Source organism: Capricornis sumatraensis, chromosome 11 (genome assembly GCF_032405125.1).
Source record: "Capricornis sumatraensis isolate serow.1 chromosome 11, serow.2, whole genome shotgun sequence".
NCBI lineage: Eukaryota > Metazoa > Chordata > Mammalia > Artiodactyla > Bovidae > Capricornis > Capricornis sumatraensis.
Window position 1 is genome coordinate 41,064,812 of NC_091079.1, and position 112,283 is coordinate 41,177,094.

The 112,283-nt window shown below is 44.5% G+C and overlaps 2 protein-coding genes across 7 annotated transcripts; one reads left to right on the plus strand and one right to left on the minus strand.

Moving 5' to 3' along the window:
• Window positions 1-12,321: 12,321 nt before the first annotated feature.
• Window positions 12,322-58,839, minus strand: ATP6V1H (ATPase H+ transporting V1 subunit H). Of its 4 annotated transcripts, none has more exons than XM_068983373.1 (14): window positions 58,709-58,839; window positions 56,913-57,056; window positions 55,545-55,647; window positions 54,492-54,581; window positions 52,578-52,691; window positions 51,491-51,595; window positions 47,514-47,567; window positions 39,072-39,169; window positions 35,253-35,445; window positions 31,636-31,814; window positions 29,251-29,376; window positions 28,544-28,645; window positions 26,824-26,937; window positions 12,322-12,738 (listed from the first exon to the last, which is right to left on the minus strand). In XM_068983373.1, exons 2-14 carry the CDS (start codon window positions 57,023-57,025, stop codon window positions 12,678-12,680), a joined length of 1,452 nt encoding a protein of 483 aa, XP_068839474.1. In that variant the 5' UTR covers window positions 57,026-57,056; window positions 58,709-58,839; the 3' UTR covers window positions 12,322-12,677. The 4 variants fall into 4 exon arrangements, with proteins under 4 accessions (XP_068839474.1, XP_068839475.1, XP_068839476.1 ...); XM_068983374.1 differs by lacking the exon at window positions 58,709-58,839 and adding an exon at window positions 57,562-57,689; XM_068983375.1 differs by lacking the exon at window positions 47,514-47,567.
• Window positions 58,840-61,439: 2,600 nt separating this feature from the next.
• Window positions 61,440-109,107, plus strand: RGS20 (regulator of G protein signaling 20). 3 transcript variants are annotated; one of them, XM_068983989.1, is made up of 6 exons: window positions 61,440-61,612; window positions 81,069-81,378; window positions 103,517-103,665; window positions 106,320-106,406; window positions 107,643-107,877; window positions 108,919-109,107. In XM_068983989.1, exons 1-6 carry the CDS (start codon window positions 61,440-61,442, stop codon window positions 109,105-109,107), a joined length of 1,143 nt encoding a protein of 380 aa, XP_068840090.1. The 3 variants fall into 3 exon arrangements, with proteins under 3 accessions (XP_068840090.1, XP_068840091.1, XP_068840092.1); XM_068983990.1 differs by having other exon boundaries at window positions 61,440-61,604; window positions 81,079-81,378; XM_068983991.1 differs by lacking the exon at window positions 81,069-81,378 and having other exon boundaries at window positions 61,440-61,604.
• The last annotated feature ends 3,176 nt before the right edge of the window (window positions 109,108-112,283 follow it).

The following is a 112,283-nucleotide window of genomic DNA, read 5'->3' on the forward strand; positions in this document are numbered from 1 at the left end:
AATCTTTCCCAGCATCAGGGTCTTTTCCAGTGAGTCAGTTCTTCGCATCAAGTGGCCAAAGTATTGGAGTTTCAGCTTCAGTATCGGTCTTTCCAATGTATATTCAGGGTTGATTTCCTTTAGGATTGACTGGTTTGATCTCCTTGCAGTCCAAGGGACTCTCAAGAGTCTTCTCCATGTGGTGACCCAAGGAAGATGAAAGAGAAGATGAAACCAAGGAGGGTCTTGTAATACAGGAACGGAAAAACCAGACCCTTATCGACCTTCCCTCCCATCCCCAATTCTATAACTATTGATGAATTTCGGGTCCTCCTGACCAGTATAACCTGTCTCCCCTCCTACCCCACAGGGAGAAGGTATTTGCCTTACTCTTCCCCCAACCCAGTATACATGCCTCATCCAAATAGCAAATGACCTGCAAGACCCCTATCCCTCTGCTTGTACCCTGGCTATAACAGGGGACTAAGGACCCCGTTCAACGTCAGTTCTCCCCTGAGCTGGCCCACTGTTCTAACAGCATCTCCTGTTCTAATGAACTTTATTTCCCTCTCATTCTGTCTCATGTCTGGAAATTCTTTTCCAACCCGCGCCCAGACCACAACATCCAACACCACAGTTCAAAAGCATCAGTTCTCCGGCACTCAGCCTTCTTTACGTACAGCTCATCTGAAAACTGGCAGGGTCATCAGGCACTAATGGGTGGGATTTATTTAACACAAGCGCTACCTAAGGTCACATGAATGTTATTACATGTGTTGCTAATCATAGTCCTATGAGTCGAGTAACCTTCCTATCACCATTTTACAGAAGGAGTGACACAGAGATGTTGTCACTTGCTCAAGGTCACAGAGCTACTGAGGAGGAGAGTGGGAAAACTGTTCTCTGGGCAACATCAGAGACTCTCGAGCCGGAACCCGAGGCCCTTCCCTCCAGCGCTGTCTGTCCTCCTGTGTCTCAGGTGAGGACCACCCTTCCCTCCAGTGCTGCGACCCTCATCCTGTGTGTCTCACGTAAAGACCTGAAGGGCAGGGCCGTGGCTCAGCCCCAGCACATACGTGTTTTTGTCTGTTCGCCCCATTTTCCCTCTGCACCGCTCACAATGTCTCTTCCTCTGTTGTGAGGACTGACTTGACGGTTCTGGTGATCTTGATCCTCCCTGCATCTTTGAGAAGTATAAGAAAGTGCTGCTCTCCACTCGGCTTGCCGTGTGCCCAGATGAGCACGTAAAAGCCAGCAAGCTACGGTACAGGGCATCACTGCCATTGTCTGCCTCCCTGAAAGGAGGATCAGAAACTTCATTTGGAGGTCTAGGTTCTCGCAAAAACAAACCCTCTATTGAAATGATATCTCATGACACCCACCGTGAATCAGTGACCAAAACAAGGTCATGATATTCAAGTCCAGAAACCCATTTGCATTCATGGAAATTTTAAAAAGAATCTATCTGTGTTTTATTCACCAAAATTAGCATCACCAAGGTAATGGCTGAGTGGTATTGAAAAAGCGGATGTTGGCAGGTAGCTAGGAAAACAATCAGGCGGCTTGGGAATTCAGGTCGCGAGCAAGTACAGAGAACAGTTACAGACCCACGAGTACTCTGGACAATGGATCCCAAATTTGATTCTAAATTGAATGTGCACGAGTGTTCCAGAGGGCTCTCCAACCTGGTGAGCCTCTCTCTGATAAGCAGTCCATCCCACAGACTTCCTCCTGGTTACTGGGGGAAGTCACTGAGTACTGACTCTGTGTCAGGACCTTAAAGAAGCCATTCTTGCAAATTCCTGACCTCATTTCATCTTCATAACAATGCCATCAAATAGCACAATTGACACCATTCTATGGATAGAAAGCTGCACATCCAGTTGTTTAGCCCCAGGAAATGCAATGCTAACTCAGTTTAGTTCAATTGCTCAGTCTTTTTCGACTCTTTGCGACCCTGTGGACTGCAGCACGCCAGGCTTCCCTGTCTATCACTAACTCTCAGAGCTTGGTCAAACTCATGTCCATCAAGTCGGTGATGCCATCCAACCATCTCATTCTCTGTCATCTCCTTCTCCTGCCTTCAATCTTTCCCACCATCAGGGTCTTTTCCAGTGAGTCAGTTATTTGCATCAGGTGGCCAAAGTATTGGAGCTTCACCTTCAGCATCAGTCCTTCCAATGAATATTCAGGACTGATTTCCTTTAGGATGGACTGGTTGGATCTCCTTGCAGTCCAAGGGACTCTCAAGAGTCTTCTCCAACACCACAGTTCAAAAGCATCAATTCTTCGGCGCTTTGTAGTCAACTGTCTTTTTAGACCAACTATAGTCCAACTCTAGTCCAACTCTCTCTTTATAGTCCAACTCTCACATCCATATGTGACCACTGGAAAAACCATAGTCTTGACTAGATGGACCTTTGTTGGCAAAGTAATGTCTCTGCCTTTTAATATGCTGTCTAGGTTGGTCATAACTTTTCTTCCAAGGAGTAAACGTCTTTTAATTTCATGGCTGCAGTCACCATCTGCAGTGATTTTGGAACCCAGAAAAATAAAGTCTGTCACTGTTTCCACTATTTCTCCATCTATTTCCCATGAAGTGATGGGACCAGATGCCATGATCTTAGTTTTCTGAATGCTGAGTTTTAAGCCAACTTTTTCACTCTCCTCTTTCACTTTCATCAAGAGACTCTTTAGTTCTTCTTCGCTTTTTGCCATAAGGGTGGTATCATCTGCATATCTGAGGTTATTGATATTTCTCCCTGCAGTCTTCATTCCAGCTTGTGCTTCATCCAGTCTGGCATTTTGCATGATGTAGTCTGCATATAAGTAAATAAGCAGGGTAACAATATGCAGTATACTCCTTTCCCAATTTGGAACCAGTCTGTTGTTCCATGTACAGTTCTAACTGTTGCTTCTTGACCTGCATACAAATTTCTCAGGAGGTAGGTCAGGAGATCTGGTATTCTCATTTCTTGAAGAATTTTCCAGTTTGTTGTGATTCACACAGTCAAAGGCTTTGGCACAGTCAATGAAGACAAAGTAGAGGTTTTTCTGAAATTATCTTGCTTTTTCTATGATCCAACGGATATTGGCAATTTGATCTCTGGTTCCTCTGCCTTTTCTAAATCCAGCTTGAACATCTGGAAGTTCTGGGTTCACATACTGTTGAAGCCTAGCTTGGAGAATTTGGAGCATTTATTTGCTAGTATGTGAGATGAGTGCAATTGTGTGGTAGTTTGAACATTCTTTGGCATTGCCTTTCTTTGGAATTGGAATTTAAGATTTGAAATAGCTTAGCTGGAATTCCATCACCTCCACTGCCTTGTTTATAGTGATGCTTCCTAAGGCCCACTTCACTTTGCACTCCCGGATATCTGGATGCTAATTACCATCTTTCATAGGAGACATCCCACCAGCCAAACACTGGTCCCCACAGCCCTCCTGCCTGAGAAAGGAAGAGAGCAAAACAGAGTAAGGGCCCTTGAACTGTAACCACCTACTCTTCCATAGGCTTTTAGTGAGCATCCCTCACCTCTTCCCTTGTGGCTCAGCTGGTAAAGAATCTGCCTGCAATGCGGGAGACCTGGGTTCAATCCCTGGATTGGGAAGATCCCACGGAGAAGGGAAAGGCTACCCACTCCAGCATTCTGGCCTGGAAAATTCCATGGACTGTATAGTCCATGGAGTTACAAAGAGTTGGACATGACTGAGCAACATTCACTTTCACTTTCACTCACTTCTTCTGTGAATAGTTCACATCCAAATTGAGCACCTACTGTTTACCGCCCTGAGTGAGGGGCTGGGTGCAGGGCAGGGATACCAACACGCTGTGCTTTCAGGGTGCTTGCAACCTTGGGGATCGGCGGGGGAGACTGGGCTCAGGAAGCTTCTTGAGGAAGGCCCCAGGCTCTGAGGAGCCTATGAGGAGAGCGGGAGGAACCAGGGGTGTCACCAGAGACAAACCAGAGGCACCTGGAGGAAGCTCTGGGGGGCAGGTGGGACTGATCCCCAAGGAGTGGGGTGGGGAGAACCCTCTCCCAGCATCGGGCCCCACTGTGACAGGGATGGCAGGGATGGGAGTCTAGAGAAGCCTGGGATGTAGGCTGTGCTGCGTAGGTCAACTGAGAGGGATGCAGACATGTATACAGAGGAAAATATGTGCTCTAATACTCTTATTCAGACTTAGTTATCATCATTAAATCATCGTTATCATTATTAACCATCATTAAAACCTGTAAGTTAACTCAGTAAGGAGGCCATCAAACTGACAAGGCTCTGATGGCTTCATAGCACAGGAAAACAAACCAAAACAAAACCTCAAACTGTGACTGCCTCCCACTAGGAAATTGCACCTAAGTACCATCACAACTGGCCAGCCATGCTGAGCTCCACCAATGAATAGCCTCCTTTCTCCCTCCGTCTCCTCCTCCCCCAGGAGCATCTCTCCAGGCCCCAGCCTCCCTTGACCTCCAGCACCTCCTCCTTCACTGTGCTGCCTGGTTCCCATCAACTGTTGCTCAAATAAACTCTTAAACTCTTCTCTGCGCCTCAGCTGGCTTTTAACAAACCAAAGGCCACAAGTTCCAGAAACAATTAAATGGATGCTTTATAATCTTGGGGATTCTCTGGCGGAGCTGAGAGAACCCAGGGAACAGAGCAGCAGATCAGCTGGTGATGCCCCAAGACAGGTGAAGATTCTCTGCAGTCAGGTTTACTTTGTATTTTTCACCAAGAAATGGAGTAATACACAATAGACACTCCTGTGAGCTTATAGTCTAATCAAAATGGTTAACTGTTGTAAAACTTTTGATCTTGAGACTCTACTACTGTTCTACTTGTGAGGAATTTTATTTATGGTATGGATGTTATCAAGGCTTATGTTACTTACCAAACGTGGTAGTTAATTCAACTTTGACAAAACTGGCTTTGTTTTAATTGACCCAGATAACAGAAAAAGGTGTATAAATTTTCTTAGAGTTATGAAAAATCATTCTTAAGGTTTCTTTCTTCATCACATAAATTGTACATACAAAAATAAACTGTGATCACAGCAGATCCAAATTATAAATACAACACAAAATCTGGGCTTTTTAAAAAATAAATCTATATATATAGGCATATATCAACTCACATAATTGAAATTATCTGTATATTTTTGTTCTTTTTTTTTTTTTTTTTACTTGAAATACAAAAGGTTGCCTTGTATCACTGAGAATTCTTCAACAAATTACCAGTGGCTGTGTAATGTCCTCTGGAGAAGGCAATGGCACCCCATTCCAGTACTCTTGCCTGGAAAAGCCCATGGACGGAGGAGCCTGGTGGGCTGCAGTCCATGGGGTCGCTAAGAGTCGGGCACGACTGAGTGACTTCACTTTCGCTTTTCACTTTCATGCATTGGAGAAGGAAATGGCAACCCACTCCAGTGTTCTTGCCTGGAGAATCCCAGGGACGGGGGAGCCTGGTGGGCTGCTGTCTATGGGGTCGCACAGAGTCAGACACGACTGAAGAGACTTAGCAGCAGCAGCAGCAGCCATGTAATGTCCTCACATACAGATGTTTCTTGATGATGCATTAACATTAACTTCCCTGTTAATGGTTTGGATTTTTTAAACCATTAGAATAGCTATTCCATGAATAGCTGTGATAAATTTCAGGGAGCGTCAGTTATGATTTCCTTAGAGTCCTATAACCGCAGTGACAGAATCCAACGGTGCTAGCATTTTCAAAGATCTTGAAACCTGTTGCTGTGTTGCCTTCTAAGAAGGGTCACTGAGGGAATTCCCCGGTAGTCCAGTGGTTAGAGCTTGGAGCTGCTGGGGCCAGGACTCTGTCCCAGGTCAGGGAGCTAAGACCCTGTAAGCTTTGTGACACACCCAAAAAATAATTAATGAATGAATTTAAAAGATCACTAACTACCCCTCCATCCCCTTAGTGAACATCCAATCACTCTTCTCCTGCCTTCTCTTCCTTCCTCAGCCTTCCATTCCTGAGACGCCTAGGGCGTGACCTTCAGCCTGCGCTCAGGATGTTTTCTAGCCCAGCTGGACCTTAGTGGCACCGTCTCTCCCTGGTACTGCTGGTCACTCTGTGCCGACAGTACCCTGAGCGGGCGGTCCACCCTGACCGCCCCTTCCAGGTCCCTGCTGATACTGTGCTCAAATGTTGTAAAATCTATTTAGCTACTTTTCCATACCTGCTCCAGCTTCTTTCCTGACGCACCATCAATTCTCTGTCTTTTCCTGGAATAAAGGATGACATGTCCTGAGGCAAGGATAAGGGTGGTTCTGGGGGGCTGAAAGCGCTCACCATGCAGCCTGAACCTCCCTCCCCCACTTCCAGCACCACAGACCCTCGGAGAGCTGGCATAACTCAGCTGAGACTAGGCTGCCTGTTGAGGGGAGTCTACCAGGGGCGTGATGTCATCAGACCCCAGGAATCAGCCAGGTCTCGGCCCTGACTGCGGGATGGCCCGGCCTGCCCAGGGGCCACCCCAGTCCCAGCTCATCATCTGTCTCCATCCAGACAGCCTCCCCTTGCAGCCCTCAGAGCTGGTGACGTATAGCAAAGGCCCTTAACCCCCACCCTGTCTCAGCAACACTGCCTTCTCCCAGACATCCTGACCCCAACACTGGGAAAACTCTGGGCCAGAGCCACACTCAGCTTGTGGAGGAACAAAAGCAGGAACAAAAAAAGAGGGAAAGAAAACATGAAAACCAGGAGAGAGAGCAAGAGAAGAACAGAGGGAAAGAAAAACTTAAGAGGAAGGAGGGAGGCAAGAGAGGATGGAGTTAATTGGCTCATTATCTAGTTAATTAGTTGGCTAGTTAGTTGGTTGCTTGGTTAGCTAGTTATCTAATTAGTCGGCTAGCTAATTAGTTGTTGGTTGATTGGCTAGTTATCTAGTTAATTAGTTGGTTCACTGGCTAGTTAATTAGTTGATTGGTTGGTTGGTTGGCTAGTTGGTTAGTTGGCTACTCAGATATTTGGTTGGCTAGTTAGTTTCTAGTTGTGTTTCTCTCATAAGAGAAAGCCTATGGGCTGGCTTTGGGCTCATACCCAGTCCAGGCGACCTAGCTGGTGACAATGCACCCTGCTGCCTGATGGGAGACCAGGTTGCTCCCTTTGGGAGGCTCACGTGACAGAGGAAGGAGCTCATACACCTGGGTCCTCACCTGCAGTGGCCGAGTGACCCGGACCCCAACTGCCCACTGTCTGGGGGATTCTTCAAGGTTGTAGTGAAGGCAGCTGGAAGGCTTTCTTAACACCCTCTGTTCTTGGCTCTCGGATTCTCAAGTACTGTTTTTAGTACATTTGACTTGAGAGTCTTTTGTGTGCTGGAAATTCGGGGAACGGAATTTCTGCTTTTGCAAGGCCAGAAGTTAGCATTAAGGACATGAAAACCTCAGCTTCAAAAAGTTCACGAAACACCCCATTGTTGATGTTTTGCAGAAACCAACAAAATCCTGTAAAGCAATTGTCCTTCAAATAAAAAATTTTTTTTAAAAATTTAAATACATCCTATCATGAGTGTGTGCATTTTCATAAAATTCATGATTTCTTACAGGGTCTCTGAAACCACAGAACAGTGAGAAGCTTTGATTTAGAGCCACAAATTCTTTGTCTTTACCAAATGGGGTGATTTGCCTTAAATAGATGTGGCAGGTAAACAACAGATTTATGCGTGACATGAAGAGAAAAGACTTAATAAAGACTCTCTACATGTTGGGGAAGAAGAATGCAGGAGGGAATGAAGATTCTGCTGAGTCCAGAAAGGGTCCCTGTTCCCAAATCCACAGTCCTGAGCAGTGGGAAAGACAACCAAGTTTCTCACAGTCCCTTTTTGCCCCAAGATGGGAAGTGTGAGCTTGTATCTGGATAAAATGCCATGACCTCAGGCCTTCATGAGACTCCATGTTCAGAGGGTTTGCCCTGAAGGTGGATGCATTGCTCCCAGGGATCAGGGCATGGAAATGAAGGCACCAAATAGAAAGTGGCATTCTCACCCAGCCCCACTCTGCATTTGTAACATCGCAGGATTGACCAAAATACGATTTCTAAGGTTATCTTCACTCAACAGCAATCTACCATATTTAAGGTGGAGAAAACCCCACATGGGTTTATGGAACTTGGATAAAAAGGTTCACCAAGACCAATACTTCAGCTTGTTCTTGTTTTGTGAAGTGGAAAAAAGAGCCAGCGAGGAGCAGTCATGACCTCAAGGAACAGCCCGCGGGGAGGATGCTGTCAAAAGAGATGCCGATGGATGATGAAACCGTCGTCTGTTTCCTTCCCCACGGACAGGTGATGACCTCTCACTGGCTGTCAGTTCAGCGTGGTCCTCTCTGTGGGCTCCCGTGGTGTCCACACCCAGACAGTTTGGTCTCTTCTCTGGAATGCTCAAGCTTTCCAGGTGCCAATTTTAGTAAGTGCATCTTTGCAAGATGGTCCCAAGAGTGGCTGTGCCTGGTGATGACCTGAGCTCCCTCTCTGCTGAGTAGATGGGTCATGTCTCATCCCACCAGGATCAGTCAAAGCTGCAAACAGATCACCCTCAGAGACAGCAGGGCTGCTGAAGAACAGCCAGCGCTGTGAAGTCTGTCAGGTGGGGACTGACTCGGACCTACCCCATCTGGCCACAGGATGTCAGCGGTCAGGTGAGGAGGGCAGTCCTGCTGGCGGAGCTCAGAGGAAGCCAAGTGACTGAGGCCTTAGGAAACACCCCTGGGAAAAGCGACACAGACCTCAAGTCTCATCTCCTCATCTGTAATTTTTTCCCGTTTCTCTAAACCAAAGCAGTACGTCATTCCTGGCAACCACATGAGACATTTTTAATTTTTCTTTTAGAATTAAGCATATTTGCCCTATATTAAAACTATGATTCCTCTCTCTTCCTATATTATAAATTCTTCAAAGACAGAAGTAGCATCTCTTACACACTTTTATATACACATATACACCTGAACACACACACGTGGAAACAAACACACATGGACACACACAAACCTAAAACGACACAACTCCTGGGCACAATAACTACTTGGGTCAGGTCACAGTAGTTTTTAACAACTTGGTTGATTTGAATTGAATTAATGTACCATACATCAAAAAATTTGCTAAGATTTTTTCAAATAAATACTGATGGATGGTCTGATTATACGGTGGTGATACAGAAACTCTGTGGCTAATCATTTATTTCCATCTCAGTGTCATGTTTTCACCTCAAAATAAAACATAATTTGAGTAAATCTGCACCAGACATTAATCATATGCTTATTAAGCATCACTTTGAAGCTTGGTTACGCACAACATGTCTTTTATAGTTCAGTGCCTGGGTTAGTTTTCACTCGGGATGCCACCTGAATTTTAACATGCTTGGAATGTTACAGATACGATAGGAGGGTTTACCTCACATGGCTTAGCCTGAAGCTGGGCCTGTCCAGGCAGATGGGCCTGTGGGAGCCCCTCTCAGGTACCACATCCAAGATCCAGGGAAGTCCCTCCACTCATTTTCAATAGAGTTCTACTGCTTGGTCATCTAGTTGCTTAGGTAGTAAATTGGGTGCTTGTTTTGACTTTAGACTATCTCTGATAGGCAGCTACCCCTGATTTTCCTTGTGTCAACCGGGTGTTAAAGCTGAGGGCAAACCCCATTAAGTTGGCTAAGTCACTTGACCTCAACTCGGGCCCTCCACCTTTTTAAAACAGGGGTAATAGCCGTAGCCTCACAAGAGGGCTGTTGCAAGATTCAGACGAGAAAAAGCATTCACAGGACTTGGGGCAGGCCCTCCACACAAAGTCTGATCATGGTCTTCACAGCTCACATTCTATCACGTGCAGTATTTTCATCCTATCTTGTTTTTAATCTCCCAAATTAGTCCTCGCTTATTTACATTGATTCCATCAAGCTCTGTTCCTGGACTCTATCCTGTCCCTGGTTTATAAACTGATGTTTATGCCAGTTCCACCCTGGCTCTATTTAAAGCCAAGTACTGTTAATGCCTCCAACTTTAAATCTTTCAAAACTGTTTCAGCTCTTCCAGGTCGTTTGCATCTCCATGCAAACTTTCAAATCAGCTTGTTTATTTCTACATCGAAGCCAGATGGTACTGCTGTTGGGACTACATGGAACCTATGGACCAACCCAGAACTGACACCCTAACCATGTGCATCTCCCAATCCATGGTCAGAACATATCTCCTCCCGTGTGTCATCTTTTCTCACTTGCCTCAGGAACCTTAGTTTTCAGTGCACAGATCTTATACTCTTGTTAAATTTTTAAAGTGTTTTTACACTATTTTAAATTTTCAGTTGTTGGTTGCTAGCCCACAGAAGTGTTTTTCACATGTGGACCTTGTATTCAGTGATGGCCCACCCACTGGTCTTGGGCAGCGGCTCTTGTCCTCTGCCACCCACAAGGGATGCTGATCTCCCAAAAGTCTGGTGACTGGGCACCAATGACCCTGTCCTTCTCACCCGGCTGTCACGCAGCTCACCTGCCACTCTCCTCTCTGCCTCAGGGATTTTTACTCAGGGTTTTTACAGCCTTTTCATCTCTAGGTATCTCTTCCACGTAGTGTCATCTCACTGCCAGTTACTTTCATCCATGCCTCATGTCAACATCCCAAACAAGACATCCTGGTGAGCGTGTCTCCTCCTGGGCCCACCCCTCTGGGGCTGTCATCTCCAGACTTGCTGCCTGTGGGTCAGGCTCCCATGCTGAGCCGTCAGCTGTGTGGGAGCAATAGGAGGCAGGGCGCGAGCAAGGCAGTGTGTCTGCAAGCCCCACTCAGGACCCCTGCCCTGGGGGGATTACAGGCATTGCTGCTCTCTTCAGAGCAAAAACTCTCACTTTTTCAAGTTTCTCCTGATGTCAGGCTACCCAGGAAGGAAGGTCTTCATCTCACCATTGACACATCACATGACGCACGTCTGTTTCACCTTGCTCTGTCAAAACGTGGTCTGAGGCGTCCAGCGTTCAAGTAGAAACACGATGAAGATAAAGCAGCACTATTCTAGAATGAATGTGCTTCTAAAAAGTAGAATCTTAAGGATAAGACTTGTTCTGTGTTATTCCAAACGTAGACCTTGGCCCAAATGTTGAAAATCACTAGAAACTGGTACTGTCTCAAAGCCAGAAACATTCTAACCAGGTCTTTTATAATAAAACAGGTACTTGTGACTGTCCAGGTACAATGTGTGGGAATAAGCTTCACCTGCCAATGGGAAGGCCCTTTTCACATATCTTCTAAAATATGAAGGTCGACAAGACACAAAAAAGAAGTTTCCCACCACAAAAAAGAATTTTAAAACAATAAAAGTAGTTAAAAATAATTTTTAAATGGGCAGAGGACTTGAAGAGGTATTTTTCCAAAGACATACAGATGGCAAACAGGCACATGGAGAGATGCTGAACAATAATCACCGGATAACTGCAACTCAAAGCCACAATGAGACGTCACCTCACAGCTGTGAGAGCAAGAGGAGGTAACAAGTGTTGGCAAGGATGTGGCAAAAAGGGATCCCTTGTGCACTGTTGGTGGGAATGTGAATTGGCACAACTACTGGGGAAAAACAGTATGGAGGTTCCTCAAAAAGTTAAAAATAGAGCTACCATATAATCCAGCAATTTCACTTCCGGGTATTTATCCAAAGGAAATGAAAACATTAATTCAAAAAGCGATCAGATTTGTGGTTGCCAGAGGCATGGGGTGGGAGAACTGGGAATTGGATGAAGGTGGTCAGGTCAACCTTTTCAATCTTTTATCCTTAAACAGGAGATGGTGCTAGGAGTGTCTTTCTATAGAAGAAAACTTACCATATAAACTATTAGCCTTACCATCTTTACAATCAGAGAACTGCTCAGAATGAAAAGTGAAAATGAAACAAAAATGAAACTCAGACCAGGCAATGAGGTTAAAAACAAAAGGCTCAGATCTGGGGGAGGTAAACCTCCAGGCCATGGATGCCCCTGTGAAGGCTGGGAGTTCCAGAACAAAAGGTGGGAGGTAGAAATAAAATACCTATTGGCAATATTTAAACCAGAAAGTATTCAAAGAAAATAGACTTGAAGTACTAAAATCCAAGAGTAAATAAGAAATCAGTGAAAATAACCTATAGCTAAAATTCCTCACTGTGCTTCATAAACAAGTCTTTTAGATGACAGCGTCATGGTAAGAGTTCGTTTAACATTTTAAGGTTTTCTCAACATTAGCAGAAGATTGCTGCAATGTGCATGTGTGGATGTGCATGTGTGGATGGGCGGGCGGATGGATGGAAGACAAAACTCCGTATGAATTCAAAACATTTATTCACCATTCACTACTCTGCAAACACAATTCTCCCAATTCGGTTGGGACGAAAGGTACTTTTGTTATAATAGTTCAAGTTAGGAACAAGGAAAGAGAAAAAATGTATTTGGAGTGAGAATGTTTTAATAACCCTATATTCATTCCAGAGAACAATAAATACAGAAATTACGAGCAGTATATGTAACAGTAATATTTTCCTCAGATACAGAAAGCACCTACTTTAAGACAAATTAACGGGAAATCAGCATTGGGAAAAGCTACACAAAGAAGAAATGACACATAAAATGAGGAATGGTTTGAGCTTGACCGCAGTTACTGAGACCCACTCCAGGTCTTCTACCCCAGGTGAGAGGGCGGCTGGAGATCCAAGAGAAGCCCTGAGCCCATTCAGCTCCGGGCAGCTGCAGTCTGCGGCTGTTCAGACTGGAGTTGTTTACCAAGATATTCCCTGAAACACAGGAAGGAAACAGCAAGGGAGGTTAGAACTGAATCAGTAAAGAGTCCTTTTCAAAACTGAAGCACAATATACACTGTCGTCTCTACTCACTTTAACATCTAAAAACTAGCCCCGGAAAACTGATCTTGCCTAAATTCAAAAGTACCAGTACTGCATGAATTTTAAACACTCCATCTACCATGTATAGACAAGGTGTGACCCACGTAAACGAGTAATTCTGCAACCGACCACAAGCAACGTTTGCCTTCCTGTCAAGTCTTGTCTGCTGTGCTCTTTTGCAACCTAACAAGTTCAAAATCAACCTACGTACAAATCCAAGTAGGACCGACACATGAGAAGCCTCCTGACATTAGAAAATACAAGCTGTCTATCCCTAGAGACTGACACAGGCACATGTGAAAACAGCCACTGGAAGTAACTTCCAGGATCCGACAGTTAATCGGAGCCGCTTATTACTTAGCGCTCACTCCGTCTACACTGGTGGAGTCTGAAACCTTCGCCAAGATGGTACTGCTGAACCCACAGGACAATCACAAGAGCCGAAAAGTGATCTCGTTTTATAGAGGAAGCAAACTGTGGCTTAGAGAGGCGGTCTCCAAATGTTTCAGGTGACGTTCTCTCCTTCAGAAAATCAACTGGACAAGCACCCAGTCAGCGTACGTGCTGTGCGAAGTTGCTCCGTTGTATCTGACTCTGCAACCCCATGGACTGTAGCCCACCAGGCTCCTCTGTCCACGGGATTCTCCAGGCAAGAACACTGGAGTGGGCTGCCATGCCCTCCACCAGGGGATCTTCCCAACCCCTGCAGGGATTGAACCCGCATCTCTTACGTCTCCTGCACTAGCAGGCAAGTTCTTTACCACTAGCACCACCTCGGAAGCTCACAGTCTGTGTATACTCAGCTCTGAACTGCAGATGGGTACCACTGTGATTCCAGGACAGAAAACCTTTCCCTATCTTCTGACAAAGGACTTGCCTGTTGTTTCTGAAGTAACTAATAAGGACAAGAAAAAGGTTTTTTAAGAACATTTACAAGATTCCTCCTGTAACGAGGGAAAAATCTTGAGTTTTGGACTAGAGATCAGATTCACACTCCAGCTGATCACTTGGTGGAGAGCAGGTTCTTGGTGTTCACTGGGGGGCTGGCTGAGGGATGAGTGTGAAGGTGGCTCAGTGGGTGCAGGGGTCAGCGTTTCCAGCCCTCAGCCACCGCTCCACCTCCCCTGGTCTTAGCACCTCCATTAAGCAGCCTTTGGGGGCCCCAAAGGATCCACAGGCCAAGGTGACCTGCCATCCTGCACAGGCACAGAACCCAGGGATGGGGTGAGTCTCGGCCCCTGCACTGTCCACCCTCTCCCATCACAGCCTCAGCCCAAAGCCATCCCTGCATGAAGACGCCTGTGAAACAACACAGAACCCAGACAGGGAGAGCATGAGCTCCGGGAACTAGCACAAGTGAGGGGAGAGAACTCCACAGGGCTCGGAGGAGGCTGTGGTTTAAACACGCGAGCCTGACTGAACTTCCTGAAGTGTGACAATGGCTTATGGGTTTATCTTTTTATCCCAGTAGGAAAGATCTTACCACTGACTCGTTCTAGGTTTCATCCAAAGCACATAATCTATTACTGTATTAATGAAAATAACCACCCTAACACAGACAATAGGGATCTTTTCTTCAACCAACAGCTAAGTTTTAATTTATGCAAAGGTCAAAAGAGAAGCCTACAAATTTTATTAGAAAATAAAAGAGTTTATGGTCACAGTCAATGCCAGCGCCCTGAGGAAGATTCCAACCAGGGAGCACTTGTGGCTGCATAGGTCTGTGAGGTTTAGGTAGAAGGGGGCTGGGGAGTACGATGCTTACTGCAGAATCCCCAGACCTCAGGTACACAGTCTGCCCTCCACACCCGCAGCATCCTTGTCTGCAGATTCAACCAGCAACAGCAGGAGAACACTCCTCCCAGATGACCCATGGACACAGAGGATCATCTGTGCAGGGCTCGAGTGGCCAGGGATTTGAAGCCACACTAGGTCCTCGAACAAACACCGTCCAGGACTGAATGGAGTAACAAGAGACTACCCTACACATCGGGGACCCAGTCAACACAGTTCTGGAGAAAAATCGATTCCCTGGGCTAGGCCTGGAAAGCATGGTGATCTGCTATCCTGACACCCAGTGTGGTCAATTCTAACACTCCTGAGCATCACCCAAGCTACCTGCAAGTCCTGTGTGCCACCGGGCACACGGCAGTCCTGACACCAGGGACCTGCACCTGGGAACACACAGAGGTTGCCCCACCCACAGTCAGTTAGAGGCCACCGTGGAGACCTGAGCACGAGTGTGCCCGCATGTCTCCTCTCTGTAGCACCTGGGAGCGGGTGTCTCATCTCCACCTATGGGGGTGCAGGGAAGCTGTGACTACCTGCTCAGGGCAGAGCGGGCAGGTGAACTGCCAGGGCACAGGCCCGTTCCTCTCTCTACTGAGAGGCTGCCTGGTCTCCAATAAAAGAGGGTGCAGAGAGCAGACACTGTTCCATCTTTATAGTAGATGATGATAATAATAACAACAACAATAATAGTGAGCAAGTAAAAGTCGCTCAGTCATGTCCAACTCTTTGCAACCCCACAGACTAGACAGTCCCTGGAATTCTCCCAGCCAGAATACAGGAGTGAGTGGTGGTGGTGGTTTAGTTGCTAAGTTGTGTCTGACTCTTGGACTCTTGCAAACCCCACTGCCTGCCAGGCTCCTCTGTCCATGGGACTCGCTAGGAAAGAATACTGGAGTGGTTTGCCATCTCCTTCTCCAGGGGATCTTCCTGACCCAAGATCGAACCCAGGTCTCCTGCACTGCAGGCAGATTCTGTACCAACTGAGCTACGAGGGAGAGGATCTTCCCAAACCAGGGATTGAACCCAGGTCTCCCACATCATAGGCAGATTCTTTACCAGCTGAGCCACAAGGGAAGCCGAAGAATACTGGAGTGGGTAGTCTATACCTTCTCCAGTAGATCTTCCTGACCCAGGAATCAAACCTGGGTCTCCTGCATTGCCGGTGGATTCTTTACCAGCTGAGCTACCATGCCTTTGGGTTAAGGCTACATTACTGTCAGGCAAGAGGAAAAGTGACTACAGACTTCACTTCAAGGGATGAAAACACATCTCTAACAGGACTTCAGAGCTATCTAAATGAGTTATCTGAGTACCGAGTCAGTCTCTCTACACATGAAGATTAATACACCATTTCAACTCACAGTTCACTCAAAGGGCATCTGATTTGTACCAGCAATCCACGGGAGTGGACATTAAACCATTAACTTCTACAGCCCAAAAAGCAAAATTTGAGATGTGTAATACTTCCTTCTTTAACGTCATCCATAAGTTTGTAGGGAAACAAAATCTGCCACCCCACAGAATATCTCTTCAACATGAGGATTATTTTATGACAATTATTTTTAAGAAACACACAGTTCGTGAAGTCTTTCCTTTCACCTGCCCCTTACCTGTCTACAGACCTCAGATGAAGTGCCTGGCCCAGAAGAGCACTATCCTGGGAGATCTACAAAGAGCACAGGCCGGGTGTGGGGAGCTGGATGGGGCCTGAAGAAGAGTCCTCTCTGTCCCACAGTCAGGACATCCATCCCACCAAGTCAGAGTCCTCTCTGTCCCACCATCCCAGCAAGTCCCCACAACCATCTGTTCTCCAAACACCTGCTTGTCTGTCTCCGTGTGAACTGCCTCCTGCCTGCTGAAGTCCCCATGTCCACCCCCTTCTCTTCCTCCTCTCAGATGCCATGGAAGCCTCCTAGGACAGGCCCCTGTGTATATGTGATTAAATCTGAGTTTCTCCTGTTAATCTGTCTCATGTCAAATTCTTAGACCAGCTAGAAGAACCTAGAAAGGCAGAGGGCAATTTTTGTCTTTTTCCAAAATCTTAACATCTCTTCAGATGTCAGCACTTCTGAAAACTGAAAAAATGGGGAGTGTGAAGACATATTTCCCTTTAAAAAAAATCCAGGTAAGAAACAGCCCACATAAGACATCATGTTGAATGCTGAGAGAGAGCTCATATGTGGTTCAGAAACACAGATATCATTCTCTTGTCAGGGGTATAAAAGATCTACATCTCAGCATCCACGATCCTAACAAACGGCCTCCCAGTTGCTGTGAGCACCCCTCGAGACAGCTGAAATCTGAAAGAGAGTCTGAGGGTGATGCCAGCCCCAGGGCACTGAGAAGTACTGACCTGGCCTGACTTAACACTAACTCCAAGAACAACACGAGGCCTGCACTGTATTACAATTAAGGGCCAAACCCTCACTGTACTTAGGGTTGTTTAAATATTCAAACACTTTTATTCATTCTTTAAAACTGTAGTTGAAGACACTGACTATATAATTTTTATTTATTTACTTTTAATTGAAGGGTAACTGCTTTACAGTATTGTATTGGTTTCTGCCAAACATCAGCATGAATCAGCCATAGGTATACCTATGACTATATGATTTAAAAGCATGGTAACTTCAGCTATGTAATTTAGTGCCAGGGAAAAGAGTGAACTATCTCCTGACAAACATATTAATCTGAGAAAACTATGGTCTCATTTATTTTCCTTTTTGCCTTGGCTTCCAAGAAGGTCAGTAGAAAATGTACTTTTACTATCATTTTTGAACTATTTTCTCTAGTCTTCATTTTGGTATGTACATTTTCATAACTAAAATGATAATGAACCTAGAATTCTCCATCCCACATCTTTATCATAATAATGATTTAAACTACAACTGAGTCATAATTACACTTCTCTTAATCTTTACCAACTCTGTTTTGGAAAACAATCAGGTATAAATCATATAGGAAATATTCTTTTCTGAATGTATAAAAACAATTCATTTTTGAATATATAGACTTTATACCTGTTTCCAGTACAGACTTCTACTTAGTAAAGACAAAAACTAAATTTCAAATATGTTATATATAGTTCTGTCTTTCCTTTCATGCAAATTCACTACAGTTTACTCAGCTGGAGTTATTCATCCAGCTTTTATGACGATTTTGAGTATTATACAGAAAGCAAATTATGTTTTATGCACCATGTAAAAACGCATAGTGCTCACCCTCATCTGTATCTAACTGACAGGAACACATTCAAACTGCAAACTTAAGTGTGTGTGTGTGTCAGTCGCTCAGTCGTGTCCAGCTCTTTGTGATTCCATGGACTGTAGCCCGCCAGGCTGCTCTGTCCATGGAACTTCCCAGGCAAGAATACTAGAGTGGGTTACCATTTCCTTCCCCAGAGGATCTTCCCAATCCAGGGATCAAACCTGGGTCTCCTGCACTGCAGGCAGATTCTCTACCATCTGAGCCACCAGGGAAGCCCAGGGAAACTGTTTTCACAACACTTTAAAGTCCCAGCCTGGGAAAAGCCGCGACCAAGGTCACCTGTGCCATCTCCAACATATGCCTCTTCCAGAGCCCAGCGCTGCCTGCTGGACATGCATCGTCATTTCTACTCTTCTAGTAACATCCACAGAAGCTACAGCGGAGCCCGTTTTTCAGATAAGGAGCTGGAGTTTAGCACATTAAATGACATGTTGTAATGTGAGGCTGCTTAGCAGCATGTAGGGTATGTAAACCCAAGTCTGTCTGATTTAAACCTCAGAGTCTTCATCCCTAAATAGCACTGCTTCATGGAACATTATTTCAGCTCCTGGTGGCTGAAGACATGTTATTGTGTAGATGTGAGAATAAACAGTTTAAGAACATCACAGCGTGAGTCCTCAACCTATTTTCTCAAATATATTTTCATCACCATTAGCTATTTCATTTTCTAATAGCACTTAAATTCAAAGACTAAACAACTTAGCAGTATCCCTAAAGAGGTGATCCACAGAATTAAAAAAAAAAAAATCAGTGATTCTAAAAGTAGACTCTCTATTTACATGAATTCTGGTCCTAAGAAACAAAAACATAAGTTTTAATAGCAGTTGTATTATAGTCTATTATGAAAGCAACTTGGGCAAAATTCACAATAACAAAGATATCTTTCCCATAGGAATTCAAGCAATCAAACCTTCACAAACTAGCTATAAAATCTAAATATCATTAGCCAAATCCAGAGTTTCTTCAATTCCAGCTTATGTTCAGAACAGTCCAGTCCCTCCTTACCCATCACCTCTACCTTCTGTTATCCACAGAGCAGCAGTCTTAGGCACTTCATCGTTTTTCTCACACACAGTATGATGTGCCATGCACTGGGCCACTCAAAGCATTAGGATTGGCAGCAAATGCCCCTTTTCCTTTTTTTAGAGGAGTTTTAGGTTCACAAAACAATCGAGAGAAAGACACAGAGATTTCCCAGATATACCTAGTCCCCACAAACATGGAGCCTCCCGCACCATGAACGCCCCACATCAGAGGGTATATTTGTTACCAAGCATGAACTGACACTGCAACATCTTAATCACCCAGAGTCTTAGCTTGCCTAGCTTACATTTGTACACCATCCAGAGTGAGCCCCCAGGTGTGCTAGGACTCTGAGTGGTTAAGATGTGTTAGCCTCGGCTCACACTTGGTAACAAATGCTTGGACAAATGTATAATGACGCATGTCCATCATGATAATTTCACACAGTATTTTCAATGTCCTAATATTCCCCTGTGCTCTGCCTGTTCATCCTTTCCCTGAGTCTCCCAATTGATCTTTTCACTGTCTCCACAGTTCTGCTTTTTCTAGATGCCGTATATTGGAATCATACAGTATGTAGCCTTTTCAGATTGGCTTTTTTCAGTTGTTTAGTTGCTAAGTCATGTCCGACTCTTACAACCCCAGGAACTGTAGCCTGCCAGGCTCCTCTGTCCATGGGATTCTCCCACTCCAAGAATACTGGAGTGGGTTGCCATTTCTTTCTCCAGGGGATCTTCCCAACACAGGGATTGAATCTGGGTCTCCTGCATTGCAGGCGGACTCTTTACCACTGAGCCGCCTGGGAAGCCCTCTTTCACTTAAATCACATGCCTTTAGAGTTTCTCAATGCCTTTCCATGACTTGATAGCTCATTCGTTTTTAACACTCAATAACGGTCCACTGTCTGGACATATCACAGTCTGCTTATCCATTCACTCAAGGAAAGACATCTTGGTAGCTTCCAAAATGTCTGCTACAGATATCCATGTGCTGGGTTTTTGTGAGGATGTGAGTTTTCAAACCCTGTGGGTTAATACCAAGGCATACAACTGCTGGATCACAGAATATATAAGAATATGTTCAGTTTTGTAAGAAAATACCAACTGTCTTGCAAAGCAGCTGCACCATGTAGCATCCCCACCAGCAACACATGAGGATTCCTGCTGCTCCACACCCTCACCAGCACTTGGTGCTGCCATTGTTCCAGATTTCAGCCAATCTAATAGATGTGTGGTGTTATTTAGCTTTTGTTTTAATCGGCATTCCCCTGATGACATTAGATGTGGAGCATCTTTTCTTAATCTTACCATCAGTATATCTTCTTTGGTGAAAGAAAGAAAGTGAAAGTGAAGTTGCTCAGTCGTGCCCGACTCTTTGCAACCCCATGGACAGTAGCCTGCACCAAGCTCCTCTGTCCACCGGATTCTCAAGGCAAGAGTACTGGAGTGGGTTGCCATTTCTTCTCCAGGGAATCTTCCCAACCCAGGGATCACACCCAGGTCTCTCACATTGTAGACAGACGCTTTACCTTCTGAGCCACCAGTCTTTGGCTCATTTTGTACTCAAGTTGTTTTCTTATTGTTGAGTTTCTGGAGTTCTTTGCAGGGAATTCCCAGTGGTTCAGTGTTTAGCACTTTGCACTTTCACTGTTAGGGGCCCAAATTCAATCCCTGGTTGAGGAACTAAGATCCCGCAAGCTGCATGGCGTGGACCAACAAATAAAAAATAAAAGTTCTTTGTGTATTTCCGATAACAGTCCTTTATCAAATACACCTTTTGCAAACATTTTGTCCCAGTCTGTGGTTTATTCTCTTGACACTGTCATTCACAGAGCAGAACTTTTTAATTTTAATGAAGTCCAACTTCTCAATTATTTCTTTCATGAATCAGGCCTTTGGTGGTGTATCTAAAAAGACATCACCATGTCCAAGGTCACCTGGATTGTCTACATTATCTTCTAGGAGTTTTTGTGTTCGGTCCACGATCCATTTTGAGTTAGCTTTCGTAAAGGTTGTAAGGTCTGTGTCCAGGTCCCCCCCCCCTTTTTTTTTTTTTTTGTCATGTGGATGTGCAGTTGTTCCAGCGCGATCTGTTGAAAAGACTACTTTTATTTCACTGCATTATCTTCACTCCTCTGGCAGAGATCAGCTGATTATATTTAAGGGGCCCTATTTCTGGGCTTTCTATTCTGTTCCATTGATCTGTTTGTCTACTCTTTCACCGATACCATACTATCTTTATTACTGCAGTCTTATACTAGGTCTTCAAGTCCTATGTCCCTTGCTGGTACATAGGAAAGTGATTGACTTTTGTGTATTAACCTTATTTCCTGCAGCTTTGCTATAATTGCTTATTAGTACCAGGAAGACTCTTTTTTTGTCAAGCCTCTAGGATTTTCTACATGGATGATCATATCATCTAGGAGCAAAGACTGTTTCATGTCTTCCTTTTCAATCTGGATACCATTTATTTTTTCTTGTCTTAATGCTTTGGCTAAAACTTCCAGTACAAAGAAGTTGTGAGAGGAGACCTCTATGTTTTGTACCAGATCTTTGTGGGAAAGATTCCAGTTTTTCAGCAATAAGTATGATGTTAGCTGAAGGGTTTTTTAAAAATAGATATTATTTATCATATTGAGAAAGAACTCTATTCTTACTTTGCTGAAAGTTTTTATCATGAACAGGTGTTTTATTTTGTCAGATGCTTTTTCTGCATCTATAGTTATAATTCAAGAGTTGGTGCAAACTCCAGGAGTTGGTGATGGACAGGGAAGCCTGGCACGCTGCAGTCCATGGGATTGCAAAGAGTCGGACACAACTGAGCGACTGAACTGAACTGATGGGTTAAAATCATGTGATTTTTCTTCTTCTTTTTGTTGATGTGATGGATTATATTAACTGATTCTCAAATGCCTAACCAGCCTTGCATATCTGGAATAAATTTCACTTGGTTTTGGTGTATGATTCTTTTTATATGTTGTTGGATTCAGTGTGTTAATATTTCGTTGAGGATTTTTGTATCTATGTTCATAAAAGATTCTGGTCTATGGTTTTCTCATAATGTCTTTGTCTGGTTTTGGTATTAGGCAATGCTGGCCTCACAAAATGAGTTAGGAAGTATTCCCTCTGCTTCTAACCTCTTAAAAAGATTGCAAAGAATTGATCTAACATTTCTTCCTTAAATGTTTGGTAGAATTCAACGGTGAACCCAAGTAGGCCTGGTGTTTTCTGTAGACAGCTGTGTCCAGTCTACTAATAAGTCTATCAAAGGCATTCTTCACTTCTGCTACAGGATTTTTGACCTCTAATATTTCTTTTTGGTCCTTTCTTAGGATTTCTCTCTGTTTAACTTGTTCATCTGTTCTTGCATGCTGTCAACTTCATCCATTAAGGTCCTAAGTATGTTAATCATGGTTGTTTAAAGTTTACAGCCTGATCTCCCAAAGTTCTTGCCATGGCTTGTTCTGATGCTTCAGTTCAGTTCAGTTCAGTCGCTCAGTCGTGTCTCTTTGCAACCCCATGAATCGCAGCACGCCAGGCCTCCCTGTCCATCACCAACTCCCGGAGTTCACTCAGACTCATGTCCATCGAGTCCGTGATGCCATCCAGCCATCTCATCCTCTGTCGTCCTCTTTTCCTCCTGCCCCCAATCCCTCCCAGCATCAGAGTCTTTTCCAATGAGTCAACTCTTTGCATGAGGTGGCCAAAGTACTGGAGTTTCAGCTTCAGCATCATTCCCTCCAAAGAAATCCCAGGGCTGATCTCCTTCAGAATGGACTGGTTGGATCTCCCTGCAGTCCAAGGGACTCTCAAGAGTCTTCTCCAACACCACAGTTCAAAAGCATCAATTCTTCGGCGCTCAGCTTTCTTCACAGTCCAACTCTCACATCCATACATGATCACTGGAAAAACCATAGCCTTGACTAGACGGATCTTTGTTGGCAAAGTAATGTCTCTGCTTTTCAATATGCTATCTAGGTTTGTCATAACTTTCCTTCCTCCCCCAACATTCTCGCCATGGCTTGTTCTGATGCTTACTTTTTTTTTTTTCTTTTTGGTATGCTTTGCAGTATTTTCTTAATAGTTGGATTTGGTGTGCTGGGTAAAAGAAACTGTTATAAATAAATCTTAAGTAACATGGTGGTGAGGCAGGGTGAAAGGAAACTTTCTGGAGTCCTATGATCTGGTCTCAGTCTTCACTGAACCTGGACCCTGAGACTGTGACCTTCACAAGTGTCCCTTGGGGTTTTTCTACCCTTCTGGGTAGGAAAGGATGGTCAGAGTCTGCTGGAACTGGTCATTTCTCTTCCCCAGGTCAGTCAGACTCTGATGACACCCTGGCAGGCTGGGTTAATGAATCCCCACTGAGTACAGGCCTGGTTAAGAACAAGAGCTCTGGGCTGTTTCAGAATGGTTCCTTTCCCCTTTCTGACAAAAGGCTGTGGGAGTTCTTCTTAACTATTTACTGTGAGACACTGGTCTGGCTTCTGGAGAGAATTCTCACTGTATTGGCCCACTCCCCAACACCCTGTCTAGATCCCCTAGCCTTGTGCATACTGCACCTCCTGTGATTCACCAGCCATAGTCCAGCCTCCTCCAGGTGCTGGTCCCTCACTGTCCCCTGGTCTGAGTCCTGCTCCCCTGAGCAGCAACTCTGCATTCACGTGCCTCTTCAGTCTCGGCTGCAAAGTGTATACTGTTCTCTCCTGTGGGTTCAACAAAGGTTGCTTGATTTTTCAGTTTGTTCAGCTGTTTACTTGTTCAGATGGAGTGGAGACTTCAAGCTCCATACCTGTAGAACCAGAACCAGAATTCTCTCCTTTTCACTTTAAATGCTGGTTTCGGATCAAGTAGTTATAACCAAAAGCAATTAGTACAATGCAAACACACCTGAAATGACCACAGCACATACACATCTAGTTATGCAACATGTCATATGCCGCTACAAGCACTCTTATTAAGGGGACAGAATGGGAGCAAAGTCCATATTCAGGGCTTATTGTAGACTCCTTTTACTTGAATTATATTTAGAATGTAATAAATAGTCTTACCTGAGAATTCCTCCACTAAAAATGTCATAAGAATAATGTGGAAAATTCCAGGCAGCCCAAGGCAGACCACAATTTTCTAAATTAATTTTGGAACATGTTAAATTCGGAAATGTCATATGTTATGGGGAACACATGTACACCAATGGTTGATTCATGTCAATGTATGGTGAAACCACTACAATATTATAAAGTAATTAGCCTCTAATTAAAATGAATAAATTTATTTTTTAAAAATAAAATAAAATCACATGGACTGTTATAGTAACATGATTGTTAAGGCTAAAAAATTAAAACTTACTAAGGGGTTTTTCCCTTCAATTCTGTTCATAAGTAACTCTTTTAATCACTTCATTTATGGCTATGTACTTACAGAATAACTAAAATACCCCAGTCAGATGTAAAGATTGAAGAATAAAAGCAGCATCACCCACACCCTTGGCTTTGTGAGGTCTCTCTGTTATATTATTTACCTACACATAAAAGAATCAGAGAGTCTAACACTCTTAACTTATTATTCTGCTTGAAAATAGGTTGAAAAAGAGTCTAGAAACAAAGAGAAAGTTCTACACAAGATCCTCTACCTACAAAATTCAGTGTTTCTTTCCTGAAGTCCTGAGCTGTCCATATGCACATATGGCTGCTTCTGAATTAGAGGCTGATTACATTTAAAATCATTCTATAGGAGAGAAACGATGACATTGTATGATGTTAGATTATTAACGCAGAAGCTGAGGGTCTATACAAAAGTTCTCTAGACCAAGTTGTCATTGTTTATATCTATTTTGCCAAATTCATGAATATAAAAATCCAGTCTTGTTCAAAAGAACGAGGGATATACCAGGAAATGCATGTGGGGACGGGAAGGCCAGAGCCTGCACATCCACTCAGCAGGGCCATGGCTGGGACTGGACCATTCAAGGCTCCCTGAACTACAGGGACCACGGTGTGTGCCTACTGCCCCCTCCCGCCATTCTGCCCCTGACACCCCACCCACATCAGTTGGGGCTACATGTAACCCATTATTCCATACACACAGGTGTGCAGTGGAGGGGGAAATGCTGGCTACTCTATGTCCTGTAAGTCACAGAAATAATCCAGAAATCAGTCATAAACTCCTGACAAAGAAGTGAGCAATATGTTCACATGATACTGTAAAACTCCACACTCCATTTTCCATAAACCAGGGGTAAATCCATCTCTGCATCAACAAGAAAAGTGAACTGGATGCCTCAGAGCAGAATCTGAATTGAGAACCAGAGATAATCCAGGTCCATGATTTCCTAAGTTTCTAGTTTATACTCAAAATGTAATTTTAGACTAAAAACCAAAAAACCATTCTCCGCAGTAAAAACGAAATTCTAACTTTACTAAATCCACAATTATGATTTAGTCTAATCAACAGAAATCTTGGGAATAATGAAACACCAAAAACCTAAAAGTGATTTATGGTAGAAAAGTCAAACAGTAAACCTGGAGAGTGCTGGAAATCTGGAAACCAGGCCTCAGAGCAAAGCAGTAACAGAGAAAACATGCTCGATCCTGTCAGGAAACGCTGCTGCTGCCGCCATTCAGACAGACTCGTATTTTACCCATAGCTGTATTTTAATTATTTTCAATATTTCTGTTACTGTGTTATACTAAAATACACCACTTCTAAAATTTTGTTTTCATTAAACCAAGACAAACTAAATGCTCAGAGGAAACCAAATCAATTATGTTTTCAGGTTTTATTTGGTGTGAAACATCTTCTAAACACCAGTACCATGGTTTAGTTAAAAAGCCTCTATTTTAGGAAAGTAGAGCAGTAGGCTTTACCAGCTTGGTTACCTGCATAAAAATACTGATTCAAAATCCTTTTACATTTGGAAATAATGCTGCCAAAGGTTTTCCTTCCAAATGACATTCTATTTGGTCTCACACCAATTTGATGTTGAATAACTTGCTATTACTGGAGCAGTTTACATCCTCTGGCACAAAGTGCCATAGAAATTTGTCTGTCACAACAAACGTTACAGTCTAATCAACTGTGTAATCCACAGTTAGAATTCTTTCTAACTGGATTCTAATCTTCATATGAAAACTCTTTTAATAAAGAAAGTACAGGAAATGCTGAGGCTAAGCTTCTCCACTAAAGAGGATCTATCATAATTAAAACACTAAAGCTAAAATATTTTAGCACGTAACTAGAGAAAAGGGAGAGAAAGGATGGATATTCTCTAATTGGCTAGTCAATAATAAAGCGCAAATACACCAGTCACTGGCCCTAAAAAAATTTACTTTTCCTTTTGTAATCCTACATCAAAAAATTTACTGTGAAACTAAATCAAATTCCTAAATTCAAGGCAAAGTTTTCAAATTTTAAATGTTTCATCTTTAATGCATGATCATTTGAACAATAAAATTCTCGACCAAAAAGTTTTCTCCACTGCCAAAGGGAACATTCTAGTTATCCTATGCCATACTCAGATTTTTTTCACATCATAAACGCACATTTAAAAAATGAAAATGCTGAACAATAAACTTTTCAAGAGAAATAACTATTCAAATGAAATTTTTATTAACAAGACAGGAATTATACTTCAGCAACCCTACTGAACCTGACAGAGGATGGGACGGTTGGATGGCATCACCAACTCAACAGACATCGACTGAACAACAAAGTACTTTGCAAATGCATTTTTTGAGAACATTAATGCAGCTGTTTCCTAAACTATCACATCACTGCTCTGAATGGCTAAAATCTACTTCTAGGTATTAATCTAAATCACTGCTTCTAAAAACCAGCACTCGTGAAAGCGTTTCCATAAGAACATGTGGATGGGGACGAGGGGCCAGGGGACACCTACCAGTTGTGCACCATGAGCTTCTGTACAGCCAGGAGGGCGTTGTAGCGTACCTGCTGGTCCTCGTGGTGCATGTGGTTCATCACCAGCTGCTTCCCACCCAGCTGTTCGATGACCCTGCAGGACAGAAGCCGCACAGTGAACAGGCGGCAGTTGACTTTCCAATGCCTGCTGTTAGTCACAGAGAGCCCCAGCCCCCAGCCACCCAGGAGTTTCACAAAGAGAAGTTACCATACTGGTAAGTTAACAACACACATCTTTTTTAAATATCATATCTCCCAAATCACAGATTTGAAGCATTCCTACATTTTCTCTTGAACTCCTAATGATAAATCCAATTGTTATCCTCATTTCCTCATCTGGGCAAGTATGATCAATCTGGACTGCTAGGGTAATCTAGATTATAGTGTTCCAGGCAGTTGAATATTAAGTTCTTTATTACCAGCATTTGTGGCTTGCTTAAAAATTAGTATACTGCATACCGCCTAACAGCTGAAGTAATATCAGATCAATAATAAGCCCAGTGGCTGCCATTCTGGGAGCCAGATACAGGCTCAGAAGCAGGCAGCAGTGAACACGAGGTTAAAAAACACCTCATAGGAACCATGTTAATTTCCTGAGAAAGACTCGATTTATTAAGATATCTGCCCTTTTCTGCTATGATGGAGTATGCCATTATGACCTGCTGGGCAGTAAAAGAGATGAGAGATTCCTCTTGACAAAAGCACCAAGAGGACTGACAATCACACCGCTGTTGCTGCCCCCCTGCAACACCCTGAAAAATCCAGTTACTACAGACACAAAAGCAAAGTGTAAATAGTTATTGCATCACAAATGGAAGAAAGGTCCCTGTTTGTCTGCCAGGGCAGGGCCCTGCAAAGAGCCAGTGGGTGTCTAAAGTCCAGGCAAGCAGTGTGGGTGCCTGGTGGCCAACACCACCACACAGTCAGTGGCTGGGATGCCTTAGTGCAGCGAGGCTGCTGGTGGTGCAAGACAACCTAGAGAGGAGCACACAGGTTGGGATGACAGAGAGACTTCACCTGGAGACCTTCTTGTATGTTACTTTTAGAACATTTTTTTTTTTAATGTACTGTATTGAGAAAAAAGAAACGTGTAGTATAATTATATCCAGTTTTTATGAGTGCTTGTCCCATGCCAGGTACTATGGATTAGAACACCACCTTACCTAACACATCAGCTCAGTCCTCTATCAACTACATTATAGTAGCTCAGTAGTTGAATCTAGCAAATTCTTTCCTGCCAGAGGACAAGGAATCCCCATTTGTGGTGCTGATGTGGGGACTGAAGGATAGGAAGCTGATGTGATTATTTTCCCCAAAAAAGAACTTCTTCCATCACATTCATTCATCCTACTCAGTTCAATAACAATTCAATATTATAACAAATAACAGTAATAATCAAAAAACCACCAGTACTCATGAAATGGGTTTTAAATTACATCATACAAACCAAAGAAAATCCTGAACGTGAATTTTCTAGAGAGCTCTCTACTGGCTAAGGCACAGTTGTGTTCCACACATGTGCTTCTATTCTTATACCACCCATTTTTAATTAGGCTTATCATTTACCATGATTCCCAGCATTATGGTCACCTTGATTCCACTTACTCCATCAGCTCCCAGCTGAATGACTCTACTTTATAGAAGTGTGTGAGTTAGGACCCTTGCTGACCATCCCTGAGGTAACCAGGTTCCTCCCTTACCGTTTGCCTCGTGGGTAATGGCGCACATACTCCCCAACGTCATGGGCCGCAACAGCTAAGACTTGGGGATCATCGGACACCTCCAGAAGTTTGGTCAAAATTCTGAAATAAATTTAATTCAAAGAGAGACTGATTTCTGATTCTTTTCTAGAGCACAAGAGAACACAGGTATAATGCTGATACTTTCTCAAAAATGTACATTTACAAATATAACCGTATTTTCTACAAGTTCACTACTATACACAGTACACTGCACATCATTTATTGTACATAAGTTAGCAGCCTTCAGACCTTTTAAACACACACAACAGGTCACTTTCAGATTCATAATGTCCACTGCCCGCGAGTCCCACAGTATCAGGGGGAGAGTGGGAGGGAAAGCTGCAGGGGGCACACGGGGAGATTTCAGGGCAGTGAAACACTTCCACGTGACACAGAACATGTTTAGAATACTTACAGAATTCCTACAAAATGGGGAAACAAACGAACAACAACAAAACCTGAACGGGCATTTCTCCCGGGAAAAAAGATAACCCAAATGGCCAATAAGCATATGAAAAGGTATTCAACCACATTACTAAGCAAGAAAATGTATGTTAAAACCATGGACTGTCTAAAAACTTAAAGACAAAAATATGTCCATGAGTATGTGGAATGACGGAGTTTATTTAGCATGTAAACTGGAATTAACTGAATGTGAAACTTACTTCAAGAGCTCATAATTCTTTTCATTTAACCTTGCAGCATTCTCTCTCCAAAATTTCTCAGATTTGTGCACAGGACTCCACTCCAACCTTCCAGACTTAAGTTCTGAACTGTATTCATCAAATGAGCTATAAAAATTTTGAAAAAATTCAGTTTATAAGAATCTCTGAGAGATACTCCAAAATGTAAAAAACGTAGCACATATTCACTAATGATTTAACAATAGAGACTGAGCATCCTCTATATATTATCCCTAAACAAAGTTTAAACAGCTTAAATCATCTTCAGTAAGCCAAAGGAAACTGATTCAGAGCACTGAGGTCCAACGTTTCTGTCAAATTTGAATGCTCGTCATGAGATGTTAAAAGGAGCACTTGTTTCCAAAATCCTTACTCTAATATACACATGAATATATGTCACTGAAATATCTGATAATTTAGCATTGTTTCTACCACGCCACTTAAAATACTGTATTTAACAGACCACTCAATATGGTAGGATACATTTATGTAAACAGTGTATTACTTTAACATAAAATAAAGTAGTATATTCTATTATACTTTTAATGTCAAACTATGAAATGGCACTACAAAAATAAGAACACATACCTCAGGACAATATTTTTAACCGTGATTACCAACAATGTAGAGATAATCCACGAATTGAATTAGCCGACTATAGATTAATAATAGAAACAAAACCTCTGTACATGGAACAAATTGAAATGCATTTTAATTCAAAAATTATTCACTATGCCTATGTGCTAAGTTGCTTCAGTTGTGCCTGACTCTTTGAGACCCTATGGACTATAGCCCACCAGGCTCCTGCCCATGGGATTGTTGTTTTCGCTTTGGCTCCATCTCTTCATTCTTTCTGGAGTTATTTCTCCACTGATCTCCAGTAACATACTGGGCACCTATCGACCTGGGGAGTTCATCTTTCAGTGTCCTATCTTTTTGCCTTTTCATACTGTTCATAGGGTTCTCAAGACAAGAATACTGAAGTGGTGTGCCATTCCCTTCTCCAGTGGACCACATTTTGTCAGAACTCTTCACCATGACCCACCCGTCTTGGGTGGCCCTACACGGCATGGCTCATAGTTTCACTGAGTTAGACAAGGCTGTGTGGTCCATGTGATTAGACGGGTTAGTTTTCTGTGACTGTGGCTTTCAGTCAGAAGAATCAGTAAGTAGTAAAAATTGGCTAGCATGGATTAAATAATTTAGAAAGCTATTATTAATCTTATTTATTTTTTAAAAGGATCTCAAATCATTATTATAGAAGAACTAATGATAATTTTTAAAAATAAACATAATAAAATGGAATTTATATAAACTGCAAGCCCATGGCTGGCCTATTATACTACAAAGAGAAAACTCATTTGGCTTTCTTTTATAAAACTCTGTATAAACCACTGATGCAGGTGACAGCTCCCACCTCAACATAGGCATTTGGGCCTTCAGACTATGGACTGCGCTGAGTTATTTGGTAAATACATTCCCAGAGCACACATTATACTGAAGGCATGTGCTGGACACCTCACGTTAAATCCTACAAGATTAGAACGTTTATCACTATTTTATCAAAAGGAAAACTGAGACTTCAAAATGTCAAGAAACTTGTTCAAGGCCACACGTGGACAAAGTAGCCTAATAATTCAAACCCCAAACCCCAACTCTTCTTAGTATATAACTCTCTTTCCAGAATGTGTCAGTACTTGAAAAACAAAGAATGCATGGGTTAATGGGGAAAACTGTCAAACTATTATTACACAAAAAAGGACGAAGACCAGAAGAATATGTGGAACCCATCTGCATTTGTGTGTTGGGGGTGGGGGCTAGAAGGTGTTTAGAAATCAGAGTGTGGGTGGACGAGGTGGGGAAGATGGGGAAGTGACCTGGAGTCCCTTCTGGACTGTAATAAGGGAGGGATTTTTCTTTCTACTGCATGTACATCACTTGCATAATTTTTTAATATAAACAATAAAGCAACAGAAACTTCAAAAAAAGCACGAAAAAAATATTCTTTCCCTATATGAGCAAATCTCCTCCATAAATGAAATGACTGCTGCTTAAAAAAGGATTCTAAACTGGCAGATTCTCCGAGGGTGGCATCCACAACCTGAGGGAGAACAGTGGCTGGGATTTCAGACAACAGAGATTGGTGGGTTCTCCCCCAGAAGAGGAGAGAGCACACACAGCTCTGATCAATAGTCCCCACGGTGATAAGCCAGTGTTTCCACGTCCCTCAGTTTTCAACAAAATACACCATGTTTTAGCATGATCTTCTGAGTTCGCAGTTAGTAACAAATTGAGACTTCCTTAAAATACGAGGCCAGGCAACGGCCCAGGATACCCAGCCCGTGAGAATCAAAGAGGACAGCACACCTGAGATCCTGGACACTCTCACCGAGTTTCTCCAAGAGGAACTTTATATCCTCACTGATGTCTTCATCGTCGTACTTCTGCTGCTCCAAGTTCTCCAGCTGTTTCAGGACTTTGCACTGAATCATCGCCAGGGCATACTCTTGGCGAGTTTCTCGTTCAGTTGACTTCTCTAAGAAGTTCTGGGTTAGACGGAGACACGATGAGAAATGATGTAACCTGTTATGTGATGTTGTCTGCACCTGTCTTCCCACCCTCTCTCCTCCACCTGTTCTGAGGGTACCCATCACCTTAAGTGGATGCCTGCGTCACAAACTCTGACTTCTTGCCTGAGCACCTGTCCCACCTCAGGAGCATTCTTCTGATTCCTTCTTTCTCTACTGGCTCACTAAACATTTTAAATTATTCCCCCAGACAAGCCTCAAAACCCTGCACACATTAACAACAGAGCCATCCCCATCTTTGGTCACAGCCCTGCTCCTGGGGGCACCACTATGAACGCTCTGTTCATCAGCCACACAAAGCCCGTAGGATGCTAAGAAAGACTGCTTTCTCAGTATCCCCTAGTTCTTAATTGGTGACCTTTCTCTCCCACACATCAACCTATCAGTGCACACAGGACAGCAATATTGCTTTAACAATTATCAGAAGCAATTTTCTGTTTTTAGGAGTACTTACGAAAGCAGCAAAAGAATCTAAGTATTTCTAAAGATAAACTGTTCACTGAATTAACCAATGTTTCTAAGCAAGGATCATGCCCATGCTCAGGTCTGGAATAAGGACAAACAAGCTCTCAAGAAAGCCACTTCAACAAAGTTGGCAAGGAAGGGCTGTCTAATCCCCTCCCCCATGCTCCCACACAAATCCTGCAACAACAATTCTAAATCAACTGTACCAAAATTTTAATCTTTATTTCTGCAAGGATGTTACATTTCTAACAATTATGCTAAATAAATGCAGAGAGGCTTTGGCTTAGCCTATGAAAATCAGTAAGATTCATCCCTACCAGAACTCTAATGATGTTTTTCACAGAAACAGAAAAACAATCCTGAAATCTGGTTGGAAACACAAAAGCCTCCAAATGTCCACAGCAATCTTGATAAAGAAGAACAAAGCTGGAAAGGTCACACTTCCTGATTTCAAACTAAATTACAAGGCTATAGTGATCAAAACAGGATGGCACTAGCATAAAACAGATACACAGACCAATGAAACAGAACAGAGGGCCTCTCTGAAGGGGTTATGACTGTGAACTATCTGTAGAGAACATGCAAGGCTGTGCCTGTCTGTGTCTGTGTGTGTGCATACGTATGTGGGTGTGAATTAAACATCATAGTTAACACAGCTAATATAAATCCAAATTCAACTGGGTGGTATTTCTTCCCAAGCTTTCATGCAGTCATAAAATATAGTTTATCTTACTATCTGACATATTAGGTAGGGTCTGGACTAAGCAGAGCCAAAAAAGAGAAAGAAATTCACAACAGATGAAGAACTCTAGACAACAAATACAGCCCCGAGTGTCTTTCTCAGTCACAAGCCTCAGAACATTCTAATTTATTTTAGGAACAAAAGACTGACATATCAAGTTATCCGATGGAATAACATTTATGGAGACCTGGAGTTCAGCACCTGCTATGAATAAGTGAGACTGACATTTTCAAAAATAAAATTTCACCCAGCCAAATGAAGGAAAAAAAAAAAAAAACAGCTGCTATATTTCTTCAGCTTACAGCAGCTCAGCAAGCTTCCTAAAGTCTTTAGCATAAAAATTTTCTTCCTCAGGATGTGTGGAGAAATGTATAATTAGATGATCCTCAAACAACCTCATCAGTGAAATCTTTATTAAAGGTTATAGGAATTTGAGAATGATAAAAAAAAAAAAGAACATGTCATTGTCATTTTTTTCACCTATTTGATGGTCTAAAACAAATGGCTTTACTATGTCCTTATTAATGGCTCAATTTTAACTCAGTTACGTACATCAAAGTTTTGGATGTCTAAGGATGTTTTTCTGATATTCAGTCTTTAGTCTAACCATACAATGACTATATTGTTCCACTTTAGTAAGGGGAGTCTAAAAAACTAATATACTTGTCAATAGATTGGGTCTATTTTAAATACTCTGAAATTCAAATTGGACAACAGAAGCCCAAAAATTAACATAAAGTTCCATGCATTGTGTGTGGGTAAAAAAAAATGAATCTGCAAATAAAATTTAAATAAGACTGTTAAATCTTGCTAAATATTAGTAAAACATTTGTGCTGCCTCTTCTAAATCTAACAGAATAGCTCCTGACCTCTGCCTAGGTGCCACATTAACCTAGAATACAATTCATAGAGGTGGGGGTTAAAGAGGCAGATGGCTATTATTTTGTGCTTTTATGGACAGAAAGGGAGGAAGAGAATTATTTCCTGTATATTTACTATTGCCAGGCCCTTTGTCTGTTACTTCATTGAATCCTTACCCAATGCTGAAATGAGTTAAGTTTCACTCAACACTTTCTATAGATGGAGGAAATCAGCTCTGAGAGCTCATACCACCGTCCCATCCAGCCATGCCGGGACTCACTCCAGGTCTGTCCACTCCAGAGCCAACACTCTTGCTAACACACCACGTCGAAAGGAAAACTAGAAAAAGAGCTACATTAGCCTACTTCTAAGACGTCCATAAAAAGCTGATCAACAATCTGGAGTGCTCCCAAATCAGGGCCAAAGAAAACAAAGAATCTCAGTCTGGCTGTACACTTCCTGTGACTTTTTGAACGTTGTGACTTCTACAGAGTCCAGCATTGCCCCCCGCACCCTCAACTTCCTGGTCTGTTTAAGGGAAGATGCTGACTGAGGTCATGGCCAAAATCCTAACATCCTAAGAGGACAACTTCACTGCTCAAAGTAACTATTGATCTCTAAAGCTGTCTTAGAAATGACTGCTGGTCAGCAGACCCAGGATCAGAAATACAACTCCATTCTAAAAGAAGGGCCCAGGACAGAAAAAAGAACCTCAAATAGCCTCCTGGAAAACAAGGCCACCTGAATATAGCACTGTCACACTCCCAACAAGCATCTGCAATCCTCACATATCATCCATATAGACAGCTTCCTCCCTGGTCCCCTCTCCTGCCATAAATACAATCTGTGATATTTCAGTCTAAGCTCACCAAGAATCCATAGCTCCATGACCACTGGGAGAACAAGCAACATTTGCACCTGCTGAAAGGCCTCAGGCTGCACAAAAAATGCCTCTCACACACACACATCACACACCCCCCCAACAGAACACACCACACGCACACACAATTACACAGAACACACCATACACACACACCACAGAACACCACTGAATATACCACACGCACACCACACACACATCACACTCTACAGAACACCATACACATCCCACACACACACACCCCATAGAAAATACACACACCCCACTGAACACACCCCACGCACACCACACACACATCATACGCTACAGAACACCACACACACCCCCCACAGAACACACCCCACATACACACACCTCACAGAACACACACACACCAGAACACCACATATACACAACCCCACAGAACACACACACCCCCCAAAGGACACATTCCCCACAAAATGCTTACACGGAACGCTGCGAGGATGATCCTTGTCACCTTCTCTTTGACCGACTCCTGCAGGATGTCGGACAGGACAGGGATGATGTTGTAGCGCCTCAGGTGTTCACACATCTGCGGGCTGAAAGCCAGGAGCCACACGGAAAAGATCATCTGATACTGGAGCTGAAAGCCACACTTGTTACTCAGAACGCCCATGATGCTGAAAGGAACACAGGTGGAGACGACTTTTAGTAACAGGACAGTGCAACCGGAAGTAGAAATAACTGACTGCTCTTTCTGCCCCAGTGCGCCAGTCTCTCAGAATCATGTCCTCTCCTTTCTGCCTGCAGGAGGAAGCGAGCCAGACCCCTGCTCTCAAAGGGCCAGTCCACACTGCCGGAGTCTCAGGAAGCTGCCCCCTTGCTCCAGGGCGCACGTTCACACAGTGAACAGCAGGAGGGCCTGACCAGCATTCAGAACGTGACCCTTGCACCTCAGCACACAATTTCCTTCTTAATCTTACCTTTCACTTATATGCTACTTTATATTACTATATACTTTAAAAATACCTCAAATGTCATAGTGCAAATGTTCACAAACGGCAGTTTAATGGGCCATGGGGGGTGAGGGGAAGCAATTACTTCAGCGGAAGCCCGCCCACTTTAGCTCCAGTAGTTAAAAAGTCAGCGCTGACCTCCAGACTTTCCAGTAATATAAGAGTGTATTCTTGGTCTTATACAGGCACATAAACTTTCAAAAATAGTGTGTGCCATTCATGTAACTGAAAAGGAAACTACACAGAGAAAACAGGTCCTGGGCTCTTAAACCACAGTCCCCTTCCACTCTCCTCAAGCAGGCTATGCTCACAATTTTTTCTCTTCCCAGGTTCCCTGCTTGTGATTTGAGGAGCACCAAAAAGGAAAAAAAGAAAACCTTCAATCCTAAACAAAAGAAATGGCAGAGTAAAAGTACATGTTTTCTTTCTTTAAAAAATGAAAAAATTTAATGACTTTTCTAAACTGTCCCACTCTCGGCAAGTTAACATATTCTACCTTTATTAATGCCTGTTCTCAACTTAAAAGTCTCTGTACTAATTTGATTACAACTAACCTTGTTGGTGGGCATTACCATATCAAAGAGTGTAGGTTGGACATGACATATTCTAGATTCTATTTATGCCCTTTCTTGTTGCTAAACTGAATAGTTAACACTGGTTCAGTTCATTTCAGTCGCAGTCATGTCTGACTCTGAGACCCCAAGGACTGCAACATGCCAGGCTTCCCTGTCCATCACCAACTCCCGGAGTTTACTCAAATTCATGTCCATCAAGTTGGTGATGCCATCCAACCATCTCATCTTCTGTTGTCCCCTTCTTCTCCCACCATCAATCCTTCCCAGCATCAGGGTCTTTTCAAATCAGTCAGTTCTTCACATCAGGTGGCCAAAGTATTGGAGTTTTGAGCTTCAACATCAGTCCTTCGAATGAATATTCAGGACTGATCTCCTTTAGGATGGACTGGTTGGATCTCCTTGCAGTCCAAGGGACTCTCAAGAGTCTTCTCCAACACCACAGCTCAAAAGCATCAATTCTTCGGCACTCAGCTTTCTGTAGATTCCAACTCTCATAGCCATATATGACTACTGGAAAAACCATAGCCTTGACTAGATGGACCTTTGTTGGCAAAATAATGTCTCTGCTTTTTAATATACTGTCTAGATTGGTCATAGTTTTTCTTCCAAGGAGCAAGCATCTTTTAATTTAATCACTGCAGTCACCATCTGCAGTGATTTTGGACCCCAAGAAAATTAAGTCTGTCACTGTTTCCACTATTTCCCCATATATCTGCCATGAAGGGATGGGATCAGATGCCATGATCTCAGTTTTCTGAATGTTGAGTTTTAAGCCAACTTTTTCACTCTCCTCTTTCATGTTCATCAAGAGGTTCTTTAGTTCTTCTTAAGGGTGATGTCATCTGCATATCTGAGGTTATTGATATTTCTCCTGGCAATCTTGATTCCAACTTGTGCTTCATCCAATCCAGCGTTTCTCACGATGTACCCTGCATATAAGTTAAATAAGGAGGGTGACAATATACAGCCTTCACGTACTCCTTTCCCGATTTGGGACCAGTCTGTTGTTCCATGTCCAGTTCTAACTGTTGCTCCTTGACCTGCAAACAGGTTTCTCAGGAGGCAGGTTACGTGGTCTGGTAGTCCCATCTCTTGAAGAATTTTCCACAGTTTATTGCAATCCACACAAAGGCTTTGACATTACCATCCTCCAAAATACTAGTACCAATAACTAGAAAAGAGCATCTGGTTAGCCTCTCTGTATGCTGTTAGGGTCCACGAGACCAAACTTCAGATGTTTGAGTTTTTCTTTTGAGCAATTATAACTATTTTTAGAAACAGCTGTTTCATGCCTTTTATTCTTTCTTACAGGTCTTTCAAAGAACAAAAAGAAAATGCACTTTTTGTTTAATAGGATAAAATTCAATAGATCTTGGGCTTCCCTAGTGGCTCAGAGGGTAAAGTGTCCGCCTGCAATGCAGGAGACCTGGGTTTGATCCCTGGGTCAGAAAGATCCCCTGAAGAAGGAAATGGCAGCCCACTCCAGTACTCTTGCCTGGAAAATCTCATGGACAGAGAAGCCTGGTAGACTACAGTCTATGGGATCGCAAAGAGTTGGACACAACTGAGCAACTTCACTTTCTTTCTTTCTTTCAATATATCTTACAGTTACAATACAGGTCTATTGGACCCATTTATAAACCTAAGATATACTGGGAGGGGTTGGGGGCAGGAGGAAAAGGGGACGACAGAGGATGAGATGGCTGGATGGCATCACCAACTCGATGGACATGAGTTTGAGTGAACTCCAGGAGTTGGTGATGGACAGGGAGGCCTGGCGTGCTGCGATTCATGGGGTTGCAAAGAGTCAGACACGACTGAGCAACTGAACTGAACTGAACTGATACTGTGAGTTTGTTAACTATAATTTGAAGAATCACACTATTTCACCATCCTAGATCTTATTTTATCATTAATCACTCATTATTCTCAAGTATGATAAAAAAAAATAGTAAACACAAAAGTTATTTTTTTAAAATGGATGATGAAATCACCTAGAAGATGATATAATAGTAAAATGAATAATTATCCTTTCTTACTGCACTGCCCCAAATATCACATCACTTTGAAGAAGATAAACAGACCAGAAACACCACCTGCGTAGTCACCTTCAGGTTTCTGTGCGGAGGAGAGCTAACACATGAGACAGCTGTCCTAAGAAGTGGGTTGCCTGCACACCAGGCCCCTGGCTGGCCTCTGGGAACATGACTGGTGATCAGCCCCCTACGCAGAAATAGAACTTTGCCTAGAAGATGTTGTTGTTGTTGTTCAGTTGCTAACTTGTGTCTCTTTTGTGACCCCATGGACTGTAGTCCGCCAGGCTCCTCTGTCTGTTGGACTTCCCAGGCAAGAAGACTGGAGTGGGTTGCCATTTCCTCCTCCAGGGGATCTTCCTGACCCAGGGATCAAACCTGTGTCTCCTTCATTGGCAGGAGGACTATTTACCGCTGAGGCACTAGGGACTAAACTGTGTACACAAACAAGATGCTATGTCTATGCTGAAGGCCTGCTTTCCCTCTGGAGTCTGGAATGTTGCTTCGGGCAAGGTGGCGAGCACCAACCTGACACACTAACAATGAAAACCAGGGGCCCTGAGTCTCCAGCATGTTTCCTGGGGAAAAACATCACACAAGACATTTGAAAAAAAATTGTTTAAAAAAAAACACCTTCATTTCAGTGATTAAACGTTACCCCACATGGCAAGTGAGGGCTCACCAGTTCACCCCATCTGCCTCCACCCAGGCGAAGCGGTACTCATTGACTCGGAGCATCAGCTGCAGACACCCGGCCACGCACTGCACATACTGGGAACTCTGCGTGGGAGAAAGCACCTCAGGTCACCAGGTTGCACAGATGCCAGAGTCTGGAGTTTGTTTACTAGGGTTTCTGATGGTAATATCAGAACATCCAAAAGTCTCTTTTTTCAAAAGTCAATTCTCCTTTTCACTTTCCTCTCTGACTCTTAGAAATGAAGCTGACTTCTTTTGTGAAATTAAGCCTACATGGTTCAAGCCTACATCTAATCAGGGAAATCAAGGAACACAGTAATTATGTCTTTGATATGGTTTGATAAACAGCTTATTATCCTGCAGTGTTTCACTTACCCCTGAAGAGAGGCATGATACAGACAATACTGCTCTTCATAATTATATAAATATCAAAGATCAACAATAAAATGAAAAAGACAGAAGTGTAGTCTCTGAGATGGGCCCATATCTGAATGATATGAAGCTGGTTGCTGAACCATCCTTAGTAAGGATGACACTGCTGAGCACTCTGAAAGGGTACTCTTAGGATTAAGTAAAGTAGTTCATACAGCACAGAGTTAAGACATTTCATAGAAACTCAATAAAAGATAACAAAAAAAAACTATACAGCATATAAAACCTAATTAAACATGTGAAAAAGATTATGACTTTTTAAAACTATCAGTTCAGCGGCAGTTTCTTAGAGAAACTGAGGTTAAATCTGAAGCTTGAAATAAATGAGTAAATAATCCCCAAGAAGTTGCAGGCACCTCCATCTTAGAAAAGCTGTTGTGACATCTGGCCTAGGCTTCTCCCTAACTATTTACCATGAGCCTTACATCTGTAAAAAATGAAGAAACAAGGGGAAATTTCAGACTCTGGCCTTAAAGAGCACGCTAACAAAAAGAAAAAAGAAAGGAGAGGACAGTGGATGTCATATAAATACATGAAACCTAACACACATGATGCTATTGAAGCTCTACATTTCAATTTAAACTAAGCTTGTTAAAAGCTGACACTTCAAAGAAATTCCAGGCACTCAAACACAGAAACACAATGATATAAGTATATTTGGTAGAATAATCAAAACTCATCAGGGAAAGGTTATCTTAGGTTTTACCTAGAAAGTAGTGAACATAGTTACCCAAAGCACAATATATCCAATAGTACTAACATAAGTTGCCTAAAAACTCAAAATGTTAGCAAAAATTAATGACCTAAAAAAAAGGTGAATTTTCAGTTCTAAAACAATCTTCCATAATGGGAGAAAATATGTATTTTTCCAATAAGGTCAGCAGGTAAGTAGCCCTTCACGAAAGCAGAATTCCGTCTTTCTTGTTGAGAGAAAGAGTCTGGGCAAGCTTTCTCCAATAATGAACAAAAAGGCGGCCTAGGGCACACTCTCCTCTTCCACTTATCATCAATCTCAACACAAAAATTTCTTGGTTCGCTGTCTTTTTCCGGGTCCATTTACCATTCTATACTGCAATACACGACACATTTTTAAAATGGCTTCTCCGTTGCTAGTTACAGCTTCAGCATTCACACATAAACGAGCAGATAAAAGATGTTGCTTCTAAAACCGCACTCTCTCCTGTGATGCACCACGAGGCAGTCCAACACCAGCTCAGAAATTATTTTCAGTGAACGAAATGCTGACAGACAACTGAATAACCGCCTTCAGTTAAACAAAGGAAACTATATCACTTCCTTAGCTTTCTCTCACATCATCCTATTTAGTGTCATGTATAAAATTATTCAATGACTTATTTCTAAAGAGAGTAATCAGCCTTCAATCATTGCAGTGAGTCATCGCCTCTGCTCCCACACAGACACAATCCAGGCCCTGCTGGAGACCTGCACCACCACCTGGTGCTCAGGCGCTCTCAGCCCTCCCCAGAGCCACGCCCAAGCTCTCACCTCTACCATCACCCCCACCCTCCCCAGAGCCACGCCCATGCTCTCACCTCTACCATCACCCCCACCCTCCCCAGAGCCACGCCCATGCCCCCCAGAGCCATGCCCATGCTCTCACCTCTACCATCACCCCCACCCTCCTGCCCTGCCTTCCTCCCTCGTTTCAGCAGCCAGAGAGCCGCTCAGCTGCCAACACCACACCCTACATGGCACTATACCTACGTCCATTCCCACGTGCCTCTCATCCAGCAGAGGCTGGCAGTACTTGCTGTCCAGGCCCCGCAGCCCACTCCTCTCTCACAGCGCAACATGTAGCTCCAGTGTCTGTTGGTTTCCTCTACTCACCACCTAAATATACTCTATCTTTCTCACCTTCATGCTATCCCTAAATGCAGTACCAATCTCTGCATCTCTCTTCCTCCTAATACATGACGGTTTCTTGAAAGGTTCATCACCAGGTTCTTACTTCTCTTCCATCTTACCATCCCACCTACATGGCAACTGCTAGGGTCAGCAGTGACCTTCAAGTGCCAGGTCCAACAGTTACTTTCCCCATTGAGGACCAGACCTCCACCTCCAGTTACCTCCCAGAACTCCAGCCCCTCCTCTCTCCAGATGAACTGATCCACGGGCTCAAACATCTACTCCTCCACCAGGAAAGAAAGGCAGTAACAGAGTATCGCAGTTAAGAACAAAGGCTCTGGGACCAGCCTGCCATACTTGGCCACCTCCAAGTCTCAGGTCCCTAGGTGAGCTTCCCACCAATAAAGTGGGGGGAATAACAGGGCACATCCCGTAGGGTGTGGGATAATCTCATTAGCTAACATGTGACAGGCTAAGCAAAGATCCAGCTACAATGTGCACAAGCCTCCCTGGTAGAGAAAAAGCAACTTGACTTCTCAATACATTTAAGAGAAGATCATCAAATACACTCTCCAATATGGCTGACAATGGAATTCTCCTACATTATGGTGCAACTGGCAGAATTCAAGAGGGGCCCCCAGATCCATATTCTGGAGAATTAAAAATAATTCAAGGAACGAGGAATGATAAAGCAGGAAGGCAAAAAAAGATACACATAGGAACTGCAGAGACATTGTGCCAGAGTTACACTAGAGCTGCTACAGTGTTTACAGACCACTTTTCAACACCCATCTCCATAACGCAGGGATTTAAGTACAAACTAAAAGATAATATTCCTCTAAATTTTGCAATCGTGGGCACTTAAAAAAAAGAAAAAGTCTGCAGTGCAGAGAAGAACAGCTGTCTAGAGATATTGGAAACACACGTGTGTCTGGTGGCATCAGTGAAGCACAGAGCTGAACCTATCAAGCACACAACCAACCAAAATAAACCCCAGAAGCCAGCTGTAAATGAAATCCTCCAGGACTAGTGATTAGCCCACCCCCAAAGCACTCAATGTTTCATGACTAGGAAACAAATCTTTTCTCATAGAGCTAAAAAGTGAGTGTGGACACCTCACACACACACAAGTGTGCACATGTAGTTTTTGCTTCTATCACGACATTCACTTTAGAGAGTAATACAGGACAATGTTAGTGTCAGGAGGAAATTGGAACCGTCTCCCTTTGCTGACGGATGTGCAAACTGGTTTAGAAAAGTGACTGGACTGCTGGATCTAAATTCACATGTACCCTGTGCCCTGGCAACTCCATTCTAGAAATCAAGTGCTCCAGGCATGAGTGGTTCATCTATCAAAAGCCATGTACAATGACATAACCCTGTATATATGTAATTAAATTTGATTTTCTCCTGTTCCTCTGTCTCACATCAATTTAATTCTCTGACCAGTCAGAATAACCCAGAAAAAGGAAAGGGTCGTTTTTTCCTCCCCAAAAAGTTATGACATGAAAAAAATGTGACCAAAGAAAGGAAAGGAGGCAAAGAGGGAGAGAGGCTTTAGCAATCAGAAGTTTTGCTAAACTATCTCTGGCATATCACTGAAACTCTTCAAAATTATTGTCTCATCAATACAAGAAAGCAATACCAGCCCACCAAATTAAAAAACAACAGACCTCTGCTACTCAAATCTAAACTGACATCAGTTTCCATTAAACACAAAACATTACAATGTACATCATCATTAAAATTACCTCATATTCAGGAACTAAAACACACGCAGCACAAGAATTCTCTTGAAGTTCAGTTATTAAGAGAGACTCTCCAGTCAACATTCATAAAACACCTATATTAAATTAATATCTAAATTAAAATAATTTCATCTTAGATTTAAGTCTTACCAAAAAAGTAATTTCACTATTAATTTACAAATTTATAAATCTCCTTCAAGTACTGCTTTCAATCTAATTTGCTTAGTCACGTAATTTAATTACATGACTACTGGGATCCTTTATTGTAGGGAAAAATTATTGTGGACTTCAGAAAATATGATTTACTTTATAAATGACAGCTTTGTATGCAATTCCAAGAACATATTTGAAATACAATATTAGGTTACCTTCTTATGATAATATATAGCCATGGTAACAAACGTTATGTAAAGGAAAGTCTGGCACTGAAATACTTTACCATGTAATTTTCTTTTGCATTGCTAGAATATACACAATCCTTCCAAATATCTGATCAGAATAGCAAAACCATAGCTTCTTATCTATTCTCCTTTTTGTAACATTCATTCTTTGCATATACTTTAATGATCCTCAATGTTTAAAACATACTAATTTTATGACAAGAAAATAAAAGGCAACTGAACAATGAAAATGATCCAGGAAGTGCTTTTGGTAAATAGCAATGCTCTGGAAACCTGCACAAAGACACATAATTGGTCGTGAACTTCTTGAGGTCCTCACAGACTTGACAGGTCACCAGCAAGAGGGAACTGGAGTTAATAACAAGCCTGCCCTATCCAGGTGTCTGACGCAGCTCACTCACATCTGCTACTGGGCAGCACTTCTGATAAACTCATCGACAGATGTTAAAGAAGCAAATCATGAAAGTTCTCCACCTCCTCTGAAAGACTGAAAAGTCTTAAATTAAAAACACAGCTGGGCTTCCTTGGAGACCCAATGGTTAAGAATCCACCTGCCAATGCAAGGGACGCGGGTTCAATCCCTGGTCTGGGAAGATCCTACATCCTGTACAGCCACTAAACCTGTACACCACAACTACTGAAGCCTGCACCCTAGGGCCCGTGCTCTGCAACAAGAGGCACCGCAACGAGGAGCCTGCACACACAGCAAGAGAGAGCCCTTGCACAGCAGCGAAGACCCAGCACAGCCAAAAGTGAAATAAATAAATTTATAAAAAAGAAAAAACATAGCCTTAAATTTAAAATAGAATCAAAGCTATAAAACTAACTTCACATTAACAAGAATGTCGGAACTGCCAGAAAATACAATTTAAGGAATTTGGCCAAAAGTCAAAAATGCTAAGGTTTCTTTTCCCCTTTCATTCTAAAATGCTGTTACTAAAAACATTACACTTTTAGGTGAGAGAAGCCTGTCACAGATAACCACATATCACATGACTCACTCACATGAAATGGCTGCAAGAGGCAAGTCCAGAGACAGAAAGCAGGTGAATGCTTGCCAGAGGCAGGCAGGGGGTTAGGATGGGGGTGACTGGTGATGAGAACACGGTTTCTTCCTGGGGTATTGAAAATGCTACAAAACTAGACTGTGGCAATGGTTGTACAACCCTGTAAAAATATGAAAATCTGCTGAATTGCAAGTGGAGGACTATATAGTATGAGAAACATACTTTGATAAAGTTGCAAACAAAGCAACCAAGAAGCCTGCATAAAATGGAAAGCTGATCTGCTCACTCACACTTGCCACATCTCTGGGCTCAGGAGCCATGTGTACGAGGGGGTCCCAGAGTAGACAATGAATATGAAGAACAACACTTTCATCATCATGGCAAGTTCCACTGGACAGACCTGCTCCAAAATATTAAATGGCAAGACAGAATAAGTGACAAGAGAACCTGGCAACTTGACTGTGTTACTTATTGCCAATGAAAGTACGTCCACCCAGCAATAACCAGGGCTGAGCTGGGTTTACAGCAGAGATGGCCAGAGAAAAGGACATGGCCAGACAGGGAGCAGGCAGTCCCCTTGCTCCCTTGCACACAGGCATGGAAGAAGCTGGACAAAGGGAAAAGGATATCCAGACTCTTCTAACTCCTCCAAAGGCTGGGAGATATCACAGGGTTCCTCTTTCTGTCAGGACATCAGCACAGCAATCAATGCCAAGGCTATATGATTTCCTTGGAAAAACCGAAAACTAATTATCCACATGCAGGAGTCAGCAAAGAGTTGAATGACAGTAGAACATCAGTCAGCCTAAGTATGAGAAATCTGAAGTCATTCATGATCTTCACATTCAGGTAAAAACAACATATGCATTTTAAGCAAAGTTCATCTACTGAACATAATTTAAATAAAAATGTCTACACGGGTCCACTCATAACTTGGGATGTCACTTCTGTGCCATTTCAGAAGCCAAGACTGAGGCATCGTGCTTCTCATACCGCGGTGCAGAGCTGTGCCCTGCTTGTCTTATACTGACATCAAGTGGCAGCAGTAGGGAACGCAGTTTACCCAACCCCATTTGTACACTGCCTGAAACTCTAAACGGATTTTAAGATGTAACATGGCTATTTTTTAAAAGTCTGAGTAGGCGAGGCAACTTGGAGAATGTCTAAAGCTCCAGGTTCAGTCCACAGGTCTTAGAACCCCTCTTGGGAAGGATACTGTCTCCATGGCGGTTTTGCCATGACCAGATGACCGTGGGCAAGTGGATGACCTCAGGCAAGCCAGTGTGCCTTTTCAGCGGCCTCACTGCTCATCCCTGAAATGTGGCTTATGGTAAGACCCACATCAAAGACGAGCTGTGAATATTCAAGGAGATGTAAATGCCGGGTGACTGAAACAGTGCCAGGCATATAGTAGGAGCTCCATAAATACCAGTTACCAATTCCGATCCCCCTACTAAAATGAAACCGTCAAAGGAGTGCTAACACCCCTCTCTCATCTGCTTTCCAAGTGGAGAGCCTTCTGAAGAAGCAGGACCCTTCAGGAAGAGACAGGGAGTATGTTCAGGTGTGCAGGACACTAAAGGGAAGAGACTGGACATCAAAGGCCATCCTCTCTCCACCCAGAATCACCCTCGATGCTACTAACTTTGCTGTGATGTACGTGTCAGGTCCACCAGACAACCCACTTTGACTGACCACCACCAGGTCAACAGGACCATGTGTTCCACGTGACAGACAGAACAGAGCAAGAAAGGGATGTCATGTGACCAGAGCTCAGTCACTGCAGAAGCCTAAATAGCTTCCAGACTCTTTAACAACCACTTCAGTTTATAGACACGTGTCATTCAAAACACCTTTAAAATATTTGACAAATAAATCTAACCAGATGATTTTCCAAACAATTTTTCAAAATTTCAAACTGATAGGAAAAAACTCAAGTCATATAAGACAAAGATTCCTAACTTAAACGTCTGCTTGTGGTTGAGCATCTAGACTTGGAGCCTACCTCCTCCTTCCCCACCCAGCCCCCAAACTGCTCACCTGGTTCTACACCTTGTTCTGATTCCACCTCAGAAGGCTTGTGCTGATTTCTGGCCTAACACACCCAAGTGTGCTAGGGTTAAGAGGTCAAGTCCCTCCACCTACACCCCAAGGGAAGCACCCCTCTTGGCTCTGAAATGGATTCTGTTGCCCTCCCTAGTCTGCGAGCACACATATGGGGTGTTTGCTGCAGATTATGAACACGGATCCCATGTGGCTCCCCCTGAACTTGGCTGAGGCCTATCACAGGCAGGTGGGAATGTAGACACAACTCTTCTATATTTTTAACTCTTTCCCCACCTCTCTCTCAACTGGCACTTACTGTGCCAGCTCCTACTTGTCCACATTTATTGCCAATTCTTGAACTCTTCTGAATACAGTGAAATCAAACCATTCCCAACCAGCGGAGATTATTCTAACCAGGAAAGGAATTTGGGAGATATGATTAGTTTTAACATTTAACCTTTGGGCTCTACAGAAACGTGGGGCATGTCTGGCCTGAAAAGGGGGGATTTGCCCCCACCATAGGCCTCCAGAAAATCCTGAGCAACAAGGGCAAATAGTGGGTCTTCGGACTAGCAGGGAACTAAACTGTCTCCAGCTGCCTGACATGGGGCTCATGGATCTGTCGGACATTAGGGTCTGAAGACAGCAGTTCTGGTGAACTCACTCAAGTCGCTCTGACTCTCAGGCCCGAGATACAGCCGCCTGAAGGGGAACGCAACAGGAAGAGGGCGTCCCACATCCAGAGATAGCAGAACGTGACCCCACAGCCTAGGAAGGCTCATGCACAGCATTCAGGACTCCACTAACTGAAGTGGAGGCAGCACCAAATCCGTGGACTTACATCCAGGGGATGCTAACTGTCTATGGCTCAAAGTAACTTATGCTTGGGGCGTGAGGAGGCCAGTGAATGAAGAGGGAGTGTACTTACATCACTTGAAGAGACTGTTCCTGTTTCAGCAGCGACACCGCTACCACGCAGTTTCTATTATGAAATAAATAACTCATTACTTAGTTTTGTTTTTAATCTTATCCTACTTTATCAGCTTACTAATTTTATCATTATTTTCCTAGTCCTATTTAATGGAGTATCGTCAACTAATAAAAAGCATGGGGATACATGAAATATTCTAAACATTGTTACATTCTTCCAGATATCTTAATCAGTAAGTTATCCTAAATTATCTTAAAATAATAAACTACATACTAAGTTCCAGCTAAATTGTTTAAGTGAAGCTGGTGCAAAATTTCCAAGTCTCAGGATTTACTGCCTGAACTGTTTTTCCAATAAGACAACATCTTAAGCCCAACTATCTACACTGTGTTCTGCTTCGAAGCTTTCAAAACAAGTGTCTGATGATGGAAAGATACTATGCGGGACTCAAAGATGAGGCTATCCACAGCAAGGCTAACACGCTAATAATGACAATCAGAACCTCACAGGTTAAACAGGAATGGGCAAAGGAAATTTAAAGTAGAAAGCCAGAAGATGAGTATGCAAGAGAAAATTGATAATGAATTTCTGCAAGGAAATTTTTCTTTTGTTTTATTCAACAACTATTACTGACTAAGTGCTAGGCATGAGCCGCTATAACACAAGTATAATTAATGCTCAAACTATCAGAAAGAAGGCTCCTAAATGTCACTGTGAAGTCGAAAAACAAAATATTCAAATTTGCACCTAATTCAGACTTTTAAAAGTTTATTTTTATTAGAATCATGAAAGTGTGGTCCTTTTTTATGAGAGAGAAAATGCTTATGATACAGAAAAAGAGACCTTCAGAGACAGTGTTATCACATGGCATTTAAGCAAAGAAGAAAAAATATCCCGAACAAGTCAATACTTCATTCCTCAGACAAGAGGGCTGTAATTGACTCCTGACCAAAGGCTGGGGGAGGAGTGTCTGCCCACAGCAAGAGGCAGCAGCCAGCCCAGTGGAAGCAGTGACCAGACTCAGAGCACACGGGGCTGAAAACTCTCCCTGGAACATGATGTGCAAAGCAGAGAAGCTAGACCTGAGCAAGGCCAGAGACTTGGCAATTAAAAAAGAGAGGGCCAGCACGCTGGAAAGACACAGAAAGGTCTCTAAGAACATTCACCTCACACCAACAAGCTCGGGTCTGATGAAAATTGTTCCAAACACTGAAACACCTGCTTCTACTAGGGACTAGAGATCAAATTGCCAACATCCGCTGGATCATCGAAAAACCAAGAGAGTTCCAGAAAAACATCTATTTCTGATTTATTGACTATGCCAAAGCCTTTGACTGTGTGGATCACAATTAACTGTAGAAAATTCTTCAAGAGATGGGAATACCAGAGCACCTGACCTGCCTCTTGAGAAACCTATATGCAGGTCAGGAAGCAACAGTTAGAACTGGACATGGAACAACAGACTACTTCCAAATAGGAAAAGGAGTACGTCAAGGCTGTATATTGTCATCCTGCTTATTTAACTTCTATGCAGAATACATCATTAGAAACCCTGTGCTGGATGAAGCACAAGCTGGAATCAAGACTGCCGGGAGAAATGTCAATAACCTCAGATATGCAGATGATACCACCCTTATGGCAGAAAGTGAAGAGAAACTAAAAAGCCTCTTGATGAAAGTGTAACAGGAGAGTGAAAAAGTTGGCTTAAAGCTCAACATTCAGAAAACAAAGATCATGGCATCTGGTCCCATCACTTCATGGCAAATAGATGGGGAAACAGTGGAAACAGTGTCAGACTTTATTTTGGGGGCTCCAAAATCACTGCAGATGGTGACTGCAGCCATGAAATTAAAAGATGCTTGCTTCTTGGAAGAAAAGTTATGACCAACCTAGATAGCATATTCAAAAGCAGAGACATTACTTTGCCAACAAAGGTCCGTCTAGTCAAGGCTATGGTTTTTCCAGTGGTCATGTATGGATGTGAAAGTTGGACTGTGAAGAAAGCTGAGCACCGAAGAATTGATGCTTTTGAACTGTGGTGTTGGAGAAGACTCTTGAGAGTCCCTTGGACTGCAAGGAGATCCAACCAGTCCATTCTAAAGGAGATCAGCCCCGGATGTTCTTTGAAAGGAATGATGCTAAAGCTGAAACTCCAGTACTTTGGCCACCTCATGGGAAGAGTTGACTCATTGGAAAAGACTCTGATGCTGGGAGGGATTGGGGGCAGGAGGGAAAGGGGACGACAGAGGATGAGATGGCTGGATGGCAAAACCGACTCGATGCATGTGAGTTTGAGTGAACTCCGGGAGTTGGTGATGGACAGGGAGGCCTGGCGTGCTGCAATTCATGGGGTCGCAAAGAGTCAGACACAACTGAGTGACTGAACTGAACTGAACTAGGGACTAGAGGAATATGCCCCCAACCACTGGCCATGGTTACAACCGCAGCTAATGGTGCTAACAGGGACAGATCACCTGTGAGGCACAACACAAACGTTACTCCCATGAGGAGAAGTCTAAGCTGAAACGACCCAGCGTGCTGGAAGCATACAGCAGCAAGCAATCTCTGCTACCCACTCTGGTTTTAAGAGTCTGGCTACCACACAGCCTCACAGCTGACCCCAAAGCAAGATGATGTCTGCTCAAAGGGAAAACTAACGTCAGAATAGGGGGGGAAATGGGAATGAGGGGTTACCTATGTAATTAAACATTCTCATCCCAAATGGTACACACTCACGAATTTTAAACCTTGTCTTCACATAGCTATTTTTCACTCTCTAAATACCTTCTTTTTGAAATCCCTCAACAATTCTATAAAATCTGCAAACTTGTGGCTCATATAAAAATACTTCTAAAAATTAAGCCCAAAACCTGTAAAAATGTATGCTGTTGACAGAGAAAATAACTGATTTTGTTCAAGACACTTCAGAATCTCCCTGTCCAAACAGAAAAGACTATGAGGCTCCACCCCGCTCCCCGCCCCACCCAAACGAAGGCAAGGGAGGATAAGGCAAAAAATAAATCCAAGCAAAATGTCATGGTGTCTCTCTCATGCTTCAAATTAAACTCTATTAAGATCATAAGGCCACCTAAAGTCTAAATGACACCTTTCCAAAACTTTATTTCAAGTAGACCTTTATTTGTGATCTAAGACTGTCACCACCACACCTACCAGCAATGCTTCTCCTGGCCTCACCCCTGCTGTCACCCACACCGCCACACACACCACCCTGCCTCCTACCAGTCCTTCCATGGATCTCCTCCCTACCCAGTTCGGCTCACTGCTCCCTTGAGGCTACTCCCTCCAAGTGCCCTACCACCTCATACTTGCTCACTGGACCCCCAGAAGGAAAGAAACCCTCAGCTCAGCCCCTGGAAGTGTCCAGCACCTGTCCTGCTCCAGGTAACCAGGGAGACAAAAGGGACAACTTGTCATCTGCCAGCTGTCACACCCCTGAGCTGTCTTCCTTCACGGAGCAGCGAGGTTCAAGAGGCCTGACAGCAGCAAGACAACCTGCAAGCAGGCCACCTGTTTCCCTGTGGCTGTAAACTCAATCCCAGGAGGACATGGTGGATCCAGAGAGGCAGCTGCTGCATGAGACAGCATCTCAAGCTAGAGACAGTGGCCCCAGGCCACCCAGAGTGTGTCTTTTGAAGCTGTGTGAGTCCTTCCAATCCTCCAATCCATGTGACCTTGGCAGCCGCCTTCCGGGAAGGGCAATCCTCCCCACTTGCAGAAATGCAAGATGGGAAAATCCCGAGTGGCAGAAGAGACAGGAAGGTCTGAGTGGAAGCCAGTCAGAGAGAGAAAAGGTGAAGCCCCTATCAGACCTGTGAGCAGCATGGCTGAGTCAAAGAGTTCAAGATGGCTCTAGTTTAACACAGAGTTTCTGCAACTTCACATAAATATCTTAAGTAGCTTTAGAGAACCAGACGCTACATTCTTTTAAGAATACTAAGAGGAGTGTCTCTTACCTGTGAACTCAGTTGAGTCTTTATCCAATTGAAATAGTAATTCAAGTCGCTGCCTTCCATCAGTTCTTTTCCCCAAGCTGCTAACTTGGCAATAATTCTTGCTGCCTGAAAAACAAGAACTGCATTTGAATATTATTCTAAAAATCACAACATCAACCCTAAAAAGCAGGACTTGTAACCATTTTGTAGCATGACTTCTTTTAGCTCTCAACTTGTCCCAACATAACAAATTATATTTCATTTTTAAAAATATTTTAATAAGGTCAAATGTAGTTTTAAATATTTCCATTAAAGTGAACCAAAGTCAGTTATATGTAAGAATTTCAGGACATTCCCTACATTATTCTGAGTTCCAAAAGTAAGACTGGGATTCATTACAAGACCAGCAAAGATCAAAGGAACACCAAAGTCCTTAGAGACTCTCACCAAACCACTTGCCAGAGTCCTGAGCCATCTCCACAACACACTGCCAGCACCACCTCACTCAATCAACCCCCTGCAAGTCTCACACTTTATCTATATCTTGATACAAAATATATCCTAGGTATGAAATAGTCATTTCTTGCAATAGAAACAAATACTCTTTTCTCCTCAATCAAAAACTTCTCAATTTTCTTCAAGCTATAAAATGAATCATGAATTTTTTTATTAAATAGGCATTATATGTTTATCAAATCATCATGTATACTTCAAGTATCTTACAGTTTTGCCAGTTACACATCAATAAACCTGGAAACTGACAGATATAGACAGGGAGGAAAAGGCAGTATAAAATACTGCTTCATTCTTTGAGTACTTTTTATAAGCAAGTCAGTGTTTCAAAATTCCAGGCTTTTATGTCAATAAACTCATGGAATGCTCTGCAAAATCTGAACTGTATCAGGGCAATCCCGCCTCCTCTGAGCACCCAGCCCCATTCCCACCGCCCCCACCCACACCCCCAACACCCCTGTCACTAACCACCAGTAAGGAAATGGAGCTCTGAAAAATCAGCGTCAGAGCAGCCACTCCTCTGGCAACTGGGAGGTCACCTAATCATAACTGGTGTTCTTCCTGAAATCAGAAACGTGATCAATTCAAAACTCACCATATGAACGGTAAAGAGATCCTGGCGATTCAGCATCGGCAGGAAGTAGGACCAGGCGGTGTTCTTGCTACGTTTAGCATAGTCAAAGAAAATGCTAACACGCTGGTGATTTTCCTTAGAAAGAACAATCACTGATCAGAATGCATTTTGTTAAAGAACATGACAATTATGCACTGCTTCTCAGCCTTTCGTTCTCCGTTCCCTCAATCAGTGTGTTTTTTTCCAGTCTGTATGAGATCTGTCCCCCCATTATTACTACAGTGGAGCAGGGGGTGGTGACGGGGACAGGGGTAGATGTCTTTAAATAAAAATCACCTCTAATGTATTATGATTATTTTAAATGTAGTAAGCCATGCTAACAGATGCCTGCACTTCTCCTCAGCCTGCCCCGCTCCTGACCTGCCCCTCCCACTGTTGTCCGGACACCTTCGCCCTCCATCCACACAAACAAAGTCGGGAGGAGGCAGAAAGATGCCAGTTTAGGTCTAGATGGAAGGATCCACAGGAAGCACCTCAAGCTATTTCCAGGCAGGCAGGGGAAACAGGGAATTAAAGAAATCTTGAATGTTCATGGTTACTCCTAGCGTGTTGTCTTAGAAAAATCAGGGCAGGTGTAGACAGCAAAAACCAGCATATACCAGCAGACAGATCTGAGGAACAATTAATTCTTAGTTTCTCAGTTCAAATAATACAAGCTCTACCTCTCACTGAAATGTTCCCTGTGTATCGATGGCTGAAATCCACTACCTGATTCACTAAGTGAACACAGCGGTTAAGAAGCAGTATTTGGCAATGACGCAAATAAACACATCAACAGTCATTCTAACTCCCACATCAATAAATCTTTTTAAACGCAATGGTTTTGAGACTTCCCTGGTGACTCAGTAGTTAAGATCCTGTGCTTCCGATGCAGGGTAGTCAGGTCAGAACATTTGTTGGAGAACTAGGAACCCACATGTTGCACAATAGGGCCAAAATAAATATATACAATGTGTTTTTTTAATATGTATTCACTTGGCCGCACTAGGCCTTAGTTGCAGCATTTGGGATTTTAGTTCCCTGACCAGGGATAGACTCCATGCCCCCTGCACTGGGAGACACTGGACCACCAGGGAAATCTCCAAGGATTTTCATTTTGGTTTATAATACCAGTTATGTTTTTGAAGAGTAGAAAACTATCTCCTTCAGTAACACATCATTAGAGTCTAGAACTGAAATAGTCATGGTAATGACTTCATCAAAAAACTGTAAGTTCAAGTAGGTCATAATTAACATCGACAGGCCATGGATTTTGTAGCCAGTTGGCCTGTTTCAAAGAGGATTACTCTGGATGCCAACAATCTAAACCTAGATATACTCGGGTGTAAAAATACAATACTGTGAATAAGGGAGTCTCTGTGTTGAGGGACAACAGAGCAGTAAATAGAAACTGTAAGCCACTGGAAAAGTCCCAAATGATGAGCAAAATGTTCTCCAAACACACCGTGCTTCTGAGGGCAAACACCTTGCCTACAGTCAGCACTGAGCTCCCAGTACCCGGCACTGGTCCAGGACACAGGGATGCTGAAATCTGTAGAAAGACTGAAGGAGAAGAAGCCGTGTCATCTGTGAGTAGGCAGAGCATCCAGAATGCCTGTGGGGGTACATCAAGCACTGCCGTGTTCAGCACAGAACTCAGAGGAAATGTGGAAAAAAGACACACCAGTCCCCCAAAATCCTGAAAACCACAACAGCCAGTGTGGGGACAGCCCCATCTTCACCATGATAAGCAAATGACAACTCCCACGGTGAAGAAAAACACACCATCACACCCTGAAAGCGAACAAGTGCTTAAGTGAAACCTTACAGAAATGCTACTCCTGGGAAAACACAACAAGGTAAGGACTGAACATGTCTGCTAAGGAAGACACCCACCTGCAGCGTATCATCCACCAGGGTGAGTATGTACTGAACTGTCTGCTCTTTGGAAATATGAGTCATCAGATTTATAAATGTCTTAGCACACTAAAAAAAAAAAAAAAAAAGAGGACATGAACATTAATCACTGTTTTCAACTGCAGACACAATGCTCTAATGGAATTTCAGTAAAATATTATTCTCTTGCCTAAATGAGGATGCAATTATAGAAAATGCATCCTTTCACACATATGTGACCAAGTACAGGAGGGCCATACTCACATCAGATTTTTTATAATTTCTAATCATGTCAAATGTTTACTATTTTAAAATAGATAGACCTAGCCATCATCAACGCTTGATACCATAAAGAAGAAGTTACATAGACAATCTAACTTTAAATTTTTGTTTTGATGTTTGGGTTTTTTTGGTCTTTTGGGAAGGCTTATGCATTTATGAGGAAGCAGAATACCAAAATAGCAAAAGTACAGGAATTCAGTTCAGGTGCTGCAATCAGAAGTTTCCATCCTACAATTTAATAACCGAGTCACGATCGCTCTAGAATTCAACAAGACTGGCACTCATAACATGCCTCCTCCCACACTTCCCAGGATTGTACATTTGGGCTAGCCTGTGCACCAGATCCTTCAGCCCTTCAGGGCCCCAATTCAGAAATTCTGATGGGTGGCAGAGTTAGATGTTGTTCTAGTGAGAATACAAAGTAGACAAAGAATTTTCTTAACAAAAAAAAAAAAAAAAAGTTAAGCAACTTTGAAAATACTGTATACTTTGAAACAGCAATTTCCACACCAGGAATGTACCCTATTTCAAAAAAAAAAAGTTTCAGAAAATGCTGGAAAGGATGGAGGAACATATACACACTCAGTATGACATTTTTTTCCAAAATTAACAAAGAAAACTAGAAATCACTCAAATGCCTTCCAACAAAAGAGAATTTTTAGTAAAACTATGACATTTGCTTAAGAGGAATGTCAAAGAATCACTGAGGAAATCTCTAGAATGTCTAACAATCCAGGGCAGGGCTCGTGGTCTGCTCTCTGTACCGATCACCTGACTGCCTTCAGTCTGAAGCATCTCCTGCTTCTCCTCAGGACTTCTTTTCATCTCAAACCTTTGAATGAACTCACAGTCTTCAGAAGAAATCATCTGCCCCCTAGAAAGAGAGAATGAGGTTTCTGTTCAGTAAGGACTGAAGGGTCCCTATGAGCTAGTGATACAGAATGCTTGCCTCTCTCCTCTCTCTGCGAGCACTGACCCCAGGCCCAGCACCCACAGACCTGTCTTCAGAGTTTAGCTGCACCACCTCCTGGTCAGGGGCCTCCCAGGATCTGAGCTCACTGACCCACAAGATGCGAACAAGAACCACATTGTCTTTAAAGGGCTGGACTGAAGATGAAACAATTCACATGAGGTGGTCAGCACAGGCCTGGTCGCCCTAAACTCGATAAAATACCACCTCTGGGCACTAGCCAGGTCTCAGCCTGTCCCCACCCAAGCCAACCTAACAGGTCAGCAGCTCTGGCCCCTTCTGTGACAGCCAGCCCAGTCAGGCAGTCCTGACAATTCTTCCTCCTGACCTCACTCTGCTCCCTACTTACCTGCCTCTCGGGGGGCTCAATCCCATGGCCACAGCGCAGCAGGCTTCTGGCTTCCAATCACACCTTCCTCTATGCCCCTCAGGGGTGGCTCAGCCCCATGGCCACAGCCCAGTGGGCTTCCTGCTTCCAATTCCACCCTCCTCCACGCCCCTCTGACCCTGCAGTTCTGTCAAGTGCACATCTGACTGCACATTTACTCCTTTCACCTGGTCAGACTATGAACCTAAAAGGCAGTTCTACCTAACACCTAGGCAAAGGCTTTTAACAAAAGTCCTTTTTAAGTCAGTTGACAAATTAAAACCTTTCTGAGAGGCTTCCCTGATGATCCAGTGATAAAGAATCCACCTGCCAATGCAGGGGACACCAGTTCGATCCCTGGCCCAGGAAGATCCCACATGACGTGAGGCAGCTAAGTCCGTGCACCACATCTTCTGAGCCCCCACACTCTGCAACCCATGTTCCATAACAAGAGAAGCCACTGCAATGAGAAGCCTGTGCGCTGCAACTAGAGTAGCCCCTGCTGGACGCAACAGGAGAAAGCCCAAGCAAAGCGATAAAGACCAAGCACAGCCAAAAATAAGTACTTATATTTTTAATAAAAAACATTTTTTTAAGCACTGTGAGCAGCACAGCCCACCCACTGGAGCCCCAAGCTGTTTCCATCACACTAAGCTGGTGACAGCTAACAGTTCTAAGGAGGAAGTGTTTTCTTCCATATTTGTTGGGCTTTTTCCAGTGTTCCTCTCACAGAAGCATGACCATGAAGAAGGCCAAAGCACAGGCGCGTGACAGCCCTGATTCACAGCGAACCAGCACTTACTGGAGGTAGGACTGCCAGTTCACTTTGTTCGCACGGACTTCCGCAGCCTTGGCGGCAATGATGTTGGTGGGAACAGCAGCATCCACAGCGCCCCGGATATCCATCTTGGTCATCTAAACTTATGATCTTGACTGTTCTACCGATCTTCAATTTGCATGCAAGGCAAAACCAGAATACAAGGTGTGATTGTTTTTTAACAACTGCTACTATTATCATCAATAGCATCATTATCACCATAATCTCTAGGAGCATTCATCACAAATATTAAAAAGCCTGAACATTAACATCATTATATTTCAAATCTTGTCCAGTTATGCACTACTCCATAAAAGTGTTCTCTATAGGTTTTCACTTTTCCAGGAAATGTTTTCCATTTGTTGGCACTAATACCGCAGTAACATTTTAAAAGTAATCATAAGATAGTGGGCTTCCCTTGTGGCTCAGATGGTAAAGAACCGGCCTGCAATACTCAAGACCTGGGTTTTATCCCTGGGTTGGGAAGATGCCCTGGAGAAGGGAAAGGCTACCCACCCCAGTATTCTAGCCTGGAGGATTCCATGGACTGTATAGTCCATGGGGTCACAAAAAGTCAGATAGGATTGAGCGACTTTCACGTTCATAAGATATTAAATTCAGAAATCATACTTACTAGAATAGGCATACAAGTATTTTAAATCTGTATAGTTGCTGCTGCTGCTGCTGCTGCTAAGTCACTTCAGTCCTGTCTGACTCTGTTTGACCCCATGGACTGCAGCTCACCAAGCTCCTCCATCCATGGGATTTTCCAGGCAAGAGTACTGGAGTGGGGTGCCATTGCTTTCTCCGATACATGGTTGAGATCAACTTAAAAATAAGAACTTGCATAATATAGAACCAACTATTTTCTTTACATTTACTAAGTACCATTTTAAAGTGACATATGAAAAACCTACATGTCTTTTTATAACGTTATTCAAATTAAGACATTCAAAGTGGGAATGTAAGATCTTAGAAGGCAGAGCTTTCTTTTTTCAATCAAAATTAATAGCAGTTTCGAAATCAATATTGAGATAATTTTTTGAAACAGAGATTACATTTTAGGCTCAGTCAACAATGGGAGACTGATCTGATGATATGAATGCACAATAATGGGCTTTTAAGTAATTCTGACTCCTACACTTAAAAGCTTAAGCCTGATTGTATCACGACACAAAATATAAGATCCAGTTTACAAAATAAAAGCTCACAGTTAGTTATGACCAAAAACAAGCTAAAACCACAACCCAAATTCTTCTCCAGGGTCCCAACGACCTTAAGTCAGTCTGGAAGGAATCTCTACATCTGAGGATTTGCTGTCTAAACAAACAGAGGCACTGCGGACCGGCCGGGCCCAAGTATAAACAGGCTCCGCTCGAGCCAAACTGGGACCGCGGAATCGAGCGGGCCCAGCCTCGGCTGGCCCTCCCGCGGCGGGCGACGGTGCCTGCGGGCGGGCGGTCACCTAGGCCCTGAACAACCCGAACCCCGCGCCGGCCACAGCCCCGGCCCCGACCCGGGGAAAGCACCTCTCGCCCGTCCACGCTCTATCCTGCCCTTCTCTGCGGGGGAGGCTCTGCGGTTCCGCAAATGCCGCTGAGACCGGGAAGGAAAGACACCTGGGAACCCGGGGCTGGAGGAGGGCCGGGGGCGCCTGGGCAGAGGAGGAAGCCAACGCGCGGCAGGGACGCGGGGAAACCGCAGGCTCGCAGAGCCGGGGCCGCAGCCGGAACGACCCGAGAGCAGCCTCAGCCCGCGAACCGCGGGACCCCCCGACGCACCCAAAGGAGGCAGGAGGACGCGACAGTCCGGGAGCCGAGTCACAGCCGAGTCGGGGGTCCTCCCGGTCCGGAGGCCTGGGCGGCGGCGGCGGGAGCGGTCCCGCACCGAGGAGACGTTGAGGGCGGCACAGGCTGGAGGAAGCCGGAGCGGCAGCTGCGGAATGACAGGAGCGCCGGTCACGTGAGCCGGGGCACGTGACCGCGCGGAAGGCGGAAGCCGGGAGGGCCCAAAACGGCTCGCGGAGCGCCCGTCTACGAGGCAAGCAGGGATTCTCCCCACCCCGACCCCGGCGCTCCCCGGCACAGGGCCGGCGGCACCAGAGGCGGAGAGCGGGGCCAAAGTTTATTGATCATTTATCGTAACCGTCATTCCGAAAGTGTTAATTTAGAGCTTTGAAATCGGTTAACTTTCACTTGGATTTGACAATTAGTGAATCAGGCGTTCTTAAAACGAGTCTCAGTTATGAAGCATATGCTGAGACATAGATCCCAAATGTCAGATTTTTACTGTATTCTCAGAGTTGGGCAACCATCACTGCAGTCAGTGTTATAACATTCTCATCGCCCCAAAGAGAAACCTCTTACTCTTTAGCCATCATTCTCCATCTCTCCCCAAACCCTCTTGCCCTAGGCAGCCGCCCCTCTACTTTATGTATCTAAGGAGTGGCCGATTCTGGACATCTTAGGAGGGGCATTATACAATACGTGATCTTTAGAGATTGGCTTCTCTCACTTCGTATATGTTCAGGGCTCATTCGTGTGTCAGTACATATCAGTACTTCATTCCTTTTTACAGCTGAATAAATGTTCCATTGTGCGGGTATACCTTTGTCTATCTTTCACTAGTTGATGGGCATGTGGGTTGATTTACAGTACTGGACACTTGCATGCAAGTGTTTGGTAAACATGTTTCACTTCTCTGGCTTCAGCGGCTAAAGGGAACTGCTACATTGAATAACCCTGTTTTCCAAAGGGAAGTTATCACTTTACATTCACCCCAGCAGTGTGTGAGGGTGCCAGTGCTTGACATCCTCACTAAAGCTTGTCATTGTCTGTCTTTTTGATTAAAGCCTATCTACTGGTATCTCCTTGGTGATTTTGACTTGGAAGTCAAAGATGCTGAGCATCTTTTCATATGCTTTTTGGCCATTTGCCTGTCTTCTTCTGAGAAACATCTGTTTACGTAATTCACCCATTTCTAGTTTTTTTTTTAAGAGCTCTTTATATATTCTGGATATAAGTCCCTTATTATGTATTTATGATTTGCCATATTTTACCCTATTTTGTGGGTGTCTTTTCACTCTTTTGATGATGTCCTTTGAAAAACAAAAGGTTTTCATTTTGATGAAATCCAGTTTGCCTGTTGTTTTTTTTGTCACTTGTGCTTTTTGGTATCATGTCTAAGAAGGCTTTGCCTCATCTGAGATTACAAATATTTTCTCCTAAGTTTCCTTTTAAAAGTTTTATAATCTTAACTCTTAAACTTGGGTCTATGATTGATTTTGAGCTAATTTTTTAACATGATGTGTGGTCCAACTTATGTTAGTTTTATATATCCATTTTGGGGGCCTGGGACTATGTTATGAAAGGAAGTTTCTTCAGTTCATAGTCCCCAGCAATGCATACCTGGGGTCCTTACCTCTGTATTCCTCCAGACCCAGCAGAAGCTACCTGGGCCTTAGATACCTTTGACCAAGGATCAAACCCAGGCCCCCTGCAGTGGAAGCGCAGAGACTTAACCACTGGACCACCAAGAAAAGTCCAATAATCTGATATTTATAAAGCACTTTACAAAAAGGAAGTATGATGTAGAAGCCAAGTTTTGACTTCAAGGTTAGATGACTATCGCACAAGGAAATTACTTCAATTAATTCTGTGCTATGCTGTGCTTAGTCACTCAGTCACGTCCAACTCTTTGTGACCCCATGGACAGTGGCCCACTAGGTTCCTCTGTCCATGGGGATTCTCCAGAAAGAACACTGGAGTGGTTTTCCATGACCACCTCCAGGGGATCTTCCCAACCTAGAAATCAAACCCAGGTCTCCTGCACTGCAGGTGGATTCTTTACCATCTGAGCCACCAAGGAAGTCCTCAATTAATTCTACAAGACATAAAAAGTAATAATCCTTGAAGTGAAGTGTGGTTATGAGTTTAGCAAGCATTTCCAGCCACAAAGCCAACTGCTACTAGAAGGACCTTTTAAGAGACTGAGATAAAATGGCTCCTCTGCCTCTCGAGAGTATAGTCCAGATTTTTCACATATCACACACTACAAATGCAGAATATTACCACATGATTTATTTCCTTTATCACGATATACTAAGCAATATATCACTTGAATCATTTCTTTCAGTTTTGATTTAGCATTAAATTTGAAGTAGGAGTACATTGCTACCTGTAGAGCTGAGGAGCCTGGTAGGCTACAGTCCATGGGGTCACAAAGAGTCTGACACAACTGAGCAACTTCACTTTCACTTCACTTGCAACCTGTAGAGGGCAGTCAGAACATACCTAGACTCTCATCCTGGAATAGAGCCCACGGACTGTGGATAAACTGCTGACCCACAACACAGATAATCCTCTTGCTTCGAGGGATGCGACTTTACAGGGAGGCCCCCAGCAGACGAAGCGATGGCCCAGCACCAGCCAAAGGAAGAGAAATAGAGTGGACCCTGGGCTGGTACCGTTAAAATCAAGCTACAGGATTCGATTGAGGCTTTATTGTAAAAACATGCCCAGGCTTTCCCAAGACAACCAACAGGGCCACCAGAAACATTTCTCCAGACCATCAAGGCGGATACGATTTCTGCCTCTGCCGTGGGCTGAGGCATATAATGTGAATGTTCACCAAACCGTGGAAAATGAAGGATGTGCCACAGCCACGCACAATGTCAAGGTAAGACCATCTCCCCAGTCCATGACCGTTCTTGGCAAGGAAAGGGTTTATCCAGAAAGAATACAAAACCATAAGCAAGCTTTAGTGTCAGCGCTCACTTTACCTTACTGAAGATTTATCAAAAAGGCTTCCAAACTAAACCCGAGAGAAAAACTAGAACTTTGATAACAACCTGATTCTTCCAGTTTTCTCCAACCTAAACAGCTTCCCTTTACAACAGCAAATGACTACATTTTGTTTGTTTCAGGAAGTAATGTCTTAAAAAGCAGAAAACCTAGCCATAGATTTCTATGGCTACTATCAATGCTTAGATATTCTGACATAAAAGTTATATCCCATATAGTAATGAAAAAAATGGGCTTCCCTTGTGGCTCAGTCAGTAAAGGATCCACCTGCAATGCAGGAGATATAAGATATCCGGATTCAGTCCCTGGGTTGGGGAGATCCCCTGGAGAAAGAACCCGCAACCCACTCCCGTATTCTTGCCTGGAAAATCCCATCGACAGAGGAGCCTGGCAGGCTATAGTCCATGGGGTTGCAAGAGTTGAACACAACTGAGTGACTAAAACACCACCAATGAAAAAGTATAGATTGCTTTCCACCAAAATTGCTTGAGGGAAAAAAAAATTGGTAAAACTAATACAGGCATGAAAGACCATTTAGGAACTAAGGGTGTTTTTCCTAAAGTCATAGTTTCCTAGCTGAATTTCTTAAGCATGAATTTCTATCACTAGACAATGTGATTTCCCCGAAGAGTAACCATTTTCCTACTCAGCATTGTGTGTATCTTTGCAGAAAGTACAGTTTAAGTCTGTCAATCCTCTTAACTATTAATAGAAGCACCTCTTAAAAGGCTATTTAGTATGGAGGGGGATGGACATGTGTTAATGCCTGTGACCAATAATGATCAGAGCTCAGAAGTAAATGCTGATAAATTCTACAACCGCAGACCTGTCCAGATTCTGCAGCACTAGAAACTGTGCCTGTGCCTTTGCTCATATCCTCATAATAATCACGTATATGCAGATTCTAATTATCTAGATCTGTCCTTTCCCCATAGTTTTTTGTTTTATCTTTTGACTTCACCATACAGCATATGGGATCTAAGTTCCCAGACCAGGAATGGAACCTTGGTAGCCTGGAGTTTTAACCATTGGACAACCAAGGAAGTTCCTCCCCGATCTTATTTTAACCAACTGGCACAAGGAGAAGTTGTTTGTTTGTTTGTTAAGTCATTGGGAAGCTTTTTCAATAGGAAGGTACTTGATTTCAGTGGTTCAATAGGAAGCTACACTTGATTTCAGTGGTTACACAAACCTTCTCATGTGTTAAAATTGCATAGAACTACACTCACCAGTCGGGCTTCCCAGGTGACTCAGTGGTAAAGAATTCACCTGCCAATGCAGAAGATGTGGGTTCCATTCCTGGGTCAGGAAGATCCCCTGGAGAAGAAAATGGCAACCCCTCCCCCACACACACATACACACACGGGTGCATACAAACTTATGAAATCTGAATGAGCTCTTAGAATTATACCAATGTGTCTCCTGGCTTTGATGTTGTACAATTTATGCAGTTTCCATTGGGTGGAACTGTGTGAAGAGTGTGTGGGACCACTGTGTGTACATTCTTTTGTGAAACTTCCAGTGAATCTACAATAATTTCAGAATTAAATGTGTAAAAAAAAATCCTTCCAAAGGCAGGTTAGACTGAAAATAACAATTCATTTGTGTTGCATAAATGTGTTGTCTATTGTGGTTCTTCTTGCTCTTCTTTTTTATTTGGATTCTTAATCAATTTCGTTAGGTCAGAAGTGCTGAGGTGGTCAAACCTTTTTTAGAGATGAGAAAGCATGTTTGTAAAAAACACTGTTACATGTGTGCAGTCAGCTAAGTGGTGATTCAAACCCATGTTTTTTCTGACACTGACTTCGTTACTAAGTCAATAGATTCTGGCTGTGCTTTAGAAGCAGGCTATAATTTCCCAGGCTGGAATCCAACCTCCTCAGTAGTGATTTATCTGTGCATTCTGCCCAAAGAACCCAACAAAACTGCTAATTTACTACAAAATAAATTAACATCTCTCCACCTACACATGCACACAGACAGACACACACTTATGAACTTGACTTCATCGGGATTATTTTTTCTCCACCAGGATTTCTGCTTCCTTCCATTCAGAGCACAGAGACCGAGCGGGAGAGGGGGTGCTCCCTGGACCGGGTGCTCTTTTTAGTGATAAAAGTGAGAGAGAGGAAACTTTACAGCCACCCTGGTGAGCAGTTATCTACCCATCCATCTGTCAGTACAGATAGATGCATACACATGTATGCGTTCTTTCCCAGTAATAAAAGTGATCAGAGCTTAGACCAGAAAATTTTCTACATAAAATTATTTTTCACGTCCTTTTAATTGCTGTCCCTCTGAGAGTGCAGACTTTTAGATGCTCTCCTGGTCCAGGTGTATGACCCCTTGAGAAGCCCATCAAAGCCCTTGCTGTGAGACATTACTCACTGAAAGGAGAGAGATAAACTCCAAGGCCCCCAAAGGTACCTACCAAGACAATGGAGCTTTTTATGGCAAAAGCAGGGAGCAGAAAGAAGAAAGGAAAAATCTCTCAGCAAGAAAGAAATTAGGCTTCCAATATCCAGCACCATATACATATATATCGATGTATTCAGAAGACAAAGTTATCCGGTCCTGCCTCCAGTTGTGAAAGAGCGAGTTCCCCAAGGACAGAGTTGGTTCTTCCCTTTGTGAAGGCCCTCGGAAAAGAATTCTGTCATAATTAACAACTGAGAGGCTCATAAACGTGCCTAAGGAAAGGCTCATCTGGAAGTCTGTCGTGGTTACAGCCTCCATCCTTGGCGAGCAATCCTCGGGGACCCCTGCAGGTGATTCCAGGTGAGCAGGAGGAGGGTTCCCCAGGCTCTGGACCCAGGGACTCTGAGTTCTCAGTGATCATAGCTACATTGTGTTCCTTTTATGGGGACCATAACAAAGCACGTGGTGTTGTCCTTGGAAAGGTGTAAAGAGTTCTTCTGCTGCTCAGTTTTGGCTCACAGAAGCCAGGTCAGTGGTGTGGCATTAAGACCAAAACTATGGGGATCTTCCCTGGTGGCTCAGTGGTAAAGAATCCCCCTGCAATGCAGGAGATGCAGGTTCAATACCTGGGTTGGGAAGATCCCCGAAAAAAGGGAATGGCTACCCACTCCAGTATTCATGCCTGGAGAATCCCACAGACAGAGGAGCCCGGTGGCCTACAGTGCTGCTGCTGCTGCTGCTGCTAAGTCGCTTCAGTCGTGTCCGACTCTGTGCGACCCCATAGAAGGCAGCCCACCAGGCTCCATCGCCCCTGGGATTCTCCAGGCAAGAACACTGGAGTAGGTTGCCATTTCCTTCTCCAATGCATGAAAGTAAAAAGTGAAAGTGAAGTCGCTCAGTCGTGTCCAACTCTTTGCGACTCCATGGACTGCAGCCTACCAGGCTCCTCCGTCCATGGGGTTTTCCAGGCAAGAATACTGGAGTGGGTTGCCATTGCCTTTTCCGGGCCTACAGTGCATAGAGTCACAAAGAGTCGGGCACAACTGAGTGACTTTCACTGTCAAGAGCAAAACTGTTGGGTACTTCTCTGGCAGTCCAGTGGTTAAGACTCCTTGCTCCCAAAGCTGGGGGCTCAAGTTCAACCCCTGGTTAGGGAACTAAGATGCCACATGGTCCATGGTGCTACAAAAAAAAAAAAAAGAGCAAAACTATTTTCAGCCTGTCAAAAACAGTAGTGTTATCACCCTAGAGTTTTAGATAGTTAATCTGGACTCTATCTTAACTTGATGAAGCATCTAAGATACCAGTTAATGCCTTTCACTACAATCAATGAAATAGTGATCAATTTTCAATTTCAAAGTGAATCTCTGGGAAGGGGTATAAATTAGGAGTCTGGGATTAACAAATACACACCTAGCACAGGGAAATCTACTCAATATCTTCTAATAACTTACAATGGAAAAGAATCTGAAAAAAATATATATACATATATACAGAACTGAATCACTTTGCTATACACCTGAAACTAACATTATATTGGAAATCAACTGTATTTCAATTTTAAAAGAATGCATACCTTTAAAATATACATATATATATACACACACAATACAGGCATTAAAAAATGTGCAATTATCTGTACTTTTCAATTGACCTGAAAAAGTCAGTCCTCTGAGGTTAAAGAGTTGGGTCATTAACTGTTTTCCATTAATTATCATCAGGGAGGCTGCTGGGAAAATGCAATTCTCTCCTCCACTGGGAATATCACGGAAAAGCCAACTGTTTGCTTCCTAAAACCCAGTGTCAGCCTCTCCATTCTCCACAGTGGAAGTAAAGATTTTTCTACTCTGAAAATAATAGTGTACAAAAAAGACCCACGTCAGTCCTATTATTCAACATTTAGATAAAAACTTTTAAATAAAGTTTTGGTCATGTTTACAATTTTTTTAATGCTTAAATAATTGTCTTTCAGAGTTTTACATTAAAGATTGGGTTTTCTTTGTTCTCCTCAAGGCTGAGAAGTATCAGAGAAAAGAGGAATTCTAACAGAACAGGACACTCCCTCCTCCCAACCCCCAACTGTGGGGCTTTGGGAAGCAGGGACAGGCCTTCAGTCCTTCCCTCTGCTGTAGCTTCTCCCTGCGTAGAGCACATTTCCTGAGTTGTTTTACAGATGTAAAAACCCTCCATCAAATGGAAGATGTTGACTACTTGAGGACCGTGAGCACACAGCCCCAGGCCTCCTGGAGCCTAAGGACTGTTCTTGTGAGCCCTGAGCCCGGGACACCTCCTGTGACATTATCATCAGCCCCATCAGAGAATTGCACACCAGCTCATCTCACACCCTGCCACCCAACACCTGCTCCCAGCAACCTGGCTTTTAAAAATGCTTTGCTGAAACCCTCCTGGGGGCTCAGGTCATGAGCTTTTCAGGGCATAAGCAACACGTCTCCTTGCAGGACCCTGCAGCAAACCTTGCTCTGCTCCAAAAATAAAAAATTGGGTTTTCCCACTGGGTTATATTTTTAGAAGCAAACGTCTCTACCGGTGCCACCAGGTGGCTTGTTTTAGCAAAGGTAGAGAGCGTTTTAACAGGTTTCTTCGCTCCTCTGAAGTTTTTTCTGAATGAGAATCAAGAGTATATTGTATTATGTAGTTTTCTAACTTGGCCTGAGTTTGCTTTTGTTCTTGAGAATGTAAACGTAGAGTTTCTGAACACATGAACAAATGACAGTAATTCTAAAATCAATGGCTTTGTAGGGCTTCCTGTCTTTACCCATCACACTAGACTCAGGGCACAAGTTAAGAAGCCTCTTATTCCATGGTGTCTCAGGATTCTAAAACATGTCTTCACTTCCCGGGTGCTGTGATAGAAGCCACACAGGGCTTCTCTGCAGCCTGGGAGGCATTGTAGCCTGGAGTTAGAAACTTTACAGAATGGCTTTATAATTATTGCACTTAAAATGACTGAAGAAAGTAATTTTAAAATGTAGCAACTCTTTTGAAAGATAATAGTTTAAACCTTGGAACATATTCAGATATTCAAGAGTAAAACTCAAATTGCAGACTATGTAATTTAACTTGACATTAGTGATGTAATCAAATATGTTTTTCCAAAGGAACATATTTTGCTTATGTGAAGCTGAATTTTCAACATTAATAATCACCAGGATTTATTCTCAAGTAGGGCTTCCTAGTGGCTCAGCAGTAAAGAATACGCCTGCCAATGCAGGAGATGCAGATTCAATACCCGAGTTGGGAAGGTCCCCTGGAGAAGGAAATAGCAACGCACTCCAGTATTCTTGCCTGGAGAATCCCACACACAGAGGAACCTGGCAGGCTACAATCCATAGGGTCACAAAGAATCAGACATGACTGAGCATAGCAACACAGCAATTCTCAAATAAGAGACAATTCCAAGAACTATTATTCAAAAACAGACTAAGGAATGATTTAAATATCGTAAGTCTAGTCTCAACATTTGTTTGCAGCTGCCTGTTCAGATTGCACCTGACTGGAGGATAAAAGGAAACGGCAGGAGCCTGGCAGCTCAGGAACCTGACCCCAGGGGTCTGTGGAACAGTCTGCTCTCCAAGTTCTCACTGCCAGTTCCCAGGAGAGTCGAGTCCAGTGGGGTCTGGTACTCACCCCTGGGTCAAGCCGGTCCTGGCAGTCCTGTCACCTGTGAGACAAACTTAAATGGTTGTCTAGCACACATTTTGAACAACTGTAAGTTTGAACCAGCATGTGGCCCTCCCAGAACACCCAGGTACTCGAAGGAGACAGACTTGCTTCCAGGGTTTGAGTTCTAGCATCTTTCTATCCATTGTGTGTGCTCAGTCGTGTCCTACTCTTTGTGACTCCATCAGCTGTCACCTGTCAGGCTCCTCTGCCCATGGAATATCCCAGGCAAGAGTACCGGAGTGGATGCTGAAGGCTTCATGTGACCCTCTCTGCTGTCTTGAGTCAGACCAGATGGATCCAGTGTGGGTCACCTAACCATCCAGATACATGGAGACATGACTGTTTTTACTTCTAAGTTATCAGGAAAGGTTGCTGGAGGTTATGTATAAAAAAAAAAAATAGTTGAGCAAAATAGGACCACATGGAATGAATAAAACATTGCTAGAAAGAAATGATCCAAGCATCTGATATTAGCAATTTCACACCACCTTTCCCAATTCTACAGTAAGTATACTCTCTCTGCTTCTGCAAGCTGCATTTATTTAAGTCTTTTGTCTGTGACCGTTTGCCTGGAAAGCCATGTGTTGTGAAGGAGATATTTTTTTGAAGTTTTCAGTGGAAAGCTCAGAGTGTTGCCACCCGCGCCATCATAGGAGGATATGTACTTAATTACATGGACACTTTCACTGCAGAACAAGTTTGCTGGATTATAAGCATATTAATCAGGAACTAAGAGCCACATCCTAACACTGCCTTTTTTCTGTTCTTGTCTTTTCCTAAAAATAGCTGCAAACTGTTTTTAACAACTCACTAGTGTCATCAAGGTCTCCCCTTTCCCAGGGTTCCAGCCCCAGACCTGTCCACCATGTTTTGGCCCCTGAAGAAGCCCAGGCTTTGGGGGCCCCTCTTCACCCCTCATGCACCCTGATAACACAGAGGGAAGCAGGTGAGGAGGGGAGGACGTGAGGGAAGGAAGCTAAGAAGGTTTCCCAGGCACCATAGCCATTAGCCTGCGCCCACCCCTCACCTCAAACCTTCCCCAACACTCCCAGTCACACCTGGGACACCTCATCCTCTCACTCTGGCCTGACTTCTCCCATTAGGAAGAAAATAAAGTTCAAGTTCATTTGGTGCTTAGATGTGTTGTTGTTGTTCAGTTGCTAAGTCGTGTCCAACTCTTTGCGACCCCATGGCCTACAGCATGCCAGGTTCCCCGTCCTTCACTATCTCCTGGAGTTTGCTCATCTAAGTTTACTTAGATATGAATGAACTAACATATTGTTCCCATCACAAAATGTGCATGGACTGCTAATATTAGGTCCACAAGTGTGAAGTCCCAATAGCATAATCTGGGGCAAATAAAACCTGAGCATGAGAGAGACCTGGTGTGTGCAGCTGTTTCTGGCGCCTCTCCTGAAGCCATGCTGAAGCCTGGTCCAGCCCCAGACCCACCAGGCACCAGATTCTACCTCTGGTTACAAAGAAGCTGGCTGCCCTGCATCACCCCTTCACTTCAGAACCTCCTGTGTTCTGCGCAGTCTTGACCAAAGGCCAGGAGAACTCTGCTGGGCTCATCTGTCAAAAACAGGCTCTCTTTTTCCATAAATGACATCAAAAAAGGGAAAAAATAGAGTGCCTTTGGTAATCATGGAAGCCTAAAGCTGACTGCATTTTCAAATGCCTTCTTGCTGAGTCAGGATTCAGCACTCAGCTGCTCTATTGGCACCCAGCCCTCCATCGCAGGCACAGATGCAGTGACCATGCTGAGGATCCCAAGAGCAAGATGGCTCTGCTCTGTTTTGTAAAAGACCGAAGGGAGTGATGAACGGTGAATGACGGAAATTCAAGCAGTGCAGGATCTCAAGCTAGTGAAACTTGAGGCTCCAGTGTATTAATAACTAATTGGAGTCTGATCAATTGAAGACTTCTTTATCCCAGCCACAGGTGTCCTGTTCTGTGCATCCTGGCCAGGGCCAAGCTGCCACCAGAGTGAGGACCTAAAGCAGTGTCTTTGGAATGGCAAGAATGAGGTTTGAATTCAGGTCCAAGTTAGCTTTAATTCTCTTGAGTTTTACCATCTATAAAATCAAGACAGTAATACCTGCCAGATAGAATTTCATTTGATTGATTCTTTTTTTTATCAGATACTTTGAATTAAAAAAAAAAAAAAAAACCTGTACCCAAGGATCCAGGTTTCCTATTAGCCCTGCCATCCTGGTAAACTCCCCAGACCCACGTGTTTGATTTGTAGCCCATTTGATGGACAGAGAAGCCTGGCAGACTGCAGTCTCTGGGGTCACAAAGAGTTGGACACAACTGAGCACGCAGGCACACCGTCTCCAATAATCAGTTGTTAACCTGGTTATTTCCCTCTACAAAATGGGCCTCCACCTGCTGGGCACATTGTAAGAGCCTAGTCAATACTAATTGGCTGGCGGATTAGTAAATAGAATTGCATTATTGCTCTGCTTCCTGAGACCCCAATCAGAGATGTTTTCTCCTGACCTCTTTAACTTGTTGTTCAGCAGCTGTCCTGTCTGACTCTGTAACCCCGTGGACTGCAGCACACCAGACTTCCCTGTCCTTCACTGTCTCTTGGGGTTTGCTCAAACTCATGTCCTTTGATTCAGTGATGCCATCCAACCATCTCACCCTCTGTCACCTCTTTCTCCTCTTGTCTTCAATCTTTCCCAGCATCCAAGTCTTTTCCAATGAATTGGCTCTTCACATCAGGTGAGTTCACTGTTAAAATCTTTCTTCAGCCAATGTCTCATGTCCTGAGGGAAATTAATGATAGTTACAAATCCTGAATGGCCCCAAGATGTGTCATTTCAAGTAGGTGCCAACTTCCAGCTTCCTCAAGAAAAACAGTCTTTTTAAAATGCCGGGTAAAGCCATCCAGTGAGTCCAACTGAAAGAAATCAGGGCCAGCTGACAAGTTCTCAGGCAGCCAGGCAGCCAGGCGGAAAGGGAGGGAGCTCGTGCAGCCTGAGTGAGGCTCACACAAAACCCGGTTCACAAGGAACCAGTGGGGAAGCACAAGCGCAAGCAGTCTTCCCGGCCGTCACAGACTGTCCACTTTGGACGGAACAATGGCTGCTCTTGTTCTTGCCGTCCTGTTTGTTGGCTTTCGTGTCCTCCGCTGTGACACTGGAGGATCCAGCCTGATCGATGGGGACAAATGAAGTGCAGGCTCTGGCTTGTGTTCCCTTCTGCATCAGGCCTTCTCCAAACACTCATTTCATAAAATCATATCCTTGAGGTGTGTGCAGGGAATTGGGATTGCTTCTATACCATCGTTTCTGGTCTTCTGCAATTTAAGAAGATGTGAGACACACCCTCGATAAGTTAAACACCATGTCTTTTGTAAGATCGTCTTGTTACAAAAAAGGTCAAATATACCTAAAAGCAGAGAAAAATAGCATGATAAAACCCTAAGTGTCCATTCTCCATGGGCTTCCCAGGTGGCTCAGTGGTATAGAATTTGCCAGCAGTACAAGGGACATGGGTTAGATCCCTGGGTCGGGAAGATCCCCTGGAGGAGAAAATGGCAACCCACTCCAGTATACTTGCCAGGAGATTCCCATGGACAGAGACGCCTGGCGGGCTACAGTCCATAGGGTCACAAAGAGCCAGACACGACTATAGCAACTTAGCGACTAAACAGCAACCCATTACCCAGCTTCCATAATCATCAAACCCAGGTCATGTCATTCCCAAGTTCATTCATTTAGGAAAAAATGATTGCATACACATTCCATCCCAGGAAGGCTTTAGGTTTTGGAGACACAGGTCTGAATAAGGCATAGCTCTGACACACACTGGGCTTGAAGACTCAGGGGAAATGAACAGTCAGTGTTACAACACAGGGCAGGAAGTACTGTGGTTAGAGAACGCAGACAGACTGCTGACCCATCCTGAGCGAGATCCCAAGGAAATGGCATCTAAGGTGAGTGGGAGATGGCCCTTGGAGAAAAAAGGAGGCCTCTATGGGGCAAGGGGAGGGACTGCAGTAGAGGTGACAGTCTATACAAAGAGCAGGAATGTGAACGAACAAGGGGATTTTAGGAACTGAAGGAATCTTAAAATGATTGGAACTTCGAGTATAAAAGAACAGTGAGAAACTTGGGTGAGTCAGCAGAGTGTCAACAAACCAGGAAAGGTCTTCTATGCCCCACTGAGTCCTGCAGAGACACCATGAGCCATTGAATGGTTAGATGGAAAGAGTGAAAACATGATCACATTTGCCAGCAGAGAGATCAACCCTCATGCAAGGTGGGAGTGGATTAGACTGGACAGAAGCTCAGTGTAGACGCCAAGGCGGGACCTGTGAAGGAGGCAGCTATAATTTAATTAACGTGCTGGGCAGTCCCACGGGGAATGCTGAAGTCCACAATTGGGAGGCCCGCAGGCTGTAGAGCTTCCTCTGTGGATTCTGCTCTGCATTTCCACTTAAAAAAGAAAAAATTGATGTGCACCATTTTTTAAATAATTACTGAATTTGTTACAATATTTCTTCTGCTTTATGTTTTGGTTTTTTGGCTCGGAGCCATGTGGGATCTTTTCTCCCAGACCAGGCATCAAATTCTCACCCCCGCATTGTGAGGGGAACTCTTAACCCCTGCACCACCAGAGAAGTCCCTGGGTCTCCACTATAAGGCAGGGCCAAGGTTTGGGTCTGGGGTTAGTGTTATGTGTGTTTAGGATTCAAATGACAACGGCACTGGAAACTTCATATACACATACACACCGGTCTGATATTTTGGCCACCTGATGTGAAGAGCCAACTCATTAGAAAAGACCCTGATGCTGGGAAAGACCCTGAGAGCAGGAGGAGGAGGGGACGACAGAGGATGAGATGGTGGGATGGCATCACGGAATCGATGGACATGAGTTTGAGAAAACTCCAGAAAATAGTGAAAGACAGGAAGCCTTGGGTGCTGCAGTCCATGGGCTCACAAAGAGCTGGACATGACTTGCAGACTAAAAGAACAACACAGTGAAGAAAGAGAATACTGATGATCGTGAGCATCTCTGTCACCTGCACCAGTCAAGCCTGCACTGGTCTCCACCAGCTCGTAGGGTTTTAACAAAAGAGCTTTTCATTTCTTGAAGTTACTGACATCAAATCTTGAAAAGTCTTGGGATGAAATATCACAATATAAATCCTTTTTTAATTTATTTTTTTTTATTGAAGGGTAATTGCTTTACAGAATTTTATATAAATCCTTCTTGACCTGCTCCTTTGTCTTCTTAAGAGAAACTTTATATGAAGTGACAAAGAAATGCATGATTTACAATTACATTAGACTATGGCTGTTAATCATTTTGGAAGTCTTGCCGCTTCTAAATTTTCTAAGACTGAAAGCTTTCTTGCAAAAAAATAAATAAATAGAAACTTTGGACATCACACAGAGTCAACTATATTGAATTTCATTTCAGAATAACAATATTCTGCATTCCATGGATTTAACTTACCAAAGGTCTCTTACTTTTATGAGGCCGACTCTCCTAAAGCTTTGGTGTAAATCCCTCACTAACTAAATTATCAGAGGCTTCTCTGTTAGGCCCTAAAATACTATTCCTTGCGCCATGCTCAATCACATCTGACTCTGCGACCCCATGGACTGTAATCCACCAGGCTCCTCTCTCCATGGGATTTCCCAGGCAAGGATACTGGAGCGGGTTGCCATCTTCTCCTCCAGGGGATCTTCCCCGACCCAGGGATTGAATTTGCATCTCTTGCTTTCCCTGCCTCTTTACTACTGAGCCACCTGGGAAGCCCCCAAATACTATTCCTTAAGTTCAGGTAAATCAGGCTATTATAGAGCCTTTATTATTCTTTTAGGACCTCAGAGAACTAAACAATTTAGTAGGGAAATAGAGAATTAACAGCCATGTGATGAATTGACTTAGTACCTATAGAGTTGAACTCAGTCATTCAATCTCATCTGCAGGTTTGGAAGCATAACTAGTCTTGGAATCCTCACTACTGAGTATGAGAAGAATGAGACATTGGAATTTTGATCATAGAGAATCAGTGTGGTCAGATGTACATAATTACAACTGGAAACTATCATATTCATTTGGAGACTAGGAGTTAACACCATCGCTGTCATAGATTACTGTCACTGGTGTCAGTAAATAATAAGCACATGTCCTGGATGTGGGGCCACAGAGCATTATGCCCAGGAGTTGTAGGATGGGGCCCAGCTCTGCTTTTTCTTTGCAGGGGGTGGGGGTGGGGTGGGATATAGTTGCTTTACATTGCCGTGTTGGTTTCCGCTGTACGATGAAGTAAATCAACCATATATGTATATATATGCTCTCCCTCTTGGACCACCCTCCTCCTCACCTTCCCCACATCACCCTTCTAGGTCATCACAGAACACTGAGCTGAATGCCCTGTGCTATACAGCAGCTTCCTACCAGCCATCTATTTTACACATGGTAGTGTATAAGAGGGAGAAGGTAGTGGCAGCCCACTCCAGTACTCCTGCCTGGAAAATCCCATGGATGGAGGAGCCTGGTAGCTGCAGGCCACGGGGTCGTTGAGTCGGACTAGACTGAGTGACTGCACTTTCACTATTCACTTTCATGCCTTGGAGAAGGAAATGGAAACCCACTCCAGTCTTCTTGTCTGGAGAATCCCAAGGACGGGGGAGCCTGGTGAGCTGCTGTCTATGGGGTTGCACAGAGTTGGACACGACTGAAGCAACTTAGCAGCAGTAGCAGCAGTGTATAAGAGAGCTCACTGGTCATAGCAAACACCCTCTTCCAACAACACAAGAGAAGATTCTACACATGAACATCACCAGATGTTCAACACCAAAATCAGACTGATTATATTCTTTGCAGCCAAAGATGGAGAAGCTCTATACAGTCAACAAAAACAAGACCAGGAGCTGACTGTGGCTCAGATCATGAACACCTTATTGCCAAATTCAGACTTAAATTGAAGAAAGTAGGGAAAACCACTAGACCATTCAGGTATGACCTAAATCAAATCCCTTATGACTACACAATGGAAGTGAGAAATAGATTTTAGGGACTAGATCTGATAGACAGAGTGCCTGATGAACTATGGACAGAGGTTCGTGACATTGTACAGAAGACAGGGATCTAGACCATTCCCAAGAAAAAGAAATGCAAAAAAGCAAAATGGCCGTCTGAGAAGGTCTTACAAATAGCTGTGAAAAGAAGAGAAATGAAAAGCAAAGGAGAAAAGGAAAGATACAAGCATATGAATGCAGAGTTCCAAACAATAGCAAAGAGAGATAAGAAAGCCTTCCTCAATGATCAATGCAAGGAAATAGAGGAAAACAATAGAATGGGAAAGACTAGAGATCACTTCAATAAAATTAGAGATACCAAGAGAACATTTCATGCAAAGATGGGATCAATAAAGGACAGAAATGGTATGGACCTAACAGAAGCAGAAGATATTAAGAAGAGGTGGCAAGAATACACAGAAGGACTGTACAAAAAAGATCTTCACGACCCCAGTAATCACGATGGTGTGATCACTCACCTAGAGCCAGACATCCTGGAATGTGAAGTCAAGTGGGCCTTAGAAAGCATCACTATGAACAAAGCTAGTGAAGGTGATGGAATTCAGTAGAGCTATTTCAAGGCCTGAAAGATGATGCTGTGAAAGTGCTGTACTGAATATGTCAGCAAGTTTGGAAAACTCAGCAGCGGCCACAGGACTGGAAAAGGTCAGTTTTCATTCCAATCCCAAAGAAAGGCAATGCCAAAGAATGCTCAAACTACCACACAATTGCACTCATCTTACACACTAGTAAAGTAATGCTTAAAATTCTCCAAGCCAGGCTTCAGCAATATCTGAACCATGAAATTCCAGATGTTCAAGCTGGGTTTCAAAAAGGCAGAGGAAACAGAGATCAAATTGCCAACATACTCTGGATCATGGAAAAAGCAAGAGAGTTCCAGAAAAACATCTACTTCTGCTTTATTGACTATGCCAAAGCCTTTGACTGTGTGGATCAGAACAAACTGTGGAAAATTCTTCAAGAGATGGGAATACCAGAGCACCTGACCTGCCTCTTGAGAAACCTATATGCAGGTCAGGAAGCAACAGTTAGGACTGGACATGGAACAACAGACTGGTTCCAAATAGGAAAAGGAGTATGTCAAGGCTGCATATTGTCACCCTGCTTATTTAACTTCTATGCAGAGTACATCATGAGAAACGCTGGGCTGGAAGAAGCACAAGCTGGAATCAAGATTGCTGGGAGAAATATCAATAACCTCAGATATGCAGATGATACCACCCTTATGGCAGAAAGTGAAGAAGAACTAAAGAACCTCTAGATGAAAGTGAAAGAGGAGAGTGAAAAAGATGGCTTAAAGCTCAACATTCAGAAAACAAAGATCATGGCATCTGGTCCTATCACTTTATGGCAAATAGATGGGGAAACAGCAGAAACAGTGGCTGACTTTATTTTTCTGAGCTCCAAAATCACTGCAGATGGTGACTGAAGTCATGAAATTAAAAGACGCTTACTCCTTGCAAGGAAAGTTATGACCAACCTAGACAGCATATTAAAAAGCAGAGACATTACTTTGCCAACAAAGGTCCGTCTAGTCAAGGCTATGGTTTTTCCAGTGGTCATGTATGGATGTGAGAGTTGGACTATAAAGAAAGCTGAGCACAGAAGAATTGATGCTTTTGAACTGTGGTGTTGGCGAAGACTCTTGAAAGTCCCTTGGACTGCAAGGAGATCCAACCAGTCCATCATAAAGGAAATCAGTCCTGGGTTTTCATTGGTAGCACTGATGTTGAAGCTGAAATTCCAATACTTTGGGCCACCTGACTTGAAGAGCTGACTCATTTGAAAAGACCCTGATGCTGGGAAAGATTGAGGGCAGGAGAAGGGGAGGACAGAGGATGAGATTGTTGGATGGCATCACTGACTCAATGGACATGAGTTTGGGTGGACTCTGAGAGTTGGTGATGAACAGGGTGGCCTGGGGTGCTGTGACTGAACTGACTGAGTGTATATATGTCAATCCTAACCTCCCAGTTCATGTTCTCTATGTCTGCACCTCTATCTGGATGCCACACATATGTATTTATATATGTTTTTGTTTTACTCTACCTGACTGACTTCACTCTGTTTGACAAACTCTTGGTCCACCCACATCTCTACAAATGACCCAATATCATTCCTTTCTATGGCCAAGTAATATTCCATTATATATACATACTGCATCTTCTTATCTGTCAATGGCTATTTAAGTTGCTTCCATGTCCTGGCTATTGTAAACAGCACTGCAGTGAACACTGAGGAACATGTGTTTTTTTGAATTATGGTTTTACTTGTCCTAACAAACATCATCTAACCTCACTGCTCTGCAGTTTCCTCATTAAATAGAAGGGGGTGAGGGGAGTAGTGATTAGTCGAGTAACATACATGAGAACATTTTGAAAATGCTCATACATCAGGGTAAAAAGAAGTCAATATTTTTTATGATAAAAGTAAGTGTGCAAAATATATAGTGGAAATTTTATTAGGGGAATGCCTATTCCTTCTTAGGAATAGCTTGTTTGGTGTAAATCTATTTATATATATTAAACTATATATTATAAAATATTATATAGCATTATATTATATATAATTATTATTCTATAATTATATATTACATAATATATTTAATTTTTAAATTGTAATCATTCATAATTAAAAAAATTCTACTAGTGTAGACAAATGTAATTTTTATAGATTTAGAGACCCCCCAGAAAATCACTAAAGCTTCAAAAATGAGTTTTGAATTTTTCTTTTTAATTTTCTGATATGTAATTTAAAAATTCCCTCCTGATCTCTGGATATATGGAATATTACAGAAGACAGTGCAGGCTTTAGTTTACTTTTCTTTTCCTTTCTTTTCTTTTTCATCCTCTTAAATGAGCTAACAAATAAGAAAGATGGGGGAGAAAGATTTTGAAGTCTTAGGACTTTGGTACATGGATCCTTTTTTCTTATCATTTACAAATGCTTCAGTTCATTTACATTTTTAATTAAAATATTCAAAATTAGAACCATGCAACCCTGCAGTTGTGAACTAATATAATTGTTGTGGTCATGGAAAAACGACGTCTACCAATGACAGAAAATTAAAATATATAGTATGGCTAAACCACAGCAAAATAAAATTTAAAAAAAATAATAAAGTTCAGGAAAAATAGGTCAGCTCAAAAAATTAAATCTAACTTCAAATTCCATTCTGTGATTTTCATTTTAAAGGCTCTCATAAATTTTTGGTAAAGAAGTAGTTTAATTCCACCGTGGATGTTTCCTTTATGAAATGTACTATTTAGGGGTGAATGACATTTCTGAATTTTCCTTTTGAAGGGAGTGAGAGACTCTGTTCATATCGACTCTGCCGTTCAGTAAGCAACATGAACAGTTAGGAAAGTGGATTCCCCATCAGAATCAGGGATTCCCTAAGACTTCTGGGAGTCCCTGGGAACAGTCCTTTTAGGAATACAGATTCCAAGATGATTCCATTTGGAACTGTTTCTTAAACTCTTGGACTGTCATACAGAACCTGGCCTAAAAGGAAGACCGGGCTTTTCGGCGTGATCGGCGCCGCCTGCGGCTGAAGGTCTCTCCTCGGATAACTTTTCTCGGATCGAATTTTGTGGCTGCTTTAATACTCCGTGCTCTGACCTTGCCAAAACGAGCAAAGGAAGTGGCTGGGTTTCAGCACCCGATGCCTCCAGCCTTCACATCCCCGGCTAGTTGGAGAAGCCGGCGGTCCTTCGCAAGACAGGAGCCAGAACTGGGGGAGCGGACTGCTGCCCTAGGGAAAACACCACTCTAGAGAAGAGGAAGAGGTGAACTTCTCCAGAGGCCCAGAGGAGCCGGGCTTTTATATTCTGCCTGCACATGTCTGCGGTTTCCCTCACAAGCGTCTCTGTCTGGGCTCACAGGACCGCAGCGCAATGCCTAATGAAGCGTGCCAAGGAAGGGGCGTCCAGCAACTCCGGAAGAAGGGCTGGGGCGGGAGAAGAGTCAGGTTACAGGTTCCATGTTCTCGAAAAACCACTTGAAAATCTGATCTAGAGACTCAAATTCCGGGACCCACGAAAGGCCTGTGGAGCGACCTTCGGGGCCCCGGCAGCCGGGCGCGCTCGGCAGAGGTGCGCCTGCGGCCCTGGTTCTGCGCTCTCCGCTCTGTTCCAGCGCTTGCCTGAAGCCGGTTGGGAAGGCCGCGGGGTGGGCTTGCCAATTCCGGGTCGCCGGGAACCAGGCCTGTTTTCTCTTGACTTGCTTAGCATAGTGGCATAGGCCTGCGGCCACGGGCACCGCTCTGGGGCTGCCGCTGCCGCTGGCCCAAGGTCCCCGCAGGTGCGCCCGGGGCTAGCGGCATCCCGCCCAGATCCAGGGGCGCAGCCGCGGCCGATCTCTCCTCCCACCCCCCGCCCAGAGGCTGGTCGCCTGCGTCCCTCCCCGAGAGACAGACCCTGGGCGCCGAGGCCGGCTCTGGGCTCTTCGGCATCTCTCACTTCCCTCCTCTAGTGAGCCTTTGGCGTGCATCCAGAAGGCTCGGGGATTTCCGGGTCCAACCGCTAAAATAAACGCAGCGGAGGTCCAGAAAGCGGGGGAGGGGAGAGAAGCGTCCGCACGCGGAGAATGAAAACACTATGAGAACGACCCCGTTCTCTAGGAAAAGGTAATGAGAGAAGCTCAACAGTGAACTTGCTCGGAAATGCAAACCCAGCTCCACTCTCGCCGGGCGCATACCAACAAGCGAAGGACGAATCAGCCGGAGAGCCCGGCAGCTTCCCAGAAAGGGCCTCATGAATGAGAATGGGTTGCTAGGTTTCCTCGCTCCCTCCTGACACCCGCTTCCCACCAGAGGAAAGGAAGCAGGCCCGGCCCTGCCACTGCCGAGCGGGGACGCGCGGCCAAGCCCACGCGGCCGCTCCCGCCTTCAGGACCCTGGAGAGCGGTCGCCGCGACCCGAGGACGCCCGCCACGCCCCCGGGTTGCCCGTATTCGCTGCTTCCCGCCTCCACCTTTATTTTTCTTGGCAACCACTAGCTCTTGCTTTTCACACACATTTAATTGTCTTTTCACTTTGCTTGCGGGGGCTGTTTGGATTGGCTGAGTTAGGTTCCGGTTTGTAACTTCACTAAATGTTAGTGGATCAAGAAGCTCTGAGAGCTCCAAAAACCTGAACAAGGAGGGTCACCTCAAAAAGCCAAAGTTCAATCCCTTTACTGCGTAAATGAATCGGATGAACTCAAAGAATAAGAATTTCCGAAGGTTGGCCGTCGCGTTGGTAGCAAGGTAGAGTCCTGAGGCCCTGAGTTCTAAATTAACGTTTGCCTGTACATAGCAAGAAACAAGTTTATCTTTACCTTAGTCTCTTAGATCTCCCACGCAACAAGTGGAAGGTGAGAGGCCTGCCTCTCAGCTGGAGGCCTGCCTCCAGCATTGGCTGGAGGAATAAGATGAACACAGGGCGTGTGGAAAGGGGGCTGTAGATTATGCTAAGTTCTGGTCTCTCCTGACCCCAGTACCCAGCACAACCGAAATCAAATCGCCAGTGCATTTTCCTCCAGCCTGAAGGCCCTTCAGTCTCCTGCCTGTAACCAGGCCTCCCCTGGACTCTTCTCACAGGCCCTGGTGACCTCATCCGTCTCTAGTAGAGCTCTGGGCACTTTAGACGGTGGAACAAGACAGAGGGAAAGAGGCAGGATGAGAGGATGAGGCAGAGTGAGAGTTGCAAAAGTGAAGCAGGAGATTTTCAACCATATTCGAAAGAACCAAGAGAGGTGAACACAGACACTGCTGTGCACTGCACCTCACAGGGAACAGGTCTCAGAATTCCCTGGGAATGTTAACATTCTCATTCTGATGCGGTGGGTCAGGATAGGGTCTGAGATTCTGGTTTTCCAACAAGCCTAAGTATTATCCAAGCTGCGGGTCCAAGGACCACACCTTAAGTAGCAGGCAGTTAGAAGAGGGTGGGAGGAGAGGGCGGTGAGGCGGAGAGGGAAGAGAGGGGAGGATTAGCAGCTGGGAGAAACTAAGCAGAGTCCTTTTCCTCTTGCTCTCACCGACTTCTCTTGCACCCCCAAAGTAACGCCTCAAAATGCCGCAGACTGGCACTCTGCACTTCCTCTTCGGTCTGCAGCAGGACCCCACAATGACCTTGTGTGGTTTTGTCTCTCTCCTCCCCCGCCTCTCGCCCTGCCCGCCGGCCCCGCACAGCTCCCAGGTTCGCCCGCTGCCCCGACGCTGCTCAGCCTCCTCTTCGGCACGCTCTCCGGCCTCGCGCGCTTCTTCGCTCTCCTCCTTCGGCGACCCCCTCCTGAGGCTCCCCTGCGGCACCGGGACTTCTCCGCCCTGATCCCAGCCCTGCCAGCCGCCGGGCTCTCGCCGGGGCAGGAGGAGCGGCCGGGCCGCCTCTCGCTCCTGCTCAGGGCAGCTCTGGCACTGCCTGGCCGACCCTCAGGGGGACGTCTGCCTCGGGAAGTGGACTCCAGCGCCGGGCAGAGCTCGCCCATACCCGTGAGTACTGTGGTCTCACAGTCCGCGACCTCACCGGGACGCCAGCATCCCGGGTTCCTCCCTAACTCGGACTGACCCACTCCATGTGGGGCCAGCAAGGGGAGAGCGGGAGGGCAAGCGGGAAGGTCAGACCTGGCAGCGCACGTTCAAGGAAAAGACGCCGGCTGCCCGCCTCACACCCCTCCCCCCAGGAGACCCTCGAGGCTACTTTTCCCGGACCACTTCCTTCCAGAGTCTATGGAAGAGGGAGGGGGCCCCCGCCGTCTGCGAGGCGGCTTCTCAAACTCTCCGTCTTTACGCGTCGCTCTCCTCCGGCTACTCCAAGCCAACCGGGGACAAGCTTCCTCCCCCTCCTCGCGCTCCCACTCCCCAGCCCCCGGCTACAGCGGGCTTGGGTGGCCAGGGAGGAAATGACGTGATGTTATTTTAGGGTCAGGTCGGCTTCCAGCTTCAGTTCAGCTCTCCGCGCTCGGGCGCACGGCCCCGGCAGTCAGACTGCGTCTCGATCCCGCGGGAGCGCCGCGGTCTTAAGGCCTCCGCGGCCGCAGAGCTGGGCGGCGGGTTCCCCCCACCCTCCAGGTCTCCTCCTTCCTCGGATTCCAGTCAGGAGTTAGTTATCCCCCGCTCGCTCCACCCTCACCCCGCAATCCAGCCAGGTGGGGCCTTCGACTCACTCGGGCGGGTAGGGAGGGGTGAGGAACCCCTTTTCAGTATCGGGCCGTTGGCGGCTGAGGCTGCAGCCTGAGGGGGTGGGGGGCGAGCTGGGAGAAGCACTCGGGGGGAAGGAGACGGTGGGGACTGCCCTCCCGAGGCGGACAGTCGGCGGCCGAACTCTCCAGGTAGCAGCACCTGGGCGCGCGGCCCACCCCTGCGCGCACACTGGCTCCTCCTTCCCACCGCTCCATTCATAAGGTCCCACGCTCTTTCTCCCGCACGCCTGAGTCCCATCCAGTCCCTGCGAACCCCAGCGTAAGGAATAGCCGAGGGGGTTCTTCGGCGCCCACTCTCCGTACTTCCTAATCGGGCTGGAGAAGGGGACCAAGGTCCGGGCGTGGATGGGGACCCCCAGCTCTCGCCGCAGAGGAGCGCGCCGCCGGAGGCGAGCCCTGGGATCGCGGAGCCAAGGAGGGGGAGAGAGGGGCGGGGAGAGGCAGAGCCGAGGGAGGGAAAGAGCGAGAGAAGAGGGCGACTGGAAAGGCCGAGAGCCAAAGGCCGAGGAAAGCCAGGGAGGGCGATCGCGGGCTTAACAAGGGCTGCACTTGGAATTATAATAAAAATCAGGCACTCGCGGGACGCATGCGCACAGAGGACGGAGGCGAGCTGACCCCAGCCACCCCTCCGGCTCTCCGGGTGGACGGAGGAACCGTGAGTACCCGCTAGCTCAGCGGCTCCTTCTCCCTTCCGGACTCGCGCTCAGACCTCGGATACCCGGGCGGCGGGGGCCGGGCGGGGAGCGCACGGGGGGCAGGACGGCGGTGGCGGGAGCAGGCCTGAGTCAGTGCGCAGCGGGTGTTGGGCTTGGACGGTGACCGCGTTTCCACGGTCTCCGCCGGGGAGTCCGCAGGATTCGACCCCGGTGGCCGGGCGTCAGTGAGTGGGTGGGCTACTGACATCCGAAGCGGATTTGAGAAACTTTGGGCGCCGGAGGCGGGCAGTGCGCCCAGGTGGAGAGGAAGTGGAGACTTCCACTCCGGCGGGCGCCCTCCACGGAGCCCCGGGGATCTGACTCTGTGTCGGCCCTGAAGCTCTTGAAAACCTAGTGGACAGAACTGTCGGCACCCTCTGCCCGCGCGGAGGAGGTGCAGGCGGCGCGGCGGGTGTTTTACTTGTAGGAACCGCGCGGTTAGTCGCCCGCGCTCTCCCGGCTGCGCTCGGAAGTTGGAACGAGTCCGGCGCCCCGATTGCGGAGATCTGAGCGGGCCCGGGGCTGGAGTGGACCTCTGGGGCAGCGGCGCGAAGCAGGGAGTGGGCTTTGGGGGGTCGGTGGGCGCCGCTACTCCCCTCCTTGGATTGTGGAGGAGTGGGCAAGGGAGCGGTCGTGGAGGAGGCGGGGCGCCGGCGGGACTGGATTGTGCGCCCGGGGCCCTACAGCGGTGGGGGCAGCGGGCTGGAAGGAGTTGGGCAGCGGGTGTGGGGGGTGGTCTCGATGCTGCGGGAGCCGACTAGGGTAGGGCCTGAGGGCCCGAGTGGCTTGCGAGCCCCCGGGACTGGCCAGCGATCGGGAAAAGCCTGGGCACCGGGTAGGGGGCGAGGCCGGGAGTGCAGCTCTGTCCCCGCGCCCCCCGCGGTTGACCGGCTGCAGGAGTGGGCTCCGAGGCCCAGCTTCAGTCTGTGAGGAGGACGGAGCTCCGGGGGAACTCACCCCGACTTCCCTTCCTCCGGAGAATCCGGCCGAGGCCGAGCGCTTTGTCTGACCCCGCCGAGCCGATTGGCCAGAGGGCGCCGGGTGTCCCGACCGCAGCGGATGCCTGCGGCGCCGGCGGAACGCCCCTCGGCCACCAGCGGGCCGAAGCCGTCATTCGCCCGTGGGGCTCGCGCTGTCCCCGGAGGCGGGGGCTTCTCGTCACCCTCCGGCGTCAGCTCCCCTCTTTTGGAGCGCAGGGCCCCTGCGTGGCTGGGCTTCAGTTCCCTTCTGCTGGTTCCAGATCTCGAAGTTGACCAAACGAAGGTCCGAGTTGACGAAATGGGTGTGACTTCTTCCCCAGACTTGGCAAAGAAATTGTAATGAAAAGGATCTGCCTGTAAAGTCTTAGCTTTTTTTTTTTCCTTTTGCTCACGACCTGATTTTCTACTGGGCCTCGTCCTGTACATTTAGTGGCATCTTTTGTATCACGTGTCAGTATTGCGTAGGAGGCACAATATTTCGTAATAGGTAGAAGTCCTGGACTCAGGAACTGTCTAGATTCAGATCTCCGTTTAGCTGTGTGACCTCAGGCAAGTTACTCAACCTCTCTGTGCCATAGTTTTCATCATCTGTAAGAGAGAGATAAGAAAAGTAGGTATGCCTCCGGCGCCCAAAGTTTCTCAAATCCGCTTCGGGTGTCAGTAGCCCACCCACTCACTGGGTTGACTGCCAGAATTCAGTAAATTCCCTGGAGAAGCAAATGGCAACCCACTCCAGTATTATTGCCTGGAAAATGCCATGGACAGAAGAGCCTGGCGGGCCAGAGTCCACGGGGTCGCAAAGAGTCCCACATGACTGAAGCGTCTTAGCACACATTCAGTAAATTAATGCAGTAGAGCCCTGTTCAGTTCAGTTCAGTTCAGTCACTCAGCTCAGTCGTGTCCGACTCTTTGTGACCCCATGAATCGCAGCACGCCAGGCCTCCCTGTCCATCACTAACTCCCGGAGTTCACCCGAACTCATGTGCATCAAGTAGGTGATGCCATCCAGCCATCTCATCCTCTGTCGTCCCCCTCTCTTCCTGCCCCCAATCCCTCCCAGCATCAGGGTCTTTTCTGATGAGTCAACTCTCTGCATGAGGTGGCCAAAGTACTGGAGTTTCAGCCTCAGCATCAGTCCTTTCAATGAAATAGAAGATGTCCATCAAAATTAGGAAAATATAAAATGTTTTCTGTCAGTATCTAAATTTAAAAACAATACATTTCTACATTATAAGGACCCTTTTATTTCAAATAATTATTTTATTTATTTATAACCTTCAAATAGCATTTTAAGAATATTATCTCAGGACCTCCCTGGTGGTCCAGTGTCTAAGACTATGCTCCCAGTGCAGGGCACCCAGGTTCAATTCCTAGTCAGGGAACTAAATCCCACATACTACACCTAAGAGTTCCAGTGGCTTAACTAAGACCCAGTGCAGCCAAATAAATAAATAAAATTATTTTTAAAAAGAAGAAAAGATTATCTCTAAACTTGAAAATATTTCACTTTGTAAAACAAATATGCACTAAAACTATGTTTTAGGTCATGCTATATTTGGAAAATCCAATGTCTGCATTAAAATACTACACTGAGTCCATTTTAATCAAGAGAATGTGGAAACTTGGGAGCTAGAAATGCTAACTTTCCTAAAATCCAATCAAAGTCGCTCAGTCATGTCTGACTCTTTTCAACCCTATGAACTATACAGTCCATGGAATTCTCCAGGCCAGAATACTGGAGAGAGTAGCCTTTCCCTTCTCCGGGGGATCTTCCCAACCCAGGGACTGAATCCAGGTCTCCTGCATTGCAGGTGGATTATTTACCAGCTGAGCTACCAAGGAAGCCCGATATCAAAAGTATAGAATGATAAAAGTCAGATTATTCACTTACTTCACTTTACAGAAGTGGAAACAGTCAGAGAGGTTAACGGCCTTGTCAGACATCTCCAGCTAAACAGAAGCCAAAATGAGATTAGAATTAGATCAGACTCGATGCCCAGGGCTCTTACACACCAAACAGATGATTTTCTGTTGACTGCAGATTGATGCATGTGTGTGCTCAGTCCCTCTTGCAGACCCCAGGACTGCCAGGCTCCTCTGTTCATGGGATTTCCCAGGAAAGTACTGGAGTGGGTTGCCATTTCCTTCTCCAAGGGATCTTACCAACTCAGGGTTCAAATCTGAGTCTCCTGTATTGGCAGGCAGATTCTTTACCACTGAGCCACATGGGAAACCCTTGCAGATTCATGAACCTCTAACAAATAGGAAACCAGAAGGAAAAAATATACAAGCATGCGTTATCTTCAGTGTAAGAAAGGCCAGGCAGTAATGTTGTTACTACTGTCAGTCCCCTTAATCATGGTCCCTCACAGCAGAAGATATGACCACGTGACTTGCTCGAGGTATGGAGAGGTGTCAGATCAAAGCAGAGACAGCATTAGAATTTCATATCCCACATTTTGCTGAGGCAGTCTGAGCATGGGTTGGAAAAGAATTTCCAGACACAGCATTTCAGAAGGGAGAAGTTTATTAAGAACAAAGAGCAGAGATAAAGTGGGCACTGTGAACACAGCGGTCTGACCACCTAATAGACCAGGGAAAGCCGACAGTGTTCGTGGGTTAATAGTAAATTTTTACAGCCTCAGACAAAATTCCTTCTGGAAGGTTGGCATTAGGTGATTGGTTGGGGTACTATAGGGTGTTTACTGGAGTGGGCACCTTTACCTAATTGGGAGTCAGGAAGCTTGTCAGTGAGGATCAGGGGGCTTTTGGCAAGGTTACACGGTGGCTCAGTCAGCTTCAGAGGTGACCTTGATTCTGGGCTTCGCTTCTGTGGCCTTGGTGCGAGGCCTTGCCCCTGTGGCCTTCGGGGCAGGACTCAACACATTTGATTGATTAATCCCTTGTAGCAGTTTTACATTAGAAAACATTTTTGACCTTTTCTTAGATTTTTAATCCCCTTTCTTCTGGCTTTTGACAGTCTTTAGCCTGTAAAGTCTTCCAAGATTGGGCTGCCCAGGTGGCTCAGTGGTAAAGAACCCGCCCGCCAGTGCAGGAGACATGGGTTCGATCCCTGGATTGGGAAGATCCTCTGGAGAAGGAAGTGGCAACCCACTCTAGTATTCTTGCCTGGGCAGTCTCATGGATCCAGAGGAGTTTGGCTGGCTACAGTCCATGGGGTTGCATAGAGTCATACACAACTTAGATTACATACAAGGAGATTTTATTATTCCAGATTATGTAGACAAACAAGAGTGAGAGAGGTAAAGAAGTTTTCTTATTTTAATGCAGTGGCGCAGATGGCTGGTTTCATTTCAGACACTTGAACATCAGTTCCCAAAGTCCTGGTGTTCTTTCATTTCTGCATGGAGCTGGCTCATGACATTCACCTTTCACTAACAGATGCAGCTTAAAGGTCCAGACTTCACATAAGTGGTTTAGTAAATGACATGACGTGTGTGCATGCTAAGTCACTTTGGTCACGTCTGACTCTTTGTGACTCCTTGAACTGTAGCCTGCCAGGCTCCTCTGTCCATGGCATTCTCCAGGCAAGAATACTAGAGTGGGTTGCTGTGCCCTCCTCCAGGGGATCTTCTTGACCCAGGGATCGAACCCTCGTCTCTTAAATCTACCTGCATTGGTAGGTGGCTTCTTTACCACTAGTGCTACCTGAGAAGCCCCCAGACTTCACATAAGTGGTTTAAAATGAATGACATGGCAGAGCCTTTCAAGTGAGTGGTCTTGCAAAGTTATTCACAGGAATGATGCATCTACCACGGAAAGTACTTCTAGGAACTGCATCTGCATCCTTGAAGGAGACCATGGTTCTCTCCAGTTGTGAACTGGATATCTTACCCTTAGTTTTGCATTTCTGTACACTTGTTCATAGATGGAAATCCAAGGCATTAAGCAAGGAGTGACTTTCTAGCAGGCTCCTAAGTCAGTTCAGCAGAACTGAGTTTTGAAATCACATGTATCAAGTCAGCCCCTTATGATTATCATGTGAATCATGGTCCAACTGGGAATACAGCAGATTGGTTTGCTACAACACCAGGTGACTCACAGGGTGTGCTTCTATTCAGATTCGTATAGTGTCAGCAGCAGCTAATAGGGGTCAGTTGAATCAGACCCTAGCATTCAGTACATTACACGTGAGTCACTGACTCCCCAGCTCTTCTGAGATGGTCCCTGAATGTTACCTTGAGCAGCCACTTTAAGGGACAGCACTGCCCGGCGTGAGTTAGTTCCCAGTACGACTGAATGGGCTCCTGGAGCAGCTGTTCACAGGCAAGTCTGATGTGACTGAGTGCTCAAAGTGGTGTTCCGCAATTACAAATTCATAGAACCCAGCTGATTTCATTCTAGCTATTTGTGTGGGGAGTCATTTGTGAAAAGTGAGCAATATGGTCCATTACCCGGCAGTGATATTTCACTGGAGTTATTTCAATGATTATTACAGCTGATTGACCTTGCTGATTTGGGAATTCTCAGTTTCCAGTTATTAATAAACTTTACACTATAAAATCCTTCTCAAGTACGTATCAGTGTTTGGATTTTAGACAATGGTATCTCATGCAAAGTCATCTTCCAGTTGAACTTCCTAATGTCCTGGGTTGACTGTGTGCACCTCAGTCCCACTGTGAAGTGGAGGAAAACATCTTGTTTTCTTGGTTTTTCTCTGTGCGCCTATCATATCTGATGCTAACTGGATGCTGTTTGCTCCAGAGAGCCAGAACACGGGTTTGCAGCAATACATGCAGCGCTCCCAAGCCTTCTGGGGCTGTTTGACTAGGTCCATGCAAGCTTGTATTGCTGTTCTGATGCAAGTTGGTGGAAAGAATTGTTCAACCCACACCCTACCCAACCCTTGTAGATGACTTTCATGTCTGGCGGGAGGAGGTTGATAATGAGATTTAAGGTTTTGTATTTATTTGGCTGTGTCCCGTCTTAGTTGTGGCACATGGAATATTCGTTGCATCATGTGGGAACCTTCCTTTCCACCTACAGGTTCTTTAGCTGTGGCACCTAGGCTCAGTAGTTGCAGCCCTTGGGCTTAGTTGCTCTGCGGCATGTGGGATCTTAGTTCCCAGATCAGGAATCAAACCCACATCCCCTGCATGGCAAGGCAGATTCTTAACCACTGGACCACCAGGGAAGTCCCAAAATACAAATAATTTTTACATTAAGTTTCCTGTTAGGGCTTCCCAGGTGACTCAGTGGTAAAAAAAATCTGCTTGCTGATGCAGGAGACACAGGAGATATGGATTCAATCCCTGGGTCAGAAAGATCCCCTGGAGGAGGAAATGGCAACCCACTCCAGTGTTCTTTCCTGGAGAATCCCATGGACAGAGGAGCCTGGTGGGCTACAGTTCACATGGGGTTGAAAAGAGTCAGGCATGACTGAGTGACTGAGCTTAAGATGGAAATAGTAGTCCTGGGGGGTGGTTGGGCGGTCCAGAGTTGCCTGCCTCTTCAGCCCCTGGCCAGGGGGACAGCGCTGTGGTCCTACATTCCTGAGGCCAAAGGCCCTGCTCAGAGTTCGGTTGCTCAGCGTGATGGGGGTCACTGGAGCTAGTTTTGCTGCTCTAGCCTCCAGACTCCGAGAGGTCTGCCCTCGTCACAGCAGTGAAGGCTTGAGAACTGTGGGGTTTCAGGACTTCCCTGGTGGTCCAGGGTCCTTTGCCTTCCCCTGCAGAGGGCACAGTTTTGATTGCTGGTCGGAAAACCAAGATCCACATGCTGTGCAGTGCAGCCAAAAAAAAAAAAAGAATTATGGGATCTAGTTTTACAACAACCTAGAATTTATCAAATTCTCGTTAGAGCTAAGTCGCTGCTACAGAAAATAAGGCATTTCTAGACCTTTAAATGACCTGGAAGTTCTGTACTGTACTTCTGGCAAAATGAAGTACTTGCTTATGAACAAAAATATCTGAACAGCATACCAGACCAGGTGGAATAAATGTGGGTTAAACAAGGGTGAAGAAAATGGTACAAGAGTTATGAAAAACGTTCACAAAATCTAATAACATGAACAACTTGCCTGTTCAGGTTAAACGCATCATAAACTAACCTCCAAAAGATACCTCTTCTGTTATCTTCTAGTGATGTATTCAAAATCCTGAGGGTATTAAGCTATAAGTTCTAATTGTGATAGAGCACTTATTTGTTAAAATATATCAAATGTAGTCTGAGAATGCAGAGACTGCATAGAGATTATTTTTTAATGGAAATTGTTCCTTTATGAGCCTTTTATGCATCCTTTAGGATGGGATTTTATTCCTAGTTCCCTATGTCTGACTGCTTTATGTGGTCACACAAAAAGAGATGAATGGCTATGGTTCACTACAGTCTAAAATGCATAAGTATTAAACATTCCAACTCACTGAGAATTTTTGCAATTTTGGATCTGCTTGTTCAGCATATCTAGCCACTAATACTTCATGCCGGCAGGGCGTGGGGTGGCGGGGAACCGAAAATTCAGGAGATATTTTGGTGCAAATTGTAGAAAACCAAAACAGAGATTCTGTCACACATGTCCTAGGAACAGCAGACAAAAACATCCCAACAGCTCAGCCCCTGGAGAACTGTCTTGGGAACAGGAAGGCAGTGTGGAACCGACCTGAAGGTGTCCTGGTATGTCTGTTAGCCCATTCTCATCAGCAGCAGACCTGCTGGAAAAGGACTCCAGAGGCATCCACTGATGGGCATCAAAAAGTAATCCCAGTCTGTCTAAAGGTGGCCCGTGTACAGCTGTGGGGTGAAGAGCGAGGCTCTGCGGGTGGATGGTGTAGACCTGAGTCAGTGTGGAGACTGCCCCACGGAGTAAACAGAAGTAATGTGTGCTTACTACTCCATCTGCTCATTCAGACGAAAGGGAAACTGCACATAGGTTGGAAATGATTGCGAGAAAGCAGGCCCTGATAAGGAGTTAAGATTTTATTCTGGTGTCAAGGATTACCATTAATGGCCACGGGAGGGGGACTAACCACGACTGGGTTCTAGATAAAAAGAGTAAATATTTTGGGCTTTGAGAGCCACGTGGTCTCCATTGCAACTACTCAACTCTGTCACTGCCCCTAAAATCTGTGGGGGAGAGAACTGGAGATGGACTGCCCACGGCCACCGGACTTACTCTCTAGTCCTTTACAGACAAAGTGTTACTTCTGACCCATAATCTAAATGTCAGGGTGGAGTACCACTACCAGGATCTTGTAGGAAACGGCCTCGAAAAAAGTAAGTTCAACCAATAACAATGACATTTCTTAGAGTGATAAGGCACTCTCAAGAGAAAAAAAAAAAGTTCAGAAGGACAGACCACGAATCCGGTGAAAGACAATCTCCTATAGGAGATAAAATCAAAGGATCTCATTTAAGTTTCCTTCTGGTATCCTCCATTTCAACATTCAGCATTTTCATATAAATGGGAAAACTTAATGACAGTTAGCAAGTCCCAAAAGTACTAACGCAGCGACCTAAATGGGAAGGAAATACAAAAAAAGAGTGTGGATTTATGAATACGTACAGCTGAGTCACTTTGTTGTGACTGACACCACATTGTAAACTATTCACCCTAAATAAATAAATAATTTTTAAAATTGATGCAGAAAAAATGACACTGGAGGCAGGAAATAATTAAGTACAGATCTTTTATTAAATGTGATATAAAATATTTTTTAAAAGTCATAATGAAGAAAGGAGAGGGAAATGATCCACACAAAGATTTTGTGGATGGGCGCTCAGACTGTGAAGGCTCTTAGGGATTCAGATTACAGCCTAAAAGCTTTAACAGGACGGGAGCGAATATTTCATATCATTTATAATAGGATTATCATCACAGATGAAAATTCTAACTGATAATGTACAAGAGGCCAAGTCTGACTAGCCAACCCTACCATCCAGTCACAGATCGCGGAGAATTTCCTATGGCGACAAGTGGAATTTGTGGGGGGAAAATAAGAGATAAAAAGTTTGCCTAGACAGACCTGAAGGTAGAAAAGCCTAGTTTAGTGACTTACAAACACACCTTTCTGTAACTTTTATTATCCTTGGTTTGCATGTACATTAATACATTTCATAACCCATCTGCTGTAACTGGTGGAAAAGAAGTTCTTCAACCAGCAAATATTCCTCCAGGCCCGATGTGTATGAGGTTTGTGCTCAGTAAACACGGAATGGGTCAGGAGAGCCCGCAGACTGGACCAGACTACAAGACTGCAAGGGAGCTTCCGGAGGACCCTCTGGGTTTCTCTGGTAACCACCATTTGTCTCTGTTTGTACAGACTGAACTTTTTTTAGATTCCACATGTAAGCGATACAATCTAGTACTTTTCTTTCTGTCTGACTTACCTCACTTAACACGATGTTCTCAAGGTCCATCCATGATTTTCCCCAAATGGGAGAATATCTTCCTTTCTTGTGGCTGAATAATGTTCAGTCCTGTACACATACCACCTCTTTTTTATCCACTCATCCTCAACGGGCACTTGGGTTGTTTCAACATCTTGGCTACTGTGAATAACGCTGCAGTAAACATGGGTGTGCAGATAAGATATCTAAATCTGGTCTTCATGTCCTTTGGGTATCTACCGGAGTCACGTCGAATTGCTGGATCATCTGGTAGTTCTATTTTTAGTTTTTTGAGGAACTTACATATCCTTCTCCATAGTGGCCACACCACTTACATTCCCACTAACGATGCTTCAAGTTTCCTTTTTCACCGCCTTGGCAACGTCTATTGTCTCTTGTCTTCTTGATGAAACTGGTTTCTCTCTTAATGCTCTTCTGCTTTCATCAGCATTTCAGGCACTTTCATAGAAGTGTGGACTTGTAGAGGCTTTACATTCACGTGAAGTTTCTATTCACATTCTCAGGGTTTCATTGAAGCACATGTAATCCATGATACCCTCCAGGCTCTAGTTTTATTTAGATTTTAAAGCCAGAGGTAGAGATAAAATACGTATGAGACTGAACAGAATCAGGACTTATATGGCATTCATTGCACTTACCCACTGTCTTCCCTATTAAGTAAAATCTGAATTGTAGCTAGTTACATTCTCTTCATTTTGTTTCTCAGGGTGCACTTTGGGAACCCACTTCTTCCCTGTTGATTGTAGGAAAAGCTATAAATATCAAAATTCTCTGGGCCAAAGAGCACTCAAGTGCTTTTAACCAAGAAAGAGCTTGCATTCCTGACCTTGGTGCTAACCTGTGTGGATAAAGGAGAGCACAGGGATGCTGTCTCACCGGCCTAGCGTCTTCATCTGGACTCCCCACTGTAACATGACATGCAGGGAAAGGATTTCCATGGCACTTTCCCCCAAAATACACACTTAAAGATTTGTGATAAACACCATGGTTCTGGACTGGGCTGTAGAATTTCCCTCTGGAGCCAGGCTCTGGGCCCCATAGGGACCATGCTCCAGTGCCGTGGGGTGCTCCATTCCTGTCTCCCCAGCGTCACCTTTGTTCTTGGCATCACCACTACCCCCCACTGCAGCAGCACAGCACAGGCACTATTCCCCACCATCTTCTCTCTCCCTTCGTCCTTGGATATTTTTCTTTCCTTTTCTGATGTGTCTCAACTTTCAGTCATGGGCTGGCTTTATCATTTCCAACCAAATGACCACTGTCTGGTTAGTTATCGTTGTTGTTGCTGTTGCTCAGTCGCTAAGTCGTGTCTGACTCTTTGTGACCCCATGGTCTATAGCCCTCCAGGCTCCTTTGTCCATGGGATTTCCCAGGCAAGAATACTGGTGTGGGTTGCCACTTCCTCCTCCACGGGATCTTCCCAGACTAGGGATCGAACCTGCATCTCCACTGGCAGGTAGATTCTTTACCACTGAGCCACCAGGGAACCCCAGTTAGTTACTATACCTGAGTCAAGTGAACTTGATGAAACAGGAAGTAGGAATGACAGCCACCAGAAGCACAGTGCAGGCAAGTGACTTATGTCAGAGGACACCCATTAGACATGTGCAGTTTAAGGACTGTTAGTAGATTCAGAGTGAGTAACTATCACTGTTATCCACTTGAGAACATTTTCACATTTGCATCATTTCAAGGAGGAAGCCACCTCTGTCAGCTGTCACCCACCAAGTCCCTTTCTTTTGCAACCCCGTTTGATTTTAGACATTCACTTGTCTGTGTTGAAAATATTTATTCCTGTTTTTTTCTGAAATTTGCAATGATTGCTCAGAAATTCTTAAAGAGCCAGGTGGCTAAGTGGTAAAGAATCCACCCGCCAATGTAGGAGATGCACAAGATTCAGGTTTGATCCCTGGGTCAGAAGATCCCCTGGAGGAGGAACTGGCAACCCACTCCAGTATTCTTGCCTAGGAAATCCCATGGACAGAGGAGTCTGGCGGGCTACAGTCCACAGGGCCACAAAGAGTTGGATGCAACCAAGCACGTGTTCCTTGCTTTGAAAGGAAGTGATAAAAGTTGGCAGAAATTCTTACCCAAACCTGGCACATTCTTTACCAGTTTGAAGATTGCCTGAAACAGCCCTAGAGACAAAGATTTAGTAAATGCTGAATTCTTTCAGAGGTGCCCTGGGCTAAGCAGTCATCTATAGTCTCCTTGAGAAATCCCATGGCTTCATGGGGTAAGGAATGCCCACGGTCAACATTTCAATCAGTACTTGCAAAATACACTGTAACTGTTGATTGGTATTAGGAAAGAACAAGTAAAAGCATGTATAATTCATTTACTTCCTTCTGATCATACTTTAATTTCCCAAAGGCAGTTGCAAAAGTTGAGTTATACAATATGTTCATTTAATAATGACAGAAGAAAAGCACATCAGTATCCTAGTCTTAAAAACCTTCAGTGTGGTTCAAGTTACAAGCTTGGTAACAACCAGATAAACAAAAGAGTAAAGATTTCCATTCAAAGTTACTGAAAAACAGATGGTCACTTAAGTAGTTCTTTTAGAAGGTAAGGACAGATGTGATCATCCATCTGGAAGTAATTATAATTCTAAAAAGTCTATTATTATTAAACTCTGTTGATTTCCCCTACTAAAATAATGAACCAGCTTTTCCTTAAAATAGACCCGAAATTATTCAGGCAATAAAACCAAAAGGCAGAAAAATTTGAAAACTAGAGGACACATTAAGATCTCTTGCTAAAACTGGTAGGTTACTAAACATTGATAGCTTTTTGTGTCCTGTGAAATGGAAGACACAGATTTGATTTGACTTTTGGTCTATTAACTGTGCTGAAGTCAGTGCAAGTAATTCTAGCTCTTCATTAATATTTCATGAGCCAGAGTGAGTTGGATTTTTTTTCTGGTGATGCCTAGACCACAGGATTCGCACACTTAAAATCAGCTGACTTCAAGATCCCACGAAACAGTAGAAACACCGTTGTTGACAGGATTCATGTTATTTCTCAGCCGCTAATAATAACAACAGGTGGGAGCCCTGGGCAGGCTGAGGGCCTGTTTGTGACTTAATTGGCACCAGCTGATTGGTGTTTATGCCTGGAGTATGTCATTCAGAGAAAGCCACCTTCACCTGTTGCTATTTTCAGAGTAGGCAGCTAACTCCAGGGAGAGTTCTGCACTTTGTGATCCATCCACCCTCTACTTTCAGTTGGTCTGGTTTTCAAACCCCACTGTGTAAATTCCCTTTTTCAGTTGATTTACTGTGTTGTGTTACGTTGCACTGTACAGCAAAGTGATTCATTTGTATGTTCTTTTCCATTATGGTTTATCCCAGGATATTGTGTGTTCTTTTCCATTATGGTTTATCCCAGGATATTGTGTGTTCTTTTCCATTATGGTTTATCCCAGGATATTGAAGGTAGTTCCTTGTGCTCTACAGCAGGACCTTGGCTATCCGTTGTGTATATTCTTTCTTCCTCCTTCCCTCCTCTCTCCTTTCTTCCTTCCTTCCTTCCCTCCCTGAGTCTCCCTTGCTATGCGAGGGTTTTCTCTAGTTACAGTGAGCAGGGGCTACCCTCTACTTGTGGTGCACAGACTTCTCTTTTCAGGGGCTTCTCTTGTTGTGGAGCTCTCGGATGTATAGGCTCAGCAGCTGGGGCACACTGGGCTTCGTTACTCCAGGGTATGTGGAAACTTCCTGCACCAGGGGTCAAACCTGTGTCCCCTGCACTGGTAGGGGGATTCTTAACCACTGAGCTACAAGGAAAGTCCCATTGTGTAGATTCTTCAATGAAATTCAACAAGAAGCCAAAAAAAGACTTCTTGTCGGATTCATCAGCCTCAGAGCCACTCATCCTTAGAAACAGCTCCTCTGGGTTCTGGAAGCCTGGGTGCCTGGCATACCAGACTGCTCTCTCCTCCCTCACGAGTAAGGACGTCTAACAGTTCCTTTCCTCACCCTGTGCCCTAGATTTCTTCCAGTTCTACCAGGAGTGAGGGGCTCGGGCTGAGAGGGTCCTGGATCACAGCTTCCTCCACCCCACCCCGGGGTGAGTGCCAGACCCCAAGGAGAACCTGTGGCAGCCCTACCCCACCCTCCACCAGGTACCACCACTGAGCACTCCCTGGATGCACTTGCCCTGCAGGCAGGGTCGGAGCAGAACCTAGAACTGACACACATCTGTGAAAAATCATCCTGCATCTGGGGGAAGGGTGTTATTAATAGAAAGAGTTTTCCCAGGCTGGGAAGACTTAGAAGGCAGAAAGACTGAAAGGAGGCTAAAATTAGGAGCAAATGGGGCTAAGTCCTCAGAAACGTTACTGCAGAGAACAAGGGAAAGAGTCTCAGGAGGATGCAGAGAATGTTCCTGGAAGACGGTTCTCTTGATGATGTTGGTACCCCTTGAGGGGAGCTCAGGAAGGAGCCAAAGGGAAATGGACAGGTGTGGCCATGGAGGAGAGGAGCTCTATTCTGAATTCAGAGAAGCAACAAAAACCTGATCCTTTGAACAGGCTCCAGGAAATATTGGGAGAGACTTCCCTGGTGGTCCAGCGCTTAAGACTTCCTCTTGCAGTGCAGGGAGTGTGGTCGGGGAGCTAAGATCTCACACCCTACCTCGGGGCCAAAAACCCAAAACAAAAACAGAAGCAGTGCTGTAACAAATTCAATGAAGACTTTCAAAAATTATCCACTTAAAAAAAAAATCTTTAAAAAAGTATTTTTTGTTCAGTCACTCAGTCATGTCTGACTCTTTGAGATCCCATAATTCCAGCATACCAGGCTTCCCTGTCCTTCACAATCTCCCAGAGTTTGATCAAACTCATGTCCATTGAATCGGTGATGCCATCCAACCATCTCATCCTCTGTCACCCCCTTCTCCTCCTGCCTTCAATCTTTCTCAGCATCACATAAAATATTAGGAGAGGAAATCCAGTCAATTAATGTGCTAGCATAATGTGCCGCCTCTGCTCAGTCGCTCAGTCATGCTCGACTCTTTGGCGACCCCATGTACTGTAGCCCATCAGGCTCCTCTGTCCATGGGATTTCCCAGGCAAGAATACTGGAGTGGGTTGCCATGCCCTCCTCAAAGAGATCTTCCCTACCCAGGGATCAAACCCATGTCTCTTATGTATCCTGCATTGGGAGGCAGATTCTTTACCACTTAGCTACCAGCGAAGCCCCATAACGTGTATGACAGGTGGTCAGATACTATGGTCTAGGCGGGAGCGTCTCCATTTATTAGCTAGTAAACTTTTATAAGGGACTTCCTTGGTGGCTCAGTGGTAAAGACTTTGCCTGCTAATGCAGGAGACTCAGGTTCTATTCCTGGGTCAGGAAGACCTCCTGGAGAAGGAAATGGCAACTCACTCCAGTATTCTTGCCTGGGAAATCTCATGGACAGAGGAACCTGGCAGGCTACAGTCCACAGGGTCGCAAAGATTTAGACACGACTGAGCAACTAAACAACAACAAGCAAACTTTTGTAAAGAGAAATTTCTCCTTATCAACTCTTAGGTTACCCTGGAGTCATGTTTGTGTTGGAAAAGATAGGATAAAACCTTGATTCTCTGTCAGTATTTACCAGTTTTCAAAATCAGTTTGTTCCCTAACATTTTCTAAAAGTAACAGTGAGTGTTTTTGCATCACTGTGAAATCACAGATTCACACACATCTGATGTTTTTTTCATTGCAGTTAATATTTTCTTTCTGATACTTAAACTTTCCCACACTTGGCAGGGGCAGCCTTGTTTATATTAGCTCATGGCTCCCAAGTTTAGAATTTTTATATAGTCAAATCCGCCAATCTTTTATGGTCTCTAGGGGGAAGAGTAATTGTGTCATGATATGTCAAAGCATCTAAAGTATGAGAGCCTAGTCACCTATTAAATGAAGGAGTCAGAGCTACATGTCCTATTCAGTAAGATTTCTGATATATTTTTAAAGCAAAAAACATAAGGCACAGAGTCATACATAGCATCCGAGGCTGTTTAGATAAGCATTACTAAGACTGTGTTTTAAACTAAAGTTAATTATGTGTTCTTATAATCATAGGAATGGTTCTGGAGGGACTTCCCTGGCAGTCCAGCGGTTAAGATTCCTCAGTTCCAACCGAGGGTTCGATCCCCAGTTGGGAAACTAAGATCCCAGATGCTTTGTGGCACAACCAAAAAAAGAGATAAAGAAATGGTTTTGGAAAGAATCACATCAAAATCTTAATAATGGTTATTTCTGGGGCTGGGAGAAGGATTAGAGAGTTCAGCAGAGCTGTGATTTCTCTGTGTTCAGCATGGAAGCCTGGCTGAGGATTCATCAACATGTATTCCTTTTTTCACTGGGGATTTTCATTTTTTAAAAAAATTAGTTTTATTGGAACTTCCCTGGTGGTCCAGTGGTTGAGACTCCACGCGTCCACCGCAGGGGGTGTGGGCTGGATCCCCTGGTTGCAGAACTAAGATCCCACATACCGCTCAGCAAGGCAAAAACAAAAAGTTTTGTTTTCAAATTCGGTTTTAAGGTTTTGCCTTTGATGAAATCTTATATCTGCAATTACATTTGCAACTGGTTTCTGCATTTGGGGCCAAAAGAAATGAAAAACTGATTGGAATATCTAAATACCTAAAGTGAAAGTGAAAGTGAGGTCGCTCAGTCGTGTCCGACTCTTTGCGACCCCATGGACTGTAGCCCACCAGGCTCCGCTGTCTATGGGATTCTCCAGGCAAGAATACTGGAGTGGGTTGCCATTTCCTTCTCCAGGGGATCTTCCCGACCCAGGGATTGAACCCAGGTCTCCTGCATTGCAGGCAGATGCTTTAACCTCTGAGATATTAATGTTTATAAAAATATCATATTAAGTAGACAGAGAAAGACAAATATCATGATATCACTTACATGTGGAATCTTAAAAAATGATAGAAATGAACTTTTTTACAAACAGAAACAGTCACAGATGTAGGAAATAAACTTACGGTAACCAGAGGGATCGGGGAGAGGGATAAATTACGAGTTTGGGATGAACACATACACAGTACTGTATATAAAATGGGCTCCCCTGGTGGCTCAGATGGTAAAGAATCTGTATATAAAATAGGAAAAAAGGACCTACTGTATAGCACAGAGAACAATATTCAATATCTTATAGTAACCTACAATGGAAAAGAATCTGGAAAAGATTATTCAAAGTAACCAAATCACTGTTGGGCATCTGAAACCAACACAACATTGTAAATCAACTATACTTCAATTTTAAAAATGGTTACAGTTTTTTTAAAAAATGTAAAATATATACAGTCTCAAGGGAAGAAGCATAATGTATCGGAAATAACATGAGTCACGTGTGTGTGCATGTGTGTGTGAGCTGTTTGTAGATTATAGTCGCTTATACACTGTCAACTAGCCAAGGGGCCGTGGAAAAGTCGCTTAGCTCCCTTGGCCTAAAAATTAAGTAGATTAGATCACGTGCAGGTCAAAGTAAACATCATAACTAGAAATATTGGCAAATTAGTGTGTTATAAAATGCAGGCATCTGAAAAAAAGAAAAATGCGTGTGTTTGTTCTGAGCTGTCAAATTTCTGAAGAAGGCCCTTGGATTGGCAGACTGGCATGAAGAAAGACAATGGGCTTGGCCACCTGGGCTACAGGTCCATCTGAGGCACCTCAGGGATGAGGTAAGCCTCTTTAAGCCTTGGTTTCTTCACCTGAGAAGAGAAGCTAATAACTGTCTTTCATGGCTCACAGAAATGTGGGGAAAAATACAAATGAGGTAATACATATGAAAGTCTCCTGTAATCAGTGAAGCCCCATAAAAATATGAAGCATTGTTCTCTTAATTACCCTTGAATCTTGTTCACACTTGTAAATGTGGCCTTATTTGGAAAAGGGCCTTTGCAGATGTAATCAGGTGCAGATGAGGCCACACTGGACCAGAGTCTCCTTATAAAGACCAGGGTGTCCTTGTAAAGGTTGTCCTTATAAAGGGTGTCCTTATAAAGAGAGAGCACTCCCGGCTTGAAGGGGAGTTTGTCTCTCAAATTTCCTTATCTTCTGGCTTAACTCTTTCAGGGCCCATCACTTCTTACTGATGGTAAGATCATCCTTCTAAAGATCGCTGGGGATGGTTTTAATGTTATGTCCTTGAAGGTTCTTTGTTCTCCTTTATCAGGCCCTTGTCTACGATTCTACAGCTTAGAATCAGGCCCTTTCAAGAGAGAAGATTTTTTTTTTCTTTCCCGTGCAATGCTTGTTCTTTCATCATATTCCCTATGTGTAATTGAATAATGGCTATTTTCAGAATTTGGAAACCATAATGAAAATAAATAGCTATTCATGGAATCCAACTGCCAAGTTTAAGTTTACAAGAAAATAACTTTTCTGAGAAAGTCACTGTTAGGCTAAATTTTTTTATAACTAGTTGCTTCTTTCAATCCCAAATTACCAAATATTTTGATCAAGATTAAGAATTCACTTTTTTTTTTTTTCTTTACTTAATCTTGAAAAGAGTTCTGTTAAATGTTGGGTTCCTGGGAATGGAAAAGCCTTGTTTGAGTAGGATGATCTCTTAGTTGAGATCTAAATATTCAATAGGGCCTCCCAGGTGGCTCAGTGGTAAAGAATCTCCCTGCCAAGCAGGAGACATGGGCTCGGTCACTAGGTTGGGAAGATCCCCTGGAGAAGGAAATGGCAACCCACTCCAGTATTCTCGCCTGGAAAATCCCATGGACAGAGGAGTCCAGTGGACTACAGAACATTTAATAAACTGCCAACTGGTTTTCTACCATTTCCTCAGGCTGCCATAAATTATAGAAACAGTTTCTGAGGTCACTGACATTGGCTTTACATTCATCTAACTTCTAAGCCTCTGGACCCTCAAACAAAGGCTAGTTGCTGGGGCCTCATGCTTGGATCATGCCAACAGACACTGAAATTATGGCCAGTAGTCTGCGCCACACATAGCCCACAAGAGGAATAGAATGGCAGTGTCAAAGGAGTACTGATTCTGTGTTGCTTAGAGCAGATGGAAATGAAATGTATTCAGAGTTCTCCCACACATATGATGGAGGCCACAAAAGAGATGCACAAAGCTCGTCTGGCAAATCAGACCACATATCAGTGTCTGAAAGGATGAGCTGAACTAACACATATGACAATGCCATATTTTTAAAATCTTGTATATAGGTAGGTATTTAATATATGTTATTAGTCTTCATATTAATTAACTATGACACTTGAAAAATTAATTCTCTACAAATATTTAGTGACACACAACTCTCCCATAAGTTACTACATGTTTGCATTTTGAACAGGCCTGCAATAATTGAAAGCATCTCGATCAAATAATTAAGATAACCTATAATGACAAGTTCCAGTAAATTTGAAAATGCAATGAAAGGGATGGCTTATTTTTCAGGAAATGAAAAATACCCATACTGACTCAAAGAGACGAAGAAAGTATGAAGAGAACAGAAATCAAACTTTAAGACCCAGTCTTGCAAAGATGTTGAAACAGGAGTCTCTTGAAGCCTGCTGACATGACCACATCACAATCCTTCTTTTTTTTTTTTTGAGAAACAAGTGGGATTTTTTAAAATATAGAATTCCTTATTTACATTTGGTGGTGCAGGGTCTTTGTTGCTGTTCAGGGTTTTTCTAGTTGCAGTGCTCACGTTTCTCATTTTGGTCGCTTCTCTTGTTGCATAGCACGGGCTCTAGAGCACCTGGGCTCAGAATTGCAGGTCCTGGGCTCTGGGGCACAGGCTCAGTAGTGGTGGCATGCTGGCTTAGTTGCTCCGCGGCATGTGGGATCGTCCCAGACCAGGAACTGAACCTGTGTCTCCTGCATTGGCAGGTGGATTCTTGACCAGTGAGCCACCAGGGAAGCCCTGGGATTTTGTTTTTAATGAGGCAAGTTGCATCAGTATCTTTAAGAAAATAACAGTTACCCAGAGCATCTGTGGTTCAAAGCTGATTAGTCTGGAGACTGTGCTGGCTTGTCCTTGCCCCTCCACGTCCTAAATGAAGTGAAAGCATCGTCTGTCTCTGGCTCCACTGAAATGCCACTGATGCGGTGAGAATTGGGTCCACCTGGGAGGATGGACTGCCCAGGCTGGTGCTCTGGACAGGTGTTGTGAGCATTGTTCTGTCTGTGGATGAGGGACAGTACAACCCTCTGATGAGTCTCTTGTTCCATCCTGGAACGTACATCCCCATGTAATGAAAAGACGAGGGCTAATCCAAAGCTGTTGTTAATGAGTTTTAATTCATAAAGAGAATTTAGCCTACTCAATATGAAAATATATAATAAAACTATGATAATTAAAACAAAGTCCAATAACGTAAAAAGATAAGTAATAGTAAGAATAGATAAATCTAATGTTGGAATGGAATAGCAAATACAGAATTTAATTCCAAAGACCTATTTAAGGTTCTTTAACGACTTAAATTTTTTTTTTCCTTTTACTCTGCCAACAATTTTTTAACCACTGTATCAAAAGTTAAAAATGGATTCAGCAATTTCTCTTTCTTATGCTGCTTTTATAGTTCTCTCCTCTAGACATTCCTGTAGTTCTCAGGAAGGGGGAAGGTTGAAGGGGCTTCTGGTGGCACCATGTCCAGGGAGGAAGGCCAGGGCATCATTTCTGCAGGTGGCAGCACGTTTGTGGAGGAGGCGTCACTGTCTCCTGGGTGTGCCCAGGGCATTACTGAACAGGACACAGGCGCGGCTCCAAGAGCTTTGCCACTGTGATCCAGTCAGTGCAGTTGCCCCCATGTGCCCCACGATGTTGGTCCAGCAGGGGTGGGGTTGGGGGGGGGGCACTCAAACTGGGAAACGCACCTGTGGGACGTCCTCACTGTGATGTCAAGGGATGTCCTGTCAGCATCCACCTCCTTGACCAAACTGTGAGCAATTTACTGCAGGGACCTCCATTCGTTGTTTCGCTACTAGAATTTATCACAGCACATGGCAGATTCTAGACAGTGAATAAATGGTAAATGAATGGATTCTAAGGGTTTCCCAGGTGGCGCTAGTGGTAAAGAACCCACCTGCCAATGCAGGAGGCATAGGAGACACGATTCAATCCCTGGGTTGGGAAGTTCCCCTGGAGGAGGGCACTGCAACCCATTCCAGTACTCTTGCCTGGAGAATATGGACAGAGGAGTCTGGCGGGCTAAGTCCATGGGTCGCAAAGACTTGGACATGACTGAAGTGACTTAACATACACGCATGAATAGGTTCAAAGGACCAACTTTTACCAGAATTAGCAGAGATGACAGGATAGAGTCACACTGCATCTTCTCAATGACGCAAACAGTGGAATCTCCAGCTTACCTGATACTAACTCTGCCCCTCCACTCCACTTCTCCTGTTGCAGCCAATGGGGTCAGAATGGATGGAGATGCGGAAGCGGCCGGTGTGCGCAGCCCAGGAGCCCGCAGCCTGTGCCCCTGGCCAGCCCGGAGTAGAGAACCAGGGGTCCAACGCTTGCTGCTTCTGCTGGTGCTGCTGCTGCAGCTGTTCTTGGTAAGCTGGTGGCTTTGTTATGACCATGCTTATGATAAGAAAACAGTGCCTTGAACAGTGCCAGCTTATGATGATTCAGTAAGTGCTTTGTAAGCAACTGCTGTATGGCTGACACTGATGTGGGTTTTGTAAAGGACCACAAAAACAACAAAACAAACAAAAAACCAAGACAAGGGCTTCCCTGGGGGTCCTGTGGCTGGGGCTCTGTGCTCCCAATTCGGGGGCCGGGGTTCAATCCCTGGTCTGGGAACTAGATCCCATATGCCTCAGCTGAAAGATCCCGCCTCCTACAGCTAAGCCTGGGGTCAGCCAAGTGATTAAAAACACAAGGTCTTCCCTGGTGGTCCAGTGGTTACAAATCTGCCTGCCAGTGCTGGGGACACGGGTTTGTTTCCTGGTCTGGGAAGATCCCACATGCCATGGGGCAGCTGAGCCTGAGAACCACAATGACTGAATCCCATGGACTCTAGGGTCCCCAGTAAGGCAACTACCGAGCTTGTGTGCCTCAACTACTGAAGCCCGTGCAGCTAGAGTCCATGCTCCACAACAAGAGAAGCCACCACAGTGAGAAGCCCACACCCACCGCAACTTGAGAAAAAGCCAGCCTAGCAACGAAGACCCAACATTGCTAATCTTTAAAAAATAAATAAATATTTTAAAAAAAGGACAAGGCTGCATCCTAGCTCTGAACGGACAAAATCCAGTCCCTGAAATCAGGCTAACTAATATATATCAAATGTCTGAAGAACAATCTAAGCTAGCTGATAGTTGAATGTTAATATCTGGGCAAAAATGGTGCCTATATTGTCAAAAAGGAGTGAACTCAAGGCCCTCTACTTGGAGATAAAGAGTTTTTGGAGGCGTTACAATTTAATCTGGGTCTTAAAGATTAGGGTTATGAAAGAGCATGAGCCTGCATTTTATATTCTGCTGGTTCTGTTCTATTAATACTGTTTTTAATAAAGAAAATTATTAAAACTTATGCTGGACAGAGAGAGGAAAAGCTAAAAATATAGGCTAACTTACTCGAAGAGGAAGATACACATTCATTGCTTAAAAAAAGAGAAACAACTTGACTGTTTGAGTCACTGCTGAAGATCTGGAGGAAAGAGTATGATTTACACTCAGAAATCACATGGGCATTAGATTGCATCTCTGATATCTTGTATATGAAACATACCTCATGCCAACCAAATGTGCGTGTAGCTTTAGTCAATGAAACCATTGTAATGTACTTGGGCTTGACTGCAAGTTCGACCCAGACCGTGCAGAAGAAATCCTGGGATAGATCAGTGACAGAATCACACGAAGTGATGAGGGGACTGGAAGGTTGAAAATGGGAAGTCCAGGACAGTTTGTTTGGTCTGCTCCTGCTTGCCTTGGGCTGGCATTAATTTAGAAGAAGCTCCACTCCAGTGAGTAGGCCTAGAAGTGCGACCCTTTGAGAACAGATGGAACTTGATGCTGGGAGGTCTGTCTATTCGGGACAGAACCCCAGACTCTGGTGGGAATACAGGGCTGAGTGGCCTGGCATTCAAGGCAAGCCTACAGCCCTGAGTAGAAGTCTAGAGGACCCAGCACGGGACCGGAGGAAAGGGTGTGTTGGCAGCCCCTGCACCACGTGCGTCCAGGACCCCCTAGTGGGAAGAAGACCACATTTAAGCCCCTTTTCTGCACTTTTCACTCTGCTCATCAGGCTCAGTGAGATGGTACCTGAAAGGTGCTCAGAGATGTCCCCATGAATGTGGAATGACGCTGGCATTTATCCTATCTATCCAGTCTGCGATCTGCTGCCTTGGGAGGCATAGGAGGCAGGATTATGGCCTGAATAAAGTCTGGGACTGAATGGGGGGGTGGGGGGGGTGGGGAGGTGGTGTCGGGCCTCAAAGCAGGCTCCTCCTACTAGTAACAACTATGATAAATAAAATATAAATCTATGCCTGGACATCATCATCACAGCCAGAATCCAAGTATCATGTGGTATGTGCGTCTGTGAAAGATGAGAGCAATGTCTTCAAAGTATGGGAGCAAAGTAACAGAAAATTTAGTCAAATTATAACTCAAGAAGATGTCTCCAAGGACGATGGACAAATAGCTGGTAAATACTTGAAAAGATGCTCAATGTCATGGGTCATTAGCAAAATGCAAATCAGACACACAGATACCTTTCGTACCCACTTACATGGCTAGAATTAGAAAGACAGACAATAGTAAGGGCTGGTCTGGGTGTGGAGGAACTGGAGCCCGCCAGCATTGCTGGTGGGAACGTGACACGGTGCAGCTGCTTTGGAGGAGAACAGTGTGGGACTTCCTCAAAATGTTAAAAATAGAGTCATCATGTGACAATATTTCCACTCCTGAGTGTCTACTCAGGAGAAATAAAAACAGACATCCACACAAAATGACTACAAATAGCCCCAAAGTGCATACAACCTAACTGTTCATTTGTTTTACGAAAAGCATTATTATTCTAAATGTCAACTGTCCCACATTCATGTAGACCAGAGTATTATATATATAATTTATTTTGCTGATACTTGCTTGTCATACTTTTGGTTTTCTTAAGAAAACAAAGCAGAGTCATTTGTGTCAAGAAAACAAGGAACTTGTTACTTGATACAGAATGATCTCAACCCTCATCTCCTTTTGTGCAGTCTCACTGTAAGAAACCAGGAGGAACAAAGACTTAGAAGGACTTCCTATGAAGTCAGAACAGAAGACCTTCCCACCTGTGAAGAAAGGTAAAATCTCATAGTGTTTAGCTTGCTGAATAGACAGAAATGCCAGCCTTACTATTTTTAATTCCTTATTATTTTTTCTTCTTCCAATTTTTTTTTTTGAGATATAGTTGACATCCAGCACTGTATAATCCTACGGTATACAACGTAAATATTTAACTTGCATACCTCATGAAATGATGATCACAGTAAGTTTAGTGAACATCCATCATCCTATGGATGCCCAGCTGGAATTTTTTGATGTTTTGCATTATATGTATCACTAGAATAGTTTATCTAACTGCAGTTTAATATCAAATCATAATGTTGCATCACATTTTCACTCTGCACAATTCCTTTTAATTATTATTTTTTTAATTAAAAAAAATGTTTTGACCACATTACATGTGGGATCTTAGTCCCCTGACCAGGGATTGAACACATACTTGTGCTCCTTGCATTGGGAGTTTGGAGTCTTAACCACTGGACCACCAGGGAAATCCCAGCAGATTCCTTTCAATTTATTGTGTGACAGGGAGAAAAGTCAGTGCCATTTATTAATCTAATGCCTGTTAACCACAAATATAAATTGATGCTTCTTGGCAAAACATGTGATATATTTTATTTTTATGTGATTCACCTTTTTAAATAAAAGAACATAATGAGATACATATCATGTTGAGGTTCAGGAAAATTTTAAAGGTCCATTTTTTCTTAACTCTTCTTTTATGCTTTAGCTAATATATTATTTTTTGAAGTGTTTTTTAAAAAAGTTGGAAAAAACATATAAATTACTTTCCATAATGCCAAATTTAAAACTGTCTTTTTTCTTCCTGTATTATCAATGAACTTATTTTCACTTATCGACTCATACCTTTTCTGCATGTGTCTGTCTGTATCCAAATCCCCCTTTTTATAAGAATACCAGTTATACTGAATGAGGACCCTCCCTAATGACCGCATCTTAACTTGGTTAAATCTGCAGAGATCCTACTTCTAACACAAAGTCCAGGGTCAGGACTTCAGCATCTCTTTTTCAGGAGACACAATTCAATCCATGCATCTCTTTTTTAGGAGACACAATTCAATCCATGCTCGTATTTTTGCTGAAGGCTTTAGGAATGAGGACAAGTCTTTCTCAGCCTGAAAGGGCCTATGTGCACATTTTCATTCTCAGAGGGAAAAAGACATCTGTCCAGGGCTGAATTCCCATCAGCTCCCTATCCCGCAGCTCCCCACACCCCTTTCTCCCACCCCCAGCCCGGGTCCCACCCTGGAGGAGGCCAGCGCCTGGGCTCAGTCCTTCGACAAGCTCATGCTCACACCCGCGGGCAGGAACGCCTTCCGGGAGTTTCTGCGGACCGAGTTCAGCGAGGAGAACATGCTCTTCTGGATGGCGTGCGAGGAGCTGAAGAAAGAAGCGAATAAAGCCATGATTGAAGAGAAAGCGAGGGTCATATACGAAGACTACATTTCTATTCTCTCTCCTAAGGAGGTAGGTGCCCACCAGAGGTCGAGGCCTTGGGCACAAAGGACCCCTTCAGTGTCTGGTCGCCTGGCCCGCTTACCGCTGCTCCAGAATAAGGAACCCCCCTGACCCTACTCATCATAGACTTGGGCAGTGGTCCCACCAATGGGTGCCAAGTGCCCTTGCTGCTGCTGCTGCTAAGTTGTTTTAGTCATGTCCAACTCTATGCGACCCCATAGACGGCAGCCCACCGGGCTCCCCCGTCCCTGGGATTCTCCAGGCAAGAACACTGGAGTGGGTTGACATTTCCTTCTCCAGTGCATGAAAGTGAAAAGTGAAAGGGAAGTCGCTCAGTCGTGTCCGACTCTTAGCGACCCCATGGACTGCAGCCTACCAGGCTCCTCCATCCATGGGATTTTCCAGGCAAGAGTACTGGAGTGGGGTGCCAGTGCCTTCTCCAGGGGGATGGAGAGGGTGGAACAAGTCGAGAGAGTAGCATGGGAACATATGTATATTAACATGTGTAATAGACAGCCAGTGGGAATTTGCTGTGTGACACAGGGAGCTCAACCCAGTGCTCTGTGACCACCTAGAGAGGTGGGATGGGGAGGGAGATGGGGAGGAGGTTCAAGAGGAAGGGGACATAGGTATACCTGTGGCTGATTCATGTTGATGTTTGGCAGAAACCAACACAATACCACAAAGCAATTATCCTTCAATTAAAAATAAATAAATTTTTTTTTAAAAAGAAATACAACCCCCATAAGCATCACTTTACCAGCATCGCCAAGAACTCATGGGAGATGTAGATTGTCACCCACACCCAGACCCACTGAGCCAGAAGCTCTGCAGGGGCTCCACCCGGTTTAACCAACCCACCAGGGGCTTCTAACACCTCTGAAGTTTGGGACCCCTGTTCTCTGTTCAGTTCCTCCTTTGGTAGGTTAGCACTGGGGATGATCTTGCTTGGCTGGGATTTTTAAAAAGCCAAACAAGCTGTGGAGTCTGGGGTGGATGTCCAGAGAGGACCATGTCTGATGAGCCCGGTGTTTCCCCCGCCTCCGCCAGGTCAGCCTGGACTCACGCGTGCGGGAGACCATCAACAGAAGCATGGCCGAGCCCTCCCGGAACATCTTCGATGATGCCCAGCTGCAGATCTACACGCTGATGCACAGGGACTCATACCCCCGCTTCACGAACTCCGCTCTCTACAAAGATCTGCTCCGCTCCTTATCCGAGAAAGCAGTGGAAGCCTAGGATATCAAAGATATTTATTATTAATAAAATAATCCAAGAACTCGTGGGCTCCGTCTAGGACAGGGACTTTAGAGGCGGTAGTGTCTTCTGCTGGTCGTGCTCGGGCTGTTTTAATAACAGATGCTTTCTTCTGCAGAAAACTGATACATGCACCAAGAAAACTGCAGCTACCTTTCCTGATCCTTTTGGAAAGACTGGGGTATGGCTGTGTGGAGAGGTTGTGTAGTTACATTTATGGTGACAGTAGTGTGTTCTCAAGTGACAAAGGATACACAAGAAGATGCCACATTGCCTTCAAAGGGTACATCATGGGAACAAACAGGACCCAGATTCCCATTTTATAAAAATGTGACTGCTACTTGTAAAATTGGTACCCTGCTGTATCTTAGGATACATGTATGTATTGCTAAATGCGTATATAAGTTTATGTGTATCTTACATGGTTGATGTAAAGTGCTGTGCTCTTAACTGGATCAGCCTCAAAAGTTTGGTAAGAGAAGCAGTGTTTAGAAAATCCTTTTGTTGACAAGTTACCTTTATTTTTTATTACCAGAGCCTGCCAACCTAAAGAATGAATTTTCAACTTAGTGACATTCATCACAAACATTCAAATAAGCATATTTCCTTTTTTAGTACTGAAAGAAACATGGGCATTTTCACTCTAAAAAAATAAAGCACAAGAGTTTTATCTCAGCCTTTCTTTTGTACATGTAACTATTTGAGAAATAGATGGGGAAACAGTGTCAGACTTTATTTTTGGGGGCTCCAAAATCATGGCAGATGGTGATTGCAGCCATGAAATTAAAAGACACTTACTCCTTGGAAGAAAAGTTATGACCAACCTAGATAGCATATTAAAAAGCAGAGACATTACTTTGCCAACAAAGGTGCATCTAGTCAAGGCTATGGTTTTTCCAGTGGTCATGTATGGATGTGAGAGTTGGACTGTGAAGAAAGCTGAGCGCCAAAGAATTGATGCTTTTGAACTGTGGTGTTGCAGTGTCCTTGGACTGCAAAGAGATCCAACCAGTCCATTCTGAAGGAGATCAGTCCTGGGTGTTCTTTGGAAGGAATGATGCTAAAGCTGAAACTCCAGTACTTTGGCCACCTCATACGAAGAGCTGACTCATTGGAAAAGACTCTGATGCTGGGAGGGATTGGAAGCAGGAGGAGAAGGGGACAACCGAGGAAGAGATGGCTGGATGGCATCACCGACTTGATGGACATGAGTCTGAGTGAACTCTGGGAGTTGGTGATGGACAGGGAGGCCTGGCGTGCTGCGATTCATGGGGTCACAAAGAGTCGGACACAACTGAGCGACTGAACTGAACTGAAGATTAACTAAGTACAGACACACTCAAGATTCTCTTTTAGTTCCAAGACCAGGATTTCATCTTTAGAGCCCACTGTTTTTTATCACAGGTGAACAGAATAAATTCATAGTTTACAGGGGAAAATACAGGCTTACAGATCTAAACCATCACTATAATGAGTGGGGAAGAAATGCATCCAGAACGTAATTTTCATGAAGCTCAGTCAGTAAAGAACCCGCATGCAATGCAGGAGACCCAGGTTCAACCCCTGGGTCAGGAAGATTCCCTGGGGAAGGAAATGGCAACCCCCTTCAGTATTCTTCTTGCCTGGAGAATCTGACGGACAGAGAAGCCTGAGGTCACAAAGGGTCGGACACAACTTAGCGACTGAACCACACTTGGTGCCTCAACCTTCACAGGATGGCCTTCCTCTTGGTCACCCCCTTCCTGGCTCTTCAGTCTGAAGATTTCTTCATTATACTCTTCAAGCCCCTGGTCCTCATTCTCAGCAAACACCTCCCCTCCTCCTTTACTGTGACCATGGCGCCCCCCCAAGCCTCCATCGCCCTGACGACCTATACATCTGCGTGGACCAGCATCCATGCCCTCTCCTGAGCCCAGCCCCACTGAAGGTACTCTTTCCCCCTTTCCAAGATGTTAAACTCTCTCGTGTCCTTTTTTGTTGTTGTTACAGTTGATTTACAGTGTTGATTGCTGCTGCACAGCAAAGTGATTCAGTTGTACCTATGTATATTCTTTTTCACTATGGTTTATCCGGATATGAGAGTTGGACCATAGAGAAGGTTGAGCACCAAAGAATTGATGCTTTCAAACTGTGGTGCTGGAGAAGACTCTTGAGAGTCCCTTGGATAGCAAGGAGGTCAAACCAGTTAATCCTAAAGGAAATCAACCCCAAATATTCATTGGAAACACTGATGCTATACTGAAGCCTCAGCTTCAGTACTTTGGCCACCTGATGTGAAGAGCTGACTCACTGGAAAAGACCCTGATACTGGGAAGGATTGAGGGCAGGAGAAGGGGGTGGCAGAGGATGAGATGGTTGGATGGCATCACTGACTCAGCGGACATCAGTTTGAGCAAGCTCTGGGAGATGGTGAAGGACAGGGAAGCCTGGCATATGTGAGGTCACAAAGAGTTGGACAGGACTTAGCGACTGAACAACAAATGGTTTATCCCAGCATGTTGAATATAGAGTTCCCTGTGCTCTACAATGGGATCTTGTTGCTTATCCTTCCTATATAATGATAGTTTGCATCTTGATTCTGACTCCATCTCCTAGGGTCTCATGTTTCTCCTTAGACAGAGAGGATGTTTTAGGGATTGAGGCATCGACAGCGCCCTGCAGCCGCTTACACCCGAGTAAGGACGACAGATGTGTGGGGCAGAGACAGCAGCCACCGTGAGTACTGGTCCGGAGAGGAGCTGAGCTCTGGAAGCCTTCTAGGCAACAGGGAGCTTGTGAAGATGACCCGAGCTCCCGCCAGGCTCTGGTCCACCCCTTCTCACCTGGGAACCTGGTACTGGCTGACAGCGCCCGAGAATCCCCAGGGGAGCATCCTCACGTCCAAGTGCTACATTCCTGCTCTGAGCCCGCCCACCTGGCCCTCACGATCCGTGTGCCGCCCACCCTAAGCTCTTCCCTGGGTTCACTTGAGTGCCCCTTCCATTTCTCCCAGAAGTGTCAGTTGTGTCTGACTCTTTGCAACCCCATGGACTGTAGCCCATCAGGCTCCCTTGTCCATGGGGTTCTCCAGACAAGAATACTGGAGTGGGTTGCCATGCCCTCCTCCAGGGGATCTGGCTGACCCAGGGACTGAATGCCCATTTCCTGCATTGCAAGCA

Excerpts from the sequence above, each read along its gene's own strand:
- RGS20 (XM_068983989.1), top strand. The coding sequence starts at position 61,440 with ATGCCCAGGCTTTCCCAAGACAACCAACAGGGCCACCAGAAACATTTC. Across the intron at positions 61,613-81,068 it reads CACAATGTCAAGGTAAGACC|CCCCGCACAGCTCCCAGGTT; the intron begins ATCTCCCCAGTC and ends CCTGCCCGCCGG. Across the intron at positions 106,407-107,642 it reads CTTCCCACCTGTGAAGAAAG|CCCGGGTCCCACCCTGGAGG; the intron begins GTAAAATCTCAT and ends TCCCACCCCCAG.
- ATP6V1H (XM_068983373.1), bottom strand. The coding sequence starts at position 57,025 with ATGACCAAGATGGATATCCGGGGCGCTGTGGATGCTGCTGTTCCCACC. Across the intron at positions 29,377-31,635 it reads GAGAGTGTCCAGGATCTCAG|CTCATTTGATGAATACAGTT; the intron begins GTGTGCTGTCCT and ends AAATTTTTATAG. Across the intron at positions 28,646-29,250 it reads AAGAATTATGAGCTCTTGAA|AATTTTGACCAAACTTCTGG; the intron begins GTAAGTTTCACA and ends AATTTATTTCAG.